Source organism: Cibotium barometz, chromosome 30, assembly GCF_041138505.1.
Source record: "Cibotium barometz isolate CiBa-2024 chromosome 30, ASM4113850v1, whole genome shotgun sequence".
NCBI classification, from domain to species: Eukaryota; Viridiplantae; Streptophyta; class Polypodiopsida; order Cyatheales; family Cibotiaceae; genus Cibotium; species Cibotium barometz.
Window position 1 is genome coordinate 43,871,371 of NC_141075.1, and position 144,179 is coordinate 44,015,549.

Sequence of the window (144,179 nt, forward strand, 5' to 3'; positions counted from 1 at the left end):
GTCTTCAAAGTGGAACAAAGGAGCGCTAGGAAAGTCAGCTTCTACTCCTAGAGAGGGTTCTCCATTTGAAATCCTAGTGGAGAGATGATTAGCATGAACATGTGTGGAACATTTTTTCACTACTATGATGGTGAAGTAAAATTCCAAAAGAGTTAGAAAACCCATGGTGCAAGGCTTATTTACCAAATAAATCAAGGCTTGATGGTCAACAAAGAAAATAAATCTCTTTGCTAGGAGCTAATGTCTGTAGTTCTTTAAAATCTCTTAGCTATCTAGGAGCTAATATCTGTAGTTCTTTACAACATACACTAAACCCTCTCTCCCAATGATGGAATAATTATGTTCAAAACATTATTAATTTGATGGCTACTACCAAAGGTCATGGGAAGTCCATGTTATGGTCCCTTGGCATGCTAACATGCATCTAATAGTGAATGTTGTGAAGCATTGATATGCACATGGAAAATCAAATCATAGTAGGGGGTGAGTGCACTTACTAATACCTTCTTTTGATTTTTGTATGTCCATTGGCATTCGTCTATTCATTCGAGATATTTAACATCTTGTATAAAAGGTTTGACATGTATGATATACAAGAAGATGATAATTCTGTAATACTCGACATGACTCATGAATCTTTACAATGATGGTGATTCAAAGATCACACGAATCTTATTTTCATCCATGGAGATGCCATTCTTAAAAATGTTGTGTGAGAGAATGAATCCATGTTTAACCCATAATTGGCATTTTAATGGGTTCAATGAGGCATGATAGAGTCTACATCTCTTAAAAGCTTGCCTTAGATGAGCAAGATGCTCCTTCCACTTTAAGTGCACACAAAGATTATCAATGAATGTCTCTAGGATCTTCTAAAGGATATCCTTGAAGGTTGTGCACATCAAACATTAGAAGGTGTCCATGGGGGCACGGAATGATATGTGTTGTGATAAGTGTAGATTCCCTACTCCATAGGAAATAATGTCTTGCATTGATCTCATCACCTAGTTGTAGCCTAAGAATCCATCCAACAAAAACCTTTGCTTCGTCAACTCTCGTTTTAGCACATGGTCATAATGGTAGGGGGCAGTGATCTCACGGACTATGGAGGCATTAATCTTTTTTAGGTCAACACACACTTTTCCTTCTTTTTGGAAACGATCCCTATTGATGACTTGATGTGCAGATACATAAATCTTGTGGCAATGAGATTATCTAGCTCTTTTTTTACCATTTGTCCAAACTTGGGGTTCATGTGGTAGGCTCTCTAGTTTCATGGTTTTGCACCTTGAGTGAGAGGGTGTGTTTCACCACTTTCAAAGGAACTCTTCATGTGAGTATACTTCCAAGAAAAGAACATCTTAAAATTCTTCAAGCAAGGCTACCAACTCTCCTTCTTGCTCAAGGGTGAGGTCTTAGCAATGAATACTTACTTAAGGATAAGGTCTTTACAATGAATACTTACTCAAGGATGTCTTTACAATGAATACTTACTCAGGGATGAGGCCTTTGTAACGAATATTGGCTTATGGGTGAAGCCTTTATAATGAATATTGGCTTAGGTTCTTCACCAAGGCCAACGAGGTTTACTTCCTTGACCTTAGCGCGAGGCCATCATAAGAGGCACAAGGTTCTTCGCCCAGGCTCCTTAAGCCCATTGTTGTAGGACTTTGAGTTGACTCGGATCTTCCTCTTGAGGCTTGGCTAGCTCTTTTGAGTTTATCTTCCTTCTCTGCTTGTGCCTTGATTTTGTTGAGCTTACATTTAGTGGCTCTGTTGAGCTTACATTTAGTGGCTCAACAGAGCTTGGCTTGCTTAGAGCTTGTGGGCTCCTTATAATTATTATTGGCCACACGTCTTACCTAGAAGAGTGATCTTGTGTAGGTTGATGTGAATCAATGACCTCAGCGTAGAACTCAATGAATGTCTAAGAACATACTTCTTAGACTTCATATATGTGAATCAACGGCCTTAACATAGAACCCAATCCATGGATATAACATACTTCTTAGACTCTTGCATGGTTTCCTCTTTCTTGGTTGAGAGACTATGCAAAAGTTCAGTAGAGGATTCATCATTAGATGAATAACTTTAAATAAGTTAACTACAAGATTTTAACAAATTACTTTAAATAAGTTAACTACAAGTTAGTACATCAACTTTAGAAGAAGAATTAAATGAAAAACTTAAATGGAAAAATATTTATGAACACAAGACAGAAGCATTGGGTCCAATCTGCCCCCCCATATGTAAGACCTGCGGTCTCACATATGAGTATTTCAATGATTTATTAAGGTATAAAGTAATTTGATACTTCTCATGAGAGGAGAAAAGAGAAGATAGAAAGAAAAGAGAGCTTCATCCAAGGAACCTGCAATTCTTACAAACCATGTTTAATCTCTCTCTCTCTCTAATTAAACCATATAAGGAAAACAATAAGAGAACTAATATTCCTTGTAGACGTTTGCCTGTCTCAACCTATCTTGGCTCCCTGTATACAAGTACAGGCCTGCAACTTGCAGCTGCTATAGCTCTCTAGTTTTTCGTCAGAATATAGTTAAGTTGGTACTTAAAATTAGAGGAATAGGCATGGTCTACCACTCTACGAGCCGTTTCGCTAAATTCAACCGTATGCAAAAACCGACCTACTTTTTGGGATCTCTATATAATTTTAATTGAATAAATATAATTAAATTGTCAAGAAAGTTCACTCACATAACAAGGATGGTTTGAAGTAGATTTCAGATCTAGAGCTATCGCATGGTCGGGCTTGTCATGTCTATTGGATTTGGCAAGCCCTCTCAATAATAGTAGCTTCCTGTGGGAATGTTTTCATGATAAGGCGCTATTGGCGGGTGTGCTTGGATTGAATATCCTTCTGCTCATGGGTACACTATTTGGTCACCTCCTATGGTGTCTAGTAAAGTAATGTGAGGATTCTCTGTGATGTGTCTCCTCTTGGTCTCAGTGCTACTCGGCATAGCCTATATGGTGGGGACGCATCTCCAAGAGAAATAGGCCTACTAGACATCATTATAATCCATGACCTTGGAGACGTATCTCCACTTAAATAGGTAGTGTATCTCCCTCGTATCTCATAGTACATTGGGCATCTCCATATGTAATGCTCCTTTGTCTCTACCTCCCCCATGGTACACCTTTTGCAAATCCTTTGCTCCTCCTCTATGCCTTCGTATCTCCCCATTTCTATCCTCGAGTTGTGGAATTATACCCAAATTTGATCAACGGCTATCCTCACAACAAGTGACATAGTGCTTTTTGTAGAAGCATGATTTAGGGGGTAGCTTCTACGGACCCAACCATGTGGTGTGGGTGTCTAATCTAATCACGTCTCCGCGGATGAGGTGATTGATCTCTCCGTGGGAGAGGGGTAGAAGAGGGGCATCAAGATCGTAATCCAAAGGTGTCATCAATGTTCAAGGATGGGCAACACAAATAGCATAGCACAAAGGGAAGAATATAATTAAACTTTACAACTTCATAAACCTTTTCTCACTAGGCTACCCCCAAGCGTAAGTGACCCTGAGTGCCCATGACTAGTTTTTGGCTTTTACAAGTGTTGGGGTTTATAAGACAAGTTCCTTATGTGTTATCACTTATGGGAGTTTCTTTGAGATAAACTTAGAAAGCACTTTTAAAGAGTTGAAAGAGCAAAATGATGCAGCATAAGCAACAAAGAAGGCGTGATCTAAGGTGAGTTAGAGAGGTGGCGACTTCACGCTACTATGTTGATAAGAGGTGCAGACTTGGTGTTGTTGAAGGGTGGTTCACTAAGAAAGCATAGTAGCAAAATGATGCAACATGATCAACAAAGAAGGTGTGATCTAAGAGGTGGCGACTTTAGGCTACTACGTTGAGAGGTGCAAACTTGGTGTTATAAAAGGGTGGTTCATTGGGCTATTGCCACCCACACATGACAGGTGTGGTGTGTTGTATCCTTGCTACATTAAAGATGTGCATGCTGGCATGTATTTTAGATACCATTAATTGAGATTTCCTACCTTGTTGAAGAGGGCCACCTATATTAAGGTAAGAAAGATCCATCCTTGAGAAAGAAGAAGACAGAACACAGAGATGCCATTACCTACACAAGGAAAAGGCCAGTGAGTATTGCTAATATGAATTACACTGTTGTAGTTTCCCTTCTCCTACAATGCTCCTTAAAGGCTCTTGCTAAAGGACAAGGGTCACCCATCAATCTCATAGTGGATACACATTCATCACCTTCAAAAAGAGAAGATATGTCAGAGCAATTGGTTGTTGTTCACACGCACAAAGACAGAGAGGAAGCACACACATTAGGAAAAGCTGGATTCACAAAAGATCATTTAAGGGATTCACAAAAGATCTACATCACTAGATCATCTAAGGCTAACAAAGTACCACATGAAGACATAAGAAGTCAAAGATTTTAGGATCGCCATGTGCTAAACCCTAATGATTTAAGGTTATCTTGGAGATTTCACATATGGAGTAGGTCTCAAGTAAGTTTGGACACCTTAAGAGGCTATACACACACAGACCAACACTATAGTGGTTACAAGTAGCAATTGGCGATTGTGAGAAAGACTTGGTGGTGCATTCCAACATCGCATAGGTATATAATAACCGTAACAAAACCTTTGAAATCGTTAATCATTAATGTTCGTAAGGAAAACTTTCTGTCTTTTAAGGTATATACGCTGTTCAGGGGTTTAGCGCAGGGTTGAGTACAGTGAAGCGAGGGTTTGGTTTTCCCCTCGCGTATACCGTATACGCGCCTGCGCGCGTGTATTTCTGGGAGTAAGGTGTTGATATCACGATGGAGCAGTCCAAGCCCGATCCGCCTCAGCAGCCGGGGCCTCAGCAGCCGGACTTCAAAATGCCCTCATTTGAGGAGATCAAAGCGCAGGAAATGATGGACAATTGCGCAGTTCGCAGTGTCCTCAGCTTAGTTGGAGGTAAGCCCTCTCTTCTCCATGTGAAGCTTCTCTAGCCACATGAATGTATAACCTGCACATTACTCTTATGGCGTTTTTGAATAAAATAAAACAGTTTAGGTCTTAAGAACCTGAGAAAAATGAATTTCATAGTTCTCGTTAAGCACGAGTTACCATAGTTTCAAGGCTGCAATTAGCTTCATTATTAGATTAAGAAAAGGAAACCGAAAAAAACAATTCGACATCATTTTATGATTGTAAAATAGTTGTGAAGGTATGTAGGTACATAATTTCTATACAGCTGTACTTGTCAATCACATGCACACACTTCTAATCTTCGGTGCATATGACATAACTTTACGACAGGCCAGATCGGTAACCTCTAGCCAACCTTGCATTTGTGAGCTCCAATTTTTAGGACAGACTAGACCCAACTGGTTTGGTCAGGCAAGAGCAGTTACGTCTGATTTTCATGGTCAATCAGGAAATGGATCACCACCAAGATCTAAAGGATACAAGCCAGTGAAGATGATACAGACATCCTCCAGAGGGGGTCCATGCAGGTCCCAGGAGTTTTGAACTCAGGACCTTCGCCGCTTGCTTTATGATATCAAGAATTCATGCAGCTTGGGATGGCTGCACTTCTAGTGGTAGATAAGGTGATGATATTCCTCAGCAAGGCATCCATCTCCTTTCCTGCAGATAGGCTCCACTGAGGGCAAGCTGCTCACATGCCTGGGCAGGCATTGGACAGCAGGAATGACAGCCAAAAGAGTTTGGTGAGAACAGCTGGGCACTGTGGGCAAGGTGAGCAGCCCAACTTGATAAGATAGTAGGCTGACCAGCAGAGGGGTTTTTGGGTAGCCACCCACCAATTGAGTGTGAACATAATGCATAGTCACAGTTTTCTGTGCACATTAGGACAGAAAGTTTAAAATTATCAACATTGTCCCGTTGCTGGTCTATTCAGCAATTTACGGCAGGTTTATTTATTTGCGGTGTCTAAAGTCTTTTAGTGCTAGTCCTTTGATGCTCAACCATGTATGCAAATAGCCTTACACGACCTTTTCTTGCCACATTGCATCCATTGCCTTCACTTGTGTGCTTTGAAAATTGAAATTCTCCACCAAGCTTAGCTGGTGTAGCCACTGAAGAAAGTCAATCCTTCCAAGTTGTGTTTTTCTCCTTGCTATCCAAGTCAAAAATAACCATAACCTTTGGCTTCCTATGTAGTCACCTCATGTATTAGCGGACATGCAAATTTCACATTGTGAAGTTTTCGTCCAAGTTGCAGCTAGATGATATTGTGTTAATTCTTTCTATCTTTAGTGGTGCATATGCCCTATCAACTACCGTTTTGTTGTAATAATTCTTTCTATTTGTTATGATCCTTAGTGCTAGGCTTCATTATGACTGAGTCTACCGTGCATCTCCGGAGCTCTGACAGAAACTCAGTACACAGACCTTTGTATGAATGTATGCTCTTATGTGTGTGTGCGTGGGGTGTGTGTGTGGGAGCATATATTGATACCAAGTTCTACACCCACTATTGGGCACTGATGACATTAGTGGGGATGTCGTAGTATCTAGTCCATACTATGCATGATGGAGTTGATGGTTTATTGTCTTGTGGATGACTACCATGAGGTTATAAATTGCACTGTCTTATAAGGTGAATTTGGGCATGCGGAACTGGAGCTCATACTCTCTTATACACACCAAGATTCGGAATCGCCTTAGTACTTCTCAATTAGAGAAGTTGGTGTACTGCAGAGCTAACATGAGGCTCGTGCGAAGCTACCATGCTTTGGGGTCACCGAAGCAGGTATAAATTGGACTCACGAAGAACTTAGAAGTAGAATTTTTTTTCTAGTTCAATGAATATCCAATATGCAATTTGTGGCATGTTTAAACAGGTTGATCCAACACTACTCAAATTGGTAGATGAACCCAGCCCGGAGCTTGTGGATTGGCAGATTAGAGATGAGCAAGATGAGATTTTGAGAGCTTTACATAGAGAGCTTGAGAGTGTGGATCGTTGTGTGACCCGCTCACGTGCATGATCTCTCAGCATTCCTCTACGCCAGGCAGCTCCAGATCCAGGCTCTGCGAGACGAGAGAGCATTCGCAGGGGAAAGCTTCCAGTTCGTTGCACCCAGTAGAGGCGTGCAAATGAGGCTGTCCAACTCATTCACACTCAGATTCCCGAGGCACATGACGAGGATGCACTGGAGCTTGTTGTTGCTGGCCAGAGTTCGATGAAGAGGGCAATGGTATCAATGATGGAGGCATGCTCTCTTCAGAAGACTCATCATCTTCATCTGATGATGAGATTTGAGACTCTTGCGTCTAGAGTCTAGACAATTGTAGTGTTTCATTGTTTTGCTTTTTGCACTTGTGGACCAGGACATGTGCTGTAGACATGATATTTGTACTCTCTTTTATCATCTATGACTTTCATGGTTCTTGCTTATATCACTATGACTGTTGACATGAGGTATTGTGTAATGGTCTTGGTAACTGATTTAAACTTTAAGTAATGAGGTTCAGTCTTTATTTTAAGTATTTTGGTTGCTATGTCTACAAAATATTCAGGTTTCTAGGACTGTTTACAAATGGTACGTACTGTTTACGTACCTTAAAATTTGTTCCGTACAGAAGTACGTTCCGTACGTACTGATAGCGTGCCGTACACTACGTACCTTTCCACCTTGGATCTTTCTCTGGATAGGAAAAGGTCCGAAGCTCCTGAACGATAACCTAGGGCATCGCTTGCCCACCTATTTCAGTCTTTGCTTCATAATCCGAAGATAAACCCAATCTCCTTTTTGGACTTAGGCCGGCGACAGAGTCACAAGGGATTTCTTTGAGATGGCCGGGCCCCCCAGGAGGAGAGACGGTATTTCTAGGTTGCGTGGCAAGGATGGAGCTATTGTTTCAGATCCCCCCCTAGGTGAGAGCCATCGCCACAGACTTTTTTCGATCTCTCCTCATCACAGGTGCCCTAGTATCTCCATAGGTGGTGGATGCACGCGAGAGGGTCTGGCGACACACGAGGGAGGTGGTTCTCCCTTCTCTTCGGTCATTCTTATTGACACCATTCACTGCTGAGGATTTGGCGGAGGCATTGACGGCACTTCCCAAAGGCAAATGCCCGGGGGTGGACGGGCTTCCAGTCTCTTTCTTTCTTCTCCATTGAGACCTCATGGAAGGCGGCCTTCAAGCTGCTTTCAATGAGATTATGATCACAGGGGCCATGCTAGAGAGGCTCTCAGAGGGCTTGGTTCACTTGATTCCCAAGGAGGGTGGTGACAGATTGGAGATCTGGCAGTGGAGACCCATCACTCTTCTAGGAATAGCCTATAAGATCTTGGCCAACGCCATCAGCAGGAGACTTCAGTTCTTTCTTCCAGACTTGATCCACAGACACTCAGATTGGCTTTGTTCAGGATTGGAGCATTCTAGACAACATCTTTACCTTTTGGGAGGCGACAGCTTCAGTCAAGATGCGGTAGCAAGACCTGTAACTCGCCCGGGAAGCGTGGGAGTGGGCGTGCATCGCTTTACCACGAGCACAATTAAACATTTCGGGATTTAATCACAGCCATTAAACAATCCACACAGCTGAACATAAAAGTTGCACATATAACACTGCATAGAGGCCAGAATGGGCCGACCCTCCCCCTTTGAGTGTTTTATTACCCAAGGAGAAAATATCATGTACAAGCTTTGAGGGCCTTACTCTCCCCATGGGAGATGCCGGATTATCCATATACAACCATGTTGGGGATTAGGGTTTCAGAGAAACAAAGACACACACCAAGATGGTACACAGCAGCAAGCTCTCAAGAGAGTGTGAAGTGATTGCTACTCAAAGTAGATGGATACAAGAGGTGTGGAGCAAGGGAGTTGACTCATATCATAATACAATCAAATAAGTGTGGTGCCCTTTCACACCTAATATCCAAGGGGAAAAACCCAAAGGGAGAAAAGTGCCCTTGGTTAGCCCATGTTCACATGTGGCACTACTCATAGCATATGTGGCTCTATGGTCTCGTTCTCCCGTAAAAGCAATTGTACAATGTCTGGAGGAGTGTTCAAGGTGACTGTTTGCATAGGGATTAGGGTTTCAGAGAAACAAAGACACACACACACCAAGATGGTACACAATAGCAAGCTCTCAAGAGAGTGTGAGAGGTAGTGATTGCTACTCAAAGTAGATGGATACAAGATGTGTGGAGCAAGGGAGTTGACTCCACAATATCATAATACAATCAAATAAGTGTGGTGTCCTCTCACACCTAATATCCAAGGGGAAAAACCCAAAGGGAGAAAAGTGCCCTTGGTTAGCCCATGCTCACATGTGGCACTACTCATAGCATATGTGGCATAACTCATAGCATATATGCCAATAAACCCCCCTGTAGTGGCAATGTGAACCTGTACAAGGTCGATAGTAGATCACTTCCTGTAGGAGAGTAAGCCTAAAGCTTTGCAGAAAGCTTCAAACTTCTCTCGAGGCAACGTCTTCGTGAACAGATCTGCAACATTGTCCTGTGTAGAGCAGTAAGATAATGTGATCTCCCTTGCATGAATTCTCTCTCTCACATAGTGATAATGAATCTCTATGTGCTTAGTGCGTGCATGAAACATTGGGTTTCGTGCCACGGCTATAGCACTCTGACTGTCAGGGAGTATGGTGGTGGGTGTCTGCTGACACTCACGAAGATCAGTCATAAATCTCCTTAGCCATACACAATCTACTGTGGCTGTAAAGGTTGCCCTGTACTCAGCCTCACAAGTAGGTGTGGCAACATGTCACATGCACTCTGCACTGCAGTGCATGGTGACAAGTTGGCTCATCATCATCAGTGCAACATCTGTACATTATTAGAACCCAGTAGGATGATATTTGTCGTACGCCGTGACCCCATTGTATATCCTTAGTAAAGGATAAGTCAGGCACGAGCTACGTAGGTCATTCTCAGCCATCGTCAGTCAGTCAGTCAGTCTAAGTCCCTTAACCCACTTAAAGAGACGCATTCGTGCATATACAGTTGGTAGAAACCTTAGGGTTTGCATCAAAAAGCATCTTGCATATTGCACAACATTTATGCATAGCATCTAGACCATTGCAGGAACCGAGATATCATCGGGCGATTGTAGTTTCAGCCATCTCTCTTTAGCGTTTGTCTCCTACAGCCCTAGGTGTCTCAAATGCATGAGCATTCAGCCATCTGCAAGTAAAACGCAGCAGTTCAGCATTCAGCCTTCAGTCCATCTTGCGTTTTCTGCATCCATACAGTTTTCAGCATTCATCCATTCATCGTTTTGCTCCAACCACTTGGTGAAGGTAAAACGTAGCATTCTCATTTATTTACAGCATTCATATACAGTCTAAAACAGTCCCAAACAGCCCCTCTCTCAGCCCTAGCTTTGCATCCCTCCCTCATACCATTGGGAAGAGTGCATAGGCTTGAGATTGGACATCTTTGGTGCTTCTATAGCAGTGCACAGTTCAGCCCAACACTTGGTCTTCAGAGTTCTTGCGTTTGGCTTATCGTCAGTTACACCGTCAGTCTCTTTAAAGATAATAAAGCAAATACTCTCTCGGTAACGGGATAGGGGCCCCTTCAGTGGGTAATTCGGGATCCCATACGGTGTACAGTTCTCATCTCTCTCTCTCTCTCTCTCATATCTCTCTAAAGCTTGAAGTATTAAAGTGGATTGCTAAACTCGCGAAACTCAGGATACAGAAGACGGTGTGAGCATGTGTGCCAGGATCCTCCAATACGAAGACTTCCGTTGCATGTTACACAACAATGGGTTGCTTTTTGCTAAGCCATGATATGCATTAATGTCCCAAAAAGAAACAATTCCCACTGGTGGACTGTCGTGTATCATAGTCACCAGCCCAGTTTGAATCACTGTAAGCATGTAACTGCAAGCTGCCCCCCTTGGGATATACCAACGCAAGATCCAGGGAGCCCTGAAGATAGCGGAATATCCGCTTCACTGCTTGCCAATGCTTTGTACCTGGGTTGTGCATAAATTTGCTACACTGGGAAACCCCAAACTGAATATTTGGGCGTGTGTTGCATAAATATATGAGATAGCCCACTGCTTGGCTGTAAACACTCATATCAAAAGGCTCTCCAACACCATACATGCTCAATTTCAGCCGTGGCTCCATCCCAAATCTGTCATCTCAAATGACGAATGCAATTCATCTTTGAATGCTGAAATTTTATCCATGTCATTCCTAGTTAGCAACATGTCATCCACATAAAGAATGAGCATAATCAAAGTACCATGATCCTCTTTCACATAGAGGGTGCTCTGTGTTGGACTATTGCAAAATCCCTGTGTGGTCAAATAATTATGGATCTTCTCATACCAAGCTTGAGGAGCTTGTATGAGACCATAAAGCGCTTTTCGAAGCTTGCATACTTTGTTTTCTTGACCATGCAACACAAAACCTATGGGCTGATTTACATACACTTCTTCCTGCAAATCCCCATCGAGAAAAGCTGATTTTATGTCCAATTGATGCACTTTCCATCCATGGTGGGCAGCCAATGCAACAACACATCTAACTGTGGCCATACGAGAAGTGGGTGCAAAAGTCTCATCATAGTCAATGCCTTTTTGCTGGGCATATCCTTTGGCTACTAGCCTGGCCTTGTACCTGTCAATGGTACCATTAGACTTTCTTTTTAATTTGTAAACCCACTTTGTGCCAATGGGCTTCTTGCCAGCAGGCAAGTCTACCAAATTCCAAGTGCTATTTTTATTGATAGAATCCATCTCATTTTGCATGGCTTGTATCCAATGCTCATCTTCATGAGCCTCTTCAAATGAATCTGGCTCATCTACATCACAAAGTGTACTCATGCAAGCAACATCTGCGTGTTCTCTTGCATTACGTGAACCAGCCCGTGTCTTGCTACCAAGTGGAGCTGTAAGTTTGCTCTCTTGTAAAGTACGGAGCAGCCAACGAGGCACAACTCTAGCCTTCTCCGTTGCTGTCCGCTCTTGCCCCACTGCTGCCGCCACATTTTGAGGTGTAATGAGTTCATTCATGGGCTGATTTGGAGCACCCAAATGCTGTCCATTGGGCAAAGTTGATGGCTGATCTGTAACACCATCAATTCCCAACGGGAGAAGTCCTTCAAACATGTTATGTGGGCCCGAAGGTGGCTGTCCAAAAAATTCAGCCAATGGCTGGTCTGAGTTTTCAGCAAATACAACATCTCTATTGTCCAAAATCCTTCATGTGGAAGGATTAAAGAGATGGTAGCCTTTACTGCCACTGCTATAACCCACAAATATGCATTTAGTAGCTTTGTCATCAAGCTTACCTCTCAACTGCTGCTGAGGTACATGTGCATATGCTATACATCGGAAAATTCTAAAGTGATCAACTTTAGATTTCCTTTCATGCCAGGCCTCATATGGCGTGATGGTTTTCAATGCTTTGGTAGGGCATCTGTTCAACACATGTGTAGCACACATTATTACCTCCATCCATAATTTGTGAGGCAATCCTTTGCCTATAACCATGCATCTAGCCATTTCCATCAAAGACCTATTCTTTCTCTCCGCAACACCATTTTGCTGAGCAGAATATGGCATCGTGCATTGATGCTTTATGCCTTTCTCTGCCATAAATGCTTTGAAAGCAATGGATATGTATTCCCCCCCCTCGATCTGTACAGAGGGTCTGCACTTTGCAACCTGTTTGATTTTCAGCTTGTGTCACAAAATGCTGAAAACATGCAAATACATCAGATTTGGCCTTCAAAGGATACACCCATGCAAATCTGGAGTAGTCATCGATAAAGGTTACAAAGTATAGATGCTTTCCAAAAGATGGTGTTCTCATAGGACCACACACATCACTGTGCACAAGCTGTAATTTCCGGACAGCCCTTGTTGATCCATCTTTTGGAAATGCATTTCTGTGCATTTTACCCAATATGCACCCTTCACATACATGTTTTGGTGGCAGCTCTACATGAGGCATATCCTTTACCATATTATGCCTTTGCAATAGCATCAAACTGCCATAATTCACATGCCTAAACCTGGCATGCCACAATTCTGCCTCGTGCATGGCAGGTGTAAGAGTGGTAACCACATGAGCATCATGCTCTCTCCTGTTAAACCTGTCAAGCTGATATAGCCCATGGTACAATGTGCCGGAAGTGACCAATGCATAGCCACCTTCACGGTCTTTCACTATGCATCTGTTGTCCTCAACGTTGACTACATATCCTCTTTTAGCAAAAGAGGAGAAGGACAACAAGTTCTTCTTAATCCCCGGCACATACAATACATCTGAAAGACATAAGTTTGCACCATCTGTTGTTGTGAGGATCACCTCACCAACACCCTGAACTGGATAAGAAGAATTATTTGCACGTGTTACCTGCTTGCCTTCTGGGGCAACCATAAGCTTCTTAAACAAATCCCTCTGTGAGGTGATGTGTTTAGAAGCACCACTGTCAAAATGCCATGTGTCGAGTGTTTCATTGAGACTGAGAGACATATACTCCAAAGATGCATCATAACTGCAAGTGATGAAAGTCCACTCATCCTGCACAAGATTCACTGATGCATCATCTTTCCTTGCAAGTGATGAAGAAGAATCTACAGCCATGCCACTTTCCTTTTTCTTCTCCTTTGCAAGCCTCTTTTTGCACTCTTTCAAGTAATGACCTAGCTTCTTGCAGTAGTGACATTTGCCCTTCTTTTTGGGCTTGCCTGCATCGTTTTTAGCCTTTTGTGAAGGCTGTCCTGAATCAGCCTTTGGCTGAAAATTGTGTTTGGCTTTTCCCTTGCCCTTGTCTTGGGCAGCAAAAGCCCCATCACCATGCATGCTGGAAGATTTGTTCTTTCGATTCTGCTCCTCCTGTAGCAACAAACCAACCAACTCTTCAAACAAGATTGGTTCAGGGTTACAAACAAGATTGGTTCAGGGTTACCCTGCATAGATAGAGTGAGCGATGTGTGGAAATTCAAGTAGGTTTCTGGCAAAGATGATAGTGTTCTGGAAACCAACTCCTTCTCGGAAATGACCTCATCAATGTTGAGCAGCTGCACCCAAAGAGCCTGGATCTTCGTAACATGATCAGCCATACTATCACCTTCATTCATGTCCAAGTTCTCAAGTTCTTTCTTGAGAAATGTAACCCTGGCCTCATTCTTTGCCTGATACATGGTTTCAAGTACATCCCAAGCTCGCTGTGAGGTCCTGCAAGATCGAATATGCGGTATGATTGATCGCTTTATTGACAAAGCAATCAAAGCCATCGCTTGGGCATCTCGAGTATCCCATCTTTTTTGCTCCTGTGAGGGAGGAGTGGGCGCTATTGCTTGTTGAGCACCACGGTCAGGCGTGTTAGGTGCTATGTCAACAGGACGTACATCTTCACTTGACATAACCCCATAATCCTTTGGCCACAAGTAGATGTCGGACCATGAAACTCCATAGGGAGTAATTACTACAATCCAATTTGTCCTCTTGGGACAAAACTCTGAATATGTTGGTCGTATTTCCAGCCATTTGCTCAAATCTCTTCACCAAGAGATATGCAAACACGTGCAACCAAATATGCGGTAAAAAGCACCCGCAGGGAAAATCCAAAATGCACCGGAGTGCAATGCCAAACAACCACAATGTCCTGCGCAAATGTTTTGTCTCAAATTTTAGGCTGCAATGCTAAAAATCCCCTAATTTTTGAGCACCAATGGGCTAATTTATGTGTCAATTGCACATAATTGATAAAAGCCCCAAAAATATGTGTACCAACGAGGTTCAATTTTACGATTAAGCAATGATTTCACGAAAGCCCCAATTTTATGTGTGTCCTGTAAATGCAATTGTGCAATTTCTAAAAAATCCCCAAACTCTGACAAATCCCCCAATTTTTCCTGAATCTTGCACCCTAATGCTGCCTGTACTTGAATGTTGCAATGAAGCAATGAATTCACAGAAGCCCTTTGATTTGAATCAAAGAACAATTACCTGAGTTTGAAGGGTTGCTGTAGCTTCTAAGGCGTTTTTCTCTTCTTCTCTCTCTTTGACCACTGCTCCTGCCACTACTTCTTGATTGCTCTGGCTAGTAGTTCTTGGGCGGTAGGGCTCTCTGGATGCTCTCCTCTTCCAAGCGCTTCTCTATGGGCGTGCAAGCTGCCTCCGGCAAGCCAGTAAAGGCTGACAAGCAGCTATCGTTTGCTTCCAAACAAAGCCTGATCTTGGATTTGATCCACTGGGTCTGATGGACCCTGAAGGTATAGGAGGCAGCGAGCATGCGACGGGGTGCAAAGATAGCGAATGGCGACCGGGAGAGAGAGACGCAGCTGGACAACGAACAGCGTGCAGACTAGGCGATTGGATCACAGGCGGGAAGAGGTGACTGGCAATGTCGATGGACGGGATTGCACGACGCTTGCCGGGGAGCGCCTCCTCTCATGCGAGCCCTGCCAACACGCCACCTGTTGGCAGGGCGGTGGTGGAGCCCTCTCCACTATCGCTGCCCGTTTCGGCGGCGAGAAAGGGCGGTGCAGGCCAATTGAGCGGAGCGGTGGTCGACGGATGGACAGCGATGGAAGTGCAATGCTGGACTGACTGTGCAGGCGACGGAGCCAGACGGACTGCGTCAATCGGAAAAACGCAGGGCGACGGAAAAACGCAGGAACCAAGGCGCCAGAAATTGCATGGGCAGAGGGGGGCAGCCTAGCTCTGATACCACTGTTGGGGATTAGGGTTTTAGAGAAACAAAGACACACACACACCAAGATGGTACACAACAGCAAGCTCTCAAGAGAGTGTGAGAGGTAGTGATTGCTACTCAAAGTAGATGGATACAAGATATGTGGAGCAAGGGAGTTGACTCCACAATATCATAATACAATCAAATAAGTGTGGTGTCCTCTCACACCTAATATCCAAGGGGAAAAACCCAAAGGGAGAAAAGTGCCCTTGGTTAGCCCATGTTCACATGTGGCACTTCTCATAGCATATATGCCAATAAACCATAAATGTGTCCTTCATCCAATATGGGTCCTTCCATAGGCGCACGAACATGTATAACAGCCCACATGGCTCTTCCATACGCGCATAAACTTGTATGACAGCCCATATGGCTCTTCCACGAGCACATAAACTTGTAAACCAGCCCATGTGGCTCATTCAGGAGCTTATAAACCTGTAAATCAGCACATGCGGCTCATCCATGAGCTCATAAACCAGTATAACAACCTGTATGTTGCATACATGAGCGCCAAAACCTGTAAACCAGCCCATGTGGTTCATTCATGAGCTCATAAACCTGTAAACCAACACATGTGGCTCATCCATGAGTGCATAAACCAATATAACAACCTGTTTGTCGCATCCCCGAGTGCCAAAACCTGTAAACCAGCCCATGTGGTTCATCCATGAGGGCATAAACTAGTACAAAAGCTTGTATATCGCATAAAACCAGAAATTTCAGCAAGCTTTAGGATTGTTTTGTTGAAAAAACAGCCATCCGGGGTGTGCAAGATGGTGTAGAGTAGTGGAAATCATCTTCCCCCAGCTAGATATGGCTATGGTGGGCTTAGAAATGAAGAGAAATGGAGAAAAATCAGAGTTTTCAGCCTCCAAAAATGTGCTTGAAGCTCAATCTCGCCCAAGAGATAACTCTCTCATATTCAAATAAGTAAGAAAATGCTACAATGCCATTTGTAGAGCTGAATTGACTAGTGTGAGGACACTTGTCTGACTTTTAGCCTCTTATTTGCCACATGTCCCAAATCCAAAAGCCAAAAATTTCACAATCTTCAGCTCTAAAAATATCCCAGATGATAGCGAATTTCACAATGGCGCTTTGGCAATACTCGATCTATGTCGAATTCTGGAGGTGACGAGGTGAACGGAAATGAAAGAATAGCTGTAAAACAGAAAAAACAGCAAATAGATCTTGCAAAGAAGCACATGTGCAAAAGAACTGAAGTAGAAAACTTGTTATCTGCTGAAGTAGAGCACGAGGGCTGCCCGTAGGTACATACAACCAACAGCAATGGCTGAATAATGAAGTGCTAATGAATCGAACCCAAGCCACCTATTTATAGGTTCAACAAGAGCTAGTCGGCCAGTATAAAAACAGTGGGCTGGCCAACTATGCAAAAAATACTAAAATAATGTCTAAAAAATAGACAAAAATAGCAAAAAAATATCTAAAATAAGATGAATGCATGGCCTCATAAATCTGGCTTGATACAGCATGAAATATGCACATATATGCCCAATCTGGAGATGATAATGCCAACACCTCCTCTTCAGCGCTAGATGGACGGGACCGACTCCAGCACGTTGAAGAAATACCTCCAAAGAGCCTGAAGGAACAACCTCCTCATAAAAGGCACAAAGCTCGCGAAGATATGGTACATCTGAATACCGAGAAGGTCTTTGGAAGAAGCCACGAGAAGATCGAGAAGATATCGAAGACGAACAATAGGATCAATCTGAAGAGAGAAGCCCTCAAGAGATGGAACCATAGATGGTACCTCCTCTGCACATGCAACAAGTATCGGGACCGAAGTAGACTCCTCCTCTGAAGAAGAAGGAAATGAAACAACCACTGGAACAAATTGATCATCAGTGATAGTAGAAGTTGCCAGGTTCAAAGTAGGGACAGGCTCCAAGATAGTGGAAGATGCCTCCTCTGAAACATAGGACGGAGAAGCAACTACCAAAGTAGGAAGCTCGAGGTTATGTGAGGATATCTCGGCAAAATCATCCACCTGCCCAATAGAAGAACCACTATCCTTCTCTGAAAGAGACGAGAGAAAATCTGCAATAATAGCATCAGCATGAAACAACACAAGGGAAGGGAGATACTCATCCAAAGGGATTAGAGGAACTGATAAGGTCTCTATCAGAAACTCCTGTAAATAATCCTCTGTTGTGGATAGGGCATTGACTTCTGAATCAGAAGTCTCCTCTGTGACCACCAGGATGGACTCATCCTGCTCCTGTGAAGATGAAAGAACAGGGGGATCATAGACAGCAAGAAAAGCTATCTTAGCATGAGACTTCGTACCCTCCTCTGTCGTTGGCGAAGTATCTGAACCATTTGTCGTGGGTGAAGTGTCTGAGCCATCGGAGGAGGACCCTGTTTTGCTTTAGCTTTGGCTTTAGCTTTGCGGGAAGCAGCCTGTCTGGCAAAACATTTGGTGTCACAAATCCCTATATTCTAGGGACATGCGGATGCGTGTCAGGCCTAGAAACATGCGGATGCATGTATGTATTATACCTGGGCATGTATATGGATCATATGAGTGGATGCATATGAGTCCAAGGACATGGCAGGACATTTGTGGACTTTCGGGCGGTGCCCGTGTGGATTCCGGCCATGCACACATGGTGTGTTATGATGGCAAGCGGAATATTTTCAAGTACAAGAATGATGATAGGTGGTTCTCCAAGTTTACATGTGCACAATGCATAAATGATGCATGCCATAACTTTATTTTACTTTGTGTGACATTGTCTTGCTGCCTGGACAATGCTTGTTATTTTGGCTTGTGAAGTCCGAGGGACCGGGGACGCCCGGGCACCTTGTGGACGCGTGTTTGCACACCTGTTTGGGCCTAAAACTGTGGGCTTATGGGTTTTGCAGGTGGTAAGTGCGTCCACACTCAATTTACAGCTTATTTCATTTACTACTAAAGTTTATTGGTTTGCAGGTCCACACTCATTAATAAGTGGCCGGACAACTTATAATGCGTTCGCATTTGGTTGGACCAAAATTAATGAAGTCCAGACAGCTTATGGCCATTTCCCATTTGGTTGGACCTAAACTTATACAAACAGGACAAATGGAGCTCTATGGGCTGGACACCTACCTGGACACCTTATGGGGACACTTGTCAGCCTGTTTGTGAACCCACCAAGCCTCTTAGGTGGCACTAGAGAAAGGCGCCTCCTTCAAGAGGCCATTTGGGCTGTTTTATTCATAACTCAACACATTGGAGAGCTGGTTGAAGCTTTTGGAGTTGCTACAGGGCTGGTTGCATGCTTCCCGGACTCACACAAGCTTGGATAATGATCCCCACACTCTTCTAAAAGGCTGGTTGGTAAATTTCAGACCTGTATTTTCTGGTTATTGCGAGTTTTGGGCTGGTTACAGGTGTCCAAATTCAACTTGGACAATACAGGACAGCTCTAGGGACCTCCACAGGGCTGTAGGACCCTTTACAGGTGGATTTCTCGCGATGGAAAGCTGCTGTTTTGGACTGGTTATTGCATTAAACAGGCCGGACAGCAATGGAATATGTGAGCATGGATGTGTCTCAAGGATTCCTGGTGTAACAGGTGTTTAGGGCAAGCATTGGGAACACTTGCTCGCGGAGAACACAGGTTTCTGGATCAGTTTCTCGCGTGGAAACTGTTAGACATCATCCCCTACTTGCTGGCTTCCTATTTGGTGTCCTATTTTAGCCTCTAGGGCTGACCATGTTAGTCAGAGGGGCTGGTCACCCCTCACTCATATTTTACCCATATTTATTCCCCATTTTATGGTCTTGGGATTTTTCCCAGTCGTGGAGGTCTTTTATCCCTAGTCGGCTGCCTTCATGTAGAGGTATATATAGCCGGCATGCCTCCCTCATATTTTCACTGCTTGCACTGCTTGCATTGCTTGCCTAGCTTGTCTAGCTGCAGTCCCTCACTTACGAGGTTCTCCCCTCTTGCTCGGGACATGTATTCCTTTTGATGATGATATTGGGAGCAGGTTCTCACCTGTGTTTCCTCTCCATCTTTCTCTCTCTCTCCCTCCTGTGTTTCCACTTTCCCTTCTTCCGCTGCACATTCTATCATGGTATCAGAGCGCCGGTGATTTTCAGCGTTGGATGCTCCCTCCTATACCTCTTCATATCTGCGTTTTTTCTGCCCCTGGACAGACCTGCGTTTTTGCGTTTTCAGCAAGGACAACAGCACATAGGTTGCTGCGTTTTTCTTCAGGTGGCTGTCTACAGCAGTTTTCAGCAATTCTCAGCATTCATACCCCCCCTGTAGTGCTGGTCGCTTGTTTTGTACAGGCCAACAGCAGCATATTTGCTGCGTTTTTTTCTTCTACAGGTTTCTGATGCTGATTTGCTGATCTGAGGCTTGGGTGTACCTATTTCTCCAGAGTGTTTCCATATTCAGCCCCTTATACCTCTGCGTTTTCAGATTTGCAGCCATGGTTGCTGCGTTTTTTCTGAACCGATCTTGCTGGTAGCTCTACCTTCAACTGGGCTTCATCTGTTGGACCCGAAGGTACCTTCTCTTCAGCGTTTTTCCTCATAGGAGGTGTGGACACTGGTTGGCCTGAATTTTCAGGTTTGTAGCCCTTGTTTGGCTGCGTTTTCTTCTCCAGTGGACACAGATCACTTGCAGAGGGGGTTTCTTGATTGGATTGTGGCTTTGGAGTCAGTTTGGTACTTGAGGAGGATTCTGAATTTCTGATTTCAGTCAGTGTTTTGCTGATTTTGGAGCATCTATACCTGTGTTTTGTTCCTGGCCTACACGGTTTCCCGGTTTCTACATGTTCCTTGCCTTCTGTTGGTGGTGGAGTGCTATTTTTGCTGGATAGCAGTGTTTTGGCTGCGTTATGCTTCCCACAGGAGTTTTCTACACTCAGAGGGGGCCTTTCTCCAGCTACTTCACTTGAGGATCAGTTTCGGGAGCTGTGCTGTATCTGTGGAGACATTCTTCTTTGACAGGAGTTTATAGTTATTTGGAGGAGAGCAGTGATCTTCTCAGAGATCCTGAGCAGAGTTTATTTTGTCCGAGCTTGTGTTCTTTGCAGCATTTGCAGAACAAGGAGGGTGTTTCCCCTTTTTTGCGGTATGATCCTTTCACATGGATCTTTTATCTGTTGCTGATTCTTGGGATCTGGTTCTACTTCTGGAACAGTCTTCTGCTATCCGTGATGCTTTAGAAGACTTTGTTACCACTGCAGTTTATATTCCTGCTTCCCTTCCTCATTGTGAGGAGTCTATCTCTGCATCTCTTTGTGATGCTTCTGAGGATGCCCCTCCCCCTGCCAGTTCTAATGGCTTGTTGTTTTGGAGGATGGTTTTTTGGACCCGGTGGGATGCTTTGGATCTGTGGTTGCTAACCGTGCCTGGGGCACAGTGGTACTTTCAGAGTTTTTTGGATTTGGATCAGAATCAGGTTGGGCTTGTACCAGTCCGACGATATCATTTTTCAGAGGGGGATGTGGAGTCCTTTCATCTTGCGATGCCCACCTCAGTGGCGTGTACTTATGTACAGCATTGGGCAACTCATGTTATGGAGTTTGAGCAGATGGACCCCATATTTTCTACAGAGTCTTTACATCTTGCGATGCCGACCTTTTCAGAGGATGCTTTTATACAGCATTTGGCTACTCTTGGTACAGAGTTGGAGCAGATTGACTCTATTTCTTTTGAGGGTTCCAGTGAGGAGCAGTTTGCTTCTCCCAGGATTGATTATATACAGGATCTGATCTTGGTTGGTTTTGAGGTTTTTCATACCTTCTCCATGCTGGATACACGACATTCGACTTCGGGGAGTGTTCTTACACTTGGGTTTGGAACCATTATTTGGAGCAGCACGTCGCAGCCTATATGGTTGTTTTCTTCCAGAGGAACGGTGTACCTGGCAGCTTGTTCTGTTGCTTTTGTAGCTGAGTTGCTGAGGAGATTGCTTGTGGAGCTTTCTTGGTACCTGTTTCTGCAGTCTTTCATCTTTGATCGAGGACGGCGTCTCTGGCTTCTTGGAGTTTGCTCAGCATCCGGTGCTGAGAGGGGGTGTTAGACATCATCCCCTACTTGCTGGCTTCCTATTTGGTGTCCTATTTTAGCCTCTAGGGCTGACCATGTTAGTCAGAGGGGCTGGTCACCCCTCACTCATATTTTACCCATATTTATTCCCCATTTTATGGTCTTGGGATTTTTCCCAGTCGTGGAGGTCTTTTATCCCTAGTCGGCTGCCTTCATGTAGAGGTATATATAGCCGGCATGCCTCCCTCATATTTTCACTGCTTGCACTGCTTGCATTGCTTGCCTAGCTTGTCTAGCTGCAGTCCCTCACTTACGAGGTTCTCCCCTCTTGCTCGGGACATGTATTCCTTTTGATGATGATATTGAGAGCAGGTTCTCACCTGTGTTTCCTCTCCATCTTTCTCTCTCTCTCCCTCCTGTGTTTCCACTTTCCCTTCTTCCGGTGCACATTCTATCAGAAACAGGGCCTAAAGATCCATTTACATCTTGTGCAGGGCGGAGTACCTGTGAGGATTGTGAAACTCTTGTGCAGGGCGGATGTACCTGTGAAGAGGCTTGTGCAGGGCGGATGTACCTGTGTGTAGGGCGGATGTACCTACAGATTCTCTTGTTTGAAATGTATTCATTCATGTTGTATTTGGAAGAATCAGGTGCAGGCTGGTGGTGAATCCCCAGGCACCCGTAATCTTGTACTTTGCAGACTCTTTTGGTAATATAACCTAAAGGGGGGGGGTCAGCCTATCATCGGCCCCTTTATGTGGTGTACTGTCATTTTCAGCTTTGTGGTTGTAATGCTCAAGTGTTAAGTGCTCACAATCTTGTTCACATTTATACGATTCCAATACACGCGTCCGCCTCCCGTTACATTGGTATCAGAGCTCAGTTTTTCCCCTCATTGGAAAACGGTCTGAGGCTTGGAATCATAAGTGGTGACCTGATTTGAGTGTCATGGACAGCCACATTTCTGACAGTGTGGAGAACACACAGGACCGTGAATTTCATGGTACAAGGGATGCAAGAGATGCTGCAGGCAATGATGTCTATGGAGATGCAGGTACTCATGACACTATGCATTCTGATTTGGAATCTTTGAGGCGTCAAGTGCGACGCTATAGGGCTGAAACCGAAGAGCTTAGGTCATTGAAAAATGACCCGGATGTACAAAGGGTGTTGGCTGCGAAGGCAAAGGCTTGGGTCCATGAAGTCACTTTTGAAGCAATTGCAAAGGAAATGGATGTTGAGAAACCCCGAGAGCTTGCACTTGCATACCTAATGGTTAAGGGTGATGTATACACTGAAGCAGATGGTAGTTTGGCTTTCAAGAAGCCACCCCTCATGGCTGCCCGTGGTGATGCACATGATGCACAACAAGCAGAAAGAGCACAGCAAGTGCCAAATGCTGAAAGGACAAGAGTCTCTGGTGCTAGGCTTGATGCAGGTCAAGAGAAGAGTAAGGATGAGGGATCCTCTACTCATTCCCGCTTTGCTCCAAGAAGACATGTCCGTTCTCGTGTTGAGCTTTCCACTCATTTGGAGAGTGTGACTCAAGAGAGAACGAAGAGGGATCGCGAATCTTCATCGCGGCATCATCATCATGCAGATGAACAGGATGTACATAGGGATGTATATAGAAGGAAGAAGCCTCGAGAGTTCAAGTCCGGTGACAAGGATGTAAAGTTTGAAAACTTTCAGGGACGGATGGACTCTACCAAAGCACTTGCTTTCATTAGACAGTTTGAGATAGCTTTTTGCAATGAAGACTTTTCGGAAAAGTCTATGCTCAGGCATGTGGGAATGCATCTCAAGGATACGGCAAGTGATTGGTGGCTTGCAAAAATACTTGATGGAAGTGCTGCCCCAACTTGGTCTTCTTTCAAAATTCAGTTTTATGATCAATTCTTACCACCAAACTTTGCAAAGGATGTACGCAAGGAGTGGGACTGGCTGTCCCAAGATGAGGGAGAGTCCGTTGCTTCATACATAGCAAAGTTTTGGAAAGTCCTTCTCAAGGTTACTCCCTTCATGAAGATTGGAGAGGACGAGAAGAAGAGAAAGTTTGAATCGGGGCTCCATCACATCATCCAACAAAGCTTGGGAGTGTACCCAAATAAGACCATACAAGAGCTTATACACTCAGCCATGATTGCGGAGAACTTGCACATAAAAGCACCCACAAATAAGCCATTTGCAGGTCAAAACAAGAGCAAATTCAGGGCTGGTTATGACCAGAAAAAGGGTGGACAGCCACCTAAGAATGCTCCCAAAGATGGCCGAGATGCAAAGGATGACTCCGAAAAGAAGCCGGGGGGTAAACGCCACAATTTTGGGCTCTCAAAACAGCAATTGGAAGAGTACAAGAAGGCTGGAAAATGCTTTAAGTGTGGCAGTAAAGATCATATATATCCTAAATGCCCACAGAATCCCAAGAATGCTGAGCCTAATGTGCAAAAACCTCTTGTGAATGTTGTACCCGATGTGCAGGGTAATACAGAGCATGAGCCCAAGAGTAGAGTCATATGCAAGGCTTGGGGCAAATTGAAGGATCAGCCCGCTTTGTTTCTTTTTGATGATGCTTCCACAGATAACTTTATATCCGTACAGATGGCTGCCGCCATAGGTCTTAATGTGGAAGACATGGGAATGCAAATGAATGCAGATGCCGCCTTTGAGGGCAAACAGGTTGATGTAACTCCGGTCATTGGTAAGCTCCGTGTACATATACAGGACTACCTCGACTATGAGAGCTTTCTAGTGGCTCCTCTTACAGGTTGTGATGTTTTGTTGGGGATGCCCTGGCATCACCGTTTAGAGCCTGTTAAGGCTTACAAAGAGAAGAAAATCAGCTTTGTACATAGAGGCCGTGAGCACTCTATAGATGCTGGTACTACTGGAAGTACCATACCTCTTGTAAGCCATGTACAAATTAATAAGGCAATAAAGAAATCAGCTTGTTCTTACTTGGTTTTTGTACGTGATACCATTGAACATTCTAGTGTTGATGTTAGTGCATTAGATCAAGACAAGCTTAACTTTTTGAATGAGTTCAAAGATTGTTTTGCAAATGCTTTGCCAGCAAGGTTGCCACCAGAGAGGCCGGAAGATCATTGTATAGATCTAATTCCCGGTAGCTCTCCACCTAATAGGCCACCATACAGGGTGAGTGCTAGTCAACAAGAAGAGATTATGGCACAGGTGAATGAACTTTTGGAAAAGGGTTTGATTCGACCTAGTTCCTCGCCATATTGCTCGCCGGTACTTCTTGTTCAAAAGAAGGATGGTACTTACAGGATGTGTGTTGATTACCGTGCCCTCAATAAGATAACCATCAAGAATCGGTTTCCCATTCCGCGCATTGATGACATCTTGGACAAGCTTGAAGGTTCGGCATGTTTCAGCCGAATAGACCTCAAGAGTGGGTATCATCAAGTGAGAGTGGCACCTCAAGATGTACACAAGACTGCATTCAGGACAGCCTTTGGTCTTTATGAGTTTTTGGTGGTGCCTTTTGGTCTTACAAATGCACCCGCTACCTTCAACAGGATGATGGACAGGGTGTTCAGAAAGCATAGAAAGTTCACAGGTATATTCTTTGATGACATTATTGTATTCTCAAAGAATGAAGCCCAACATCATGAGCACCTGGCTATTGTGTTTAAAGAGCTTAAGGAAAATCAGCTCTACATAAATGCAAAAAAGAGTGAATTCTTCCTCCCAGAAATTCACTATCTTGGTCACATTGTATCAAAGGATGGTGTGCGCATGGATCCCGCAAAGATACAAGCCATGCAAGAATGGCCAGAGCTGAAATCAGTCCATGAAGTGAGGAGCTTCCTTGGTTTATGTGCTTACTACAGGAGGTTCGTCAAGCATTTTGCTTTCATTGCCGCTCCGTTACATGATTTAACGAAGAAGAAAGCAATCTTTAAATGGACACAAGAAGAGAGAGATGCCTTTCAAAAGTTGAAGAGTGCAATCATCTCGGGACCGATACTCATTATTCCGGATTTGCACAAACCTTTTGTCGTGGAATGTGATGCAAGTGGGGACTGCATAGGGGCTGTTTTGAACCAAGAAGGACATGCCATTGCCTATGAGAGCAGACGCTTGCAACATGCAGAGCTTCACTTACAGGTTTATGAGAAGGAGTTGTTGGCTGTAATTCATGCCCTTACTATTTGGAAACACTATCTTTTAGGGGCTGATTTTATGGTCAAAACTGATCATCAAAGTTTGAGATACTTTTTGACTCAAAGTAAGCTCTCAGAGAAGCATATGAGATGGGCAAATTTCCTCTCAATGTTTCATTTTCAGATTTTACACACTCCAGGGAAAAAGAATGTGGTGGCGGATGCCTTATCTAGACGACCACAGGTTCATGCTATTACAGTTGCATACCATGAGGACTTATCGGATATGCGTAATACTTATCATCTGGATGAGGATTTTGCACATGTATGGGCTGATTTGCAAGAGGGTATTGCTGTCCCATCTTATGTCATAAGAGATGGATATCTCATGATGCAAAATCGTATGTGTGTGGTAAAGAACCTTCGCCATAAGGTTATGGATGAGTGTCATGCTCCTCCATATGCAGGTCATAGAGGCATTTTGGCCACAGCACAAGCTTTGGAGAGGTATTTCTTTTGGCCACATATTCGCAAAGATATTGAAGCATATGTACGTGAATGTATGGTATGTCAAAAGGTCAAGTTTGAGCGACATAAAGCACCTGGATTGCTTCAGCCTTTGCCTATACCAAATGAACCATGGGAAAGCATTGCTATGGATTTCATTATGGATTTGCCAAGGACGCCACAGGGAAATGATGCTATTTGGACCATTATTGACAGGTTTAGCAAGCAGGCACATTTCATTCCCGTGCGCAAGACAATAAAGCCAGATCATATGGCTAGGATGTTTTTGGCACAGATATTCAAACACCATGGCATGCCTAAATCTATTGTGGGGGATAGAGATCCTAGAACCACAAGCTTATTCTGGCGCGCATTGTTTGACAATATGGGTACAAAGCTGAACTTCTCATCAGCTTACCATCCACAGACAGATGGGCAAAGTGAAATAGCAAATTCAGCCGTCCTCGACTTGCTGAAATCTTATGTATCTGACCGCAAATCGGATTGGGAGAAGTATTTACCACTTGTGGAGTTTGCCTACAACAATACGGTACATACTTCTACGGGCAAGGCGCCCTTTGAGATTATCTATGGCAAGGTGGTACTACCACCCATCCTTCGTACAAAGGATGAGATTTTTGCAGCAGATGAGTATGTCAGAGACTTGGATACTGCATTTGCACAGGTACGGACAGCCATAGAGAGGTCTCAAACCAAGAATAAAAAGGCAGCTGATAAGCATAGAAGGGATGTACAATTCAAACAAGGTGATTGGGTCTTGCTGAAATTTGAAAAGGCACGCCTTCGGAAGAGGCCAGGGAAAGAAGGAAAGTACCCTAAACTTTCCAACAGGTACTATGGACCTTTTCAGATCTTGGAGAAGATCAATGATGTTGCATTTCGGCTTGTACTCCCAGATCATTGGAACATGCATAATGCTTTTCATGTGAGCCTATTGAGGCCTTATGTGGGACCGACACCGTTTGAGCCGGTTTTGGAAGACCCACCCGAGGTGGATGAGCTGGAAGAGATTCTTCAACCTGAACAGATTGTTTTTCACAAGGAACGAAAGCTTGCGGGAGGCAAACTTGTTCGTAGGTACCTTGTGAAGTTCAAGAATTATTCAGCTTTGGATGCAAAATGGATGGATGAGGCCTACTTCGAGGATTACCCAGATCTTTTGAAGGCCTATCTGGAGGCTTTTCAGTTGCGGTCAACTGATTAGAAGCCGGGGGGATGTCACAAATCCCTATATTCTAGGGACATGCGGATGCGTGTCAGGCCTAGAAACATGCGGATGCATGTATGTATTATACCTGGGCATGTGTATGGATCATATGAGTGGATGCATATGAGTCCAAGGACATGGCAGGACATTTGTGGACTTTCGGGCGGTGCCCGTGTGGATTCCGGCCATGCACACATGGTGTGTTATGATGGCAAGCGGAATATTTTCAAGTACAAGAATGATGATAGGTTGTTCTCCAAGTTTACATGTGCACAATGCATAAATGATGCATGCCATAACTTTATTTTACTTTGTGTGACATTGTCTTGCTGCCTGGACAATGCTTGTTATTTTGGCTTGTGAAGTCCGAGGGACCGGGGACGCCCGGGCACCTTGTGGACGCGTGTGTGCACACCTGTTTGGGCCTAAAACTGTGGGCTTATGGGTTTTGCAGGTGGTAAGTGCGTCCACACTCAATTTACAGCTTATTTCATTTACTACTAAAGTTTATTGGTTTGCAGGTCCACACTCATTAATAAGTGGCCGGACAACTTATAATGCGTTCGCATTTGGTTGGACCAAAATTAATGAAGTCCAGACAGCTTATGGCCATTTCCCATTTGGTTGGACCTAAACTTATACAAACAGGACAAATGGAGCTCTATGGGCTGGACACCTACCTGGACACCTTATGGGGACACTTGTCAGCCTGTTTGTGAACCCACCAAGCCTCTTAGGTGGCACTAGAGAAAGGCGCCTCCTTCAAGAGGCCATTTGGGCTGTTTTATTCATAACTCAACACATTGGAGAGCTGGTTGAAGCTTTTGGAGTTGCTACAGGGCTGGTTGCATGCTTCCCGGACTCACACAAGCTTGGATAATGATCCCCACACTCTTCTAAAAGGCTGGTTGGTAAATTTCAGACCTGTATTTTCTGGTTATTGCGAGTTTTGGGCTGGTTACAGGTGTCCAAAGTCAACTTGGACAATACAGGACAGCTCTAGGGACCTCCACAGGGCTGTAGGACCCTTTACAGGTGGATTTCTCGCGATGGAAAGCTGCTGTTTTGGACTGGTTATTGCATTAAACAGGCCGGACAGCAATGGAATATGTGAGCATGGATGTGTCTCAAGGATTCCTGGTGTAACAGGTGTTTAGGGCAAGCATTGGGAACACTTGCTCGCGGAGAACACAGGTTTCTGGATCAGTTTCTCGCGTGGAAATAGGGCCTAAAGATCCATTTACATCTTGTGCAGGGCGGAGTACCTGTGAGGATTGTGAAACTCTTGTGCAGGGCGGATGTACCTGTGAAGAGGCTTGTGCAGGGCGGATGTACCTGTGTGTAGGGCGGATGTACCTACAGATTCTCTTGTTTGAAATGTATTCATTCATGTTGTATTTGGAAGAATCAGGTGCAGGCTGGTGGTGAATCCCCAGGCACCCGTAATCTTGTACTTTGCAGACTCTTTTGGTAATATAACCTAAAGGGGGGGGGTCAGCCTATCATCGGCCCCTTTATGTGGTGTACTGTCATTTTCAGCTTTGTGGTTGTAATGCTCAAGTGTTAAGTGCTCAGAATCTTGTTCACATTTATACGATTCCAATACACGTGTCCGCCTCCCGTTACATTTGGCCTCAGAATGACCAAGTCGGCCACAAAACTCACAAGATTCCTTCATCTTGGAACCCTTGTTGCTGTCAGAATCGTCGTCGTCAGAAGATGACTTTGTGGTGACTTTCTGCTTGTTGTTGGAGTTTCCTTTTCCGCCTTTGCCTTTGTCCTTGCCCTTGTTAGAGGCAACAAAAGCAGACTTTGACTTGCCTTTTCCGCGAAGCATGCACTAGTCGTGGAGATAACTCACGACTTTCTCAAAAGGGGGGAGAGGATCACGGAAATAGATGTGATCTTTGAAAGAGTCAAAGGAGGATGGCAGCTTACCAAGCAGTTTATGGATCGGGTTGTTGATTGAGCTCCCATACTCCTCAAGCTGCCTCTTGATCCTTGTGAATTCCCCAATCTTATCAATGATATTATCTGAGTCACTGATGGTAATCTTCTCAAGATCCGCCTCCAACTTAGCAATCTTCACAGAAGATACTCTCCTGAACCTCCTCTGAATCTCATTCCACATTTGATTGGCATCACTCCGGGAAGGTATGAATTGTGCCTGGATAGATGGTGTCATACAATGGATGATGATGAGATGGGCCCGTGCATCCAGAACTCCACGAAACGCGGGATCCACCAAGTGAGGAGTGGTGACAGAGGGCCACACACCTGCTCCTTCAAGAAGCAATTGCGTATAAAACGACCAAGTATGGTAGTTGGTAGCAGTCAGCTTCATGGAATCACTCACTTGAGGGGGTGAATAGGATGGCACATGGGAAGGGGTTGGGATGAGGGTTTGTGGGAGGGGAGTAACAAGAGCAGTGGTGGTGGCGGGGAATATGGAAGGAAAAGAAGCAGGAATCTGGGAATAAGGTAGAGAAACAGGAAGCTGGGAAGAAGAACCCTGTGAATTTGGGGCTTGGGATCGGGGAGAAGAAAAGAGAATCCCCGAGTGAGAAGAATGACTATGACCAAAAGCCATATCTCCGATAACGCAGTAGAATCCTCCTCTTCAACAGAGTTGATCAGAAAATCAGCAAACTCCTCCTCGAAAGCTGAGTGCAGCAAAGAGAAAGGAAGGAGAAGAAGGGATGGGAGGGTGGGAAACCAAAAGGAAGGTAAGAAATGACTCCCCTGGGTTAAAACTTTGTTGTAGCACCAAAATACGGGGCTGAGATCTGAAAACGCAGATCTCAGGCTGAAAACGCAACACCTCTGTGGAAAACGCAGCTCCTCAACAGAAAACGTAGGTCCACAATGGAAAATGCAGCTCCACAGTAAAAAAACGTAGCTCCTTTGAAGATGTAGATGCGGTGGATCTTTGCGTGCAGCAGTAGATGTAGAAAACGCAGGTCCCTTTTGTAACACTGGGCTCAGATACCATGAAAGAATGGCTGTAAAACAGAAAAAACAGCAAATAGATCTTGCAAAGAAGCACATGTGCAAAAGAACAGAAGTAGAAAACTTGTTATCTGCTGAAGTAGAGCACAAGGGCTGCCCGTACGTGCATACAACCAACAGCAATGGCTGAATAATGAAGTGCTAATGATGCAAACCCAAGCCACCTATTTATAGGTTGGACAAGAGCTGGTCGGCCAGTATAAAAATAGTGGGCTGGCCGACTATGCAAAAAATACTAAAATTGTTGGGGTAAAGGCATTATGCCCACCCTTGTAGTGTGTACAAGCCCATAAGTTATAGTACATAGTACACTTAGTACTTTTAATGTACTAAGTGCACTATGTGTACTAGTGCAATATACATGTGTGATAGGGGAGTCACACACTCATATTATGAGTTGACTTATCCCCACAACTCTCTCTCTCTCCCTTCTTCTCTGTGTATGTCTCCCACATGAAAACCTAACCCTAATTCCTTCTCCCATTCAACTGGTATTAGAGCCCTGGTTTTAGGGTTTTGTTCTCAAGGGTGCAGAGCTGGAAATCGACTGTGGAGGTAGTAGCTTTCGCTGTCAGCCAATTGCAGCCGAGGGCTGGTTTATAGAGCCGATAGCCTGTGCGTGTGAGCCTGGAGTAGAAGCGCATGGAGTCAACGTTAGCAGGCGTGTGCTGTCTGTGTGAACGTTGAACGTTAGACGCCTGGCCACAAGGCGTAAAGCCACTAGGCGGAGGCGAACGTCCATTGAACACGCCTACGCTTCGGTGAGAGCCATCGCGTGTAGCGCTGGCCACTAGGCAGGCGAGCGAAGAAGAAGAATAGCGGCGCTTCACCAGCGCGCACAGCTGGTCGAGTCGGGCGCCGTGCTGCAGGTTCGCGCGAAGCTGGAGGAGTCGGGCGCCGTGCGTCGCCGACCTCGATAGCGAAACTTGTCACCAGAATCACTAGCGGTCGGCGCTCAGTCCATCGCGCGTAGCGCTGGCCAAGGTGTAACAAAGGGCCGCCGTCTACTGTGTTGCACACAACGAGGAGAGCTACGCAAGGAAAGCTACGCACCACTGCTAGCCTGCGGTTTCATCCACGCCTGCATCCAGCCCAAGGCTAACATGTAAAAACAGCCGGTCACAACTACCTGCTGCTGAGAAGCTGCGCTGGGCACACACACGGGCCTCTGACCTGAGTCGAATCAGATTTCTACAGCAGCACCTCATCAGAGCAAATTCGATGTCCCCTCCTTTCCTGCAAAACAAATTTTCAGAGGTACATGCTTCAATTTTTTTTGGGATTTGCAATTGAGCAGGTACAATTATCAATTGAGCAGGTACAGGTGCCAAATTGCTCAAATTTTGAGTAAAATTGGCAAAATTGGGTGACATTGGTCACAATCAGGATCAATTTGCAAGAAAATGTCAAAATTTGGGGCTTTTGATGTAATTGTGCAATTGAGCATTCATACATGTTGTATGATGTGAGAAATCGCACATTCGGGCAAAATTGCAGCAAATTGCAGTGCAGAACAAAGGCTTTTGTGCCGATTGGGTTGATTTGCATGCAGGCACTCGCATTTGATGCTTTGGGCAATGTGTTGATGCCTGCCAAGCACTCAATGTGCCTGTAAATCAAGGGCCTTTTATGTACTGGATGTACATGTGGCCGGGGGGAAGCACCGTGAAGACTCTGGATGCCTTCATGTGCGTTAATGTACCATGTATGATCAGAAATTGATCTTAAATCAAGGGGCTTTTCAAGGATTTTATGCTTGTTGAGCTTGGCAAAGCAGTAGGCAAGACTTTTATGTCTTGAATCCTCAGAAATCAGCTTGCAGTCAAGGGGCTTTTTGCCCAATTTCTGTTCGGGACTGTTGTATGCAGTGGTCGGGACTGTAAAAGTCTGATTTTCACTCATTTGGACAGCCAGGAGAGCATTTATTGCTCCTGTACTTGCTGGTACAGATTTTGTACAACTTTGTGCAACTTTGATTTGAGTGAAGAAAAGGTTCATTTTCAGCTGCTGTACTTGCCGGTACAGGTTTGGTACATCATTGGTGAGCACTTAGTACTGCTGTAGAGTACTTTGGAAGGGCAACAGAGCACATTTAAGGTGCTGTCCTAAATCTGCAGCAACCAGATTTTGGTGATTTCATCACATACAGTGGGAGTAGAGTTGCATTCGTGCTTCCGCAGTGGGAGATAAACTTTGGGAGAACAACTGTGAGCACTTTGTGTGCTTTTGGTGCAGTGTTTGCACATTTTGCAGGGAGTCAGGCATTGACAGGTTGCATATTGCTATGGCAACCACAGGTGAGAGCTCTTCATTGCTTCACATCAAGAAAAGCTTGAAGGCTCACATAACTATGATATTTGGCAAACTAATGTGTTGCTCCAGAAGAAGCAGCACAAGCCTATCAAAGAAAGGGGTGTAAGGCCTGCTTCTCTTACTGCTGAAGAGTGGGAAGATATGGATGAGCTAGCAAGATCCACCATCATGTTGTCTGTGTCAGACACTTTACTTTTCAGCATTCGTGAAGAGAAGACAGCTTGGGGAATGTGGCAGAGATTGCAGGACTTGTATGCCCAGCAAAGTGCCTCAAGCAAAGTGTATTGGTTGAAGAAACTCATAGGTCTTCAAATGAAGGAAGGGGCGTCTATGGCAGCCCATCTAAATGAGTTTAATGGTATTGTCAGCCAGGTCATTAATCAAAAGTTGGCAATGGACGATGAGTTCAAAGCCAGTTTTCTCTTATGCACTTTGCCAGAGAGTTGGGACACATTCAGGACAGCCACTAGCAATTCAAATGCTATGCTGTCATATGCAGATGTGGAGGGTGCTCTTCTTCAAGAGGAGATGAACAGGAAGAACAATTCTGTTGGAAAGTCCAATGCAATGAATGCACGTGGGAGATCCCAACAAAGGGGTAAAAGCCAAGAACGGAGAAGGAGCAAGTCCCGCTGCAAAAAGGACTTGGAATGCCATTATTGTGGCAAGAAGGGACACATCAAAAAGCAATGCTACAAATGGAAGAATGATCAAAAGGAAAAGGGCAAAGGAAAGGACAAAGACAAAGATGAAGCCAAAGATGCAAAGCAAAAGGGCAAAAGTAGAGTCAAGATTGAAGAAGTCAATGTGTCACATGTAGGTGACAGTGAGGATGAAGTCCTATTCACGTCTTCACTTGATGCCCATTCACTTCTTGCAGGAGATGGTCATGGTATGCACTCATGGATCATTGATTCAGGTGCCTCCTTTCATGTCACAGGTTGCAGAGACTTGTTTGTCAGGTATACTACTGGCAATGAAGGAGTAGTTTATTTGGGTGATAACCATGCATGCAAGATTCTTGGCAGAGGTGATGTGAGGCTTGTGTTTTCAGATGGCTCACAGCTTATGCTCCATGATGTCAGGCATGTGCCTGAGATCAAGAAGAACCTGCTTTCTACTGGACAGCTTGATGATACTGATTATGTTACCACATTTGGTCGTGGAAAGTGGAAGATTAGTAAGGGCTCACTGGTTGTTGCCAGAGGCTCTAAGGTGGACACTCTTTACTTCATGCATGCTGGTGTTTGTCACCATGCTAATGTAAATGCAACCGAGCTGCCGGAAATCTCTATGTGGCATAGCCGGTTGGGACACATGAGTGTCAAGGGAATGGAGCAATTGTCTCGTTTTGGTTACTTGCCTTCTCTAAAGTTTTCAAGTTTTCAGTTTTGTGAGCATTGTATATATGGCAGGCAACTCCAGTGTCCCCACAAGAAAGCTCTTGGACAGAAAGATGCTCAGTTAGAGCTTGTGCATACAGATGTATGTGAGATGCCTCAGCTTTCTTTGGGAGGGGCAAAATACTTTGTGTCTTTTATTGATGATGCCACACGCAAGGTGTGGGTTTATCCTCTTCGTTTGAAGAGTGATACATTCTTAGTGTTTCGCAAGTTTGTTGCTCTTGTTGAGAATCAAACTGGCAAAACACTGAAGGCTTTGCGTTCCGACAATGGTGGAGAGTATATGTCCAAACAGTTTCAGGACTTTTGTGATGCTAAAGGCATCAAGAGGGAGCTCTCTACTCCTTATGATCCTTCACAAAACGGGACAGCAGAGAGGATGAACAGGACCATTCAGGAGAAGGTCCGTTCTATGTTGTCACATGCTGCATTACCTCATGGTTTTTGGGCTGAAGCTGTTATGACAGCCGTTCGTCTTATAAACAGGTCACCTAACACAAGGCTTGGTGGGAAAGTGTCAGAAGAAGTATGGACAGGGAATCCTCCGTCCTACAAGCACTTGAGAGTGTTTGGTTGCGTTGCGTACGTGCACATACGCAGGGAAATGTGCACCAAACTTGATCCTAAGTCTCACAAATGCATATTCCTAGGATATGGTGACAGAGGTGAAATGGGGTATAGACTTTGGGATCCCGTGAATAGAAAGATTATATGCAGCAATGATGTCATTTTTGATGAAACATGCATGTATAAGGAGCCTGCAAGGCAACAGGAGCCTGGCAGAGTCATCTTTGATGATGATGGACATCAATAGGTGATATGCAGGCTGGACAGCAACCTACAAATGATGGTCATTGGGTACGGAGGTCCACAAGACCCTCCAGAGCCCCTGACAGGTTTGTTCCAGGGGTTGACTACTTGATGCTCACTGATTGTGGGGAGCCCTCATGTTATAAGGAGGCTTTACAGAGAACAGACAAGGCTCTTTGGGAGCGTGCCATGAAGTCAGAGATGGATTCTCTGCACAAAAATGGAACATGGAAGTTGGTACATTTACCTGCAGGCAAGAAGGTTTTGCCATGCAAGTGGGTTTACAGGCTCAAAGTTGCACCTGATGCAAAGCCAAGATACAAAGCCAGGTTAGTGGCTAAGGGCTTCAAGCAAGAATATGGTGTGGACTTTGATGAGATCTTCTCTCCAGTGGTCAAAATGACCACACTTAAGAGCTGTATTAGCTTTGGTTGCTCATGATGATCTGGATTTGATTCAGATAGATGTGAAGACTGCTTTTCTTTACGGTGATCTCCATGAGGAGATATATATGCAACAGCCAGAGGGTTATGCAGTGAATGGAAAGGAGAAGCTTGTATGCAAGCTGAAAAAGAGTCTTTATGGACTCAAACAGGCACCAAGGGAATGGTATCATAAATTTGATACATTCATGAAATCCCAGAATTTCAGGAGAAGTGACATAGATCATTGCTTATACACCAAGAAAGCTTTGGATGGCAGTCTATTGATCCTCATCTTGTATGTTGATGATATGTTGATTGCTGGGAAATCTCGTAAAGAGATGGATGCCTTGAAGAAGAGACTGCATCAGACCTTTGATATGAAGGATTTGGGTGATGCAAATCACATTTTGGGTATGCGGATACTTCGGGACAGAAATCAGCATGTGTTGTATTTGTCTCAGAAGGAATACATTAGCAAAGTTTTGCAGAGGTTCAATATGGACGGGGGGAAGAAGACTAGTACTCCTTTGCCTCCATATGTGAAACTCAGTGCTATGGACAGCCCACAGTCGGATAGAGACAGGGCTGATATGGCCAAGATTCCGTATGCTTCAGCTTGTGGCAGTCTCATGTATGCCATGGTTGCTACTAGGCCGGACATTGCATTTGCAGTGGGAGTGGTTTCTAGATACATGGCCAAACCTGGCAAGAAGCATTGGGAAGCAGTGAAAGGTGTCATGAGATACCTGAAGGGCACACAGGATATGTGCATATGCTTTGGCGAACAGGATGCATTAGTGCATGGTTACACGGATTCGGATTATGCCGGTCATCCAGATAATCGGAAGTCTACTACTGGTTATGTGTTTACGTTCACAGGAGGTGCTGTGTCATGGATATCCAGGATGCAGAAGTGCACTGCCTTATCTACTACAGAGGCCGAGTATATTGCAGCCACAGAGGCTTGCAAGGAGGCATTATGGCTGTCTCGGTTAGTGGTTGATTTGGGTTATACAGGGGATATTCCATTGTTGCATTGTGACAGTCAGAGTGCCATCCAGTTGGCAAAGAACCCTGTCTTTCATGCAAAGACGAAGCATGTGGATGTGAAGTATCACTTCATTAGAGAGGTGATAGAGAACAAGCAAATTGAGCTTGTTAAGATTCATACGGATGACAACCCGGCTGATCTGTTGACAAAGAGTTTGCCTCCGGAGCGGTTTGCTCATTGCAGACACTTGATGGGCATTGGATGAGGCCAGTTTTAGCCTTGATATGGCCTTGTATATTATCATGTACATGCTGATTTTTCTTTTCCTTCATTTAAGGGCACTTTGCCTTTAAGTGGGAGGTTGTTGGGGTAAAGGCATTATGCCCACCCTTGTAGTGTGTACAAGCCTATAAGTTATAGTACATAGTACACTTAGTACTTTTAATGTACTAAGTGCACTATGTGTACTAGTGCAATATACATGTGTGATAGGGGAGTCACACACTCATTTTATGAGTTGACTTATCCCCACAACTCTCTCTCTCTCCCTTCTTCTCTGTGTATGTCTCCCACATGAAAACCTAACCCTAATTCCTTCTCCCATTCAAAAATAATGTCTAAAAAATAGATAAAAATAGCAGACAAATATCTAAAATAAGATGAATGCATGGCCTCATAAATCTGTCCAGAGACAGCATGAAATATGCACATGTATGCCCAATCTGGAGATGATAATGCCAACATGAAATTCCATTGAAGATTGCCAAAAATAGCAACTTTCCCTATAATTTAGGAGACTATTTCTTTGTGTTCCACCACATGAGAAATACATGTGACAGGACCTCATTGTGCTATTCCTCGACTTTGAGAAAGCTTACGATAGGGTGGATTGGAGCTTTCTGGAGGGCACAATGAGCAGGATGGGATTACCCATGGAGTGGATTCTTGGAGTCTTAGGACTTTACTCAGTCTCAGATAGCCAAGTTCTCATTCAAGGAGCCCGTGGCGACAGATTCCCCCTTTCTTGCTTGGTTAGACTGGGCTGTCCTCTGGCGCCTTACCTCTTCCTATTCATCACTGAGGCCATGAGTAGTTTTCTCTCCGCCCAGGAGACCGGGCTTCAGGGATTGCATCTTCCCCTCCGTACGCAGGAGGAATCAACTAGCACAAGTCGTGTTGTTTTTGGGTAGGCTCAGCACCTGCCCCGACTTGGCGACCAGTTGAGGCTTTCTAGTGGATCTCGAGGGGAACTCTTGTTCGTTATCTCGATGGCCAGGTTGGCATTGATATCTCTTGCGAGTAGCAGCTCGCCCCGCTTCTTTTGAGTATTCAAAAGAAACGTTTATATTGGAGCTTGGCGAGGCTCTGCCTAGCAAGCAGGGTCGTGGTGGCGAACTAGGTACTTCGTGTTGGGCCTTTTCTCGGGCATGTATTGGCCAGGTACAATGATTGATCCGAAACTTCTTATGGACCGGCAATGCTGGGAGGCTAGCCAGGGCCAAGGTGGCATGGAGAGAAAAACCAAAAATTTCAGCAAGCTTTAGGACTGTTTTGCTGAAAAACAGTCATCCGGGGTGTGCAAGATGGTGTAGAGTAGTGGGAATCATCTTCCCCAAGTTGGATATGGCAATGGTGGGCTTAGAAATGAAGAGAAATGGAGAAAAATCAGAGTTTTCAGTCTCCAAAAATCTTCTTGAAGCTCAAACTCGCCCAAAAGATAACTCTCTTATATTCAAATAAGTAAGAAAATGCTACATTGCCATGTGTAGAGTAAGATTGACAAGTATGAGGACACTTGTTTGACTTTTATCCTCTTATCTGCCACATGTCCCAAATCCAAAAGCCAAAAATTTCACAATCTTCAGCTCTAAAAATATCCCAAATGATAGCTAATTTCACAATGGCGCTTTGGCAATACTCAATCTCTGTCGAATTCTGGATGTAATGACGCGAACAGAAATTCCATCGGAGATTGCCAAAAATATAAAATTTAGGAGACGATCTCTTTGTGTTCCACCACATGAGAAATACATGTAAACATCATGTAGAAACTTGTTTCATTGCTCGATCTCTCCCAAATCCTCAAGAGTTCGCCATACATACTTTCCACTTGACACTTGAGCTCCAAAGCCCATTTCTGTGTCCAAGAAACCGTCTCGAGTGCTTGGACCATGCTACGAACATTTGGTCCTCTGTATTGGATAATCCCCCATTCCCAAAGCTTGTACATTCTTGATCTTTTGGGCATCCAAAGCCCTTCCACACACATGAATTCTGGAGATGCCCAAAACGGTGACGGGACCTCATTGTGCTACTCCTCGGCGTTGAGAAAGCTTACGATAGGGTGGATTGGAGCTTTCTGGAGGGCACAATGAGTAGGATGGGATTCCCCATGGAGTGGATTCTTGGAGTCTTAGGACTTTACTCAGTCTCAGATAGCTAGGTTCTCATTCAAGGAGCCTGTGGTGACAGATTCCCCTTTCCCGCTCGGTTAGACAGGGTTGTCCTCTGGCACCTTACCTCTTCCTATTCGTCATCGAGGCCATGAGTAGTTTTCTCTTCGCCCAGGAGACCGGGCTTCAGGGATTGCGTCTTCCCCTCCATACGCAAGAGGGATCAACTAGCACAAGTCGTGTTGTTTTTGGGTAGGCTCAGCACCTGCCCCGACTTGGCGACCAGTTGAGGCTTTCTAGTGGATCCCGAGAGGCACTCCAGTTCGTGATCTTGGTGGCCAGGTTGGCATTGATATCTCTCGTGAGAGTAGCAGCTCGCCCTGCTTCTTCTGAGTATTCGGAAGAAGCTTTTATATTGGAGCTCGGCGAGGCTCTCTCTAGCAAGTAGGGTCGTGGTGGCAAACCACGTACTTTGTGCTTGGCCTTTTCGTGGGCATGTATTGGCCAGGTACAACGATTGATCCAAAACTTCTTATGGACCGGCAATGATGGGAGGCCAACCAGGGCCAAGGTGGCATGGAGAGTGATCATTGAGCCATGTCGCAGAGGGGGGCTAGGCCTCATCAACCGTGCTATCTAGAGTCGTGCCCTGCTGGGCAAGCTGATTGTTAGAAGCCTCCTTCCCGGTTGTGAGCCTTGGAAGGATTTCCTATTGGCTCGGATTTCAGCCCGCACTCCGAGTCCTGGGGGCCCTTGGCCGGAGAGTACTAGATGGATCTTCAAAGAGATGCGAGCCTGTGGTTTCAGCCCTTCTTTTTGAGGATAGATTTGCAGCCAGTTGTGCTTGGGATCATCCAGAGGAGCGGCTTCGGTAGCCTTTGGTCTGGAACCCCCTGATCCGTTTACCCAATGGCTACATGTTAGGGGCCCGACCGCATGTATCTTGGGGCGCCTTGAGCATGGGACCAGCTAGGTCTCTTGGAGATTGGATCACCCACAGGCAGTTACTCCCGGAGGTGCAGGAGATAGGCCTGACAGGGATCCAGGGTAGAGATAGGCTCAACATCGACATCGACATCGACTCAGCTATCCCTCAGGAGTGGTTGACTCTTCCAGACCTGACCCCCCAGTGTGGCTAGGCATGTTTACTAGACACGATATTCTTGTGGCGGTCCATGGAGCACATGAGGACAGTGGTCTGCTCACTTTTTCTATAGGATCCCATGGCAAACTAGAGAGATTTGAGCTTCCCTTGGAGGATTTCAGTGAGTGCACCTTGTAGAGGGTGAGGGTGATTTGTTTTTGGGCACAGGAATGGCACATAGATCCAGCACCGGCCAAGGTGGCTAGGGAGAGATTATGGCGGCTATGGATATGGGAGTGCCAACCTCTCACACGCCTTCAGTGGGACCTGGGAGAGTGGACTTGGCATGATCCAACGGATTGGGCGGAGACTCTGGATGCCCCCTTCTTTGAATATACTGCGCGGCTAGGCTGCATGATCCAAATGCCCGAGACAGATGGCACATCGGCAGTAATAGCACATTGGCTGTCTTAGGGCTTAATTGTTATATATGGACAGCCATTGGACACTTGCTATTGCCATTGGGCATGAAATTGAGCCATTGGGGACTTGCTATTGGCATGGGGTATTGTATCTTAGTCATATTGGCTTATGGAAAGCTGTATGGGCCTATGATTCAGCCATATGGGCTTATGGACAGCTTTATGGACGTATGATTCAGCCATATGGGTTTATAGACAGGTATGTGGGCTATTGGATAAGCCATGTTGGCCGGTATCCACACAGAAATATACATATTCTTGGCATTTTCATGGGGCTTTTTGATGACAGCCCGTGCATATGAATTACTCATGGTTATATGTGGATAAATCTGGAGCGTGTGCACATAGTATTTATGTGTAGGATGTGCACATTTCTCTTTTACAGTTTTGTGGAATTAAGTGACATATGTTTAAGGCTATGGACAATTTAAGTGTTTAATTGCATTAATGGTCAAGTGTTTTGCAAAAACCCCTGCCGGTCTGCTCGGAGTTACAGCCACCATGGTTGGCTTGGATGCTCCTTGCAGCCGTACACCTGGTAGTCCTTCTAGCACAGCCAAACATGACCCAAGCACAATCATACTTGGCCGTCTTGCAATCATGCGCTAAACGTAAGGTCTCTTGTGTCGGCTGTCCACAGTTTATGCGGAGAACCAAATTGAAGCCTCTGCAAAATTTGAAAATTTTCAAAATCAAGTCTCCTACATCAAATTGGCACTTCTATAGTGCCATGGAAGCTCCAAGCATCTGCATAAGGGCATTATTGCCTTCTGCAACAAGATTTGCATCGGCACTGGCATGGAAACTTTGTCAAAAGAGACTACTCTTCACCAACATGCGTTCGAGGGGAAGTTTTTAAACTTCCAAAAATATATATTTTCTGTTTTTGTGAGTTGTGGATTCTCCGCTCGGGAAGTCCCTGAAAATCTGAATTAAATATTGTTTGTTTGCAAGGGGTTAGTCTTGATAGACCGATGTAGGCTTTCATTTAGTGGTCAAGCTCTTATATAAGGCTTGACATGAGAGTTTGGGTGTTGACATCACCATGTTCTTTTGTATCATGTGATTATAGTTTAGAGTCCATATCACTGTGACTAATGATGGTTTGCCAGGCATCACCTCCATCACTTCGAAGGAGGTTTTGTTGGTTATTTCAGACCCTTATTTGGTTTTGGTCAAAAGGTAAGGCTTGTTACCTATAAAAGCATGTACTTGGGTGGTTCTAATACATTGAGCATCATTTGAGTTCTGCAATCTCTCCCTTGCTTGCTCTCACATCTCTATCTCTCTCTCCCTCCTACTCTCTCTATCTCTCTATCTCTGTGCATCAACTTGTCATTGCTTGAACCTCCATCTCTCTCTTTGCCCATGCACCACTTGTGGCATCATGAATGTTAACAAGAGGAAATGTCTAGTCTTGACCGGGGAGATGTAGAATCTACCAACTTGAATTTAGAGTGTTAAATTTCTCTAGAATGGGTTTAGTTGCTGTAATGGCTGATTTACAGCCCTTGGTTGTTGTCCATGATGTCCATCATCATCAAAGATGACTCTGCCAGGCTCGTGTTGCCTTGCAAGCTCCTTATACATGCATGTTTCATAAAAAATGACATCATTGCTGCGTATAATCTTTCTATTCACTGGATCCCAAAGTCTATACCCCATTTCACCTTTGTCACCATATCCTAGGAATATGCATTTGTGAGACTTAGGATCAAGTTTGGTGTGTATTTCCATGCGTAAGTGCACGTACGCAACGCAACCAAACACTCTCAAGTGCTTGTAGGACGGAGGATTCCCTGTCCATACTTCCTCCGGCACTTTCCCACCAAGCCTCGTGTTAGGTGACCTGTTTATAAGATGAACGGCTGTCATAACAGCTTCAGCCCAAAAACCATGAGGTAATGCAGCATGTGACAACATAGCATGGACCTTCTCCTGAATGGTCCTGTTCATCCTCTCTGCTGTCCCGTTTTGTGGAGGATCATAAGGAGAAGAGAGCTCCCTCTTGATGCCTTTAGCATCACAAAAGTCCTGAAACTGTTTGGACATATACTCTCCATCATTGTCGGAATGCAAAGCCTTCAGTGTTTCGCCAGTTTGATTCTCAACATGAGCAACAAACTTCTCAAACACTAAGAATGTATCACTCTTCAAACGAAGAGGATAAACCCACACCTTGCGTGTGGCATCATCAATAAAAGACAAAATATTTTGCCCCTCCCAAAGAAAGCTGAGGCATCTCACATACATCTGTATGCACAAGCTCTAACTGAGCATCTTTCTGTCCAAGAGCTTTCTTGTGGGGGCACTGGAGTTGCCTGCCATATATACAATGCTCACAAAACTGAAAACTTGAGAACTTTAGAGAAGGCAAGTAACCAAAACGAGACAATTGCTCCATTCCTTTGACACTCATGTGTCCCAACCGGCTATGCCACAGAGATTTCCGGCAGCTCGGTTGCATTTACATTAGCATGGTGACAAACATTAGCATGCATCAAGTAAAGAGTGTCCACCTTAGAGTCTCTGGCAACAACCAGTGAGCCCTTACTAATCTTCCACTTTCCACCACCAAATGTGGTAACATAACCAGCATCATCAAGCTGTCCAGTAGAAAACAGGTTCTTCTTGATCTCAGGCACATGCCTGACATCATGGAGCATAAGCTGTGAGCCATCTGAAAACACAAGCCTCACATCACCTCTGCCAAGAATCTGGCATGCATGGTTGTCACCCAAATAAACTACTCCTTCATTGCCAGCGGTATACCTGACAAACAAGTCTCTGCAACCTGTGACATGAAAGGAGGCACCTGAATCAATGATCCATGAGTGCATATTGTCATGGCCCTGTGAAAATGGAGCAGGACAAGTGTGGGCATGGTGGTTGCAGAGTCAGAATATTTTATGATTCACATGGGGGGTGCCCGGACAGAGTTTAAGATGTGTGGACATCCCTAGGTGTGAAGGGGGGAACTAGAACATTAAACTTTTAATGTTTATTAAAGTTGCCCCTAGGCCTTAGTGGCCCTAGGGAACTTTTAAAGTTTGGGGGCCCTAGGATTTTTATGGGGAGGAGGCCACTCCACTTTTGGAGTGAGTGCTTCTCTCTCCTCCCCCTCTCTCTAGCTTTTGGGAAAGGAATCGTGGAGGAGCCTTCATGCGCTTGTATTCATGCGTGGAGAAGCTGAAGAGAAGAGCCGACTGCAGATTTTGTGTGCTGTTGATGCTGTTTTTCTGAGGGAATCAGCCGTACAGCACTGTACGGCCAGGACTGCGCAAGCTCTCTCTCTCTCTCTCCTCTGTTGCTGGCGGCGCATAGAACTGCTGCTGGTTTGGCTGCGCAGAAGCTCTGTACAGACTGTTTTCCAGCCCATACCCTACTGTACGACTGCCGTACAGTGTACGGGCAGTCAGATACAGCACGTACAGGTGCAGGCGGCGCTTTTCTGGGTGCTGGACAGACCTGTGTATGCTGATTCAGGCTGGTACAGAAGTGGACAGCAGGCTGTTTATGCAAGTACAACGCCTGGCACGTATCTCGAGGCGGTACAGACGGGTACAGTGCTGATTTTCAGATCTGTAATCTCAAGGACAGCATAAGAGTGAACATCAGGAGGAGGATACAAGCAAGTACAAGCACACGTGTGAAGCAGGGTTGTGGATACAAGTGCCTGCAAGTACAGATTGGTGCTGTTGCTTCCTCCAGTGTTGTTTCACGAGCTGAAACTTGGTAAGCTCTGTTTCTGTTCATCTATCTCTCTTTCTACTGCTTGATGTCTGTTGCAGATATGTGTTATCTGGCCCCTTGTGAGAGGAGGGGTTTGGCAGATTGACAAGGGATTAAGACAGAGATTGGACAACACATGTATGTTTGAGCTGAGAAGATGTATCATGCTCTTGAGTTATGCCAGATGTATGCCCATGGCTGGCCTGCTTTGTGATCTTGGCTGATCAGAGGGAGGCACAGTGTGTTGCTTGAGGACACAGATCTGTGTGCATTGATCCTCTGTGCTGAGAAGGATTTGTGGGCCGTCAGATTGGACTTACAGGAGTAAACTCTTGGCTGGTCTTTGTGTTGTACTCAGCCATTCATATTATTTTAATTGAATAAAGAAATACCGCAAGGGGCGCCAAGCTTTGGGGCCAACAGGTGTCGCTGTGTTTTCAGATTTGGGCACTCTAGCTCCAATCTGTGTTTTGTTTCTCATCTAGACTACAAGTGGACGGGTGATTGCTTCTACCGCACTCTGGTTTTCTATCAGAGGCCGGTTTCAAGGTTCCGTCCCCGGGACCAATCATCAACTTTCTGAAGGGGGTGAGCTCGTGGTTGCTTTGGAGAAAGCCATCGCTGAAAATTCAGCAACCATGTCTGATACAGAGGAAGAGTACTTCTATCAAGAAGAAGAAGAGCAAGAGTCTTCTCCTGAAAGAGACGTATCTGAGGATATTTTTGCAGGAGAACAGGCTGCAGATGTTGAGCCTTATGAGGATGTAACACAGCCAGAAGATGTGCATGGTAAAGAGGATGATGATGCTCGGTTCAAAGATCGCTTGGCTAGTGTTATGGATACTTTTATGCAGCTCACACAGAGTGAGAGATTTGCTGAATTTTTGAGATCTTGCTCAGAGCCCCGCACAGAGTCCCAGAAAAAGAAGAAGAAGGTTCGTTCGAAGAATCTTTCTCAAGGTCATAGTGGTACCACTTCACAGGATCGATCTCCTGCACAGTTTCCGAATATGCAGCATGCTTTTGGTGCAAACCCACAGAGTTCCTTCTATGGACAGCCACCTATTCCTCAGCAGAACATGCATCCAGGGTACTTTGGTGGTGGCTCGGTGTTCCAATCCATGACTAGGGGTTATCCTCAGGGAGGCATGGGTATGTATGGGCCTTTTGGAGCCAATTTTCAGCCTGGCATGCAAGGGAATATGTATGGTGGTATCCAGTCCGGTATGCAAGGAAATGTGTTTGGAAGCATGCAACCTGGGATGCAAGGCAATATGTTTGGTGGCATGCAGCCAGGTATGCATAGTGGAATGTATGGAAACATGGCTGGAATGTATGGTATGCCTGGTGTTGGAATGGGAAATGTTGACCCAATGATGGGTATGAATGTTGGGGGCAGCAATCTCGCGAAACCACTTCCATATGATAATCTAACGCCTATGGGAAAGGCGAAAGATTACAAGGAAGGGGGAGCTGCAGTGAAGTTTGACACTTTCAGTGGGGCCAAGGATAAATTGAAGGCACTTACCTTTTTACAGCAGTTTGATGCTGCTTTTTCTGGTGGGAATTACACAGAGTCCTCAAAGGTGAGGAAAGTTGCCACTTTTCTCAAGGGCAATGCTTTGCAGTGGTGGTCTACTCTTCTTTTGCAGGGCATAGCACCCACCACATGGGTCCAATTCAAACAGGTTTTCTCTTCCGTATGGCTCACATCTACATTTGAGGTGGATGTTATGACAGCATGGCACAAGCTGGATGCTTCAAAGTGTGATAGTTTGGAGGATTATAACAAGAAGTTTTGGGAAGCTCTACTCCCAGTGACTTCTTATCGTGCCGTGCCATTATCTGAGCAGGTAGAGAAGTATTGTTGTGGGCTGCCCAAGGAGGTACGAGATTACTGTATAAAGACAAGAGTAACGAACATGTCACAGATGATTGAAAATGCTATGACAGCTAATGCGTTACTCACAGGTGGTTCATCTGGATTTAAAGGCAGTAAGAAATTGGGCAAGAAAGCTGAAAAATTTGGGCATGCTTCTCGTGATGCTAAAGGGTCTACAGAGACAAAGTATAAGAAGTTGCCAATGCCCAAAAGGACTTCTGAGGAAAGACAGGCTTTGAGAGATGCTCAAAAGTGTTTTTACTGTACTGAAGAGGGGCATATGTCATTCAATTGTCCCAAAAGAACGTCCAAGAAGGACCCTGACAATAAAGGAGAGCCCAAGCCAAAGAAACCAAAGCCTTCTGCAGGCTTAGTTCTTGATCTTGTGGGGGAGCAGCTAAGTGGTGAAGCTACAGAGTTGTGTAGGGCATGGGGCAAAGTGAGAGATCAGAATGCTTTGATCTTCTTTGACACAGGTGCTAGAGCCAACTTCATTTCACCAGATTTGGCTGGCCGATTGGGGATTCGCGTAGAGGAGATGGGGCCGTTACATGAGGCAAATATGGCTTGTCCAGGGTATGCAGAACCCGTTACTCCTATCATTGGGAAGCTGCCACAGGGTACATGCGGTGGTGGATACTTACAATAGGAAAATTACTCTGACTTATAGAGGAAAAGAGCATGTATTGGATGTAAAACTCAAAGGGGAATCTGTTCCTATTGTATCCGCTTCGGCGATTTCATCAGTAATGAAAAAGCATCTTTCCGCGTACTTGATTTATGTAAAGGATGCACAAGATGATGAGTCTAAGTCTAATTTGTCAATGTTAGATAAGGACAGGGCTGATTTCTTAAGTGGGTTTCAAGACTGTTTTTCCGAGTCATTGCCAGGAGAACTACCTCCTGAGAGGCCAGAAGATCATGCCATAGATCTGATTCCTGGTAGTACTCCCCCGAATAGACCGCCGTATCGTGTTAGTGCAGCCCAACAGGAAGAGATTATGAGTCAGGTGCAGGATCTTTTGAATAAAGGGTTGATACAGCCTAGCTCATCACCCTTTTGCTCACCTGTGCTCTTAGTGCAGAAGAAGGATGGTTCTTGGCGCATGTGTATTGATTACAGGGCGCTGAATAAGAATACCATCAAGAATCGATTCCCCATACCGAGGATCGATGACATATTGGACCGCTTACAGGGCTCCACAGTTTTTAGTCGTATTGACTTGAAAAGCGGGTATCATCAGATACGCATTAGACCCGAGGATGTGCATAAGACAGCATTCCGAACCACGTTTGGGTTGTATGAGTTCTTGGTTATGCCCTTTGGTTTGACAAATGCGCCTGCCACATTTAACAGAATGATGGACAGGATTTTCAGGCCTCATAGAGAGTTTGTGGGCACATTCTTTGATGATATGATTGTGCATTCACGAACTGAGGAAGAGCATAGAAGGCATTTGGCCATTGTGTTTGCAGAACTCAGAAACCATAGGTTGGTGGTTAATGGCAAGAAGAGTGAGTTCTTTTTGCAGGAGATACATTTCTTGGGGCATATTGTGTCTGGTCATGGAGTCCGTATGGATCCAGCAAAGGTGGAAGCAATACTTAATTGGCCAGCTTTGAGGACCGTGCATGATGTACGCAGCTTTCTAGGATTGTGTTCCTATTATAGGCGTTACATACGGCACTTTGCTGAAATTGCTTCGCCTCTTCATGCTTTGACGAAGAAAGCAACTCCGTTTAGATGGGCTGATCGGGAAATTACAGCATTCAAAAAGCTCAAAGAAAAGCTTACTTCGGACCCAGTATTAGTGTTACCGGACCTCCGAAAGGCTTTTGTTGTCCAGTGTGATGCATGTGGAAGTAGCATTGGTGCAGTTCTCATGCAAGAGGGACATGTGATAGCCTATGAGAGTAGAGTTTTGCAAGATGCTGAGAAGCATTTACAGGTGTATGAGAAAGAGATGTTGGCTGTAATTCACGCTCTTTCTACATGGAAACACTACTTGCTTGGGGCTGATTTTACTGTACAGACAGATCATCAGACCTTGCGTTACTTCCTCACGCAGACTAAGCTTTCAGAGAAGCATATGCGTTGGGCAAACTTTTTGTCAATGTTTCACTTCCAGATTGTGCATGTGGAAGGCAAAAAGAATGTAGTGGCAGATGCTTTGTCACGCAAGCCACAGGTTTCTGCAGTTTCACTTGCTTATCATCATGAGCTTGATGAAATGAAAGAGCAGTATGCCCATGATGAGGATTTTGAAAGGTTGTATGATCAGATGTCTGAGGGTCAGCGGCATGAGCATTACACTCTCAGAGATGGGTTTTTATTGATGCATGGCAGACTGTGTGTTACCAGGCCATTGCGACTCAAGGTTATGATTGAAAGTCATGCTCCACCGTATGCAGGTCATAGAGGTATTGACGCCACGGTAAAAGCAGTGGAGACTTTCTTTTATTGGCCAACCTTGAGAAGAGATGTTGATGCCTTTGTGAGCAATGCATCGTATGTCAGAAGGTAAAGTTTGACCGTCAGAAGACACCAGGGTTATTACAGCCTTTACCTATTCCAGATAGACCTTGGGAGAGCATTGCCATGGATTTTGTATTTGATCTTCCACGGACACAAACGGGAAATGATGGGATCTGGACTATCATATGTAGGTTCAGTAAGCAGGCTCATTTCATTCCCGTGAGGAAGACAATTAAAGTGGATCATATGGTGAAGTTGTTCATGGCGAACATCTTCAAGTATCATGGCTTGCCTACGTCTATCATTAGTGACCGTGATCCACGGATGACGAGTTTGTTTTGGAGAGGGTTGTTTGACAACATGGGTACAACTCTCAAGCTTTCATCGTCATTTCATCCACAGACAGATGGTCAATCAGAAGAGGCTAACTCTACAGTGTTGGATCTTCTCAAATGTTATGTATCAGAGTATAAGCAACAATGGAAAAAATATCTTCCTTTGGTGGAGTTTGCATATAACAACACTGTACATAGCTCGACAGGCAAGGCGCCTTTTGAGATTGTAGAAGGAGGGAAGAAGGTTCCGCCCATTTTGCATACAAAGGATAAGATCTTTGAGGCTGATCAGTATGTGGAGAGCTTGGATGAAGCTTATCGGAGAGTTAAGTTGGCCCTCCAGAAAACTCAACAGAAGCAAAGGAAAGCCGCAGACCGTCACAGACGTGATTTACAGTTTGCATTGGGTGATTGGGTTCTTTTGCGCTTTGAAAAGGCTAGACTCAAGAAGATGAAGGGTAAAGAGCGCTTATTCCCTAAGTTGAGTATGCGATATTATGGGCCTTTTCAGGTTTTGGAAAAGATTGGTGAGGTAACCTATCGTTTGAAGTTACCAGATCACTGGAGGATTCACAATGCTTTTCACGTGAGTCTTCTTAGACCTTTCCGTGGGGATGTGCCTGAGGATGTATCAGATGAGGCTGAGCCGGAAGTTGAGGAACTTGATGAGGTTCTGATTCCAGAGCAGATACTGGCACATAAAGAAAGGAAGGTACGAGGTAAAGTTTCCCGTCGCTATCTTGTGAAGCTCAAGAACTATTCACCGATGGATGCGAAGTGGATGGAGGAAGGTGACTTAACAGATTCACCTCAGGTTTTGCAGCTATATCTCGATGCCTTTGAGTTAGAGCCGACTCTTATTGTGGCTCATTCAGGTTCAGCAGAGCATGGGTCTGGAGCATTACCTGATGCTCAAGAGGGGGGTAGCACCTCCACTCCCTTGTTACAGACAGGCTCAGATGACATCTAGAGGTTGCTTGGTGCAGATTTTATCTCATCCGAAGGTACTGAGGCTGACAGTACATCTGTTTATGGGACTTCTATGATATATGTGTACTGGTCACATGAAGATTTTTGTGGATATGTATGGTTCACAGTGGTATACAACTTGGACTATTAATATGCCATTGGTTTGCAGTGAATGTTGATACATGTGTATGGCTCAGAGAGATTGGGACGCTGATCTTGCCATATTGTATATTTCACTTTGGATATTTTGATGCATCACTAGAATGCAATCGAGGACGCTTGCCATCTTTCAAGAGGGGGGTATGTCATGGCCCTGTGAAAATGGAGCAGGACAAGTGTGGGCATGGTGGTTGCAGAGTCAGAATATTTTATGATTCACATGGGGGGTGCCCGGACAGAGTTTAAGATGTGTGGACATCCCTAGGTGTGAAGGGGGGAACTAGAACATTAAACTTTTAATGTTTATTAAAGTTGCCCCTAGGCCTTAGTGGCCCTAGGGAACTTTTAAAGTTTGGGGGCCCTAGGATTTTTATGGGGAGGAGGCCACTCCACTTTTGGAGTGAGTGCTTCTCTCTCCTCCCCCTCTCTCTAGCTTTTGGGAAAGGAATCGTGGAGGAGCCTTCATGCGCTTGTATTCATGCGTGGAGAAGCTGAAGAGAAGAGCCGACTGCAGATTTTGTGTGCTGTTGATGCTGTTTTTCTGAGGGAATCAGCCGTACAGCACTGTACGGCCAGGACTGCGCAAGCTCTCTCCCTCTCTCTCCTCTGTTGCTGGCGGCGCATAGAACTGCTGCTGGTTTGGCTGCGCAGAAGCTCTGTACAGACTGTTTTCCAGCCCATACCCTACTGTACGACTGCCGTACAGTGTACAGGCAGTCAGATACAGCACGTACAGGTGCAGGCGGCGCTTTTCTGGGTGCTGGACAGACCTGTGTATGCTGATTCAGGCTGGTACAGAAGTGGACAGCAGGCTGTTTATGCAAGTACAACGCCTGGCACGTATCTCGAGGCGGTACAGACGGGTACAGTGCTGATTTTCAGATCTGTAATCTCAAGGACAGCATAAGAGTGAACATCAGGAGGAGGATACAAGCAAGTACAAGCACACGTGTGAAGCAGGGTTGTGGATACAAGTGCCTGCAAGTACAGATTGGTGCTGTTGCTTCCTCCAGTGTTGTTTCACGAGCTGAAACTTGGTAAGCTCTGTTTCTGTTCATCTATCTCTCTTTCTACTGCTTGATGTCTGTTGCAGATATGTGTTATCTGGCCCCTTGTGAGAGGAGGGGTTTGGCAGATTGACAAGGGATTAAGACAGAGATTGGACAACACATGTATGTTTGAGCTGAGAAGATGTATCATGCTCTTGAGTTATGCCAGATGTATGCCCATGGCTGGCCTGCTTTGTGATCTTGGCTGATCAGAGGGAGGCACAGTGTGTTGCTTGAGGACACAGATCTGTGTGCATTGATCCTCTGTGCTGAGAAGGATTTGTGGGCCGTCAGATTGGACTTACAGGAGTAAACTCTTGGCTGGTCTTTGTGTTGTACTCAGCCATTCATATTATTTTAATTGAATAAAGAAATACCGCAAGGGGCGCCAAGCTTTGGGACCAACAGGTGTCGCTGTGTTTTCAGATTTGGGCACTCTAGCTCCAATCTGTGTTTTGTTTCTCATCTAGACTACAAGTGGACGGGTGATTGCTTCTACCGCACTCTGGTTTTCTATCAGAGGCCGGTTTCACATATCATGACCATCTCCTGCATGGAGTGAATGGGCATCAAGTGAAGACATGAATAGGACTTCATCCTCACTGTCACCTGCATGTGACACATTGACTTCTTCAATCTTGACTCCACTTTTGCTCTTTGGCTTTGCATCTTTGGCTTCATTTTTGTCTGTCTTTTCCTTTGCCCTTTTCCTTTTGATCATTCTTCCATTTGTAGCATTGCTTTTTGAAATGTCCCTTCTTGCCACAATAATGGCATTCCAAGTCCTTTTTGGAGCAGGACTTGCTCCTTCCCCGTTCTTGGCTTTTACCTCTTTGCTGGGATCTCCCACGTGCATTCATTGCATTGGACTTTCCAACAGAGTTGTTCTTCCTGTTCATCTCCTCTTGAAGGAGAGCACCCTCCACATCTGCATATGACAGCATAGCATTTGAATTGCTAGTGGCTGTCCTGAATGTGTCCCAACTCTCTGGCAAAGTGCATAAGAGAAAGGTGGCTTTAAACTCATCGTCCATTGCCAACTTTTGATTGATGACCTGGCTAACAACACCATTAAACTCATTTAGATGGGCTGTCATAGACGTCCCTTCTTTCATTTGAAGACCTATGAGTTTCTTCAACCAATACACTTTGCTTGAGGCACTTTGCTGGGCATACAAGTCCTGCAATCTTTGCCACATTCCCCAAGCTGTCTTCTCTTCACGTATGCTGAAAAGTAAAGAGTCTGACACAGACAACATGATGGTAGATCTTGCCAGCTCATCCATATCTTCCCATTCTTCAGCAGTAAGAGAAGCGGGCATTACACCCCTTTCTTTGATGGGCTTGTGCTGCTTCCTCTGGAGCAACACATTATAGCATTGGGTTTGCCAAATGTCATAATTATGTGAGCCTTCAAGCTTCTTGATGTGAAGCAATGAAGAGCTCTCACCTGTGGTTGCCATAGCAATATGCAACCTTTGACACAGTCAATGCCTGACTCCCTGCAAGATGTGCAAACACTGCACCAAAGCACACAAAGTGCTCACAGTTGTTCTCCCAAAGTTTATCTCCCACTGCGGAAGCACGAATGCAACTCTCCTCTTATTGAATGTGATAAAATCACCAAAATCTGGTTGCTGCAGATTTATGACAGCACCTTAGATGTGCTCTGTTCCCCTTCCAAAGTACTGTACAACAGTACTAAGTGCTCACCAATGATGTACCAAATCTGTACCGACAAGTACAGCAGCTGAAAATGAGCCTTTTCCTCACTCAAATCAATGTACAGCCATGCCAAAACTTGTACAAAGTTGTACCAAATCTGTACCAGCAAGTACAGTAGCAATAAATGCTCTCCTGGCTGTCCAAATGAGTGAAAATCAGACCTTGACAGTCCTCACCACTGCATACAACAGTCCCAGACAGAAATTGAGCAAAAGCCCCTTGACTGCAAGTGGATTTCTGAGGGTTCAAGGCATAAAAGTCTTCCCTGCTGCTTTGCCAAGCTCAACAAGCACAAAATCTTGAAAAGCCCCTTGATTCAAGATCAATTTTTGATCATGAATGGTACATTAATGCACATGAAGGCATCCAGAGTCTTCACAATGCTTCTCCCTGGCCACATATACATCCAATACATAAAAGCCCCTTGATTTACTGGCACATTGAGTGCTTGACAGGCATCAACACATTGCCCAAAGCATCAAATGCCAGTGCCTGCATGCAAATCAACCCAATTGGCACAAAAGCCCTTTAATTTGCACTCCAATTTCCTGCAATTTAGCCCAAATGTGAGATTGCTCACATCATATAGCATGTATGAATGCCCAATGGCACAATTACATCAAAAGCCCCAAATGTTGACACCCAATTTCCTGCCAATTGACCCGGAATGTGACCAATGTCACCCAATTGTTGCCAATTGTGCTCAAATCTGAGCCATGAGAACCTGTACTTGCTCAATTGATGAAAATGGACGTGCAAATCCCAAAAAAATGAAGCAAATACCTCAGAAATTTCTGCTGACTCTTGCTGTGTAGAAAAGGGTGGTTGTGATGGGCGGGTCTGCATCGAAGAAGGTGGAAGCAAAGCTAAGAGAGTCCGTGGTGTTCCAAGCAGCAGTGGACACCAGCTTCCAAGAGTGCCTGGCCATTTCGCAGCACGCGGCCTCGGGTGTTTTCCTTTACCAGCTGCTCGACGCAAGCTGTCGCATCTACCATCGCATTCCCTCAAAACAATAGCAGCTCCAACGAGACGATGATGATGATGACCCCGCCGCTCTGCTAAAGGAGAAATGGCTGCCCTCGCCTCCTTCTCAATTCGATGTAAATCGAACAGTCCGTCTAGAAGGCCTCGCCGGCGCAGGCAAGCAGACCTTAACCCTCGATGAGTTTCACTTCTTCGCACTTTGCGTCTTCAGAGACATGGTCATTGCGTCAGGACAGCATCGTCTGGCCTTCTATGTGCCTGTCGGAATGCTTGCAGTGCTCGGTGCTCATCTCACTGCGAGAAGGTTGCCTGTTGTGGGCACGGCTTACAGGTCAGCAGGTTTGCTCACCCAATGTAGCAGCTCCTGTAGTCTTGACGGCCTGGTCGGCTGGAAGCGATGAGAATGTGGGCCAAAAGGAGGAGAGGCTTCAAATCTCGCTGACAGGGATCAACAGCTCCAATCGTGCCTTGAAGCTTCAGCAAAAGCAACACACCAATCCTCACCTGGAGGCTCTGATACCAGTTGAAGGGAGAGAGTTAGGGTTTCATGTGGGAGACACACACACAAAGAAGAAGGGAGAGAGAGAGAGAGAGACATGTGGGGATAAGTCAACTCACAGTATGAGTGTGTGACTCCCCTATCACACATGTATATTTGCTCTAGTACACATAGTGCACTTAGTACATTAAAAGTACTAAGTGTACTATGTACCATAAAACTTACGGGCTTGTACACACTATAAGGGTGGGCATAATGCCTTTACCCCAACATGTACACACGTCATTAAGTTTTGGGTGACCAAAACTCACTTATAAGTTACGATCAGCTTTGTGTTTGCACACACTGATGTCCCGAGGTGGACAAAATCCAATGCTCACCGCCCAGACTTTATCTCCTTCGTACAAAGGGAGCAACTAGTCATGTGTGTGTTCTAGCTTGCACCACAATGCACTTGTCCTCTCTACTTGACACCTAAAGCGGACAACTCACCATCTCTCTCTTCCCCCTCTCTCTAGAAGTAGCCACCCCTTTCATGAGGCCTCTTTGGCTGTATTTTCTGTACTTTCTCCTTCCCAACTCCATATCCAAGCTTGCTAGTGTGTTTTCCAAGCTTCCAAGAGTGTTTCCAAGTGGTGTTCACTCTCCCCCACACTCCCAATGACTGCAATTCAGCAAAACAATACTTATTTTTGCTGTATTTTTTGGATTTTTTGCTGAAAACCTTAATTTCAGCCCTCCTTTCTCAAGTTGAATCATAGAGGGAGCTTTCCCAAGGTTCCCTTCATCCTCTTGAAGACTTTTGTCGCGAAGGATCGCGACAAATCAAAGATTTCAACACTCCAAACGCTTCCATCGTGAAGACTTTCACTATCATCGACTTTACTTGCAATTGGTAAGCTTTGATACTTAAATATGGAAGCAAGTAGTAAGAGGGAGAAACCAAACTCTATGATCACATACCCTGTGTAGTGTTCTCTTGTCCTACGTGCTCTCTTGCAAATTGGATGGAACAATAGAGAGCAAATGGTAGGGAACAGGGCACTTGAGAGGGTGGTGTGAGTTGCAAGTCTATACCGACAACCACATTGTTTGCAATACTGTATTCATATGCATTGGTATGGCAATTTGGTTAGAAATGCCCATGACACTATGTACGTGATTCTCCTACGGTCAAAATATTTTATTTGAGGGAGGGGCCAACCGTTCCAGCTCATTGTGCGTCTCTTGTCAATTTAGCAAATTACTTCTTGTATTGAGCATGTTGTCCATTAAATCTTGGTGTATTTAAGTGTATTGATTAGCATTGTATTCAACCAAGTTACAACATGAAGTCTACTTTCAACAATCACCATTCTCAAACCATTGTCAAACTTTCACATCAACAATTTGCTTGTTTTCCACTACCTGTATAGCTAGTCTTTCACGTGCGCATATGAATGGTCATTTGATCTTGACTTCTAACAGGTGGAGGGGGCCCTTTATATAAGCCTCTTCAGGTCAGGTTGACCGTTGCCTGCTGGTCCAGGTGTTGAAAGGGCCAGCAGACCAGATGTGGGTAGCCACATGTGCCTGCCTAGGCCTAATCTCTCCCCAACTTGTCTGCCTTGCATACCCACTCTGATGGAGTCCTGCCTGCTGACCAGGGCTTTGTCAATGCCTCCTTGGTTCTCCACCCAAGCAGCCATCTTGGCTGCTCTGCTCCTGTGTGTAGCCTTTTTAGCTGTCGGTGGTATGCCATCCCTGACAGAGGTTGCCTGCCTGCTGGACAGAACCAGATCGGGGAGGAGTGTTGTAGTGAAGAACTCAGAAGTGAACTTTCAGAATGATTCCTATAGAGAACTTTGGCATGACATTTTCCCTTGCAGAAGGTGCCTGAACTGCATCTTGGATTGGGGAGTACAAAACTACAGTGTGTTGTCATAGAACGGAGGACTAAGGTAACAGGTTCCATGTGTACACTAAGCAAAGCAATCTTGTGAAGTTCATGGAAGGGGATTGGGTGTATCATGAAGCACGTGTTGAAACAGGTAGGCAAGTGCTGCCAAAGCTTCATTTGTGCAGCTTTGGTCCCTTTCCGTTCGTGTGGACTGTTGAGGCAACATGAATCTCCAATTGCCTCCTAGTTGGACAATGTTGGATGACTCAAGACATAGTATTATCAACCTTATTTAGTTCTAGGATATTATATATGACTCACAAATGTGTACGCACTTATACTTTTGGATATTTGCATAATATTTTATTTCTTGTTCTGTAGATAGCATGATTGTATGAAGGCATGTATACTCGTATGCATGCACACCCTACAAAACAAAGGTGTTCTTTTTAGCATTTTTAGTCATTTTGTTTCTTAGTTTTATTATTGCCATCGGTGTCTTTCAGGTGGTGGGCTTGGCCTTTTCATGGGAATGCTATTAGCGGCCCTAGATACACCGCCCAATGTGGATCAAATGACAGCAAAAGAACAGTTTCTTTTCACTGCACGGCAGATGGGGAGCAGAAGTCTGTCCACTGCGAAGGCCTTTGCAATCATGGGGGCCATCTTTGCGGGGACAGAGTGTGTGGTAGAGAAGGTTTGCAACTCTGTCTGGCTCTAAAGTTCTTGTAGAAAAAACATTCACTATTTGAAAAAGAATGCTTGTGTGCAGTCATAGTGCACCCAGTGGGTGTTTGCTGGTGAGTATTGAATACAGGTCCTTACCTTGGGCGGCGAAACCATGTACCACCATGCTACATGCTTGTGGATTCAATACACACTTCTAATTCATTTACAGGCACAGAAAACATGTTTTTAGTAATTGTATTTGTCAACTGCAGGCAAGAGCAAAACATGATATCAAAAACACTGCCATTGCTGGTTGTGTCACTGGTGGAGCCATTTCTGCTAGAGGTATGCTATAAGGGGGATCTTGTAGGCTTGCTTCTGTTTTTTCCAGATGTGAACTCGGTATTTCTTTTCAGACAGTGTGTTTGACTTTATTTTCTCTCTTGCAGCTGGTGCAAAGGCTTCTTGTTTTGGATGCGCTGGCTTTGCTGCCTTCTCTGTTGTCATTGAGAAGATCATGTCTAGACATGAATGATTTTTCCAAAAGACTCTACAGAGATACAGCTTATCTTGTTTTTGGCAAACTTCATGCATACCCAAACAGCGAATGGCACATTTTTACAGAGATACAGCTTATCTTGTTTTTGGCAAACTTCATGCATACCCAAACAGTGAATGGCTCATTTTTTAACACCAGTCATGCACCATTCTACGGGATTGTTTCCATCTTTGGGATTAGAACAACGTTTTTGGTGGTAGTTGGCAGAACATCTCTCAAGTAATCATTCAAAGATCTCCTCAACGACAGGCGTTCTGTTATTGACATGAGCATTTTGCATTCTGTTGTCAGCTGAAGAGGTTTACAGAACAGACGAATACTAACAGCAGTGGGTATCTTTTTCTTGGTATGGATGTTGCTTTGCATCCAAAAGTTGAGATTTTTATTTTCTTTCGTGTAACTTGTATTTATCAAAGTAAGTATGCCCATTCCGAAAAAACAATTTTAGGAAGGTAAATGACTTTTTAAACCCCAACTTCAGTGATCCTTCAGAAATGAGAATTCTAAAGAAATTTATCTTGTGCTTACCAAAATCGGCAATATTGCATGTCCTGATTAAGTAATTGCAAAAAAGAGGTGCTATTTTTAAGGACTATTTCATTTGCAATGCCGAAAGAGGATGGAAAAAATGCTGCAGATCAACAGGTAAAAGTATCGCTTCCACATTGCTATGTTTTGGGTAGCGAGGCTTTTCTTGTTGGTTTCCATGAAGACTAAGGTATGTACTTCCATATGTAGTAATGTAGTCTTCATGGCCACGATAATGCTTCTTGCCCAACTTTGGCAACATTAGCTGGGATAGTTCTTTGGGGGTTACAAACAGTGAAGTACCATGTGGACTATTATCATTCATGATTTGGAATGTCTAGAATTACTTTGTTCATATTATCTATGGTGTGAAATTGAGCATTTGAGGTCAAGGTTGTTGACGTTGCGGTGTGTGTTTGATTGTGCTTTTTTGCTATAACAGACATTTCTCCTCGAAAGACTTGCCTGCCCACAAATTTTTTTTCAACTCACTTCTCGAAGTTCCATCTTCTTGCATCATTATGCTACTTTGAAGCCTTGTGTGCAAGCCTTAAACTTGAAGGCTGCAATGGGCATCAAAGCAATTTTAGGCTTCAAGTGAAGGCTGCCACTAAAAAGAAGCTTGCGAATAAAGGCCATAAAATTTTCCTTACTAGGCTTCAAGTGAAGGCTGCCACTAAAAAGAAGCTTGCGAATAAAGGCCATAAAACTAAATTTTCCTTACTGGTCTTCAAATGAAGGCCAAAATAGCACCTAAGCTTTCAATTTTGAAAATTTTGAAAATTTTGAGGTCCAGCGTAGGATTGCAAGTTGCTTTTCATTGATTTAATTTCTGTTGAGTTCTAAATGTGCTTAATGCAATTTGCCAAAATTACTTGACAAATCTTAAGGTAAAATGCATTTTTGAAGCACACTTTGTTCTATGGCTCTAGAGCACTTAGGAAGCAATGTAGTTTCTTTGTGTCAAGCTCGAAGGTAACATTCTTACAATTATATGGTCCTGCGTTCCTTGCTTGAGCTATGGATAAAAACTTGAGTTATAACAAGCTACCTGCTAGATGGGGTGATGTGACTACCGGTTCTAAAGATATAAAAGTTATTTTGCTTGACCTTTTGATAGCAATGTCTTTTGCTTGTTTAATCAAATACAATCTTACCATGTCAATGAGCTAATTGTTGTGTCGTTGAATTTCATGCATCTGCCATACTTTTTGGAGATTAAAAATCCTGTCTTTCTCCTATAAACTTTTGAGTAAACTTCGTGGTTACTGTGATCATGTGTACTCATTGCAGCCATGTAAGCATATTAAAGGCTTTTCATACACACGAGAACTGCCGAGAATAAGTCAGGTTTGGCTAGCTTGCAAACTCCAACACACATACTTCCATTACAAGGTAAATCTTGTTGCAGAGTACGCTTTTGACATGGGCTTCGTGAGGTAGCATTATATTGAAATCTTTTGCTCATATAGCAATTCTCAAAAACAAGAATACATTGCCCACCGTGGTTGTTTTGTAGATTGAATGAAGTTACTTGGTTGCGATGCACATGAATGCCTGTTTTACAAGCTTCCACACAAGATTTTCCCCACACGACGTTTTATAGTGGCTAATGCATTTCATTGCGAGATATGGCATGTGCATGGGCTTCATATAAGTGCACTTTCCTTGTAGTTAATGCATTTAATTTCAAGATAGTGAACAGGTTCTCCAAAGGCAATTTCTATCATCGTTGCTTGCAAAACGAACACTGAGTGTATGAATAACTTCCGGTTCAAGACAGTCTCGTGGCTACTATATATCACAAGATCTGGACTGTTCTGCAAGATATACCGTGTATAGCACAAGATATGACATGTGGTGTGGAACATACATACATGGTCATTAACTGAAGTACATAAATACACCAAATTACTGTGTTTGTAGAGAAGAAGTGAAGGGTAATTTAATCAATGTGTGGGAAGGGTATATAGTTCATGGATGTACAATTAAGCAATAGACGAATCAAACATCCTTTTAATCCGTATTGACCTGTTCTTTGCTTTGTTAAAGCTATTATCTTCTCTTCACCGGAACACCTGCCTTTAAAACAGCAGTGGTCTGAGCATACTACGATTGATCCCTTTAGTTTTTTTTGTAATGTGAGATTTTTATTTGTACCAAGTAAGGACATGTACCAAGCAGTGTGTCCTTGCGGATGAGAGCTGGAAGTAAGACTCGATCGCAAGACCTTACCCCAAACACACACACGCTTCACCAATTGCTCTACCGCACGGCTGGTAACCTGTAGTTGTTCACTTCGACCTGTAGTTATTCGTCATAAATCGTTTCTGTTTCATTGTTTAAAGCTCCTTACTCCCTGAGTCAGCCAAGTGTTCACAATGGAAATCAATCTCAAAACCATAGAACCTACCCACATCAGATCTACAGAACCTCTAACTAGCTACGGGCTTTAAAATTAAAACCCCCAAAACACTTTCATGGTCCAGGCATTCTTTTTTGCCTAAATGAAATATAAAGAAAACATACCATGCCATTAACACACAAATGATATCCAGTTTAGGACCCAAGCTTAACACAATTGACTATGTATTGCACAAGCTCAACATCACAAGACATGATCAAACCTTGGATTGAGGGTGACACCACTAACCGACTGGGTTTAAGATAGAATTTAGGGTAAATAAATCCCTTAAAGGGTGATTAGACAAAAGATTATTGAACTCTCTCCCTCTCCCCCCCTCTCTCTCTCTCTCTCACACACACACACACAAAAGCTTCTGAGTGTCTAGGGATAATAAATCCCTTAAAGGGTGATTAGACAAAAGATTATCTCTCCCTCTCCCCCTCTCTCTCTCTCTATCACACACACACACACACAAAAGCTTCTGAGTTTCTGGGGATAATAGAGATCTTGGAGGTACTTGCCATATGTTCAGAAATGAGGTTCACAGAAACACATCACTTAATTGAACCAGCGAGAAGACCACCATCAACTTTGCAAGTAACCCAAACCCAGTTGCAAGCGAACTCTACGAAAACTACCTCACAGTCTACTTGGGTGAAGAAAACAACATACAAGTGCAGCTCGCAGCAGAAGGGAACTGTCATGTGGAGCTCAGCGTAGTTATGAAATGGATGTAATGCTTTTCAGCATGAAACAGCTCAGATTAACGAGATGTAGAGATCACATCATCGCACCACACATGGACAGCACAGCTTCTATAAACCGCCGAGCTTTAAGTATCCGCTTGTAAAACCCTAGCATGACCAAGAGGTTTCACATGTGCCCGCGCCTGCCCACCATCATGTTCATACCGCTCGTGGCCGGACACCTTGGCCTGTGTGTGGACACTTAGCAAAAATGCAAATATGGCTCTTGCATATCAAAACTTTACTTGTATCAATATAGTGTGGAACCTCTCTCCCCTCTAATCGCCTCGCCCGTAACGATCAAAGCAAAGGTAGGAGCAAGTTTTGTCCTTGTGCCACACGCCGATAACGATCAAAGCAAAGGTTGGCACCAAGCAGCAAGTCCCGTCCTTCCCAGTGCTCCAAAAAAACATATTTTTCAACCAATCAAAATAAGGAAAAATCTTAAATCTATCCGGTTTTTGTTTCAAAATCTTTACAATATGCCGGTTTTATAACTAAAATATATGAAAAGTCATTCCTTAAAATAAGGGCTACTTAAAATCTCAGCTGGTTTTTCTTAATTCTGGCCGGTGTACAAATACACTAGAATGCTGTTTTTTTCAAGACTTGGTCCTTGCTATCAAGCAAGTTGCAACACGGTGCCAATGGCCAAAGAATAATGAGAAAGTGTTGCATCTTGCTCGGGTCTGTGGTATTAGTAGGGCTAAAGACATACTCAAATGATAAACTTTGAATTTTCTTGCTAACATTGTCTTCCCACGGTGGAATCATTAGATATTCACTTTTTGCATTAATTAGATATTTATGTTTTCCATTCCCACTCTCATGTGTTGACATCAAAGTGATGCAGAGGCAAGTTTTGATTGTAATTTGATACTGTGCCCATTTTGGCACAATTATGAAAAGAGTGACCAAGCTGCATCTAATGCTTCCACACACCAAGTTAATTTGGTCATATGGGAAAGGGTTGTAAGGGAGTGAAGCTTCAAAAGAATAGCATATACCTTGTTGAAGCTCTTGCACTTTATATGTTTCAATTGAATAGGGTTTACCCATCTCATTGTCAACTAGAATTTAAATTTAAAATATTGTAAAATTATGCAGGATGCCTCCGTCAACATACCCCTAATACACTTCGTGAGATGGGGCTCTAAACACATTACAAAGGTACCAAGATTTCAGATAGGCTAAAAGAGTGTTTTTCGAATAAGGAAAGAATTCACAACGATGTGCCTTAAGAGTGAATTATCAAAGTAATTACCAATTAATTAAAAGGAGTTTATAATTAAAAACATTTAATCACTTGATTTTCCTATCCAAGGAAAAGGAAATAGTAGGTTGATTAGAATTTAGTTGTATAGTATACATTAGTTGGGTTGTACCTTTCAGGCAAATAGAAGATACCCCCACAATTGATCATTTTTGTTTACTCATTATACTTCTTTTAGATGTTGATGAACACTCCATGTGGTAGCCCCCCCCCCTCCCCCCCCAAAAAAAAATAAAAAATAAAAAAAAATAAAATTCATGATTGTTGTATCATCACTACCAAGAAATAAAGAGGCATTATAACTTCCACCACACCAAGAATAAAGATACATAAATAAATTTTAGAAATACATTGAACTCTTTTCAACTTGATTAACAAGAGACTTATATGAAGGATATTTTTTATTCTTTAAAATTGTTATTTTAGAGGTGGATGTATGAGGAGGTCATGCACACATACCCCAATTAGTGTAACTTAGACCTTTATAATTAAAACACCATATATTTAATAGAACCACTTCTTGTAAAGATCTTCCAACCTAAAATAATGCCATAGTTTACTTTGGAATAAAGACTACAAAATGTAATACTTTCCTCTATTAAAACTACATTGCCGAGTGTAAATGGAATGCACAATGAGAAAGACCGACAGCTAGCTCTTTGCATGTTGGGAGAGTGATGTTACTAATGTCATGGTCTTATTAGAATTCAATTTTTCTGAAAGGGCTCTGTTGGTGATTGATAGTAGAGCTAGAGTAAATGTCACAATCACATCACTCTACCCATTTAGGATACAATATAGCTAATTAAATGAAAGTCTTTGTAGCACTCATATGTTCACCTCATGTTACAATTCTATACAAGCCACGTCGTGTGCCCCCTTACCTCCGGCAAAGTGGCAAACACATCACTGCAAGTGGATATCAGTAAAAGAAACTTTCGTGGTATTTTTTGATTAGTGGATGGAGATGCATTAAAAAAAACAAAGATAAAGAATGAGTTATAAAGATTGGGATCCATCCTTAAAATGGAGGAACTTTCATGTTATGCTTTGATTTTACTGGATATGTAGTAAAAAAAGCACAACTAAAGAATGAGATATAAAGATTGGGATCCATACTCATTGCATATGCCCAATGGTGGATGTTGTTTTAGTAGATAGCACATCCTGTTATGACACACAAAATGACTCGTATCTTATACTTAGGCCTTTAGGATGGGAATTTGTCAACTCGAATTAAATTTCCATATTTAAAAGGATCAATCTCCTGCTTGAATGATGGATGTGGATGAATGATAAGTACAAGGATCTTTGGATTTTCCATGCTAGAGAGCTATAAGTCATAGATTTGGGAGACAACCTCATGGACACACTAAAGCCTCATTCAAAGACAATAATAATAACGAAGAGATGAAGGGCACTAAAAACATGACATCATGAAAGGAGACTCCAATTCTAAGAACACAAAGAAGGAAGCATACACTTTACCTATATGCGCAAAGAGGAACTTGAAAATGCCAACCATACACAGTAGTCTCAAAACTCCATGACTATGATCACACTCATCACATTTATGTGTGAATTAAAAAATAGATGCCTATTGGGATAAATACATAGGTGGGGACCAAGAGCTTATGCGGCACCCAAATTGCTAAGGGGTTGGATACATGTTCCATGTTATAGCTCTCGCGTTTCTTACCAAATTCAATAATTTCTTCTTTCTATACCCTTCAAATTATGAGGTTACTAGTGCACCTCCAATGGTATGCCATAGAAGATGCTTGCACATGAAGCCAGTATCACTAATAGGGTACTCAAGTCTCTCAACAACCAATCACTCCATTGCAAAAAGTATCAGGCCTAGGGGAAGTGATAAAAGCCCATTTTGCCCTTATAGGCCACTTTCATTTTAGTTTCTCTTGTATGGGATAAATCTAGTTAAGATATCCCATTTGACCCCCCCCCCCCTCAAGCAATGCAAGGAATGCATGTGTCCAACACCCCTCATTTTGACAGAGGAGAGTGGCCCCAATGACATGCACTTTGATATTGTCAACCACTTTGGTTAACATGGTCTTGCCTGTATGTCCTACCATAAAGCACTTCACCATCTTACTTTTTCATGTAGCGAGAGCTTATCTTTTGTAAGGCGATGTAGCATATGAAATCGTAGGCTTATCATGTATATACTTGCTTAAGGCTACACATAGTGGTTATGGAGTACTTTTAAGTTATGGTTGGCCAAGTGTGAACACTAGTAGCCATTTGTCTATAAAGTAATTTCGACATCAAGCAATCTCTTGTGAGTGCATGAAGGAAACCAGGCAGTTGAAGCTCTTCCTCATCACCCCATTGCTATGGAGTTATTACTATTTAGATCTCTTTGGTGTGACAATAGAGTGAGGATGGGCTAGCACCTCCACAATTGGGAAGTCGCGTTTCATGATGGCTTGAAGGCAAAGCTCCTCATGACAAATGTTTCTGGCATATTTGGCACCACCCTTGAGAAGTAGCCTAAGGGCTTGGCTCTGATTTTGATCCATTATAGTCTATTGGGACTACCTACTATTGCTCAAAGTTGATTACACTCCAAAGACATGGTTTTGGAATCTCAGATGCATTTGTTTTTATGTTTGCAATCTTATTTGCATTAGTTTAAGATATTCAATTTTTTGGGTTTTGGAAAGGGAAAAACATAATTTTTTCTTGTCTATTTACACGATTTTTTGGTCTAAAAGGCTTGGATTTTTTGCATTGACCCAAGCCTTAGTGATTGGGGGGTGACATCTACTCTGAAAAATGTTGTTTAGAGAGGCTCTAATCTTGTGGATTAGGGTACAAAAATTGTTTTTCCTTGTTTAGGATACATTAGGTAGCAAAGAACACATACAATCAACAAAAAAATAACCATTACACGTTTCATTACTTGGACAAACCATTTAATTAGGGTTAGGACCCCCAAATAAGCCCAAGAGACCAATAAAACCAAGCCCAAAATTGCACAGCTCTCATGTCGACCATGTGAGTCCACAATCACTTGAAAATCATACATGATGTGAGCTTATAGGGACATGAAGTGAGCCTAGAGGGATGTGACATGACTCTACATGGATGTGACATGACAATAGTATGAGAGACGTGATATGAGCCTAGTGGTAGATGTATCTAATATTGTATTGGGTAATTAATAACCACCTTAAATACTTGTAAAGACTCACCTACCAATGTCTCGCAAAGATTCTTCCAAAAAAATTATAATTTAAATAAAAATTATTATCCTTCCCAATTGTTGGGTATTTTAAATTTAGTCTAAAGTCTGGTCAAGTGTCCTTAGTGGTTTTAACACACTAGTCTGGAGTCTAGTCAAGTGTCCTTAGTGATGTGAACACCCTCTTATTTAGGGTCAAAAAATAAGGCCTAGGTACCTATAAAAGCAATGTACATGGTGGAAGTATTCATATAATTCATTCATCATTGTGTTGTGCAATCTTGCTCTCTTGTGCTCTCTCTCTCTCTCTCTCAACATGTCTTGTGTTCGAATCTCACTCCCGTCGGATAGATCATATTTGGTCTCTTGGGATTGTTCCTACGACGTTAAAAGAGCGTCTTCTTCTTCTTCTTCTTCTTCTCTCTCTCTCTCTCTCTCTCTCTCTCTCTCTCTCTCTCTCTCTCTCTCTCTCTCTCTCATGTCTATGCTCCCACACACCATGGCTTGATCTATTCATCTCTTCCTTCCACTGTCACTCCCTCTTGGGCCTAGGACCATGGTTTAGAGCCTGGCTGATTCCATCGCCATGCTTCCTTGCGTTTTTTTTCTACCTATGTTTTTTGATCTACTACCTAACATGAGATATTTAAAGTAATTTTAATTTTAATTTCAAAAAATTAGTAACAATGAGACATGCTCCATCTCTTCCTTTTTGTAGAAGTTATGGATTAATCACGCTGGTCACATTCAAGGTAGGGCATCACACATTCATGCAAAATGAAAGGTCCTTTATCTCTTCCTTTTCGTAAAAGTTATGAAATTATGCTGGTCACATTGAAGTAGGGTAGACATCTCACTCCAAAGCCATTGTGAGCTAGGTCATGGAATATTTACTTCTTGGTTGGGCTCTTTTATGCTCCCGACTGCGATTGGGAAAAGCCCCACGACATTGGTTTGTTTTCTCACTCTTTCTATGGTGCAAGGGCTTTCCACTTATGGATAAGCAATATATAAGCTTTCTAGTTTCTTCATGCCATTCCTTAGATGCCTACACATGTGGTGTGTGAGAATGAGGTCTTGAGACATACCTTCATAGTTGGATTTACTTAGTAGAGCCATATGGGTTCCTGTGTGCTTTTGCCGCACAGGTCGTAGCTCGAACACCGTATGCGAGGCACGAATGGCTACAAGTATACAACCAAGAAAGCAAGCTCAAACAGAATGCAAAGGTGTGTCACTCACCGCTCTAACTGCCGCTGTGAAGGATTCCCGCGTCGCAGCAGTGAAGGAGGAGCTGCCGTCTCGCCGCTCTACCGCCTCTCCGCCGTCGTGCCGCTACACAGTGCTCGATCTCGCTCTCTCACTCTCTCTCTTTCTCTCTCTCACACACGCAGGAGAAGGAAACCAAGGAGATAAGGCAAGAGCACTCTTGTATTCAACACATGAGAATGAGAGTTTTAGGGTTACATTTGACTCTTATAGGTGACTTGGCCGTTCACACATGGGCGTCCATACATGGTCGGCCGATCCTAACCCTTACCCTGCTGATATTCAAGGTGCGCCTCTCATCAGCAATCACCCAATCCCTTTATCCTTAACATATGGTGCGCCGACAAGCCCGGCCCATGCCTCAGAATATTTAAATTAATGACATAAAACATAGAACGTCTCAATGTCCGTCATAGGTTAACATGCCCCCCTTCCTGATGTAGATTCCGTCCTCGGAAGCTATGGTATGGTAAGCTCGATAGGGTTGTTGTGGTAGACCGTCTGCAAAACAGGGAAGTAGAGTGAAAGTATGTTGGAATTCAAAAGATATAAAGTGAATAAATTCAAGCATGTTAGACCACAATGGATGTTGCTATGAGACTTAGTTTAAGGGGTCACATGAATGAGCTAGTGTAGCAAATTAACAGGAGTTTAAAATTATTGAAAGTAAATCAAGAGTTAGCAAGGTGTCAAAGGTTAATCAAGGTTTATAACTGGCCTAAGTCAAGGAAAATAACCAATCTTAATAAATAAACAGATGACCACACTGTGTCTACTCTAAGAACAAGTTAATACCGCGAGCCTAGGGACACAAGAAACATCAGAGTTACAGGAGCCGTTTGCCTTTATTTTTTTATGCACGTCATAATTTTTACACACAATGGCGACCTTCCTAAGGCAAAACTAACATCGATCCTGGTACCATGTTTAACACAAGGCATTATCCAGGAATCTATTAGTTCACCTTAGGCAAGGCTACCCCCTACCAACCGAGGCATCGGTCTGGAGTAGAATACTCCTCACCTACCAAGTATCAATAAGGCGATAGGCCAACATTAAAGCACATCATAGACTTGTATTGCCATTTATTGTAGGCTTTTTTTTAAATTTATTTCTTTTGATCTTCGCTCCTGAACTAAAATGTGTTCTTACATCCTTTCGACGACAAGGGGTAAAAGCTATGTCCTAGAGGTCAACACACACACAGCCAGGTGTTCAAACATTAAGATGGTTATAACCCTAGACTTAAGACAACCATATTCCACGCTAACTCTTCACGCATTCTCAGGAATATATCCAATAAGGTTAAACTCATTAATGATTTACACTAGCACGTCAAGCAACTTCAAAAACTAAGTAGTATTTTGACAATTTCCATGTGGTCATGCATTATAGTTCATGCAATTAATCAAACAGTAAAAAATTAAGAAGAATTACACCTGAAATTGGAGATCTCCTTGATTTGACGAGACAGCTTGCAATTTGATGTAGATATATTTTGATGAAGTTGCGGCAGTCTCAGGACTTGGAAGCGAACCCACCTCAAACTTTTTAACCTGTACAATCAACTAACAAGCACTATACCTCGAGAGGCACATCAGTGTGAAAAATTAAAGACTCGTTTAAGGACTCCGAACTAGAAACAACTTGAAAACACTGACCTACCTACCAGTCACCACACTACTACTGAGGATACGGTAAGAGGATGTTGTAGAGTCCTGGCTCTAGCCCTAAGACTAAGCCTCTATCCGCATCATCCAAATAAATAAAGTCAGCCTCACTAGTGCCATGAGTTTCATCCATCCATTCATCGTCGTCAGATATATCGTTTTCATTTTCCCATCCACATGAACTCATCAAGAATGTAACCATGCGAGGATAGTCATCTTGTGGGAAAGGAAAGCATTGGGCTATCGGGGATATGTCCTCTACGGAGTAGGGGTCAGTCATGGTCAATAGGCGAATTAGCCATTCTAATTCCTCAACATTTTCCTCTCTGGCTAGTACATCTATATGATCCCATTCAGTTTCAATTACAGGATAGCACATGTGAAATATCTGAGAAAGGTACAGATGATACCTCTCACCAAAGGTGGATGAAGTGTGTGATGCCCTTGTATTTGTCATATCTGCAAACACAGATATAGCATCAGTAGGTTTATGACAGGTTAATCTAGTTCTTGATTATACACGGATATTTCTCCTCTTTTTGTGCTCTTGCTCTTTTTACTATTTTTTGTTTTTCTTTTCTTTGCTTTTCTATGTATGAATCTATATATATACATCCCCTTGAATTTGGCAATTACATGGTCAGGGGAGAAGGTTGAGGAAGCATTAGAATGTCGAGCGTGAGTACATGCTCCCCCTTTCCTTGGGTAGATCATATTTTCTGCAATGATGTTGCAGCCTCTTGGAACCGATTTGTCCAGCGGGTCATAGGTTGTGATGAGGGCAGATAGCTTTTTATGACCCTTGTGGCCACATCCAATTGCAGAGATGGTAGTGTACGCTCCCACATTGACGAATGGAGGAAATGGTTTCCGACGATACTTTTACACAAAGGGAGACATAGACTCATTGGTCTCTTGTTGGGTGTTGACAAGAGTAGGTGTAGAGCATGAAGAAACTTCTATATCAACGTGTGTTTGGCATGAAGAGCTAGAAGCTTCATGTGGCTCCCCCCTTCCTGAGCTAGGTGGTATTGATCGATATCGCTTGGGAATCCAAACTAACGCTGGAAGAAGTGGTGCGGAGCACTCTATTACCTTTCCCTTACCACGGTCTTGAATTGTCGTTGGGGTGGCAACATTTGCTTTGCAAGGTTTTACGGGTGATGTAGAGGGATTCAGCTTATGCTTAGGGACCCAAATCTGGTCATTCCCCTCGTAGTACCCTTGGGCTACTAATAATTTTTTAGGGATCCATCGTGATGTCACATTGCTGTTTCTCGGGTGGGTAGTTGCTTTCCTTCTACGAGGCTTCTTGTCTGAACGAGATTGAGCAAGGGAAGTAGCTGTTAAAACAAAGCTTTTGGGACCCATTTGTATATACTCTTTGGCATAGTAAGCAGAGCCTTAGAGACCACACTGCCTGTTTCCACTCTTGGCGTTGAAGCATTAGAGGGGTGGCAAACAATCAAAGATGGTTTTGCCATTGGACTTTGTGATTTTTCATTATCTAGCATTTGAGTTGATGACTTAGGTGCGGGATTTTGAGCGGTCAGACTGAGTGTTGGTTCTTGCATTGTGACTCGTCTGGTTGCCTAATCGATATTGCATTTGGTAGCCAACATCTATTTGCGCCCTAAGTTTACAGTCCCTTCCATGGTACCAGCAGGCATAACCAAAAAGCTTTGAATTACAGTCCCCTTGTCATAGGCAACCGGAGTGTGCAGAATTCCTGAGACAGGGGTTTTCTTCTTGTTGATATCTTTAATTTGGATAGCACTCTTGGATAAAGGTGGTTTTCCGAGTTGACACCACACGCCATATGATAGCAAATTGTGTTGAGCTCCTGTATCCAATAATGCATTATACAGCACCTCCCCGTAAGGACTCTGTAACTCAATTGGGTATCTTAGAGGTGGGTCAGATTCCAGTGAATCCTCCTCTGCCTCCTCGAAAAATACTTGCGTAATTCCCAAGTTGGCTTCTCGTTGTCGCCTAGCACGCTGTTGACTTCTTTGGCTTCAACTCTCGCTTGTATCTTCTTAAGCTCAGTTTGTTCTTTAGCTGCCTTTTTTTGATGGATTGCATGTAACTCCTCTTGGCTCAGGGGGTCATAGTATCTTTTGAATTTACTCCCATTAAGGAATCCAATGGTTTCAACTCCGTCGAGAGTCTCCACTCGGATGGTACCTTGCGGGGTAATTTCACATACTCTATACGGTCCCTTACCAGCATGTTTGAGCTTCTTCTTTTCATTATGCACTCCATACATCAGGACTTTATCCCCAACCTTGATGTCCTTGTCCTTTAGGTGGCGATCAGACCATTTTTTCCTTCTATCCTTCTCCACAAGGGCATTGTACACAGCCAATTGTCTTTCTTCATTTAGCCGCTCAAGGATATACAGACGCTCTACTAAGGGATTACCATCCCAACCCTCTTGAGTAGCAACACGAAGACTAGGAATGACAAATTCCCACAGCATGACTGCTTCTTGGCTATATACCATTTTGAATGGTGTGCAGTTAATAGCCACTTTGTACGCAGTACGATAGGCCCATAAAGCTGTCGTAAGCTTTAGATCCCAATTCGTGCGATGAGCTTCAACTGTCTTTGTCAAAACAGAGATTAAAGTCTTGTTGGTACTCTTAGCTTGGCCATTCTCTTGTGGATAGTAAGGAGTAGATTTATGATGGGATATCATGAAATTTGTTGTGAGCTCCTTAATCACTTCATTTATAAAATGTGTACCATTGTCGCTCACAAGTTCAAAAGGACAATCGAAGTGTGTGATTATATTTTCAAAGAGGAACTTGGCTGTTGTCCTTGCATCTGCCTTACGTGTCACCTTCGCTTCAGTCCATTTGGTCATATAGTCAGTGGCCACAATAATATAGCGAGATTATGTGTTTCGGGCCGCTGGGCTAATTGGACCTACAAAGTCTAAACCCCACTTTTCAAATGGTTGGTTTACTTTGATTGGATGTAGGGGCATCTGATCTTTCCTCTGGGGTTTCTTGTATCGTTGGCATTCATCGCAACCCTTCACAAAGAGTGATGCATCTTGGAACATAGTGGGCCACCAATACCCCAATTGTAAGATCTTTCGCGCAGTTAAGTCTCCTGAGAAGTGACCCCACCGGCTACACCCATATGTGCCTCTTGCAAAATGTATAGATACTCATCCTCTCGGGCACAACGCCTAAGAATGTCATTCTTTCCTCTTTTATAAAGAGTCCCGGCTATCAGGCAATAGGGTTCGCATTCTTTGATCAGCTTTTGAGCTAGATCTTTACGAAGCTCCTTGGGTGGAAAGCCATTAACCAAAAAGTTAACAATCTTCTCACTCCATTCAGGCATTTTCTCCACCATGAACAGGGAAGTGTCAGGTAAGTCATCATCAACCCCCGTAGGAGCCTCACCATTAGGTATGCGAGACAAATGATCAGCCATAACATGTTTTTTGCCAGGTCTCACAACAATAGTGAAATCAAACTCAAGAAGAATCAATAGCCATCGTGTGATTCTTCCTGTGGAGCATGGTTTGTTTACCAAATACAACAATGCTTGATGATCCACATAGAAAACAAACTTGGTGGCAAGGAGGTAATAACGAAATTTCCTTACTGCATATATCATTGCCAACCCTTCTCGCTCCGTAGTGGTGTAGTTTATCTCTGCATCGTTCAACTGGCGACTGGCAAAGCTAATGGGGTAGTCTAGTTTGTGTTCTCCAGGTTGAGTTAACATACACCCAATAGCAAAATTTGATGCATCAATATGCACATGGAAGATTAAATCCCAGTTAGGCATTCTCAAGATTGGAGCACTCGCCAAGGCCTTCTTTAATAGCTCATAGGCACGGTCACATTCTTCGGCCCAAATAAACTCGATGAGAAGCTTATACAATGGTCAAGCTATCTCGGCAAAGAATAGAATAAACCTTCGATAATAACCAACATGGCCCATAAAGCGTTGGACTCCCTTATAGTTGGTGGGTGGGGGCAATTCCAGAATGACCTTGATTTTACTCTCATCCGTGGAAATCCCATTTTTGGACACTATATGCCCTAATGACTCCGTGTTTAACCCAAAATTGGCATTTGAAAGGGTTCAATGAGATGCGATATAATCTACACATTTCAAATATTTTTCGTAAACACATCAAGTGCTCATCCCAAGAGGAATGAACACAAAGATCATCTAAGAAGGCTTCATAAAAGTCCCTTAGATATTCCTTAAAGGCTGTGTTTATCAATCGTTGGAATGTTGTAGGTGCATTGGTCAAGCCAAAAGTCATGACGCGAAAGGCAAACACTCCAAACTCCGTGATAAATGCTGTTTTAGCTTGGTCCTCTACTGCAATTGTGATCTGATTGTAACCCGAGTACCCATCTAAAAAGCTATATGCCTCCTTGCCTGCCACTCTTTCAAGCACATGTTCAGAATACGGCAAGGGGTAATGATCCCTTCTGGTGGCTTCATTAACCTTTTTGAGATCAATGCACACTTTGAGTTTCCCATTCTTCTTTGGTACGATGACTATCGGAGAAACCCATTTCTGAGTGCTCAATAGGGTATATGAATCCACATTTTACAAGCTTTTCAATTTCCTCTTGTACAATCTTTGCGTACTTTAGGATTCATTGGGGTAGGGACGTTGCTGGACTGGTTTAGCAGTGCTAATCATTGGAATCGTGTGTTGCACCACCGAGGGTGGAACACCCTTCATATCATGATATGTCCAAGCAAATATGTCTTCGAATTTCTTAAGAAGCTTCTTGAGGGTAGCTTCCTCTGTCTGGGTGAGGTCTTGATGAGCAATAAAAGTTGGTTTAGACTCCTCACCCGGATCTGCTAAGTCTATCTCCTTAACTACCGCAGGGCCATCGTAGACACCGCTACTCCCATTGGTAGGCATTCGTTGGGCTTTTGTGTAGACCACTTTACGTTCCCCTGTGGTAAACGATTTGAAATGCTCGGGTACGGGGTGTAAGTCTACTGGTTCTTGTTCTGCCATGTTTTTTTCTTTTAATTCCGCCTCCTTTTGTTGCTGAGCTAGCTCTTGGTTTTGTCGCCTTCTCGCAGTACGACTTAGTTTCGGTTTCTCTTCGATTTCTAATTGGGCGACGTCATGACGTTGCGGAATACACCACATGACACTTTGGAGGTATTGTCCCCAATTATCCGCTATCTTCCAATGAGCGTCAATGGCTCCTACATAACTAAGCCATTTTGCAGTGGATCTCTCTTTGTTTATTGCAGTTCGTACATTAGCTCGATAGCGTTGGTGCTTATGCCTCGTTTTCTTCTTACCAAGTTTTTGATTTTTGTTTCTATCAGATTCGGACTCACTTGGTCGATCTTCACTTGTGTCCCCCTCACTTTCGGATGAACTATAGGAGGTCATTGTCCTAGGCCTTGAGCACCTTGCTTCCATGTTTGGGTGAATATTTGATTCATTCCCCCCATCAGGCTCCGAGTTAGTTCCTTCTTGAGAGTAAGACGACTCAGAGTTGCATTGGTCAGAGTCTTTGCTACTGTCATTGTCAAGGGAGTTTGCCACTTTCTCGCCATCAGGAGTCAAGTGCATAACACCTATCATGTTTATTGGCACTAACGGGTGCATATCTTGCCCCTCAGGTGTTACCTAGCTTGTGCCTCTATTTCCCCATGTGTCTATGGTTGCCGCTAGGTGTACCCAATCCACGTTATCCGACTCAGTCATACCCGGTAGGACATCCATATAAGGAGAATCTTTCCCTTCATCAGTCTCTTTTTTGCATGTATAGCAATACCTTAATGGGGCGGAGTGAATAGTGGTATCCGATCGATTATCGATGATAACCTTGCTTCCTAAAGGATGCGCGCGACCATTCTCAAGATCAACTCGAATGATAGAGTCCTGGAATTGTAGATAGACATGGTTTTTCGACCAGTCATGTACCATTTGTGCTTCCCTCATGAAAGGACGTCCTAAGATCATTTGATATGACATAGGATGCTTGGAGAAATCCATTACAATGAAGGTATGTTTTACCTTGTATCCCAAAACCTTGATCTTAAGGTCCCTTAACATTCCAATAGGTTTAGCAATAGTTCCATTTGCCATCTTAACCACTATGTTTGTGACTTCGAGGTGAGGTCTTCCCATAGATTCCCAACAGTTTTTAATCACAATGCTCACTCCAGCACCACCATTAAGGATTCCCTTTAGAGTTAATCCCTTGGTAGTAATGGGGAGGGTTGCATTATATTCGTCCCCTTCAAAGTACTGTCCCAACTTATTCACAGGTATTTCAACGACCGAGTCTTCATCTAGGTTGGGTTGTAGATTCCAATGTTCCCCTTCATCTTGAAGCGTGTCGGGTCTATCCATATTTACAAATTGTGGTAGCCCCACCTTTAGTTCTCCATTGAGAAATGCTCGAAGAGCTAAGAATAGCTTAGGATCTCCGTATAATTTGGATATGATCGTGGTTCTGATTTCAGAGGACATGAAATCCATTAGCTTGGACACATTCAACGGTACTTTTCGAGATATCGCCCCTTGACTAGGGACTGGTGAAGATGGAATCACTTCCTCTTCGATGGGGTCAGGCATTCCCTCACTAAACATTCTTTCCAGCAAGAAGGGTGGTTGCCCACTTCCTGATGTCCTATCCTCACTTTCTTCCCGAATGATACTAGGTATAGCTAACGATTTATGGTTCCTGTGAGGCTGAACTTGCGTAGGAAACACTGTGTCTGGAATTTGGATTTTTCTAGGGTTTGGCTCCAGTTCTCTTTGTGTTTCTTCCACCAAACCCCTCAAGTGTTGCACTTGTTCAATTTCCTCAACTGGGTTCGGGTAAGTTCCAATCTTTTTCTTGAGGGTCTTTGGCCCACGTGGCTTGTCTTGGGGAGTCTTAGTCAGTTTGGGTGGTCGAGAGGGCATTAACTGACTTGGTTGTGGGGCCGAGGAAGTTTCCTTCTGTTTCCCCTTATTTATGTATTCGCTTGATTCTCCTTCGTTGAGCTCCCGAGTGGGTTCCTCCCTTAAGGTAGTGGCTTTGGTCCCCATGGTTTCTATTGAATCGGAATCATCTTCAGGATCATTCATATACACGGGGTCGTCTCCTGTCCCTATCTTAGTCTTTGAACTAGGCTTGGAGCTCGTGGCATTAAGCGATCTCTTCCGCCGCGTTTTCTTTTTCTTTTCTCGAGCAATTGATGCAGTATCCCTCTCTTCAAGAATGTAGTTTTGATTTTGAAGCATTGACCGTGTAACTACATTTGCGGGTACAACGGGTGTGGTTCCTCGTGCTGCCTGGTTGGTGACCTCAACCAAATTCAATGGTGTAATCTTGGGTGCATTAGGATTATGTGGACATTGAGCAATCAAATGATCTATGCCACAACGATTACATGTAAGTACCGGCATTCTCGATGTGCTCCCTTGATTTGGCTGCATCTGTAGCGATCTTTTGTAGCCTATTAGGGCACTCTGCTACACGATGCGGTCCACCACAATCGTAGCATTGAAGAGGTGGTCTCCTTGCCAAGGTATTAAGGTTTTTCCCTCTTGTGGCGAGAGCAGCCGCTTGATATACATGCTTGACTTGCCCGAAATGATCCTCCATGTAGTACTAGGGAATCATTTCAAACGTATCAATTCCATATGGAGTAGTGGGGTCTATCTCCTCTTCATAATCCCCACACGCACTATGTGACTCACAGCCCATCTGGTTTATAGGGGTAATCCTTGGATGTGGAGGTTGTGGTCCTAGCACTGGCGGTGGTAACGGCATCGACTGGACTACATTCGGGTTCCTTGGAACTATGTGCTGTGACGGTTGCTCAACAGGTGGTGCAGGCATCAGCGCGGGTACTTGAGGTGTGTTGACCAGGCTAGGGGTGCCTGATTTGCCAACATTTGCTTAAGTACTAGGCAATCCTTAGATTGATGGCCATACTTACCACATGCATTGCAATGCCCATTGAATTTGACTCTGAATATGGGACATTCACTCATGCTATGTGGTCCTAAGCAAACTGAACACCATTGTTGCTCTCTCCTTGGGTACATATGGCTATTCTAGGGAGCTTAATTACCCCTAAAGTATTCTTGGAGAGCCTTAGTAAGGTCGGTCACAGACATTTCAGATATCTTGGGCTCCTTGGCAATAGGTTTCACCGTCATTGGCTCGTGCCCAGATACTTGTGAACTAACGGATTTTGTCTTCGAAGACACCTTTTTACCTGCAATCATTAAGTTGTCTTCCAACTGGATTGCATTGGCAGTGACTGCTTCCCACGTTGTAAGACCTCTAATGACTAGGCCATTGTATATGTCCTCGTGGCACAATCCGCGGATGAATCTATCGAGCAGTTGGTTGTTATATCGGGGGTGCAGCGAGAATTTAGATGCTTCAATAAAGTCTCTCACTGACTCCCCTTCCTCGCGTTCAGCTTTCTGGAGTTGAGATGCTACTCCCCAAAGCACACCCTCATGTATGTATTCCTTCAAGAACAATCTCTTGAGAGTGGGGTAGTGAGTACGCTCTTCAACCCTTAAGGTTCGATACCAATCTCCGGCTTTTCCACTCAAGGTTAAGCCTAAAGCTTTACACTTATGCAGCTCATTGTGCTCTTCCAAGGAATCACACACGTGTTCAAAAACTTCAATGTGCTTCCTGACATCTTCGTTACCACTGAAGTTTTGAGTGAGCTTGGCCACTTGTACAGCCTTGCTTCTAGATTCTCTCTCAGCAGGCATGCCCCACATGTTTTCCGCAATAGATCGTCCGATCGTCTGAGCAAACACTGCGAGATCACCTAGGTGAGTAGGCATAGCTGGTGGTGGCACTTCTGGGATAGCCTGGCTGATAGGAGTTGGTGTTGGTCTGGGTATGTAGGCAGCTGACGTAGGATATGATATGTGACTAGGCCTAGCTCCTCTTGGATAAGGGTTGTGATAAGGTGGTCGTGGAGCATACGCCATTGGCATACTAAGAGGCGTAGGAGCGACATGAGCATGAGTAGCGATAGGTACATAAGGTCGATAGGCACTGGCACGCACTGTTGTAGGTACTGTTCCACTAGGTAGCGGTGTCGTACTAACTACAGTGGTAATAGGTGCGCCTTCCGTCATGCTCATCATTGGGATAGGCATTGTGGATTCCCTAATGGAAAGTTGAGCCAAGGTTGGAAAGCTGAAGTTACTACTCGTGGGCTCAACCTACATTGAGACTCCCGGCGAAACAACATACGAAGGGTCTATGGGACTCACCGAAGGAGTCTCCAATTGTGATAGGGTTGGTTGTTTGGCCTTGCCCGTATCCAAAAATCTCATAGGGCCAGTGGAAACTAGGTTCACGCCCCTATTTTGCCTCTCAAATTGGATAATTCTATGAATAACCTCACATATCATTTGTTGTTGCTCCTCTAGATTAGTGGCACTAGATGTAGATCGTATGACTTCTAACCAACCTACATGGTATGTGTAACCCGCGTATAGGTCAATTAGAGTCTCTGTGTGTAGATCATATTCCCAATTTTCATTAAGAAATATTCCATCCAGACTTGGTGTGCCAAACGGTTCTCTTGAAGTGGACGCAATCTCACTTCTTATGGATTGACTTCTAGGGACCTCTACTTTAGGAAGCGCGTCGGAAGGATGTAGATCGTATGACTTCTAACCAACCTACATAGTATGTGTAACCCGTGTATAGGTCAGTTAGAGTCTCTGTGTGTAGATCATATTCCCAATTTTCATTAAGAAATATCCCATCCAGACTTGGTGTGCCAAACGGTTCTCTTGAAGTGGACGCAATCTCACTTCTTATGGATTGACTTCTAGGGACCTCTACTTTAGGAAGCGCGTCGGAAGGTGGTAGTTCAGTAGGGCCCTCATTAAACGAAGTGGGTAGAATATCCACATGGACACTCTTTGGGAGGGTAGGGTCTACATGAGATGTGAAATCCACTACCCCTCCTCCTTCATTTACTTCACTTGTCGCATGCTCAGAGCATCTAGCTCTACTAAAGGTCTCTATTAGACGACTAAACATGCTAGATCCGGGTTGTGGAGCCCAAACTGGCATGTTTTGGCTTGTCTCCTCAGGGTTCTTGGTAGGGTGCCCTTTCATGGCTTCTGAATCAGAGGACGAGTCACTATTCGCTATTCGTGAATCTTGGGTTGCACTTCCTTGGGTTCTAGCGGAAGGCCAAGATGCTAACGTGGAGGGATGGTGTGAGCCTGCGTAAATTGAAACGCTTTCTAGTGGCTCAAACTCTAGCACCCGACCAGAGCGTAGATGCATGTGACGTGGGTACCCTACGTGCGTTGGTAACTACCCTTGAAGCCCACACGAGTGGTTTCTTGGGTATTTCGCACCCGATTTTTACTTGTTTTTAGATTGTTTTTAACCCGTTTTTGACCCCCTTACTTATGGTCGAACCTGAACTAGGGCATGTGATAGCTCAAAACAAGCGTATCGTTTAAAGGGTCCTAGCGTGCTTTACAGGGCCGTGTTCGCCTATCCAGAGCTCCTGTGGTCCTCAAAACAGTCTGTTTCGTTGTGGGGGAAGGGGCGAAGGCCTATTTGCTTGTGGAGGAAAGGGTGAAGGCTTTATCCCACATGCTCACTTCACTCCTTGGGGGGTGGGCTACATATAGGGCTCAACTCCCCATAAGCTCTCACTTGAAAGAAAGCTATGAAGGCTCACTCTCCTATATATATATATCAAAAGACCGAGGAGGCTCAACTCCCCATAAGCTCTCACTTGAAAGAAAGCTATGGAGGCTCACTCTCCTATATATATATATCAAAAGACGGAGGCCGGGGTCGGGGTCGCTTGGGGGTTTTTCTTTTCAAAATTTTTTTCTCCAAATAAAAAATCTTTCCTCTCCACACATTTGGTTTTTTTCTTTAAAAAAATTTTAAATTTTTTATTTTTCCTTTTTTTTTTGGTTTTTTTGTTTGTGATAAGTTTTCTAGGGTTCAGACTTTGCTGCGGCGCAGTTCGCCCACAGCGCAGGCCTGGGATTCAGAAATCCCCCCTCTCACGCAGAAAACCAGAGAACAGAACGCATGCCCACACGCGGAGCGGCGAAAAATAACAAAAGAAACAGATTTGCAGAAGACAAATTGCATAAACAGATTGCAGAACACGGAAACAACTCAACAACAAACACACAGTCGCCTTTCCTACAGTGTAAATTTCACTTCACGCAGCAGCCCGAGTTGCAAACTGGAGCTTGGTGCAGGGCATCTCCCCCGCAGAGCGGCGCCAAAAATGTGCGCTTTTGCCGCACAGGTCATAGCTGGGGACTTGCCGAACACCGTATGCGAGCTACGAATGGCTACAAGCATACAACTAGGAAAGCAAGCTCAAACAGAATGCAAAGGTGTGTCACTCGCCGCTCTAACTGCCGCTGTGAAGGATTCCCGCGTTGCAGCAGTGAAGGAGGAGCCACCGTCGCCGCTCTACCGCCTCTCCGCCACCGTGCCGCTACACAGTGCTCGATCGCTCTCTCACTCTCTCTCTTTCTCTCTCTCACACACACGCAGGAGAAGGAAACCAAGGAGATAAGGCAAGAGCACTCTTGTATTCAACACATGAGAATGAGAGTTTTAGGGTTACATTTGACTCTTATAGGTGACTTGGCCGTTGACACATGGGCGTCCATACATGGTCGACCGATCCTAACCCTTACCCTGCTGATATTCAAGGTGCGCCTCTCATCGGCGATCACCCAATCCCTTTATCCTTAACATATGGTGCCGACAAGCCCGGCCCATGACTCAGAATATTTAAATTAATGACATAAAACATAGTACGTCTCAATGTCCGTCATAGGTTAACAGTTCCCATTACTCAAATTTATAACCTCAATCCATTTCCAGCTACATAACAAGAGCCAAATATCCACATATGGGATACAGTCCGCAAGAAAGACTAGATGACTTGTCTCTACTGTTGAAATAACAAACGATGTGCGGTGAATGTTTGGAGGAAGAGGGAGTGGTATGTGACCCTCAAACATTTAAAAGAGTTGCATAAGTCATAGAATATGTTTCAAAGGGCCAAAGGGAGCCCAAATTTTGAAGAAAATGTGGAATGACTAGCCCATGTGGAGGCCAAAAGTAGGCGCCTATAGAACAAGTGGGAAAGGGTGCCAAATTGGTGCTCACTTCAAGGGAGATAGTGCTCAAATCTAGAAAATATTAGGGGATGATTAACTAAGGTTATGGATGTTTAATGGCTAATGGAGATGTACTCAAGCTCATAAAAAGGCACTCATATATCTAATGGATTAAACATATGACCTTTTGAGCTACTCTTGTCTTGTCATTATGCTTCATTTTTTTCATCATTAGCATTATCATTAGTGTTAATCTCTTTCTTGCTTTCTAGCATTATCATTAGTGTTAATCTCTTTCTTGCTTTCTAGCATGCTAAGATGTTGATTCTAGTAGTCCATTTCTACACAACTTAATCAACTTAATAAACTCTAGATGAAACTCTCAAGTTTGTGTCAGAGCCGCCCATCATCCCTTGAGTAAGCTATGCACCCTATGATAGGTTAGATAAGCAAAATGATTAGTTTTCTTAATTAGCTTTCAAGTAGTTTTTCCCTCTTTTACCAAGCTCCAAAATCATCAAGAACTAAGTGTTTTTAGTTCATTCTCCTTCAAGAAGGTTCAACTTGGAGCCCGTACAACAACTCAAAGGGCTACAACTCATCAAAGGAGAGCAACATTGATTAAATCGAAGGCTTCAAAAGTGCCCAGCAGTAGTAGGCAACAAAATTTGAGCCAAGAAAACTCCAAAAATCTCATCATTATTATAGTTTTTGGCTCATGGGTTCAATATATATGTTGTAGAGGATGTGTACATGGATTTGTTGAGCACAAACAACAATCATTGAAGCCTTAATTGTCAAATCATTCTCTGAACTGTTAGTAAAAAATTTCCTCTGTTAACAAGGCAATTAGTGCTACCACAATCAATTTGTTAGCAAGGTAATTAGTGCTATTGCAATCATTCTTTGCTTCGTTAGTAAAAAATTACCTCTATTAACAAGGTAATTTTAGTGCTATCACTTTGCAAAGCCATTTACGGTTCTACTTTACCATTGGGGTGTTGCTAAATGTTTGTGCATCATTAAAACCAATTTGCCCCTTGGTTTAGTACTCCAAATCACTCTCTCAAATTAGGGTATTTATTTTATTTTATAATTTTTGAATTTGGTTAAGTGTTAATCACATCAAATGCATATCTTCACTCGTGTAAGAGACTAGACAGTAGCTTTGGGTAACCCCATTGGAAAGACCTTCCCATGTCAATTCCACTGATAGTAGATAAATTTTATGGTGAAGGTTTCTATACATGGTAAGTAAAACTTAAATTTTTTCCAATGAAAGATGGGCTTTCGTGGGGGATAGAAAGTGGAAGGAAGAAATTTCTAGGAATGGAAGGGGAGGATAAAAGATTTTGGCTAGGAACATATCAGAGAGATGTACCCATCATTACATTAGGGCTAGGAGATAATTTCATCCATCACATTATATTAGGGCCAAGAGATAGCTTCATCCATCATAGTGTATTAGAAGATACGTCTAAAGGAGCATGGGATAAACTAGAGAAGCTATTTAGTGCCAAACAAAAGAATTCCAAAATAATCTAAAAATTTAGTTTTTTTGGGTTGGACATCAAAGAGAGAGAGTCACTCCAAGCACATCTAAATATAATGAAAAGTGTTATGCAACAACTTTCATGTGTTGGTCTCTAGTGGAAGAGGAGGATGCCCCATAACAATTCTTCTTAAGAGCATGACCTTGGAAGCATTAAGCCCATTGGTGGCTACTAACTTGAAGAACCTACCCAACCTAACCTTCACTGGCATTTAACAAGTCTTGCTAGAGAAAGAAAAGATACTCAAAGTTAAAGTAGGTGGATCATCACATAATGGGGAGACGACATTCTTCACCAAAGGACCAAGAGCTAGAGTGAAGTGCAACTTTTGTGGCAAGCCAGGCCACATAGAGAGATTGTTAGATCAAGAAGAAGACTCCAAAACAACACTTAAGAAAACATCATGATGAAAGAAGAGATAAATAAAGGGGCTTCCCAAAAAGGAGACTAATTATCATAAGACTCTTCTAGTTAATGGAAGAGGGCACCCCTCTCACCTTGTGTTTATACCCACTCATTTTATTCCTACCCTTGTGTAAAACTACAGGCTCTAAGCTAACATTTTATCCTATGAGGCACACCTATGATAGACTACTTTAGAAAATTACTAAGAGTGTAAGTCTAGTGTATATATGGTGGTATTAGTTCATCACTTGAGGGGGAGTGTTGAAATAGCAAGTGATGTGGGGTAATTGTTTGGAGCAAGGGGGAGTGGTATGCGACCCTCTAAAGAGTTGCATAACTCATGGAGTATGGTTCAAATGGTCAAAGGGAGCCTAAAGGTTGAATAAAATGTGGGATGGCCAACATTAGCTAAAAAGATAACGATTTTCTTGCTCCACGCTAGAATAGCCTCAACCTTGAATAGTGTAGCATCAGATAACGAGTCATCAACGTTGAATGGTGCTTCACCATTGTTAATCCCATTTTGGATTAATAAAGATGCTCCTCCGATTGAGGACATTAATAATTGTCATGAAAAGGCACTATAAAAGTTGTATTGAGAGCTGTGATCATCACTGACTAATTCTAACGGCGGACATTCGAACCTTGAGATGATTTTCTCATATATAAATCTCCCTGTTGTTTATGCATCAGCTCTCTTTGAGGCTCTGGCTTCTACCCATTTTGTGAAATAGTCAGTGGTGGGGCTACGATCACATATCGGGCTTGGGATGGATGTGCCATTGGACTGATCGGTCCCACAAAATCTATCCCCCATTTCTCGATTACAATGATGGGGGTTAGCGGCATCTTGTCCCCTTGTTGTGGGGGATAGAAAAACGTTGACATTCTTCGCATCTTTTGACAAATTCTATGGCGTCTCCGAATAACATAGGCCACCATAGTCTTGCTTGAAGAACTTTCCAAGTTGTGATTTCTACAGCAAAATGCCCACCAGCTATTCTTGAATGAGCTTCTTCCAATATGGTGATGAACTCATCCTCTCTAACGCATCTTCTGAGTACGTTATCTTTACCCAGCTTATATAGCTCTCCTACAATCAGTTGATAAGGTGCAGCAAGCTTGATAAGCCGTCGCATTTTGTCTTTGTTTCCTGGTGGAAACCCATAAGCTAGATACTCTGAGATTTCTTCACTCCATTCGGGTCATGTCTAACTTAAATAAACAAGCATCAAGAAGATCATCACATCAACACCAGTTGTTGGTTCCCCATTTGGAATTCTTGACATGTGATCGGCTAACACATGCTGTGTTCCCTTTCTCACCATGACTGTAAAGTCAAATTCTAACAACAATAGCAACCATCATGTGATTCTCCCCATGGTGCAAGGTTTATTTACTAGGTATAGTAAGGCTTGATGGTCCACGAAAAATATAAATTTGTTGGCTAAGAGGTAATGTCAATATTTCTTGATGGCATGAACCATGGCCAATCCTTCTCTCTCTGTGTTGTGTAATTCACCTCTGCATTGTTTAACTGACGACTAGCGAAGCAAACTAGATAGTCCAATTTAAACTCACCAGGCTGGGCTAATACACAACCAATTGTAAAATTTGATGCATCAATATGCACGTGAAATACGAGATCCCAATTGGGGGGTCGTAGAATTGGTGCACTAGCCAATGCTTTCTTTAGATGATCATATGCTTCCTTGACACTCCTCAGTCCACTCAAAGACAATGAGAAGCTTGTATAAAGGTTTGGCTATCTCAGCATAAAAAATGATGAAGCGTCGATAATACCCCACATGACCCATAAACCTTTGCACTCCTTTGTAATTGGTAGGTGGTGGTAGCTTCAATTTTACTTTACTATCGTCAGTGGATATACCATTCTTTGAGACAATGTGTCCCAATATCACACCATGCTTGACCCAAAACTGACACTTCAAGGGGTTCAACAAAATACAGTATAATCCACATCGCTCGAACACTTTCCTTAAGCAAGTCAAATGGTCTGCCTATCGAGAGTGTGCACATAGATCATCCATGAATACTTCCAACCACTTTTGTAAGTAGTCCTTGAAAACTGTGCACATCAACCGTTGAAAGGTTGCTGGGGCATTTGTGAGGCTGAACGGCATAACCTTTGTGAGATCCCTATCCCCACTGCGCAACAAATTCAGGGGTGCTAGTAGCGAAAGTAGCACTTCTTGCACGGGGCTGGTCCCTCACTCGAGGCCTCGCCCGCGGATATCCGGACAAGAGACTAATCCATCGGTTCTTCCAAAACCGAACCCGAAAAAACTTCCCTCACTCTGAGCGATTCCTCTAAGATAATTTTACTCTAACATAGTCAAAATCCTTAACTAACTGAACTGATCTGACCAAACCTGTAAGTCCCATAGTCAGATTAGGGAAAAGATTGCACTTGGATCATAGAGACCAACACTTTTTTCCTCATTGAGAGGCACAGCCGTTTATTCTTTTCCACATAACAATTTTTGTCCGGGATTTACTTCATCTATCGTACCATAACAGCATTGAGTCTCAATTTAGGGATCCATCAGTCCAGCCTAACCCCATCGAGTTGTTGCTGAAAATACAAGTGAATAGGGTGTGTGCGGGAACAAGCCCTTGGTTAGAGGCTGTAAAAGAGGATGTGTAATTGTGAAATAACCTATGAAAAGGTGAGAAGAATCTACTGGGAGAGAATAAAGGGTAGCATGAGAAGATTTAGGAAGTGTGGAGATATTCTGGGAAAAGTGAAGAGGTGGAGAGAATCAGGGAAAAGAGGTGGAGTGAATCATGGAGAAATCAGTGGGATTTTATGCTTGATGTAAACTCTATAAATTGAGGCATTGCCCTAATGAGAATTTGCTGGTTTTTGAGTATCCATGCCTACATTAATCTATTTGCTAATTACCTCTAATTACATTGCTAATCACTTTATTAATGATATTGATTCTAGTCTTTGATCCACCATAGCTCATCACAATGCCCTAATTTCAACATGGTATCAGAGCCATGCTAATTTGTGAGTCAATTATCTTGCTAATTATTTTGCTAATTAGGATTAGTAGAAAATTATAATTTTTCCTCTTTTTTCAACTCACCTCTGTACCCCCAGCCAGTGGAGGAGTTCCCCCTCCTTGCACACATAAAATTAGCCCAAACCCTTCTAGCCATAGATAGCCAACTCCTTGCTACTCCAACCAGTTGAATCAGAAGCGCAAACCGCCAACCGGATGAAGAGAAATCGCGTTTTTATCAAGCTACGTTTTTCTGCAGCAAATCGGTAATTTCCACTTCATCAAATCAAATTGCTCTAATTCCTCTTAGCCTCGGGGGTTTTCAAGCATGCTCTACAAGCTGGTGAAGACAGAATTCAATTTCATCAAGTCTACAGTGAGATCCAAGCTCTTCATCAAATCTGTAGGTGACTTTGGTAAAACAGAGATTAAGCTTTTAATATTTGGTCAAATCTTGTGTTTCTTGGCTTAATCCTCTACTAGACTCATTGCTATTGATGGTTTTGAAAGCATTTGAGCTCATTTGAAGTTTAAGGCACCAGATCTGGACTCCCCGCATACTATGTTTTCTATACACAAAATAGTGGATTAATTTGCTAATCAATGATTAATCAGTGCTAGTCACTGTATTTTGGTACAATTGAGGGTTCAAATTAACCATTAGGTATCTGATATACAGATCCCTATAACTTCATATTGCAATTCGAAGTTGGTTTGATACTCCAACCATTCCGTACAAATTGGTTACCCTTGATTTAATGTAATTTTTGGTAAAATTATGCTGATAAAATTGTGATAATCATCATTTTACATTTAACCCTTGGTTAATGCCTGTAAATCTCACTCAAAATCAAGATTACTCACAGCCAAAGTTGCATTTGGGAATGTGCATAAGAATGAATGTATTGGGCACATTGCATCAGTGTAAAAATGGGATCAGACATTGCCCTTGTCCAGAATAAGGCAAGAGGTAAGACCTCCCGCATAAATTTGGGTTTGCATTGCATAATGACACAAGATAAACATCAAAAACCCAAAGGAACTGTCAGCAAAACATTGAAACATGTTGCTCACATGGAGCAAAAAGACCTGACGGACAAGCTCATGGCCCCAGCCATGAAAGAAGAAGAATATCTCTTTCCAAGAAGAGGATCCACACCAAGAAGATCTAAAGGAAGATATGGACACAAGAAGAGAAGCTGCCACAAGAAGAGAAGCTGCCCCAAGAAGACTGAAAGAAGAGACGGACGTGTGGAGAGATGCTGCCACGACAAGAAGACTGAAGAAAAGAGAAGATGTGAGGCTCCAAAGAGTGAGGAGCCATGTGAAAATCTCTGAGAGAGAGAGAGAGAGAGAGAAACCCCACAACCCAATGTAACCTGCCCCAACAAAGTAAAACCACCTCTGAGCCACCGATGATGTAGGCCACCTGGTAGATGTATGTGTGAGCACTTTAGTCAAGGTCGTGGGCACTTATAGTAGCCTGGGCACATAGAGAGAGAGAGAGAGAGTGTGTTAAGGACTATGGAGTTTAGGGACTTGAGGCACTGGTCGCGGGCTGTCAAGTAAGAGAGAAACTTGATATAGGGTCCAAGTGTGCTAAGATAACTTGAGGGGAGGTGTAGGCACTAGTCGCAGGCTATCAAAGTAAGGGGAGGCAAACTTGATATAGGGTCTGGGTGTACTAGGAGTATTCACTTGAGGGGAGGTGTTGAAAATACAAGTGAATAGGGTGTGTGCGGGAACAAGCCCTTGGTTAGAGGCTGTAAAAGAGGATGTGTAATTGTGAAAGAACCTATGAAGGTGAGAAGAATCTACTGGGAGAGAATAAAGGGTAGCATGAGAAGATTTAGGAAGTGTGGAGATATTCTGGGAAAAGTGAAGAGGTGGAGAGAATCAGGGAAAAGAGGTGGAGTGAATCATGGAGAAATCAGTGGGATTTGATGCTTGATGTAAACTCTATAAATTGAGGCATTGCCCTAATGAGAATTTGCTAGTTTTTGAGTATCCATGCCTGCATTAATCTATTTGCTAATTACCTATTAATTGCGTCTTAATTATTTGCTAATCACTTTGTTAATGATGTTGATTCTAGTGTTTGATCCACCATAGCTCATCACAATGCCCTAATTTCAACACTAGTCCCGTGGGTTAGCCAACCGTGCGCCCAACCACTGTAGTGAAAGGATCCAATTAAGAATTTGGTTAGGTTTTGTCCTGGGTTGTACCAGGGAAAAGAGTTTCCAGGCCCCTTAGCCGGGTATTCATGCAAACTTAAAATTAGTCACACCACTTACACTCCTAATATGAAATTGCCTTTTTCATAGAATCAGCCTGCTGTGAAACCAATCATTTAATGAAATTGCCTTTTTCACAGAATCAGCTGTCTTTAAAATAATCATTTAATGAAATCATAGAGTCACTGATCATAATCCTCAAAATCTCCGGTTGAATCCTTAATTCCAAACATTCCTTCATCGGTGTACCTATGGCATCATTGGCAACCAGAACACTCACCACTTGTCCACTCAAGGGATCTTTTCGATAGTTCCTAGCTCATAGTAACCGGCAATATATTCACATATCAAAATGGAATCTCCATTGATGATCAGCAAGGTCAACCAACGGATCCATATAAAAGAGCCATGGACTCATCCGTTGAGGACCAACAAGTTCAGTCAACCAAATCCATGCCCGAATTCAGAAAACAACTCTTACTCCTTGTTCCAATATCTTCCTCAATGCACGCGTGGGTATCATCGGCGACCCAGAGCCCGAGCACTGTATGGTCAGCACCCTCTAGGATCCTTCCTAGGTGACCTAGTGCTTCATTCATAGGCCGCTTCCTTGGTCCCTCATCCACCATATTGGAAGCTCACCATTTATCGAACCGAGGCTGGTCAAGACCTTGGCCGACCTTGCTACGTGAGACATCCTCCATTGACTCTCCGCCGTCAGCTGTTGCAACTTTATCAGACTAGGTCTCCACAACCTCATTCACAAGATGGTCAAAATGCTTCCCCAGCATTCTTGACAAAAAACAGCCATTTAAAAACAGGTCATAAATACAGTTTCTATAACGAACTCTCATCTTTCCACATTGTTCCACATCAATTCTCATTTATTTCATGTGTATTCCCATTCTCATCACATCATTTTCCATTTCATCATCACATCTTTTCTCATTTATCCGCATCAGATCTCATCCACTTGCATCTACCCATATCCACATCTCATCACATCACATTCATTCACATCTCATCCATTTAGACCACTTCACATTCACTCACATCACATCTTATTCATTTTACCTCACATCTCATTCATTCACATCTATCCCAATTCACATCACATTCATTCATATCCATCATATCCACATTCATTCATATCCATCACATTCACATTCATTCATATCCATCACATTCACATCCACACATATTTATGACACATCACATCTCTTTCCATCACATCACATTCTTTCACATACACATCTATATCCATTCTTTCACATACTCCTTCACATCAATTCTTTAACATATACATTCACATCCATTCTTCACTTATACATTTACATCCATTTTCATCACATATCATCTACTCATATCCCATATCATTTATTTACATCCTGATTCACATGACATCACATCTCATCCATTCATTCACATCTATCTGACTCACATCACATCTTATCACATCTACTCACCTCACATCTCATCACATCTTATCACATCTACTCACCTCACATCTCATCACCTCTATTCACATCACAACCACCCATCCATTTATTCACACTTATCTGATTCTCATCACATCTCGTTACATCTATTCACCTCACATCTCATCACCTCTATTCACCTCACATCTCATCACCTCTATTCACATCACATCCATCCATCCATTCACATCTATCTGATTCACATCACATCTCATCATATCTATTCACCTCACATCTCATCACCTCTATTCACATCACATCCATCCATTCACATCTATCTGATTCACATCACATCTCATCACCTCTATTCACCTCACATCTCATCACATCTATTCACCTCACATCTCATCACCTCTATTCACATCACATCCATCCATCCATTCACATCTATCTGATTCACATCACATCTATTCACCTCACATCTCATCACCTCTATTCACATCACATCCATCCATCCATTCATTCACATCCATGTGATTCACATCACATCTATTCACCTCACATCTCATCGCCTCTATTCACCTCACATCTCACCTCACATCCATCCATCCATTCATTTACATCTACCTGATTCACATCACATCTATTCACCTCACATCTCATCACCTCTATTCACCTCACATCTCATCACCTCTATTCACATTACATCCATCCATCCATTCATTCACATCTATCTGATTCTCATCACCTCTATTCACATCACATCCATCCATTCATTCATTCACATCTATCTGATTCTCATCACATCTATTCACCTCACATCTCACCACCTCTTATTCACATCACTTCCATCCATTCATTCACACCTATCTGATTCTCATCAAATCTCATTACATCTATACATAGAATTTAAACATAGAATTTAAGAGAATTCTGATTTTGATATAAAGATTCTTTACGCATCTATTTATGCATAAAAATCAACTTCGGTGAGAATAACACTTTTATAAAAATCCTTTTATGCATCTATTTATGCATAAAAATCAACTTTAATGAGAATAACACTTTTGAAATAAAAATAAATCCTTTATGCATCTTTCTATGCATAAAATCAATTTTAATGAGAATTAAATTTTCAAATAAAAATAAATCATTTATACATCTTTTTATGCATAAAATCAATTTTAATGAGAATAACACTTTTGAAAGAAAAATAAATCCTTTATGCATCTTTCTATGCATAAAATCAAATTTAATTAAAATAACACTTTTGAAATAAAAATAAATCCTTTCTGCATCTTTCTATGCATAAAATCAATTTTAATGAAAACAATACTTTTATAATAAAAATTTCCATTATGCATCTTTCTATGCATAGAAATTAAATTCAATGAAAACAACACTTTTATAATAAAAATTTCCATTATGCATCTTTCTATGCATAGAAATTGAATTCAATGAAAACAACACTTTTATAATAAAAATTTCCATTATGCATCTTTCTATGCATAGAAATTAAATTCAATGAAAATAACACTTTTATAATAAAGATTTCCATTATGCATCTTTCTATGCATAGAAATTAAATTCAATGAAAATAACACTTTTATAATAAAAAAATTTTCAATATGCATCTTTCTATGCATAGAATTTAAATTCAATAGAAATAACACTTTTATAATAAAAAGATTTCAAATATGCATCTTTCTATGCATAGAAATTAATTTTAATAATTAATATCAATGATATCCATGCATCTTCATAGGTGAATATGTACATGGAGTAAATAAAATTATTTCTTTTAGAATGCACAAACGGTGGGAATTACTCTTTTAGAATAACATAAAAATAAACTTTATTCTCCACAAAATTTAAGAAAATTTTGCCATAACCTTCTTTGTATGGCTGACCATTTCTCATTTTTTAACATTCTATTTTCAATTTAAAATTTACCCCAATTTGAAGTAAAGTACTCTAATCTACTCAATTTTCACTTTCTAGAGTGTAAACAATAAGAAAAGTTTAATCAATTTATTTGTTACTCATTTTAGGATAAAGAAAGGCTGAATTCTTAAGGAAGAGAAGGGGGTAGCCTTTTCATCAAGGCATAACATCAGGATTCACTTTAATCAACTATAAAAAAAAAACAAGGAAATCAGAAAACCATAGATTTGAAATTAAAAAGTAGAAATTTTAGCTTGCATGGAGTTTTGTAAGCTTTCCTTTGGTTGAGGGTTCTACTCTTGTTTGGATCAAGAGTGGCCACCAATTTGTTTGGAGAGAGGATTTAGGCAAAAACAATTGAATTATCAAGTGAATTCAATGTAATTGGCTCTGGGTAGGAGTAGAGTAACAGTGCATAAACACTATTAACCTTTTACAAAGAGGGAGGCTTCTATTTATAGGAAAAAATGAGCCTCTAACCAAGCAAACTGATTCTAGAACTTTCCAGATTAGTTTGGTCAATTTTTGACCATTTTTGGGTCAGTTTAGCTTACTTTTTGGATCCAGTTGAAACAGGAGAGAGGAGAGATGAAAATATCTCATTATTTATGAGTTTGAAACTCCTCCACACATGTGAAATAGGCACCTCCTTCATGATGAGAGATCTCCACACTGAGGTGTCAAAAATGCATCATTTCCTCTAATATCTCTTCTTTTTTAACTAATAAACCTTGTCCTTAGTCAACTCTTCATCTTATGTGAGCATTTACTCATTTTTGGGGGATTTTCTTTTATTCTTCAATTTATCTCCTCCCTAAATTTGGATTAATCTTATTGGTCCATAGGAACCTTAATTGGAGCATAATTCAAAAATTTCTAAAAATCTGGACCCTTACGCTAAGGTCCTTTATACCTATTTCTAATTAATTTCAATTGCACATTGGAAAGTTCTTTTTGAATTTTTATTTTAGGGAAAACCATTTTAGACACTAGGAGGATTTTTATATCCGAAAATATCTCAATTTTGAATTACCTCCCTCTCTAGACATTTTCTCTTTCTAGGCCAGAACAGGGTAAAACATGATCTTTCTTTTATTTCAGAGAGGGGAATAATTATAAGATCAGAAGGGTAGGTTTTTACACCTGCACACCTCAAAGGTCGAAGGGAGGAATCTTACATCCTGCCCCACTTAAAAAACGCGAGATGTCCTCATCTCGCAAAATTAGAGGAGAACTCTTTCCCTTAAGATCCAACTGATTCTCGGGTTCCCTATAGTCTAGTGAACCCAACAGAATCCTGGGATAAAGATCCCTTATATAGAACTCATCATCAGATAACAATTCACTCAGATCATATCATTCCAATCCTTATCACAATAATGGTCCATTAGATCGAAATTTCTATCTGAACAGTCCTCCATGGGAATTTTCAATTATACAGATTTTTAATTTGACATCCCTTAACTTGATCCACTGGGTCAAGTGTTAACAACAGCAATCTGTCAGCATAATCCACTAATCTCATAGTGATTTGCTGAAGTCATTAACGTCATTCCAGTTATGAACATCATCACAGGGACTCGTCCCATTCATTCTCATTGTGGTTTTGCTCAGCTTATTACATTTCAACTAAAATTTAGGAATCATCATTTTTCAATCAGAATCCAAATCAACTCATCACTTCTCAACCAGAATTTAAAAATCATATCAACCACATTCGAATTCATCATCTAGATAGCATTTATGCTTATAATTTCAAGTCTTAGATTTACTCGTATATACTGCCAATAAAGAGCTACAGTTATACCCTCGGTATATACGGGTAGTCACGGTCCTTGGAACTATAAGGTAAATACCATCATGTTTAGGTCTCAAGCAAGTCAGGGATTCCATGCAATTGCGGTACTTCCATCTGAAGACCCAATTACTAATTTATGAATTTCAGTCTGAATATCAATTTGTATGAATTACATCACTCAATTACAACCTTTTACTGCTGCTTCATAAATTTTTAACATTTTTGGCTTCTCAGTTGATCCACGTTAACCAAATTGCTCTGATACCAGCTGTTGTGAGATCCCTGTCCTCGCGCAACGAATTCAGGGGTGCTAGCAGCGGAAGTAGCACTTCTTGCACGGGGCAGGGTCCCTCACTCGAGCCTCACCCACGGATATCTGGACAAGATACTAATCCATCGGTTCTTCCAAAACCGAACCTAAAAAAACTTTCCTCGCTCGGAAAGCACGGGCGATTCCTCCAAGATAATTTTACTCTAACGTAGTCAAAAGCCTTAACTAACTGAATTGATTTGACCAAACCCGTAAGTCCCATAGTCAGATCAGGGAAAATATTGCACTTGGATCATAGAGACCAACACTTTTTTCCTCATTGAGAGGCACAGCTTGATTCTTTTCCATAGAACAATTTTTGTCCGGGATTTACTTCATCTATCATACCATAACAGAATTGAGTCTCAATTTAGGGTTCCATCAGTCCAACCTAACCCCATCCAGTCCACTATAGTGATGGGATCCAATTAAGAATTTGGTTAGGTTTTGTCCTGGGTACAAGGGAAAAGAGTTCCCAGGCTCCCTAGCCAAGTATTCATGCAAACTTAAAATTAGTCACACCACTTACACTCCCAATATGAAATTGCCTTTTTCACAGAATCAGCTGTCTTTAAAATAAGCACTTAATGAAATCATAGAGTCACTGATCATAATCCTCAAAATCTCCGGTTGAATCCTTAATTCCAATCATTCCTTCATCGGTGTACCTATGGCATCATTGGCAACAAGAACACTCACCACCTGTCCACTCAGGGGGCCTTTTTGATAGTTCCTAGCTCATAGACGTAATCGGCAATATATTCACATATCAAAATGGAATCTCTATTGAAGATTAGCAAGGTCAACCAACGGATCCATATAAAAGAGCCATGGACTCATCCGTTGAGGACTAGCAAGGTCAGTCAACCAGATCCATGCCCGAATTCAGAAAACAACTCTTACTCCTTGTTCCAATATCTTCCTCGACGCACGCGTGGGTATCATCGCGGCGACTGAGGGCCCGAGCATCGTATGGTTAGCACCCTCTAGGATCCTTCGCGCAGGTGACCTAGCACTTCACTCATAGGCCGCTTCCTTGGTCCCTCATCCACCGTACTACCGGAAGCTCACCATTTTAATCAAACCGAGGCTGGTCAAGACCTCGGTCGGACCTTGCTACGCGAGACATCCTCCATTGACTCTCCGTCAGCTGTTGCAACTTTATCAGACTAGGTCTCCACAACCTCATTCACAAGACGGTCAAAATGCTTTCCTAGCATTCTTGACATAAAACAGCCATTTGACTTTCTATAACGAACTCTCGTCTTTCCACATTGTTCCACATCAATTCTCATTTATTTCATGTGTATTCCCATTCTCATCACATCATTTTCCATTTCATCACATCTTTTCTCATTTATCCGCATCAGATCTCATCCACTTGCATCTACCCATATCCACATCTCATCACATCACATTCATTCGCATCTCATCCATTCAGACCACATCACATTCACTCACATCACATCTTATTCATTTTACCTCACATCTCATCTTATTCATTTTACCTCACATCTCATTCACATCGATCCCGATTCACATCTCATCACATCACATTCATTCATATCCATCATATTCACATTCATTCATATCCATCACATTCATTCATATTCATCACATTCACATTCATTCATATCCATCACATTCACATCCACATATATTTATGACACATCACATCTGTTTCCATCACATCACATTCTTTCACATACACATCTATATCCATTCTTTCACATACTCATTCACATCAATTCTTTCACATATACATTCACATCCATTCTTCACTTATACATATCACATATCATCTACTCATATCCCATATCATTCATCTTGATTCACATGACATGACATCTCATCCATTCATTCACATCTATCTGATTCACATCACATCTTATCACATCTACTCACCTCACATCATCTCATCACCTCTATTCACATCATAACCACCCATCCATTCATTCACACTTATCTAATTCTCATCACATCTCGTTACATCTATTCACCTCACATCTCATCACCTCTATTCACATCATATCCATCCATCCATTCACATCTATCTGATTCACATCACATCTCATCACATCTATTTCACCTCACATCTCATCACCTCTATTCACATCACATCCATCCATTCACATCTATCTGATTCACATCACATCTCATCACATCTATTCACCTTATATCTCATCACCTCTATTCACATCACATCTATCCATCCATTCACATCTATTTGATTCACATCACATCTATTCACCTCACATCTCATCACCTCTATTCACATCACATCCATCCATCCATTCATTCACATCCATGTGATTCACATCACATCTATGCACCTCACATCTCATCGCCTCTATTTACAACACATCCATCCATCCATTCATTCACATCTACCTGATTCACATCACATCTATTCTATTCACATCACATCCATCCATCCATTCATTCAAATCTCTCTGATTCTCATCATATCTATTCACCTCACATCTCACCACCTCTTATTCACATCACATCCATCCATTCATTCACACCTATCTGATTCACATCACATCCATCCATTCATTCACACCTATCTGATTCTCATCACATTTCATTACATCTATTCATAGAATTTAAACATAGAATTTAAGAGAATTCTAATTTTGATATTAAGATTCTTTACGCATCTATTTATGCATAAAAATCAACTTCAGTGGGAATAACACTTTTATAAAAATCTATTTATCCATAAAAATCAACTTTAATGAGAATAACACTTTTGAACTAAAAATAAATCCTTTATGCATCTTTCTATGCATAAAATCAATTTTAATGAGAATAACACTTTTGAAATAAAAATAAATCCTTTATACATCTTTCTATGCATAAAATCAATTTTAATGAGAATAACACTTTTGAAAGAAAAATAAATCCTTTATGCTTCTTTCTATGCACAAAATCAATTTTAATGAAAATAAAACTTTTGAAATAAAAATAAATCCTTTATGCATCTTTCTATGCATAAAATTAATTTTAATGAAAACAATACTTTTATAATAAAAATTTCCATTATGCATCTTTCTATGCATAGAAATTAAATTCAATGAAAACAACACTTTTATAATAAAAATTTCCATTATGCATCTTTCTATGCATAGAAATTAAATTCAATGAAAACAACACTTTTATAATAAAAATTTCCATTATGCATCTTTCTATGCATAGAAATTAAATTCAATGAAAGCAACACTTTTATAATAAAATTTCAATTATGCATCTTTCTATGCATAGGAATTAAATTCAATGAAAATAACACTTTTATAATAAAAAAATTTCCAATATGCATATTTCTATGCATAGAATTTAAATTCAATGGAAACAACACTTTTATAATAAAAAGATTTCCAATATACATGTTTCTATGCATAAAAATTAATTTCAATAATTAATATCAATGATATCCATGCATATTCATAGATGAATATGTACATGGAGTAAATAAAATTATTTCTTTTAGAATGCACAAACGGTGGGAATTACTCTTTTAGAATAACATAAAAATAAACTTTATTTTTCACAAAATTCATGAAATTTTTTCCATAACCTCCTTTGTATGGCTGACCATTTCTCAATTTTTAACATTCTATTTTCAATTCAAAATTTACCCCAATTTGAAGTAAAGTACTCTAATCTACTCAATTTTCACTTTCTAGAGTGTAAACAATAAGAAAAGTTTAATCAATTTATTTGTTACTCATTTTAGGATAAAGAAAGGGGCTGAATTCTTAAGGAAGAGAAGGGGGTAGCCTTTTCATCAAGGCATAACATCAGGATTCACTTTAATCAACTATTAAAAAAACAAGGAAATCAAAAAACCATAGATTTGAAATTAAAAAGTAGAAATTTTAGCTTACATGGAGTTTTGTAAGCTTTCCTTTGGAGGGTTCTACTCTTGTTTGGATCAAGAGTGGCCACCAATTTCTTTGGAGAGGATTTAGTCGAAAACAATTGAATTATCAAGTGAATTCAATATAATTGGATCTGGGTAGGGGTAGAGTAGTAGTGCATAAACACTATTAATCTTTTACAAAGGGGAAGGCTTCTATTTATAGGAAAAAATGAGCCTCTAACCAAGCAAAGTGATTCTAGAACTTTCCAGATCAGTTTGGTCAATTTTTGACCATTTTAGGGTCAGTTTAGCTTACTTCTTACTTTTTGGATCTAGTTGAAACAGGAGAGAGGAGAGATGAAAATATCTCATTATTTATGAGTTTGAAACTCCTCCACACATGTGAAATAGGCACCTCCTTCATGATGAGAGATCCCCACACTGAGGTGTCGAAAATGCATCATTTCCTCTAAATATCTCTTCTTTTTTTAACTAATAAACCTTGTCCTTAGTCAACTCTTCATCTTATGTGAGCATTTACTCATTTTTGGGAGATTTTCTTTTATTCTTTAATTTATCTCCTCCCTACATTTGGATTAATTTTATTTGTCCAACATAGGAACCTTAATTGGAGTATGATTCAAAATTTTTTGAAAATCTGGACCCTTAGGCTAAGGTCCTTTATACCTATTTCTAATTAATTCCAATTACACATTGGAAAGTTCTTTTTGAATTTCTGTTTTAGGGGAAACCATTTTAGACACTAGGAGGATTATTTATATCCAAAAATATCTCAATTTTGAATTACCTCCCTCTAGACATTTTCTCTCTCTAGGCCAAAACAGGGTAAAACAAGATCTTTCTTTTATTTCAGAGAGGGGAATAATTATAAGATCAGAAGGGGAGGTTACACCTGCACACCTCAAAGGCCGGAGGGAGGAACCTTACATCCTATCCCACTTAAAAAATGTGTGATGTCCTCATCTCGCAAAATTAGAGGAGAACTCTTTCCCTTAAGATCCAATTAATTTTGGGGTTCCCTATAGTCTAGTGAACCCAACAGAATCATGGGATAAAGATCCCTTATATAGAACTCATCATTAGATAACAATTCACTCAGATCATATCATTCAAATCCTTACCATAATAATGGTCCATTAGACCGAAATTTCTATCTGAACAGTCCTCCATGAGAATTTTCAATTATACAGATTTTTAATTTGACATCCCTTAACTTGATCCACTGGGTCAAGTGTTAACAGCAGTAATCTGTCAACACAATCCACTAATCTCATAGTGATTTGCTGAAGTCATTAACGTCATTCCAATTATGAACATCATCACAGGGGCTTGTCCCATTTATCCTCATTGTGGTTTTGCTCAGCTTATTACATTAACTAAAATTCAGGAATCATCAGTTTTCAATCAGAATCCAAATCAACTTATCACTTCTCAACCAGAATTTAAAAAATCATATCAACCACATTCGAATTCATCATCTAGATAGCATTTATGCTTATAATTTCAAGTCTTAGATTTACTGGTATATACTGCCAGTAAAGAGCTACAGTTATACCCTCGGTATATACGGGTAGTCACGGTCCTTGGAACTATAAGGTAAATACCATCATGTCTAGGTCTCAAGCAAGTCAGGGATTCCATGCAATTGCGATACTTCCATCTGAAGACACAATTACTAATTTATGAATTTCAGTCTGAATATCAATTTGTATGAATTGCATCACTCAATTACAACCTTTTACTCCTACTTCATAAATTTTTAACATTTTTGGCTTCTCGGTTGATCCACCAAATTGCTCTGATACCAGCTGTGAGATCCCTGTCCCCATTGCGCAACGAATTCAGGGGTGCTAGTAGGCGGAAGTAGCACTTCTTGCACGGGGCAGGGTCCCTCACTCGAGGTCTCACCCACAGATATCCGGACAAGAGACTAATCCATCGGTTCTTCCAAAACCGAACCCAGAAAAACTTCCCTCGCTCGGAAAGCATGGGCAATTCCTCCAAGATAATTTTACTCTAACGTAGTCAAAAGCCTTAACTAACTGAACTGATTTGACCAAAGTCCCATAGTCAGATGAGAGAAAATATTGCACTTGGATCATAGAGACCAACACTTTTTTTCTCATTGAGAGGCACATCCGTTGATTCTTTTCCATAGAATAATTTTTGTTCGGGATTTACTTCATCTATCATACCATAATAGAATTGAGTCTCAATTTAGGGATCCATCAGTCCAACCTAACCCCATCCAGTCCTGTGGGTTAGCCAACCGCCCAACCACTGTAGTGATGGGATCCAATTAAGAATTTGGTTAGGTTTTGTCCCGAGTACCAGGGGAAAAGAGTTCCTAAGCCCCCTAGCCGGGTATTCATGAAAACTTAAAATTAGTCACACCACTTACACTCCCAATATGAAATTGCCTTTTTTACAGAATCAGTTGTCTTTAAAACAAGCATTTAATGAAATCATAGAGTCACTGATCATAATCATCAAAATCTCCAGTTGAATCCTTAATTCCAATCATTTCTTCATCGGTGTACCTATGGCATCATTGGCAACCAGAACGCTCACCACCTGTCCACTCAGGGGGCCTTTTGGATAGTTCCTAGCTCATAGTAACCGGCAATATATTCACATATCAAAATGGAATCTCCGTTGAAGATCAGCAAGGTCAACCAACGGATCCATATAAAAGAGCCATGGACTCATCCGCTGAGGACCAATAAGGTCAATCAACTAGATCCATGCCCGAATTCAGAAAACAACTCTTACTCCTTGTTCCAATATCTTCCTCGACACACGCGTGGGTATCATCGGTGACCCAGGGCCCGAGCACCGTATGGTCAGCACCCTCTAGGATCCTTCACAGGTGACCTAGCACTTCACTCATAGGCCGCTTCCTTGGTCCCTCATCCACCATACCGGAAGCTCGCCATTTTAATCGAACTAAAGTTGGTCAAGACCTCGGCCGACCTTGCTATGCGAGACATCCTCCATTGACTCTCCGTCAGCTATTACAACTTTATCAGACTAGGTCTCCACAACCTCATTCACAAGACGGTCAAAATTCTTCCCTAGCATTCTTGACATAAAACAGCCATTTAAAAACAGGTCATAAATATAGTTTCTATAACGAACTCTCGTCTTTCCACATTGTTCCACATCAATTCTCATTTATTTCATGTGTATTCCCATTCTCATCACATCATTTTCCATTTCATCACATCTTTTCTCATTTATCCGCATCAGATCTCATCCACTTGCATCTACCTATCTCCACATCTCATCACATCACATTCATTCACATCTCATCCATTCAGACCACATCACATTCACTCACATCACATCTCATTCCTTTTACCTCACATCTTATTAATTCACATCTATCCCGATTCACATCTCATCACATCACATTCATTCATATCCATCATATTCACATTCATTCATATCCATCACATTCACATTCATTCATATCCATCACATCCACATATATTTATGACACATCACATCTCTTTCCATCACATCACATTCTTTCACATACACATCTATATCCATTCTTTCACATATATTTATGACACATCACATCTCTTTCCATCACATACACATCTATATCCATTCTTTCACATATATTTATGACACATCACATCTCTTTCCATCACATCACATTCTTTCACATACACATCTATATCCATTCTTTCACATACTCATTCACATCAATTCTTTCACATATACATTCACATCCATTCTTCACTTACATTTACATCCATTTTCATCACATATCATCTACTCATATCCCATATCATTCATTTACATTTTGAGATTATAGCTAGAGAAACCATCCAAGAAGCTACACGCTTCTCTCCCAGACACTCTTTCCAAAACATGTTATGTATAAGGTAATGGGTAATGATTATTCCTAGTGGCTGCATTAATCTTTTTAAGATCAACACATACCCTAAGTTTTTCATTCTTTTTAGTAGGCACTCACAATTGGTGACAACCAATCCGTATGTTCGATTTCATAGATGAAATCCGCAGCAATAAGCTTATCAAGTTCCTCCTTTACAATTGCCGCATACTTAGGATTCATCTGGTATGGTTTCTCCCTGGTTGGTCTCGAGCCTTCCATGATTGGAATCGTATGTTGTACCACCTCAAGCGGTACCTCCTTCATCTCATTGTAATTCCAGGCAAAACAATCTTTAAATTCCTTAAGGAGAGCAATGAGCTCTTCCTCTTCAACCAAAGTCAAATCTTTGGTTGAAGAGGAAGAGCAATGAGCTCTTCCTCTTCAACCAAAGTCAAATCTTTAGCGTCCTCGTTTTTCGGACATGGGAAATTTCCCCGGTTTTGATTTTCGGAATGACCACCAGCTTAGTCTCGTGCCCAGACATTCGAGTGCGAGGCCCCGAGTGGGAAACCCTGCCCCGCGCATGAGGGAGCTGCTTCCGCTCTGCCAGCTACCGGGAATCCGCCGGTGTGCGGAGGGGGCTGTGGGATCTCACAAACGGGAACAAACCAATAAGGCTCATGCAGAGAAGATCCGAGCCCTCAATGAAATCATAAGCGCAAGCCAGGCAAAAGCACACACAAAAGAGATGGCACACCAAGAAACAGTGATGCTGCTCACTCAACAGCTCCAAGACACACAGAACCTGGTAGCCCAAAGACTCCAAGAGATTACTGAAGCTCAAGAAAGGGAAAGAAACCGCCCAGTGGGCCCAGGAATTAGCCACAAGACGATTCGAAGACTTAGATGCTGCAAGGATGGTCTAGAGAGCTCAAGCGCCAGCTAGCAGTCCAAGAAAGAAGTCAAAGGCTGGAGCCAAGCGATGATCTTCGTCTCCTCATTGAGCATGCCTCCAAGTTGGGTCAATTGAGCCAGTAACTCCTCGGGCCCTTCCTCAGACTCTTTCTTTATTTTTGTCTGCACTAACCCTCTCTTTACTTCAGTATGATATAAACCTCACTGAAGATATAGGCCTAGGTGAACTAACATTAATCAAACAAAATACTAAAAGAGATGCTGACCCCACAATAATCATGGGAGTTTTGTGAGGTGACTAACCCTCAATATATCTTTTTCTATCCCCTCCAACCTATCATCTTACACCTTTGTAGTTGGTGTCGCGTGCTCCAAAACTCAGAAATTCTGGACAAAAGTGTCAAAAAATTAGACCTGTTTGTTCCATATGACATCACAGAGACGCCCGCCAACTACGAAGTCATAACACAAAGTTAGCAGTGGGTCATCAGTCACGGCTGGTTAGAGGTCTATAATACTCATCAACAACATCTAAACCTCTGTGAGTCCACTCTATATCACCCTTATGGCATTCTAAAGCTCTACAGTAATATTTACAAACATTTAGAAGCCATGATGACAACTGTACAGTACAATTTTGATGCTACCCATATAGAGTATCCAACTATAAACGAAGAGGAAATTCCAGACTTAAGGGAATTTATTAAGTCTCAGAACAGGGTCAAGAAGAAACCTCTTCATTCTTAAAATCCACTTACCCTGTCTATGCTAATGTAGCTAGTAAACTACTTAACCCCTATCCTACCTCACAACCTACTAACACCTCTCAGGCAGAATGCATCTTCTCATCTTTTTATCCTCCTGAGATTGATCTTCCCACTAACACTCTCGCCCTCGACGAGGAGGTACGGGCAACTACCCCATCTCCAACACGGCACGCTCAAGAGGTAAGACAAACTGCACCACAAGATAATCTTCAGCCATTTATTGATGACACAGTTTTGGATGATTTGACAGCTGCAGAATATGAGGGACTTATAAGAGCAGGCAATCCGCTTTTGAAGCCCAAACTGATGTTCAAAGCACTAATGCAGATTATTCCCTTTGAGCCTACCCGATGGATCATGCCAGAAGTATACTCAGAGGTCACTCCAACAAAGCAACATCATGTACCATACCCTCTCCGTGCACCCTGACCTGATCTCGAGGAACTGCTTCCATTGTGGGGCAGGAGAGGGTACTTTATGGGCAAATGTGGCAAAACACACAAAGCTCGCTAACCCACAATTAGCGGACTTACTGGAGATCTGAATAGTCACTTTTATGATCAGCTACTATTTTCGTAGGTGGAAAAAAGCAAACCCCGTACACACCAGAGGCGGCTACGCTACCATCACCACTATTAATGATGAGCACCCCCGCCTGGAGGAGTTCGGACTTCAACCTGAATGGAGAAAGAAATACCTCGTGATTCCAGAATACAACCAGGTGTTGTACATGACCACGCCACCCACATTGCGGGTCGATCCATTGTACATGCCAATCAAGAGAAGGACTCCGCTGGAGTTTCATGAAGCCAAAAGACGTCTCTCATGTGTGCTACAATTTTCCAATTTTTGTACTAGCAACTTTTGGCCACATATAGGAACAAAGACAACAATTATTGACATGGATCCGTGCATGGTGTAGCATTCCCAACCCCACCATTGTAGCCAGTGTCAGATTTTTGAAGTTGGTGGTGGTGGTGGTGGTCCTCATAGGCCAACCAAAGGAACATTATGATGGTGTAGCATTCCCAACCCCGCCATTGTAGCCAGTGTCAGATTTTTGAAGCTGGTGGTGGTGGTGGTGGTGGTGGTCCTCATAGGCCAACCAAAGCTGGTGGTGGTGGTCCTCATAGGCCAACCAAAGGAACATTATGATGGTCATGAAACAGACAACTTGAGGTTTGACATGAACCAAGGCCCATCGAATAGAGGTATCACGCTTTATTATCACCGTCTTTGTTGTCTTCCAGGCTACATGCACATCACATTTGAAGATATGGTGGATACTAGATTTTGGAGATCCCATTCAGCCTTCAAAGACGAACACTCCATTTTGGATTAACAAACATGATCCTCAATTTGAGGACATTAATAAGTGTCATGAAATGGCACTATAAAAGTTGTACATTATGAGATATTGGCCACCCAAGGCCTCGTAAGTAAGTTCCAAGCGTGAATAAGGGCCAATTGTATATAAGGCATTTTCTCATAATGAAGAGACACAATCCCCTTTGTGCTATTGAGAGTTCTCCCTTTGTGTCTTGAGAGAAATTGAAGGAGTGAGAGCATTCTAGCATTGTGCCTCTTTTATGCTTGTATGATTCATGCTTGTGTGAGAGAGTGAGAGAGAGAGTGATTGTCCTATAATGCAAGGGTATGAGCGACTCCATGGTGATAGCGTGGAGGTGGAGCTTGGTGTTTGGAGCTTAACGAGCAAGCTTGGAGGCCTCAAGGGACTCAAGATCAAATCATTGGTAAGTGAGAGCATTCTAGCATTGTGCCTCTTTTATGCTTGTATGATTCATGCTTGTGTGAGAGAGTGAGAGAGAGAGTGATTGTCCTATAATGCAAGGGTATGAGCGACTCCATGGTGATAGCGTGGAGGTGGAGCTTGGTGTTTGGAGCTTAACGAGCAAGCTTGAGGCCTCAAGGGACTCAAGATCAAATCATTGGTAAGTACTCTACGATAGTTGTGATCTATTACTCACCCATTAGGTGAATGTGTAGAGTTCCCTCTTGGAGGTGTGGTAGCCCATAACAATAGGTGAAGAAGCGTACAACTTCTTAGATGGGTTTTCAGGTTAAAATCAGGTGTCCATAGCACCAATAGACCAGCACAAAATGCCCTTCAATATGATGTGGGGAACATACGCTTACAAGGTTATGCCTTTTGGCCTCACCAATGCCCTAGCAATACTCCAATAATTGATGTGCACAACCTTCAAACAAGGACTACTTGCAAAAGTGGCTGGAGGTATGCATTGATGATCTATGTGCACACTCATGCTGGACAAAACATTTGGTTTGCTTGAGGAAGTGTTTGAGCAATGCCAATTATATTTGGGTTAAGCATAGTGTAATCTTAGGGCACATTATGTCTAAAAATGGTATTTCCACGGATGAGAGCAAGGTAAAATTAATCTTAGAATTACCCCTACCTACCAACTCTACAAGGGTGTAAAGAGGTTTATGGGCCACGTTGGGTATTATCGTCGTTTCATCTTATTCTATGCTGAAATCACTAGACCATTGTATAGCCTACTCATTGTCTTTGAATGGATTGATGACTGCTAGGAAGTATACGATAAGTTGAAGAAAGCACTGGCAAGTGCACCTATTCTAAGGCCACCCAACTGGGATCTTGTATTCCATGTACACATCGATGCATCGAATTTTGCAATAGGATGCATATTGGTGTAGCTTGGGGAATTCAAATTGGATTACTTAGTTTGCTTTGCAAGTCGTCAACTAAATGATTTAGAGATGAACTACACCACTTCGGAGCGCGAAGGTTGGCCTTGGTTTATGTTGTAAAGAAATATTGACATTACTTATTACTTGCCAACAAGTTTGTATTCTTTGTGGACCATTAGGCCCTATTATATTTGGTGAACAAACCTTGCACCATGGGAAGAATTGCACGCTGGTTACTTTTACCCCTGGAATTTTACTTTACAGTTACAATAAGAAAGGGAACACAACATGTGTTGGTTGACCATATGTCTAGAATTCCAAACGGAGAATCTGCAAAACTGGCATTGATGATGACCTCCCTAATGCTTGTCTATTCAAACTTGACATGGTGCCTGAGTGGAGCGAGAAAATTTTAGACTATCTAGCTCATGGTTTCAAACTTGACATGGTGCTTGAGTGGAGAGAGGAAATTTTGACCTTTGAACAAGGATAAAATGTGTCGACTCATTAAGTTGGCCGCATAAGTAGTCTTAAAAGACACTAAAGATTTGTTACAAGAGCTGAAAAAGGGTAAGAGGACCAAGAAAGACAAGAAGCTGAGGGGGGTCCTCTAGCAAGTTGAAGCTGAATCCCAATGCTTGGACATAAAAGTGTCACAAGAGATAGCATCATTGAAGTAGGCGCTGGAGCAGAAAGAAACACACGGAACTAAAGGGATACCAACCAGCATAGCTCCTGAGTTGCCACTTCCCACACCATCCTCAAGCCTTGCCCAAATGGTATTCCCAAATCTCTCACCACTCCGCGACCTGGTCATTTTGGATCAGCCACCTTTGGCGGAGATAGGTGTAGAAGAGGCTCCAGAACAACAAGTGCCCAAAAATAGATGTGAGTACAAAATATGACGAAGCTACATCCATAGAACCAGATGCCACAGGGGAAGGCCATGATGCTGAAAAGAGAAAGAGAGCAGAAGAGCCTACAAGCCCCAATAAGAAGAGGAGAACAGAGGATAAGAGCACAACTAGAGGAGGTTCTTTCTTGCACAACTTAGAGGCTGATCGATTTCTACAGGAAACCATGGAAGGCCTCGACAACATGTTGCACTACAATTTCATGAAACAGAGGGCTCGGCATGCACAAGTGCCTCTATGTGGGACCAAGAACAAAGGGTATGGCCATGCCAGTTACTTACTACTCACATGCTCCATGACAAGAATGCCACCATATGGAGACAATTACAAGAAGTAAATGGTCAAGTGCAAGCACTTAAGGAGCAAATGGCTACATAGCAGATGTAACACATAGAGAGGTAATACGTAAAAGCTTAAAAGCAGCACAAAATCAGGAAAAAAGGTTATAGACATTAGAGGAGCACAACAAAGTGCTTAATTAGCAAGACAGTGGTTTAGAAAATCAAAGAAAACACGAAGCTCAAAGCACAAGTCAACCAAACCAAGGACCAGCTTCAAAAGGAAGTGGCACTAGCAAGAGAAAAAGAAGACCAACATACATAGCAACTTCAAGATGCCCATGCCAAGTTCACAACCAAGGAAGAAGGGTTTAAGGGGAAAATCACTAAGCTAAATGAAGCCATTGCTACAGCCAAACAAAGAGTGGTCAACCTTCAAACTGAAAGAGAGGAGATAAGCAAAGCCCAAGCTGACAAACTAAAAGCATTAAATGAGGTAATCGAAGCAAAGACTATGGATCATATGCTAGCTAGCCACCAGCAAAGTGCTTGAACTCTAGGAATTTATGAAAACTAACAAGCCAACCCACCCACCCCCTACTAGTTCAGGCGAGGGGGTCTAGAAGAGACACAAGGCTCCTCTATCTTAGCTACTTATCTCGTGTTCTCTTCAATAGCAAGTAAATTATTAAACCCCTTTCCGAGTGTAGCTCCTACTAACCAATCTAAGGCATAATGCACTTTCTCTCACGTACCTTCTATCCCTAATCGATAATCCCACTAACCCTCTAGCCCTAGAGGAGATGCCGGCACCCCCAACCTGTCTACACGGCCGCTTGATGAGGTATGTAATATCCAACCTCAAGATAACATTGAAGCTTTTTACTAACATGACTCTCCTTGAGTCCTTAACAGTTGCAAAATATGAGGGTTCATCAGAGCAGGAAACCCACTCTTAAAGCCAAAGCTCATGCTCAAGGTGTTGATGCAAATCACACCATTTGAACCCACCCGAAGGATCATGCCCGATGCTTACTTTGCGCAGAGTGGAACCAAGAAGGCAGCCTTATGTGCCTTTCCCTCTCCGTACCAATGCCAGATCTAGAGGAGCTGTTACCAACCGAGGGTGAAGGTACATTATGGGAGAACATGGCAAAGCACACCAAGCTGCAAAACCCCACCTAGCCCACTTGCTGGAAATCTGGATCAACCAAGGGAAATGTATGATGGATTTTAAGCATAACAACTTTGTTTTGACATGAACATAGGGCCTAATGAAAGAGGCATGATGTTGTATTATCATCGCCTATGGTGTCTTCTCGGCAGCTACATGCACATCATGTTTGAAGACATGGTGGACACTGTGAGGTGAAAAAAAGAAAGAAAAGCCTGCCTCTACAGCCCTTCCACCTCGCAAACTTGGAATAACACACACGGACGGGGGCACCACCAGCCACCGGCTGGAACAATTCTCTCACTCACCTTTGCTATCTGCAGCTGCGCTCTCTCAGCACTCAACAGCTGCCTTCTCGTTGCTCTACACCTGGGAGGCTACCACGCTCTTCACTAGCAGCGGCCACCTCTGCGCCTACCTGCTCTTCCCCTTAACTCTATCTTACAGCTGCGCCAGAGAGCCTCCGACTGTGGCTGCATACATTCTGTTCCACGCTCCTCTCTAAGCGTCTAAGGAGCCCCCACTCTCTACACTTGCGACGGCCTCCTTTATCTTTTGCAACGTTGACTCGCCAGCTTCTCGAACCTCTCCAGAACTGCGCGCTGGCGGCCAGGTAAAACTCCCAAGTGGCCCTTGCACAAATTGGCCACGTCTTTTATAATATTATTCATTTCTTTTATTTCTTCTAATGCCTACGTGATGGCCACCATAATATGCTTCCTTTCACACCAGCTCAAGGCTACCTTGGTCCTTTACCCTTATTACCCATGCTCCACATACACTTCACACACAACTTTCAGTGCCCGCTTATTTCTTTGGAGACGCGTACACACCAAGACCATCAAGCAGCTGATATCACCTCCATTTAAGCTTACTCTGGGCAGGCCTGCAACAAGCTCAAATCCAAATCCTCCTCTCTGTACATCTGCACATGCTTTTAAAGCCAACCTCTTCACACAAGCCATGCACACGTATATACACGAGCCCGAAATACCTCTCAGAAAAACGCCTGACATACTTTGCCACCCCCCCATCTGCTAGAGCATTCATGCTCAGCAGCAAAAGCATAGTCCGTAGTCATCCACCAGGATCAAAAGGAAACAGCAACTCACCATCCCATTCCCCAGCCTCCGTGAAACACCATTGCCGCATTATTGCATACCAAACATCCACCATATGCACAAAATCATTTCCGTCCATCATCTGATCAGCATTCCTCAGAGACTCTGACCACACAGCATCATCTTCAAGTCTTTGCTCTTCACCCACAACCAACCTCCTCATCTTCAAAACCTGTGGCATTTCAGCATCTAGCATCCCATCCATCAACTCCAATGAAGGCCAGATTCCAGCATCTTGACCCTTCTGCACACCAAAATCCACGTCCTTTCCATCAGCAATGTCCACCAGCACTTCCAGCTCTTGTACTTCAGGCATCTCATCACCATCATACAGCTCAACTGGCTCAGAATCCTTGTCATCCTTGGACCTTGCTTTCAGCATTTCAGCAATCCGCAAAGAAGCCTTAGCTACACTCTCAACCATATCAGCATCCATCTCCACCTCTGGTTCCTGCTCATCCAGGCTAGCAACTTCCCAGATATCATCCTCAGGCACAATGCTTTCCTCACAATGCTCCTCATCAGCCAAATCAACATGCATATCTTCCTGAGTGCTGCCAATCCCCCTGGCATCATCGTCTACAGACTTCCCAACACCTAATGGAAAAACATCCATACCTTCCATCACAGGTACCATACCATCATCCAGCTGTCCCAGAAAATCCATAATGATGGAGTCTTCCTCCACGCTCTCCACATCCGCATCACAAACCATCTTCACTTCATCAGAAGTCTCTACCCCATCCTCCTCCCTTTCAGAATCTGTCAAAGAATCATCCTCAGAGCATCCTGTGTCCAGCTTCTCTTCCTTCTTATCATCAGCCAATCCCAAGGCATCATCCTCTTTGCTTCCATGTGCATGCATATCATCCAGATCCTCCAAACGATCTCCAATAGAACCTTTCAACTCACTGTCCTGTACAGCCATGACCTCCCTATTCAAAGAAGAATCTACTAGCAACTCCTTATCTGCACTTTTTTCCTTCACCTGCTTCTCATCCACCTGCACATGCTTTTTAAACTTTGGAAAAAAATCAGAAGGCATATAAAACATCCCCCTCCATACCTGTACTGGCCTTTGAGGCTCCGGTCCAATCAAGCTTTGCATAGAACTCTTATCCACCTCAACCAAATTTACCTGCTTATCCCTCGTAGACACAACACCCTCATACGGATATATATCCATCTCCATCTGCTTCAAAACCTTGCCTTCCTTTTCCCTAGCAACCCTAACAGCATCATCAAATGACCTGGGATTCTTCAACTCAACCCTGATCTTCAAATGGGGTAGCAAACCATCAATAAATAGGCTCTTCTTCAGAAACATAGGAGGAACTTCCTGCTTTAATGTCATACACCACTTACCCCACAAACATGTAAATACCTGCACAAAATCATCCAGTGATTGTCCATGTACCTGCTTCAAAATGCTCAGCTCCTGCCAAAGCACATTAGGATCCTCCACTTGCTGAAAACGCTCCAAAAGGCCTTCCTTCAACCTGTCTAGGGTTAAGACACCAGCATCCTGCGCTTCAAAACCCTTCAGCCAGCTTCGGGCATCTCCCTTCAAGAAAATCCTTATCAGCCTCAGAACCTGCTCTTCATCTGTGACATGATTGCTAATGCATGCCAGCTCCATCTGCTCCAAAAAGTCACACACATCTTCTCCCTTCCTGCCATGAAACTCTGGATAAGACCACATCATGACAGCCTGTAACAATCCCTGAGCTCCCCTCAGCGGAACACACGCCCTTTTAGGCAAAGAACAATGCCAGAGCAACTCCTCAGTGGAACAATCCTTGAGAAATCCTCAGTTTACAAAGCAGAAAACACCTTCCTTCAATCTCCTACTCTGGGGCATACACCCTCGTAAGAGACACTTGAGCAATCCTCAGTGGGGGCACCAGAAGGATGTGAGGTGAAAAAAAGAAAGAAAAGCCTGCCTCTACAGCCCTTCCACCTCGCAAACTTGGAATAACACACACGGACGGGGGCACCACCAGCCACCGGCTGGAACAATTCTCTCACTCACCTTTGCTATCTGCAGCTGCGCTCTCTCAGCACTCAACAGCTGCCTTCTCGCTGCTCTACACCTGGGAGGCTACCACGCTCTTCACTAGCAGCGGCCACCTCTGCGCCTACCTGCTCTTCCCCTTAACTCTGTCTTACAGCTGCGCCAGAGAGCCTCCGACTGTGGCTGCATACATTCTGTTCCACGCTCCTCTCTAAGCGTCTAAGGAGCCCCCACTCTCTACACTTGCGACGGCCTCCTTTATCTTTTGCAACGTCGACTCGCCAGCTTCTCGAACCTCTCCAGAACTGCGCGCTGGCGGCCAGGTAAAACTCCCAGGTGGCCCTTGCACAAATTGGCCACGTCTTTTATAATATTATTCATTTCTTTTATTTCTTCTAATGCCTACGTGATGGCCACCATACTATGCTTCCTTTCACACCAGCTCAAGGCTACCTTGGTCCTTTACCCTTATTACCCATGCTCCACATACACTTCACACACAACTTTCAGTGCCCGCTTATTTCTTTGGAGACGCGTACACACCAAGACCATCAAGCAGCTGATATCACCCCTTTTTAAGCTTACTCTGGGCAGGCCTGCAACAAGCTCAAATCCAAATCCTCCTCTCAGTACATCTGCACATGCTTTTAAAGCCAACCTCTTCACACAAGCCATGCACACGTATATACACGAGCCCGAAATACCTCTCAGAAAAACGCCTGACAGACACCAAGTTCTAAGCATCCCACTCAGCATTCAGAAGAAGAACCTTGAAAAAGCTTCAATCACGCCGAAACTTCTATAGACACAAGTTTGGCGACTAGGTCTTTCAACCTCGGTAAAAGGTTATGAGGACAAACCCAACATTAGATAGGGGAGATGTTAATCCCATTTTGGATTAACAAATATGCTCCTCTAATTGAGGACATTAATAAGTGTCATGAAAAGGCACTATAAAAATTGTATTGAGATGCTGGCCACCCAAGGTCTTAGTTAGTAAATTTTGGGCACCCAAGTGTGAATAAGGGTTAGTTTTGTAAAACGCAATTCTCATAATGAAACGATACAATCCCCCTTTGTGCTATGAGAACTCTTGTGCTTTGTCTTTAGAGAGAGAGAGAGTGAGAGTGTGCTCTAGTACATGTGCCCCTTTCATGCATACATGTGTGTGAGAGAGTGAGAGGTTGATTTCCTTGCATTCATGGTGCGAGGAACTTTAGTGATAGCATGGAGGTGGAGTTCGGAGGGGTGGAGCTTCCAAAGTGAGCTTGGGGAGCCTCAAGGGATGTGAGCTCGAAGCATTGGTAAGTACCTAATGATTGTTATATCTATTGCTTCTCCCATTTGCGGTTGTGTGGAGTTCCTTCTTGGGAGGTGCAATAGCCCATAACAACCATTAGGTACGTATGATAAATGATCCACCATGACATGTTTCTTGCCAGGTCTTACAACTACAGTGAAATTGAATTTTAGTAACCACCTTGTGATTCTCCCTGTGGAGCATGGTTTGTTAACAAGGTATAAGAGGGATTGATGATCAAATAAAAACAAATTTATTAGCAAGAAGGTAATGCCTACATTTCTTAACAGCATATACCATTCCTAAACCCTCATGCTCTGTGGTGGTATAATTAGTTTCATCCTCATTCAATTGTGAAACTAATAGGGTAGTCCAATTTATAATCACCTGGTTGGGCTAGGACACATCTAATTGCAAAGTTAGAAGCATCAATATGCACATGGAAGTATGCACATGGAAGATAACATCCCAGTTTGGCACTCGTGGTGGTATGGGAGTGCTAGCCAAATCTTGCTTCAACATGTCATAGGCTTGTTGGCATTCTTCTATCCACTCAAATATAATGAGAAGCTTGTACAAATGTCTAGCTATCTTAACATAAAATAATATGAAACATTGATAGTAGCAACATGATCCATAAATCTTTGAACTCCCTTGTAGTTTGAGTCTACTACACCCATTGGGTGGTAGTTGTTCTCTCTTACCTCCACCGGCTCCTATCATTGCTCTTGTTATGCCAGCACCAGCTCTACCCACAGACCCAGTTGCTTTTGCATAGGCCCTGGGAAGAGTGGTAGTGGAGAGCATAGTGCCATATGGTAAAGAGGTGATGGACACTCCCCTAAATTGTTGGAGTTCATAGCTTCTAAAATAAAGACCACGATGAATACATGCTTGTGTGGAGATCCCAAACTCTTTAGAGCATTCTAAGATGTAATCCCTTTAGGAATGGAAATAATAGATATGCCACGCGCAAGGGTGTCCATGTGTAAAGTGGTGGTGGCTACCATGGTAACCATGGGCATGTGGCTCAAAGGTAATAATGTGTAAGTCTCATAGGTTCCATAGTTGGTGATGTGGTACTTTTACCATTGGATGAGGCAGTGTACTAGAAGTGACTTGGGTTGGGACAACTCTAGGATCTAAGAAGGTGAAACTTATGCTAGTATGCTCTTGAGTCCCTGAATGGCCTTGTGGGTTAGAAGATATGGGTTGGTCCATGGTATAGCTAGGGGATACTAGAGAAATAGGATCCGCTGAGCTCATAGGAGGTATTACCATTTCTCTCATTATGGGCATTCTTACTTTGGATGTCCCGACTTGCGCCATAGGTCTTTGGATCATTTCATGTTCAATGATCCAATGTATAGAATCGTATATGTCCTGTAATCGTTCCTCCTCTATTATGGTCCTAGATATTGATTGGACAATCTCTTTCCAACTAACATCATAAGCTTGGCCTATACCAAAATTCACAAGAGTCTGTGTCAAGACTGTCGAGTAGTACTTGTGCAGTCATGGCTTGGGACTCGTTTTGGGCATACTGAGCTGTTTGGGGCTGCTAATTATTGTTGTGCCAATTGCAAAGTGTCTTCTTCCTTTGCTCTCGTAGCTTGGACTAGTGCCTCTACTGTCTGCACTTCTTCTAATGTTCTACCATTAGGTATAAGCACTTGTACAGGGGGTGGGTTCAATAATCATAGTTGCAACATGTGCAATAGGAGCTATATGGATAGGGATATCGACGTGAATGCTCCTTGCTTATAACGATGAGACTACAATAGGTGTCTCTCTGGAGTTTACCTCAACTCCTTCATCATGTGGTCTGTATGTAATAAGATTTGGTTCAAAGGTAGTGGTTGAGGCCAAACCTCTGAGGTAACTAGCTACGTGGTCAAAAAGAGTGGCTGGTGCTTGACTGATGGTGAGGCCTGGTTAGGGTTCTAACTTCTTGGAATTGGGGATTCTTTCATTGACTCAAAATGAGACGAAGTATCACTAGCCCCTATTGTGTCTTTGTACAATGCCAAACTGGGTTTCGACCAAAGGTATTGAGCCTAGTGTAGGCTAGTATGCATCTAGCTCTATGAACCCACTTTCCTCTAAATTGGCCTCTAAAATGCACCCTGATTGTAGGTGTATGTGACTATGGGGTGTTTGAAGGTCCTATGGATACCTCGGACAAGTTGGAGAATTTTTAAAAATTTTCTTTTTTTTGGGAAATTTTTTTGAATTGTCCAAATTTTTTCCAAAACACATCTTTGGTTTTTCTTAACCCATCTGGCACAAAAAAAAACGTGTACTTTTTTCATATCAAATCGGAGCAATTATTTAGACCAATAACTTTTGATCTTTTGGGTCATACTTGTGTGTCCTCTACCATACTCTAAAAAATGATGAATTGTGACACATACCCACACGGATGTCATAGCTATCCTAAGCTCCTATAGCTAGTCTTGTCGGTGGTGCATATGGTCGCATTGACACATGATCTATTTAGGGGAACAAGGGTAGCCTCTCTGTCCAGATAGTGGGCTACCAACCAATCTTGCAAAAATTGTCATGGTGAGGTGTACAAAAAAATGGTTGTATAGGGATGGCAAGCTTCTTCCTCTCTTCCATTCCCCTTTGTAGCCTTCTTTCAAGGAACTTTGAGGAGTCAATGCACTGGCCACATTTCCTCTTACACCTTGACAGCTGCATCCTCACATTAGTTAAAGGAGAGTACGTGGTTGTCGACATTTTACTGGTTTGGAGATCTGGATGACTTCCTACTCATCCTAATGTGTTGTTAACTCTTTTCCAAACATTAAAAATCCCTACGTCTAGCTCAAGATGCATTCACATTATGTAAGGCCGGGGGCCAATGATGTATTAAAAGCCAGCCCCACCACAACCACAAGTCTTGTATATGTGGGTAGAAATACGAATTGGGAACCCACTTAAGCTAGGCAACCATGCAAAGTTCATTTGTATATATCAAAAATTTAATAATGTGAAAGAGAGAATTCAATCATTTCTCAAGTGCATAGCTTTCTTCTTTGCTTGGTCTCTTACCTTCTTACTTGCTTGGTCTCTTACCTTCTTACTTGCTTGATTGTAGGATGCATGCTTGTGTGTATGGATGGAGTTTGTTGAGTGTACATGCTTTCTTAAGTGAGTAAAAATCTACAAAAATGTGTGTTTATGTTATCCAAAAATTTTGGATCGTCCGACTAGGAAGAATGGGGGCTATCATCAAGGCACCAATCAAATCAAATATTCTATGAGGGGGTTGTCAAATGATAAATGATCTTCATTGCCACACACTTTAGCATAAAGAATGGGGGTTTTCTATGACAAATGACCTTCATCATAAAGAAGGGAGGCTATCAAGGCACCGATTAAATATTCTCTTGTAAGATCCATCCTACCCACTTATAGAGTTTATGTGCAATAAATTCCAAATTTAAGTTCTTGAGGAGAAGATTGAGAGATTTATTCCTATATGTCCGTTTGTATTAATTTTAAAAAAAAAGAGAATCTAAGAGGTTAGAGAAAGTTGTACTAAATAAAGCTTGGCAAAATAAATTTCAATTAGGGGTGCACATACCCCAGGTGCATGTGCACATTGTGTGTAAAAACATATAAGGCCAATTTAGGTAATAAAAACATATAAGGACACTTTAGGTAAAATTACCTCATAGAAAAAATATTGTGAGAATAAGAAATAGTGAAATTACCATTAGGATGTGTAAATCAAAGAGTATTCTGGAAACTTCCAAAGAAAGGGTTAAAAATTAGCATAAACGCATAACCCGACTAAAGTGCAAGTGCATGTGAATAATACATGTGTGATAGAGTTGGAATTTAGTAAATTTGAGACTAGCATTGCATTTGAAATATGGTGTTTACCCTAAGGCTAAGGGTTTGATTTTTAAAAAGGTGTAGAATAAATTAAAATACACCTAAGCTAAGGCTTCTATAAATTAAAGAGCAAGGGTCAAATAAGTTAAGTGGGTTGTGGGCTAATGTGAGATCCCACTGCCCCCTCTGCGCACTGGATTCCCGGATGGTAGCAGCAGAAGTAGCTTCCTCTTGTGCGGGGTAGGGTTTCCCACTCGGGGCCTCGCCCTCGAATGTTCGGGCACGAGACTAAGCTGGTGGTCATTCCGAAAATTGAAACCGAGAAAATTTCCCATGCCCGGAAAGCGGGGACGATTCCACCATTTTGAATTTCTTAACGAAATTTTCTAACAAAGTCAAGACTGATCTAACCTTCATCTGAATAAACCAGATAGAAGGGAAACTATAACAGACTTAACTTGAAGGAATCAACGCTTTTTTCCTAATTGAATTAGGCACAGCCGTTGATCTATTCATTTGAGAAGTCTTCAGGCTTTTAATTAACTACTCGAGTTCTAAGCGTAATCCTATTAATCAATTTTATTATTAAAACTCTACTGATTCCAGCCTTAGTAGAACCAGACAAGTACTCACCCACCCATAATTGAAAGCCTTTCTTAACTTTTGCTTTAGAATACAGATACTCACACACTCCTCTTTGAACTTTAATTTATAAAACAATCCATTGACAAACAATTACTGGGTACAGATGTCACAACTCAACACACATATACCAAATGCTCCCTCCCAGCATTCTAGCGTAAGACAGTCTTTTTTTAAGAAAACAAGTTTTCTATGCAAGTTTTCAGTTTTGATTTTCTTTTGAATACAATGAGTATATCTTAATTCCGTATCCCAAGACTTCTAGATCACAATTCTGGATTCCCAAGCAGAACTCCTCGAATTCTGAATTCTTGATCCTCAAATCAAAATCAAAGGTCTCAACTTAGTTTCAGATTTGGTGGGTGATTTGAGTGTAGATTACTGAACTGGTCACATCGTCTATTCTTGAAACTGACGAAGGAGTTATGTCTTGGTTATAGTATGATTCAAGGTTTGAGTTTGGAAAGGTTCTCCCTGATCTATCTTTCTTGAGGGTAATAATTCAATTACTACTTTACTAAATTCAAAACTAAACACGAATTCCTATGAGGAATAAATTAGTCATTTATCTAAAATTCTGACTTTGGTAGTTTTTCTGAATTTTCTCATTACCATCCTAGAGAATGAAACGGTAAAATTTTCTTTCACAGAGTATTTACTTAATTCACTTATCCATATTCATGGGATTTAAACAAGGATTAAAGAGAACTCTTATTTTGATATAAAAATTCTGTATGCATCTATTTATGCATAAAAATCCATTTTGATGAAAGCAACACTTTTATAATAAAAAAAATTCTTTTATGCATAAAAATCAATAATGATGAAAGTAACACTTTTATAATAATAAAAAATTCTTTTACGCATCTATTTATGCATAAAAATCCATTTTGATGAAAGTAACACTTTTATAATAAAAATTATTCTTTTATGCATCTATTTATGCATAAAAATCAATAATGACAAAAGTAACACTTTTATAATTAAAAAAATATTCTTTTATGCATCTATTTATGCATAAAAATCAATATTGATGAAATTAACACTTATAATTAAAAAAATATTCTTTTACGCATCTATTTATGCATAAAATCCATTTTCATGAAATTAACACTTTTGTAATAAAAAAATATTCAATATGCATCTTTCTATACATAGAATTTAATTCAATTGAAAATCACTCTCTTATAATAAAAAAATAATCAATACGCATCTTTCTATGCATAGAATTTAGTTCTATTAAAAATTACTCTTTTATAATAAAAAAATAATCAATATGCATCTTTCTATGTATAGAATTTAATTCTATTAAAAATCACTTTTTATAATAATAAAAATAATCAAGATGCATCTTTCTATGTATAGAATTTAATTCTATTAATAAAAATCACTCTTTTATAATAAAAAAATAATCAATATGCATCTTTCTATGTATAGAATTTAATTCTATTAAAAATCACTCTTTTATAATAAAAAAAATAATCAATATGCATCTTTCTATGCATAGAATTTAATTCTATAAAAAATCACTCTTTTATTTAAAAAAATCAATATGCATCTTTCTATGCATAGAATTTAATTCTATTAAAAAATAATCAATATGCATCTTTCTATGCATGAATGAAAATGACACTTTTAGAATACACAAACGATGGGGATTACTCTTTTTGATTAATAAAAGATAAAATTTATTTCACAATTTTTTTAAAAAATTTGCCATAACCTCCTTTGTATGGCTGACCATTTTTCAATTTTTCTAACCTTAATCTACTTAGGAATTATCCCCAATTGGTTTAAAGCATTCTAAACTAATCAATTTTCACTTTTAAAAGAGAAACAATATGAAAAATTTAATTTCAACAATTAGATTACTTAACTAGGATAAAGAAGGGCTAATTTTAAGAATGAGAGAGGGGAAAAGCCTTTCCAAGAAGGCATAGCATCTGTTTATTATTTTAAGATAACAAACAATTTAGAAAATCATTAAAAGAAAAAGAAAAAGTAAGATTTCTTACTTACATGAAATTATGGGAGCTTTCCTTTGGCTTGATGGTTTGAGGGATCTACTCTTGTTTGTAACAAGAGTGGCCACCAAATCTTTAGAAGAGGGAATGGTCAAAAACTTCTTGGCTCTTGGGAGGAGTAGAGTAACAGTGCATATAAAACACTATTAACCTTCAATAAAGGGGGAGGCTTCTATTTAAAGGAAAAAGTGAGCTTCTAACCAAGCAAACTGATTCTAGAATTTTCCAGATCAGTTTCGTCAATTTTTGACCATTTTTAGGTCAGTTTAGCTTACTTTTTGGAACTAGACTTGAATTAGGAGAGAGGAGAGATGAAATATCTCGATTTTTGATAATTTTAAACTCCACCACACATGTGAAGTAGGCGCCTCATTCATGAGGGGGGAATTCCCATTGTGAGGTGTCAAAAATCCTTTTTTTTTAGTAATTCCTTTGGTCCTTAGTCCACTCTTCATCTTATGTGAGTATTTACTCATTTTTGGGGGGATTTTCTTTATTTCTTCTATTTATCTTCTCCACACATTTGAATGAATCTGATTGGCCCCTCAAAACCTTAATTTAAAATTTTCAGAAAATCTTGACCCCTACTTGATTTCTAATGCATCTTATGAAAATCTTTTTGAACTTTTGTTTCGGGGAAACTTATTTTAATAAGAAGAGATATTTTTCTATCCAAAAATATTCAAAATCTGAATAATCTCTCTCTAGAATATTTTCTCTCTCTAGGCAAGTAGAAACAAGATCTTTTATATTTCTGAAGAGGGATTTGATTACAGGGGAAGATGCTGGACATCTTGAAAGGCTGGGGAGGAATCTTACATTCTCTCCCACTTGAAAAACGCGAGATGTCCTCATCTCGCAAACTAGGGATAATCCCGCAACAGTTCGGCTTCTTTCTCCCAGGTGGCATCTTCAAAAGGATAGAACTTCCATTTGACCAATAATTCTCTCAGAATTCTGTTCCTGAGAACCTTTTCTTGAACATCAAGGATTTCTTTAGGTTGGAGTTCCATCTGCCCTTGGGTTGAAGAAGTTAAGATTTCATCATCATCAACAAGCACATGATTCGGGCTTGGTACATACTTTTTAAGAAGGTTGACATGAAATACATTATGTACTTTGAGATGAGGAGGCACAAGAAGCTCGGAGGCTAAGTCACCTACTTTCTTTGTAATTAGATAAGGCCCACAATATCTAGGGGATAACTTCTTGTACTTCCCAAGAGATAGAGAACTTCTTTTGGGGCGTACTCGAATGAAGACCATATCTGCTTCTTCGAATTCTCTGTCTGTCCTCTTCTTATCTGCATACTGCTTCTATCTATCTTGGGCAGCTTTTATATCTTTACGAATTGACTGCATCTGTTGCTCCATGCCATCAAGCATCTGTCTAGACATCTCGACCCTAATCAATGGGTCGGACCAAGTTAATGGAGTTAAGCAATCTTGTCCATACAAAGCTTTGAAAGGGCTCATCCCAATACTTATGTGATAAGAAGCATTGTAGGTGAACTCGACTAGGTGCAGATAGCTTAGCCACTTCTTGGGTTCCTTGCCATAGCATGACCGAAGTATATCTTCGATTACTTGGTTTACCCTTTCTGTTTGACCATCGGTCTCAAGGTGGTAAGCTGTGCTGAGATCCAAGAAAGTTCGGGCCACTGCTTCAAAAAATGCAGTCCAGAATCTTGACGTGAATTTGGTATCTCGATCACTTACTATTCTTCTGGGTAGGCCATGCAATCTGAAGATTTCCTTGAGGAACACTCTAGCCACATCCACTGCAGTGTAGGTTTCTTTTACTGGAATCAGATGGGCAACTTTGGTTACTCTATCAACTACCACGAAGATGGAGTTGCAACCTGATTGCACTGAAAATAATCTAGTAATAAAATCCATACTGATACATTGCCACTTCATCAAGGGGATGTCTAATGGATGTAATTTCCGAGGCATTTTTACTCTCTCGGCCTTGACTTTCTGACAGGTCAAACATTGACGTACATGATTAAGCACATCCTTTTTTAGACCAGGCCAAAAGAAGCTTTTCTTCACAGACATGTAGGTTTTGATGAAACCTGGATGTCCTGCAAATAAGGCTGTCATGGGCTTCATTCAGAATTTGACCCTTAGTTCCCTCATCATTGGGGAATGCATAGCCTACGATTATAATACATAATTCCATCATCCAGGCTGTACCCTTGAACTCAATTTTGTGGAGTTTTCTTTCCTGCATAAGTAGGGTAGCAATAGGGCCAAAGAATCTATCCTGCATGATCTTCTCTCTTGCTTCAATAATCAAAGGATTTGACACTACAGTAATTGCAAGCAAGGAGGCTTTTGTGCTGAGGGCATCTGCTACCACATTTTCTTTGCTTGGGCGGTACTTGATTTCAAAATCAAATTCGTGCAGGGTCTTTATCCACCTTCTCTGGCGCATGTTGAGATCCTTCTGAGTGAAGATCCACTTTAAGCTCTGATGATCTGTCATCAAAGAGAATCTTTGACCCAGTAGATAATGTCTCCACAACTTCAGGGCATATACTACTGAAAGTAGTTCCAGGTCGTGGACAGCATAATTCCTCTCATGTGTTCTGAGTTTTCGGGATTCATAGGTCACTGCATGACCTTCTTGCATGAGTGCACCTCCCAAGGCAAAACCACTAGCTACCTCAAAGGGTAGAGAGAAATCTGGCAGCTTCAGAATGGGATTGGTTACCAAGGCGGTCTTCAGCTTATCAAAAGCACTCTGGCACCTGGCAGACTATTGAAACGGAATATTCTTCTTGAGAAGATTTGTCAGGGGGGAAGCTATGAGAGCATACTTTGGTATAAAAATTCTATACCAGCCAATTAATCCCAAGAATCCTCTGACTTCTTTCACTGTCTTCTTTGGTTCAGGCCAATCTATGACTGCTTGGACTTTCGCACAAAGTCTGGAGAAATTCCATCTTTGGATACTAGAAAGCCCAAGTATTCAACATGGTCGGCAGAGAAAGTGCATTTTCTCTTTTTTGCAAAGAGTTGGTGCTTCCTTAGAATCTCAAGAACTTTTCTGACATGAGCTTCATGGTCAGCTACATTCTTTGAGTAAATCAGAATATCATCAACGAAAACAAGAACATAATCATCCAAGTATTCTCTGAGAATGTCCTGCATTAAGCGATTGAATGTAGCTGGGGCATTTGTCAATCCAAACGGCATGACAGTGAATTCATAATGCCCATACCGAGTATTGATGTGGCTATCTTTCGGATATCTTGCTCATTAATCCTGATCTGATAATACCCTAATTTGAGATTTATCTTTGTGAAGATCTGGGCTCCACTTAGCCTGTCCAGAAGCTCATCAATTCTGGGGATAGGATACTTATTCTTAACTGTCAGCTCTGATTGAGACCTCTGTAGTCCACACAGAGTCTTAGCATTCCATCTTTCTTTTTCTGAAAGAGAACTGGCGCACCCCAAGGAGGTGAAACACTGGGTCTTACAAACCCTTATTTTAACAGTTGTCTAAGCTATTCCTTGAGTTCGATGGCTTCAGGAACTGGCATTTTGTACGTGCGCAAGGCTACTGTGGTTGAGCTCCGGGGGTCAATTCTATGACATGATCTACTTCCCGAATTGGGAGCATCTCTGTTAATTCTGCTGGGAATAAATCATAATATTCACTTAACCATTCAGGTTCTTTAGCTTTTAACTTTGAGTCTACTGGATTCATTTTGACAAGATAAATGCACTGCTTCTTTCTAAGTCCTTTTAGTAACTTAGAAGCTTTTACTAATTGCAGACTAGGGGATCCTGAAATTCTGGTTCCTTAAACTTTGTTTCCGTGAAGGTCACGGAAGGAGATGGTTCTATTATGACAGTGAATGTCAGCTTGAATTTTGTGGAGCCAATCCATTCCAAGGATCCCGTCGAAAACTCACAAGGGTATAACTCTGAACTGACAGTCAGTTAAATTCCCATCTGAATACGATCTGTCTCAAGGTGAGTGAAAAGAATCTTCCCACTTGCCAATTCAACTTGCATAGGTTTCCCTGATTTCTGATCTAAGACTAGCTTACGCAAGCATCCAGGGGAAATGAAAGAATAAGTACTGCCTGAATCAATCAAAAGCTTAAAAGGCTTACCCTGATACTCAGCTAGAGTATGGATGACAGAGAATTGACGGTTTGGCCCTTGGTTTTCAATTGCAGCATAAATCTGCCCTCTTTTCTCTTCCACTACTTCTGCAATTGTGACTGCTTTGGCTGCTGCAGTCTGAGAGGCGAAACTCTTTCTCTTTGGTTGCCCTAGTTCTGGGAAGGAATTTTGAGGCTACTCAAGACGACAGAGGCAGATGGCTAAGCTGGAGTTTTCTTCGGATTTCCCTGATTTGGGCGAGATGGGGACCGTGATTTGACTGATAGAAAGGGGTTGGTCTTTGCACTCTCGGTCCTTGACTTCCCTGTCCCCTTGACATGGCAGGAGTCGGGCAGTCCAAAACCCTAGCATCCAAAACACCGGTTCTCACTTCTGAGCTCATCCCTCTGAATCCTTGAAATAGGTGGGGCTCCTAAGAAAGTGTTCTGGGGGAAGGGTCTTCCTTCACTTCTAAATCTTCCCGCATCCTGATTTTGAATTAAAGGCTATTTCCTTGGATACGATACTCCTTAACTAGGCCCATCTTCTCCATAATAATTGCTAAGCATAAATTTGAGATGCAAAAGGGCATAAAATCAATCTCAATGCCTATACTGAACTTTCCTTCTTGCGCTATCCAAACGTGATCCCATAAAAGTGAAGCTTGATAAGGATGATCAAAATAATAGTGTTTACATTGTTCGTAAATGCAAGTGCTCTATTTTTATTGTGCTGGCCAAGTGTTGGAATGCAATGCCCATGGATCAGAGAGTCATGAAAAATGTTCACGAGTCATGAGTAGTCGTTTGCAACATGCTATCTTGATTTTTCACTAGTCCTAAATATTGATCAATTTTACAATCTTTTGGAGACATTAAAATAAGCATAGTTTCAAACTTCTTTTAAAAATGTACATATTGCTAATTTAAAGGTGAAATTTTTTTTCACTTTTTATGTCAAATAACAAAATAAAAAAAACAAGGTCAATGACAATATCTAATATTCTTTAAAACTACTAATAATTCATGCATGTCTATGTAATCTATAATACATTCTTTATTAGAATTACAAAAATGTGCTTCTTCTTCTACAAGAATTTAACTAACTTCATCCCAATCATTGCACTTTATCCCAATCATTGAATTAGAGTATATATTTGATATTAAGATAAGAAGGTATATGGAGTCCATGGCCATAGAAGAGGCTTATTGAAAGAAACGATTTCTCTAGATTCAGATAGAAAACCAACAATCCAAACGATCAAATTTTAAATGATAGTGAGTACTACAATTTATTAGTTTACTTTATTTTGATCTAGTTGTTCGATTTAGAGTTATAGTCTTTGTAAAAACACAAATTTTATTTATAACATTTAGATTTTGAACCATGAAAATAACAACAATTGTCGTTTTGGAAATTTGGATTATAGGATCCACTTTATTGACAAAGTAGATTTTGGAATCCAAAAGACTGACGTTTCTGTCATGAGAGTGAAATTTCCATCCGAAAAAGAGAAATTTTAGATTTTAATGAACAAAAATTTTCGATTATGGAGTAGACAATTCTACCTAGGCAACATTGGTTTTAATAAACGATCCCGTTTTTTTTCCCAAGTGCATCTAAGTTTACAATGTTTTTTGTCTCGATTTTTCCTTCCTTTTGGAAAGCACCCACAACTCAGCCCACCCTGCCTCCCACTTTCTAGTGGTTTAATCCTTTTTCTACTTAGACCAGCTCTAAGGGTATAGCCTAGCCCCAATCACACCATGGGTCTAGCCGCTGTCCTAACCACCACTGGACCTGTGGAGCCGGTGTGAACTCACACCTATAAAATTGATATTCCTTTTTCTTACGCACACACACTAATGATAAACAAGAAAATAGAGTACACACACACACACACACACACACACCATGGAAAGCAATCATAATTTATAACTTAAAATTATAGTATAACATCAAAATATCATACGTCCATAAAATCTCTGAGTCTATAACTGCGATCCTTAGACTGGAAAGATATGCACTACTAAGCCTAAACACTCAAGGACCACTAAGCTGCCTAGCAAGGAGCCCATGTTTCACACCCCAAGTACTAACATCATGAATATCCATATGGAGCTGCTTCTACTAGCCATTCACTTTTGAGGCATGAACGCTCGGACCAACCAATGCAACAGGGTTCTTATAGAGCAACTGTCATTTGGATTGGTTCTCATAATGACCAAGGCCTAGTACAATCGAAACTGCCTCTTGTCCATCACACAAATTACATCTGGAGAACACCCACATTCGCTTAGATGTGTCAAGGTCTCGATCGACTGTCTTCATCTCGTAACACGATCAAGATGGTCGATCGACCGTCTTCGTCGTAATGCGATCCCCCACCTAGGCGAGATCCATCCCATATAATAATAATATGTGAGGTGCCTTTATAGACTTCACAAACAATGAACTGAATAAAATATTTAAATAGAAAAAATGGGCAATCACCCATGCATCACATGTTGTCTAACGTAGAGTAAACCACTTCAAGACTTTCTCAATCCTTGAGTCGATACTCCGAATGTGAATCTCTCATTTCGTGAGTCCATATGGAGCCGCTTCTACTAGCCATTCACTTTTGAGGCATGAACGCTCGGACCAACCAATGCAATAGGGTTCTTATAGAGCAACTGTCATTTGGATTGGTTCTCATAATGACCAAGGCCTAGTACAATCGAAACTGCCTCTTGTCCATCACACAAATTACATCTGGAGAACACCCACATTCGCTTAGATGTGTCAAGGTCTCGATCGACTGTCTTCGTCTCATAACATGATCAAGATGGTCGATCGACTGTCTTCGTAATGTGATCCCCCACCTAGGCGCCGGCATAATAATAATATGTGAGGTGCCTTTATAGACTTCACAAACAATGAAATCCAATGAATAAAATATTTAAATAGAAAACATGGGCAATCACCCATGCATCACATGTTGTCTAACGTAGAGTAAACCACTTCAAGTGTGAGTTAGACTTTCTCAATCCTTGAGTCGATACTCCGAATGTGAATCTCTCGTTTCGTGAGTCCATATGGAGCCGCTTCTACTAGCCATTCACTTTTGAGGCATGAATGCTCGGACCAACCAATGCAACAGGGTTCTTATAGAGCAACTGTCATTTGGATTGGTTCTCATAATGACCAAGGCCTAGTACAATCAAAACTACCTCTTGTCCATCACACAAATTACATCTAGAGAACACCCACATTCGCTTAGATGTGTCAAGGTCTCGATCGACTGTCTTCGTCTCGTAACACGATCAAGATGGTGGATCGACCGTCTTCGTAATGCGATCCCCCACCTAGGCGAGATCCGTTCGGTATAATAATAATATGTGAGGTGCCTTTATAGACTTCACAAACAATGAAATCCAATGAATAAAATATTTAAATAGAAAACATGGGCAATCACCCATGCATCACATGTTGTCTAACGTAGAGTAAACCACTTCAAGTGTGAGTTAGACTTTCTCAATCCTTGAGTCGACACTCTGAATGTGAATCTCTCGTTTCGTGAGTCCAACAGATTGATAATCTTACTTGTCTTACTCACTCGTTGTCTGAGTCCTTTAACCAATTCTGAGCCTCAATCTCTTGATGACTCTTGCTATGCCTTCAACTAGACATTTATCTTAATCAGAGTCAATTTCTAAGGCCTTTATATGGTTATCAAGGTATCCTAATAATATGGAGTATCCTACTCTTGAGTTTGAATCTAGAAGAATTTACAACTAAACTGGTAACCTTCAACTCTTGATGACTCTTGCTATGCCTTCAACTAGACATTTATCTTAATCAGAGTCAATTTCTAAGGCCTTTATATGGTTATCAAGGTATCCTAATAATATGGAGTATCCTACTTTTGAGTTTGAATCTAGAAGAATTTACAACTAAACTGGTAACCTTTTTGCCTACGCACTAGTTAATTTTTGGTCTTAGGGTAATTTACTTCTAAGGTTTAAAACTTGAAAATTTAGTGTATAAGATAAGTGCTCTAAACCAAGGTCTAATTTCAATCAAATTAAGGGTTGAATCAATTCATTGGATCATCTTCTATCTCTATAAACTAGTCAATTTCTCTCTCTAGAATTCTTTCATTTGTCCTAAATACGTCCATAATATGGAATATGTCCAAATATCCTAAGGTCAATGGGTATTCACATACCAAAATATATTGACCTAATGCATTGTAAACATGACTAATTTTTCCACGAGTTTCAAAGATCACTTACATTGATTGGGTTTATTCTAACCTTATTGGGGTAAGGTTCATTTTACATATATATATATATATATATATATATATATATATATATATATATATATATATATATATATATAAAGTACCTAGGATCTTCTCAAGCATCATCCTAAGTGAATCCATAATCCTATGCTTTTCCACTTTATTCTAGCTGTAATTTAAACCTTTATTCTTTAAGAGCTATACTCATTTTTAGGCCAAGTTCTAAGAGCTTATCTTTATGTATGCACAATATGTGTGCACCCTTGCACATGAACATAATTGGTCCTATTTGTATTAGCCACTTAAACCATACATCACTTCCTTATGGTCTAGATCATAGTCTTTGAGTTACTTACCATTCTTTTCTCAAACCATTTGCCTAATTCCACATGGTATTTTAGCAACCCATGAGTTTCTCTCAACCCTTTGACTGATAACCTTAGCTGTAAGATTCCTCCCTAGCCTCTCAAGATGTCCAGCATCTTCCCCTGTAATCAAATCCCTCTTCAGAAATATAAAAGATCTTGTTTCTACCTGTTTTGGCCTAGAGAGAGAAAATATTCTAGAGAGAGGTTATTCAAATTTTGAATATTTTTGGATAGAAAAATATCTCTTCTTATTAAAATAAGTTTCCCTGAAACAAAAGTTCAAAAAGATTTTCATAAGGTGCATTAGAAATCAAGTATAATATGTTCAAGAGGCCTTATCCTAGGAGTCCAAATTTTTTGAAAATTTTAAATTAAGGTTTTGAGAGGCCAATCAAATTCATCCAAATGTGTGGAGAAGATAAATAGAAGAAATAAAGAAAATCCCTCCAAAAATGAGTAAATACTCACATAAGATGAAGAGTGGACTAAGGACCAAAGGAATTACTAAAAAAATCGATTTTTGACACCTCACAATGGGAATTCCCCCCTCATGAATGAGGCGCCTACTTCACATGTGTGGTGGAGTTTAAAATTATTAAAAATTGAGATATTTCATCCTCTCTCCTAATTCAAGTCTAGTTCCAAAAAGTAAGCTAAACTGACCTAAAAATGGTCAAAAATTAAAAATTGACCAAACTAATATGGAAAATTCTAGAATCAGTTTGCTTGGTTTTAGCAGCTCACTTTTTCCTTTAAATAGAAGCCTCCCCCTTTGTTGAAGCTTAATGGTGTTTTATGCATTGTTACTCTACTCCTCCCAAGAGCCAAGAACTGTGAATTTATTAATAATTCACTAGTTTTTGACCATTCCCTCTTCTAAAGATTTGGTGGCCACTCTTGTTACAAACAAGAGTAGATCCCTCAAACCATCAAGCCAAAGGAAAGCTCTCAGAATTTCATGTAAGTAAGAAATCTTACTTTTTCTTATTCTTTTAATGGTTTTCTAAATTGTTTGTTATCTTAAAAATGATAAACAGATGCTATGCCTTCTTGGAAAGGCTTTCCCCCTCTCTCATTCTTAAAATCAGCCCTTCTTTATTCTAGTTAAGTAATCTAATTATTGGAATTAAATTTTTCATATTGTTTCTCTTTTAAAAGTGAAAATTGATTAGCTTAGAATGCTTTAAACCAATTGGGGATAATTCCTAAGTAGATTAAGGTTAGAAAATTTGAAAAATGGTCAACCATACAAAGGAGGTTATGGCAAAATTTTCTAAAAATTTATGAAATAAATTTTATCTTTTATTAATAAAAAAGAGTAATTCCCATTGTTTGTGTATTCTAAAAGTGTCATTTTTATTCATGCATAGAAAGATGCATATTGATTATTTTTTTATTATAAAAGAGTGATTGTTAATAGAATTAAATTCTATGCACAGAAAGATGTATATTGATTATTTTTTTATCTTATAAAAGAGTGATTTTTAATAGAATTAAATTATATGCATAGAAAGATGCATATTGATTATTATTTTTATTATAAAAGAGTGATTTTTAATAGAATTAAATTCTATGCATAGAAAGATGCATATTGATTTTTTATTATTATAAAAGAGTGATTTTTAATAGAATTAAATTCTATGCATAGAAAGATACATATTGATTATTTTTATTAATATAAAAGAGTGATTTTCAATAGAATTAAATTCTATGTATAGAAAGATGCATATTGATTATTATTTTTTATTATAAAAGTGTTAATTTCATCAAAATAGATTTTATGCATAAATAGATGCATAAAAGAATATTTTTTTATTATAAAAGTGTAAATTTTATCAATATTGATTTTTATGCATAAATAGATGCATAAAATATTTTTTTTATTATAAAAGTGTTACTTTCATCATTATTGATTTTTATGCATAAATAGATGCATAAAAGAATAATTTTTATTATACAAGTGTTACTTTCATCAAAATGGATTTTTATGCATAAATAGATGCATAAAAGAAATTTTTAATTATAAAAGTGTTACTTTCATCTTTATTGATTTTTATGCATAAAATGATGCATAAAAGAAATTTTTTTATTATAAAAGTGTTACTTTCATCAAAATGGATTTTTATGCATAAATAGATGCATACAGAATTTTTATATCAAAATAAGAGTTCTCTTTAATCCTTGTTTAAATCCCATGAATATGGGTAAGTGAATTAAGTAAATACTCTGTGAAAGAAAATTTTACTGTTTCATATTCTCTAGGATGGTAATGAGAAAATTCAGAAAAACTATCAAAGTCGGAATTTTAGATAAATGACTAATTTATTCCTCATAGGAATTCGTGTTTAGTTTTGAATTCAGTAAAGTAGTAATTGAATTATTACCCTCGAGAAAGATAGATCAGGGAGAACCTTTCCAGACTCAAACCCTGAATCAGACTATGACCAAGACATAACTCCTTCGTCAGTTTCAAGAATAGATGATGTGACCAGTTCAGTAATCTACACTCAAATCACCCACCGAATCTGAAACTAAGTTGAGACCTTTGATTTTGATCTGAGGATCAAGAATTCAGAATTCGAGGAATTCTGCTTGGGAATCCAGACCTGTGATCTAGAAGTCTCGGGATACGGGATTAAGATATACTCATTGTATTCAAAAGAAAATCAAAACTGAAAACTTGCATAGAAAACCTGTTTTCTTAAAGGACTGTCTTGCGCCAGAATACTGGAGGGAGCATTTGGTATATGTGTGTTCTAAGGGAAGTTTGGTTGCAACAGCTGGCGAGGAGTGTTCAATGGATGGCTCACGCGGCAAAAACCTGCCCAGGTCTTAACCAGCCTGGGTATGGTGTAAAATGGTGTGCCTCCGGTTGGTACGATGGATGAGGGCCGACGAAGCGGTCCCTGTGTGAAGTGTCGGGACACCTAAGGAGGATCCTGGAGGGTTATGACCAGGTGATGCACGGGCTCGCGGTGTCGAGGACATCCATGCGTATGTCGTGGAAGATATATATGTATGATGACGAGAAACTTATTGTAATCTGTTACTGGAGTCCAGGGTGATACTGTTTTGTGAGAAACAAGGATTGAATGGAAATTTTGAGTTGTGACATCTGTACCCTTTGTCAATGGATTGTTTTATAAATTCAAGTTTAAAGAGGAGTGTGTGAGTATCTGTATTCTAAAGCAAAAGTTAAGAAAGGCTTTCAATTATGGGTGGGTGAGTACTTGTCTGGTTCTACTATTCCAGTGGTTGGGTGGTGGCTAACCCATGGGCCAACCCATGGGCCGACCCATGGGCCGGATGGGGTTAGGCTGGAATCAGTAGAGTTTTAATAATAAAATTGATTAATAGGATTACGCTTAGAACTCGAGTAGTTAATTAAAAGCCTGAAGACTTCTCAAATGAATAGATCAACGGCTGTGCCTAATTCAATTAGGAAAAAAGCGTTGATTCCTTCAAGTTAAGTCTGTTATAGTTTCCCTTCTATTTGGTTTATTCAGATGAAGGTTAGATGAGTCTTGACTTTGTTAGAAAAATTCGTTAAAAAATTCAAAATGGTGGAATCGTCCCCGCTTTCCGAGCATGGGAAATTTTCCCAGTTTCAGTTTTCGGAATGGCCACCAGCTTAGTCTCATGCCCGGACATTCGAGGGCGAGGCCGCGAGTGGAAAACCCTGCCCCGTGCAAGAGGAAGCTACTTCCGCTGCTACCATCCGGGAATCCGGTGCGTAGAGGGGACAGTGGGATCTCACAGTTGGTATCAGAGCACTGTTGTACATTTACGTAACAGCAGCAGAAATTGCTTAAAAATTTTAAAGTAAATCTGGGAAATAATGTTTTCGCTTGTTAATATTATGTTGAAGGAACTTTAAAAATTAAAAACTCATAAATTGATTTGGAAATTTATAGATGGATACCCCGAATCTATCTGGCATTCCTGAACTCTCCCAGAGTTAGGATATGATAGCCTTTGCATTCGACCACCTCATCAACTCTGCTACGACCCGAGTAAGCAGAGTGAGACTCGCACGTCATTTTGAGAGTCTTTACTTTCCTGATCCTCTTGAGCGACGTCGGTATATGTGGTTCTGTGGAGGACGATGTATTAATGTCAGTACCAGCCAGCGTCATAGGCTCAGGCATAATATTTCCTTAGCCATGATTCTGATAAGGCTAGGGCTTGTTCAGCATGTGCAACTCTTTGATCATTCACCCACAAACTTCAGAACTTCATGCCGAGTTTTTAGGCTTCTTAGCCGCTTTATCCCTAGAGATAGAATTACAGCACCTCTTTCTGTAATGAATCGTGTGTACCATGGCATGTCTCCTTCGCAATTTTGCTTCTTTATGCGTATACGATTGAGACAGTGATTTTGGGAGCCATGATGCTCTATGTATATATCGAAAACTTTTGATAATAAATGATGTTTTGCAAAAAAAAAAATCCAAATTGTTTTCATGATTGTGAATATGGTTAATCTTGTTTCATGAAGTATGATGAAATAATTATCTGTTTAAAGAATAAATCGTAAAAATTAAATAATTATAAATCTATTGTCAAAGTTAAGTTGACAAAAATCTTGTTTTGTCAGAATCATGAGGCGCGCAGCCCGTGTAAGGCAACCGGTTCCTTTAACCGATGGTGACGAAGAGTTAGATCCAGATGTTCGAAAAGCCCTGCACAGATCCCAACCTGGTCCCTTCAAGGGTGAAGGGGAACAATTAGGCGAAGTAGTGGAAAAGTGGATTGAAGCAATGGAGGAATACTTTGATAACTGGCTACAATGAGAGAAGCAAGATGGCTCTCGTCAGGTTAACGATTGTGGAAACGGCCAGGGTCGCTTGGAGGAATCACTGTGAGACTAACCGTCTTGACCGGAATACCCAGACCTGGACCGATCTTAAAGCTTACCTCAGAAAGAGGTTTTGTCCTCCGGGCTTCTTTGAAACTAAAATGAATGAATTCTTGGAATTAAAGCAGGATAGCCAAACAATTGAAGAGTACCATCAAGCTTTTGTCCTTCTCCTTAAATATTCTCCTCAATTGGATGAAGAGCAGCTGATGGCCAGATTCATGAATTCGAGGAATGAACAAGCCACTGGACACCTTAGTAAAGAATGCCAAACCTGTCTCAATGGAAGCAGTAAGAATAGCAAAGGACTTTGCCAAAGCCTTTGTTGTTAAGGTCCTGCACCCTCTAACTTTAAAAGATTCCAAACCCCGGGAAGTACTTCAAACTTTCCTCCCCCAAAGAGGCAGCAAGGCCCCCTTGTTAAACCAATTATGCTTATACCTTCCATATAGGAAAATTGTAATAGTTCAGGCTGTACATCTCTTCTTCTTCACTTGCACAAATTTATAGTATATTTCTTTCTCTCAGCCTCTTTTTTCTTCCATCTTAATAGTCTGGTAAACTTCTTTAAGCTATGTTTGCTAATTATGATTTTATTTGTTTGTTATGGAACCTTAATGACCATGACGTTATTTGTAAAAACTTACAAGATTATGTTTGATAATTATGATTTTATTTGTTTGTTTTATGGAACCTTATTGACCATGATGTTATTTGCAAAAACTTACAGGATTATTTGTCAACTCGACTATAAGGAAAACCGAGTGTAAGGTATGGCTCACAACATTTGTTTAATGTCGTATTTTATTTATTTAAATTGTTAAGCCTATCAAAATGGTAATAATTTTATATTCTCCCTTTGTAGATGAGCTCTAGGAGAAAACACGTCTACAACATTGAAAGTGTGGAGTTTTTCAAAACAGGAAGGATGCTGATGGGAGCCAGATCCCTCAGCGGTTCAGGAAGTTAAACTGGATCATGAGATGAGACCCAAAATGAAAAGACATTGGTGATCCTAACAAGCATTGGAAAGGTAGGATCTTGGGGTTCTGCAAGGCAGCCAAATGGTGTAATAGAGGTCCTTGTGCAGCATGTTTATATGCATAAAGACATAATGCTACATCTCACTAATGATCAAAGTATATGATCTAAGACAAACAATAATATTCAGTAAGTAGTCTTTGTTTTTTGTGTGTAAGCAGCTAATTATTTTGTGCTCTATAACTATTTCTTATAGCTTTATCTCCATCGAATGTGTAGCAGTGACAAAATGCAAAGCGCTCTGTAAAGGTTGAACCAGTTTTTGGGGAAGGGATAGGATCTAAAGAGGACCTCTGTTGAAGATGTCGTTGAATGCAAAGTAACAATGCCAGATGTTATATTCAGGTGAAATGAGAACATAATGTTTGTTGTGTTTGTAGTAAATTATGTTAGGGTGACGGGCGCTAATTTTTAGCATTGGTTATTTCTATGACCATGTATTTAATTAGGAGGCAAACATTGGTTATTTCTATGACCAGGTATTTAATTGGGAGGCAAACATTTTGCATGCAATTTTGTTATAGAAGATGGTGATTGCTGTGGAGAGGCATCTGTTGACAAAGCTTGGATTAAGACATACGTGATGGAACTCACTTTTCCACATCATAGATGTTCTAATCCAATCACAAGGTTGATACCCATTTTAGTAGTCAATCTAGACTAAAGCCAGTTGCCATTGGCATTTCTTAGATAAGAGATCCAATTGATGTGTAGTGATGCACCAAGGGATCTCTATTTTAAGTTAGATGGTAGGGAAAATTGAAAGCAGGAGTAATGCTTCCAAAACCTTCTCTGTTTGTATCAAACCACATATCCTAGAGGTTGTGGAATCACCTTGAGATTGTAACCTTTCCATTTATAATAAAATTTCAAGGGTTATCTTTGGTCTAGAATTTTGAAACATTTTCTTTGAAGTTCCAAGCTTATTTAATGAATTGTCTTCTCTCTAAAAAATTCACTCATTTTGGAGGTTATCTCTTCTTCTTTTTTCTTTTTTCTTTTTACATTTTAGGTTAGACTTTCTTCTTATATCTTTTTTCCTTTCTATTTGCTTCAATGGCAACAACACGTCCTAGGCGTCCCTGTTCCTCTACCTTGAAAATGTCTAGATTTCAACATTCAGCAATAATCACTATTACTTACATACATTACTTTGAATTTTGCATATAGGTATCGTGGAGTAACGAAAGAACCATTTCATGTAAAAACATTACCAGTAATTAAGTTTTCTTGGTGCTACCGACTATATCAGACTGGGAAAACAAAATCACTACAACACAATAAGGGTCGTACAATTGGACATGATGACCCCTATCGTATTGTAGTAATTGGATATGACGGCCCTTATCGCATTGTAATAATTTGCAAAGTTTCCAAATCACTCTACAACACTGGCGGAAGCATTAGGGGAGAAATAGATTCCAAAGTTTCCAAATCACAACAACACTAGCAGAAGCATTAGGTGCACAATGTTGCCAAAAAACTAGGAAAACAAAATCACTACAACGCAATAAGGGTCTAACAATCAAACATGACGACCCCTATCACATTGTAGTGGACTTAATTTTGGGCCTTTTTTCTCTAGAGAGAGAAAGAGTTTGGACCAACAAGAAGAGCGCCCTAGGAAAACAAAGTCACTACAATGCGATAAAGGGTCCAACAATTAGACATGATGACTGCTATGACGTTGTAGTGATTTGGCAAAGTTTCCAAAGCACTACAACGCAATAAGGGTCCAACAATTACACATGACGACCCTTATTGCGTTGTAGTAATTTGGCAAAGTTTCCAAATCACTACAACACGATAAGAGTCCAAAAATTATACATGACGACCCTTATCACGTTGTAGTGATTTGGCAAAGTTTGCCAAATCACTACAATGCAATAAGGATCTAACAATTGGACATGACGATCCCTATCACCTTGTAGTGATTTGGCAAAGTTTCCAAATCATTACAACACTGGCATTAGGGGAGAATTACTCCAAATTTCCAAATCACTTCAACACTGGCAGAAGTATTAGGTGCATAATGATGTCACTAGACTAGGAAAACAACATCACTACAACGCGATAAGGGTCCAACAATTGGACATTCCTTTTTTCTATAGAGAGAGAGAAACATTTTGGACCAATAGGAAGAGAGAGAGCCTTAGGAAAACAAAATCACTACAAGGCGATAAGGGTCCAACAATTAGACATGACGACTCTTATCGCGTTGTAGTGATTTGGAAACTCTTCCAAATCACTACAACGTAATAAGGATCCAACAATTGGACATGACAACCCTTATCGTGTTGTAGCAGCCTTCACACACTCTCTCACCCTCTTATCTCTCTCACTCTCATACACACACACTCTCTCTCTCATCTTCCACCCCCTCTCTCTAAGGAAGACGTCGCCTGAGAGGGCAACGCCTCCCTTTTACTCACACTCACTCTCTCTCCCTCTTTCATGAGGTAACCCTTCACCTTGTTTTGCCAAGTGTGAAAGCCCTCGCCCTTAAATTTTACTAAATCCCCTTTGCCCATGGTGCGAGGAGGGTCTTACCAAAGACTCTTTGGCAGTGTCAAAAACTCCCTTTTACAAGTACAAGTGCAATGATCAAGGTGTAGGGAAATTTGACAAAGAAAAGTAAAAAATAAAAAAGAGATGGTTGTATGTTTGCCCAGCTCTGTTGTGTGAATCCTCTCTTTGTAGAGAATAGAGCTAAGTGCCTTGAAACTTTGAAGATTATGCTCCTTGAAGTCCACGGGAAGTGCTGCTTAGATGAGAATTGACCCTGCAAAGATACGTGAGTGCGCCGTGAGAATGGCCATCTAGTTGAGGCTGCAAAAAGTGTGTGCGCGCGGGAATAAGAGCTACATAGGCACGGACCCGAAAAAATCTTTCAATTTGGTTGAGCACTTAGAAGGGAATCCACAATTGGACATGATGACCCTTGTCGCATTGTAGTGGATTGGCAAAGTTTCAAAATCACTACAACGCGATAAGGATCCAACAATTGGACATGGCGACCCCTATCACGTTGTAGTGATTTGGCAAAGTTTGCCGTCACTACAACGTAATAAGGGTCTAACAATTATACATAGTGACCCTTATCGTGTTGTAGTGATTTGGCAAAGTTTCCAAATCACTACAATCCTGGCGGAAGCATTAGGAGAGAAATAGACCTTAAAGTTTCCAAATTACAAAACTGATGGAAGCATTTAATGTTACCAAAAGACTAGGAAAACTAAATCACTAGAATGCGATAAAGGTCCATCAATTGGACATGACAACCCCTATCACGTTGTAGTGGACTCAATTTCAGGCCTTTTTTCTCTAGAGAGAGAAAGAGTTTGGACCAATAGGAAGAGAGCTCTAGGAAAACAAAATCACTACAATGCAATAAGGGTCCAACAATTGGACATGGCGACCCCTATCGCTTGTAGTGATTTAGCAAAGTTTCCAAATCACTACAATGCGATAAGAGTCCAACAATTGGACAATCGACCCTTATCGCGTTGTAGTGATTTGGCAAAGTTTGCTAAATCGGTACAATGCGATAGGGATCCAATGATATCTGATTACAAAGAAAGTAGGTGACTTAGCCTATGAACTTCTTCTGCCTCCTCATCTCAAAGTACATAATGTATTTCATGTCAGCCTACTTAAAAAGTATGTACCGAGCCCGAATCATGTGCATAATGATGAACTCTTAACTTCTTCAACCCAAGGGCTTATGGAACTCCAACCTGAAGAAATCCTTGATGTTCGTGAGAAGGTTCTTAGGAACAGAATTCTAAGAGAATTATCAGTCATGATATCTCCTATCACATCATAGTAGTGATTTGGCAAAGTTTCCAAATTACTATAACACGCGATAAGGGTCCAACAATGGTGACCCCTATTGCATTGTAGTGAATTGGAAAAGTTTTCAAATCACTACAATGTGATAATAGTCCAACAATTGAATATGACGACCCTTATCGCTATTGTTGTGATTTGGCAAAGTTTGCTAAATCACTACAACACGATAAGGATCCAATAATTGAACATGCTATCCCCTATCACATCATAATAGTGATTTGGAAAAGTTTCTAAATCACAACAACATTTGTAGAAGCATTAGGGGAGAACTAGACTCCAAGTTTCCAAATCACTAAAATGGCAAAAGTATTAAGTGTTGAGATATCGAGCTCATCTAGTGAGGCGGTGGACACTGATGACTCGCCTGGGGGATAGGCCCCATACTTACACCACTGGCATGGTTGGTGAGATCATGGGTGACATGCGGCTAGTGGGATGACAGGCTATGTGAGCCATTCTAGAGACTGGCATAGTTATAGCGCTAGCTCATTTAGTTGGATTCACACTATAGAGACTGGCATAGTTATAGCGCTAGCTCATTTAGTTGGGTTCACACTATAGAGAACCCTAGTATATATTTGGTTGAGTACCTTTTCATATAGTGTGTACTCTTATATTTGTATATGGTGTGTTGAGTGTTGTGTGAAGAAGAAGAAGAATTTCAGCCTCTCACCTTGTATGTTCTCTTTTAGGGTTTTGTGAGTGTGTGTGTGCTTGCAAGAGCTCAAGCTATCTTCTCCCCTGCATCTTTTCATGGTATCAGAGCCTGGTTCATGCTAAGGGCAAGCAAGAGAAGCACAGGAAGCGGTACGAGGGTAAGAGCTTCAACTACTCTTCCCTTTTTGTGTTGGCGACTACACCCTTATCGCGAGCTCTATGGGAGAAGGCACTGGCAAACGATCTCTGATTGAGGAGCTTTCTTCGTGGGAGCAAAGCTATAGGGCAACTACATAGTCCTATTGGATAGAATTTGGGTGCCGGAAATGCGTTTCGGGCGCGTTAGGACCTCCATTTTTCAGAAAGCAGGCGATTTCGAACACTGCAGGTAAGTCATCGATTCTATGCAGAACCCTGTTTTCAGAACTACAGGAAGACAGATTGGTTGTGCAGACATTGTGTGTGCTGCAAAGGAGGTCAATAGTTGCCATTGGGTGTATGTATGCACATTGAGGTCACTGGTTATGACATTTGAGTGTAGTACAGTACCACTGTAGAAAATACAGCAGTTTGTGCAAGACAAACCAGAGTGCTGTTTCTGGTAAATTTGTGTGTCTGGCAAGATGTCAAATGATGGCATAAACCAGATTATTGCTGAGAAGCTTGATAAGAACAACTTCCATGCTTGGAGGTTCAGGTTGACAAATTTCCTGGATGGGAAAGGGTTATTGGGACTACATAGAAGGTGAGCATGAAGAGGCACCAGAGATACCGGAGATCAATCCGACTGCTGCAGATGTGAAAGAGTTCAAGGATTGGAACCAAGGAGCCAGAAAAGTTATGTATTGGCTCTCTATCAGTATACATGATACCATGATTGGGCACATACAGGATAAGTCCCCCAAGGAGGCGTGGGACACCTTGTTGGTAAAACGAATACCAAGGCACGAAAAATACAGTTGAAGAATGAACTTCATACTGTGGAGAAAAAGAGTATGCTTGTGAATGACTCTGCATTGAAGATCAAGGGTATTGTGGAATCCCTTGCATCTATTGGTGTTTCAGTAGATGATGATGATAAGGTGGAAGTCTATCTACGTGGTCTCGGGCCACAATACAAGGCGTTCAAGACGTCTATTCAGACTCGGGAAAACATTCCTAATTTCATAGATTTGGTGTCTATGTTGATTATAGAAGAGAAGAGCTTGGGTGAAGACCAACAGTCTTCTCACAAAACAAAAACAGTTCAAAGCAACAGGCCTTCTACAACACAAGTTCAGGAAGAGGATTGAAAATTCTAGCACATCTCTCTCTCTCTACTCTCTCTCTATGTCTGCGTTTTGCATCAGATGGTTTCCAGGAGTGCCGAAAGAAGACCCCCAGAGCTTTCGCGTGTTACATTGGTATCAGAGCATCATGCTCAGCAAAGCTAAACACTGATTCAACCCCATATGATGGTGTACAGGTCCAAGGTACAGGAAAGTACACGGATAAGAAGCCCAAGACAAGGAACACAGAATCGGGAAGAGCTCCCAGGAGGTTTGTTGGTGGTGTTCCACAAAGCCAGAGGGGATGGCAATCTTGTGAGCCAGATAGGTTCTCGGGCAATGGTCCCAAGGGAGGATTATCCTCCAAGGGTGATGTGAGAGTGCCAGACTCATTTCTCAAGAATAAAGACCAAGGCAGTGTTCAGAGTCAGGGCAAGAATGGATTGTGGACTAGATGGAAACAAATGCATAGATCTTAGTCTGTGAGACAGAGTGGTTTGGAGAACGGGCTGGATTTTTAGAGAAAAGGGCAGCCAGGGATGGATGGATGACAGATGGACTTCGGGTTAAGATTGGGATGATGACAGTCACCCAAGAGTAGGTTGGATTCCCGTCATCAAGTTTAGCAGAGGGGGATGTCATGTGCATGATCAATGCCATGGATAATCTTCAGACACTGATCCAGAAGAGGTAGCCAGATAAGAACTTTGAAGAACCAGAAGTGGAGCAAGGAGTGCTGTTTGGTGGTATTGGATTTGGAGCATGGCATGGAAGAGGCAGTCAGCTGCAAGTGTTTGACAGCTGAACCTGATCAGGAGGCAGCGGCGACTGTACTTCAGGAGACTAGGCGCATGAAGAGGCCCAGTCGGTAGAATATTGGGATTTATCTCCAGTCGGCCGGCTGCTGGTCGGCCAGATCTCCTTTGGTCCAAGAGGCCTATAAAAGGCACATGAGCTCATTGTTGTAGTCATTCTGTCCCTTATGGAGTGGATCAAGTACTAGGATAGATTTTGGTGTGTTACACATTTTTAGCAAGGCAGCCTAGGGCTGTAGACTGAGTACCTTTTTGTATCATATGAAATATACTGAAAATTCCAGCATGGCATTGATTATGAGGAAACTTTCAGCCCAGTTGCCAAGATGGTAATAGTGAGAGTTGTGATAGCAGTGGCTGCGTCAAAGCAATGGTCTTTAAATCAGATAGATGTAAAGAATGCATTCTTGCATGGGGATTTGCAGGAAGAGGTGTATATGTTGCAGCCACCTGGTTATGGAGGATGAGTCACCCCGAGCATGTTTGCAAGTTGAAGAAAGCCTTGTATGGCTTAAAACAAGCACCAAGAGCATGGTCTGACAAGATTTCTGAATATCTTGTCACTATTGGCTTTCATGTAGCCAATGCAGATTTCTTGCTGTATGTGAGACACACTGATAGGGGGTTGTGCTTGTTGTCATCTATGTAGATGACCTGATCATTACGGGGGTCCATGATGAAGAGATCTTTGATGTAAAGATCTTGCTTAGACAGAAGTTTGAGATGAAGGATCTGAGGGAGCTCATATATTTCTTGGGCATTGGGTGATTAGGTCACCACATGGTATTGGATTATTGTAGAGACATTATGGCTTGACATGTTGTCCAAGTATGGTATAACAGGCTGTAAGCCTATTTCAGTGCCATTGGATCACAATGGCAAAGTTGAGTGCAGATTCAGGAGAGATTTTGGAGGATCCTACTATGTATAGGTGCATAGTAGGAAGCTTGATCTACATGACGATCACCAGGCCAGATTTGAGCTATGCTGTTGGGTTGGTGAGTCAGTTTATGTAGGTTCCTCGAAAGCCGCATTTGGATGCATTGAGACGCATACTAAGGTATGTGAGGTCTACTTTGCATTGTGGACTATTTTATGAAACTGGGACAGAGATATGTGTACATGCTGATTGGGATGGTAGTATCTCAGATAGAAGATCTATTAGTGGCTTCATGTTTTCTTTGGGGAGTGTTGTTGTGACTTGGAGTAGCAAGAAGCAGCCTACGGTTGCTCTATCTAGTACAGAGGTGCTGCTATTGGCAGCATGTGAGGTAGCTTGGTTGAGAAAGCTACTTGCAGATTTGGGTCTATCAGTGGATAGACAAGTTGTCATTTTCTGTGACAACATTAGCAGTATACAGTTGGCCAGTTTTTCATGCTCGCACGAAGCATATAGAGGTCCACTACCATTTTGTCAGAGAGAAGGTTTTGGCAAGAGATGTTGACCTTGTTTATGTCAGCACCACACACAGGATCAGGTCACTGGACATCTTCACCAAATCATTGGGTACAGAGAAGTTCCGCAGATTTAGGGCTTCGCTTGGTGTACATGAGATGGAGTTGAGCTCGAGGGGGAGTGTTGAGATATCGAGCTCATCTAGTGAGGCGGTGGACACTGATGAACCGCCTGGGGGATAGGCTCCACACTTACACCACTAGCATGGTTGGTGAGATCATGGTCTACTTTGCATTGTGGACTATTTTATGAAACTGGGACAGAGATATGTGTACATGGGTACACAGATGCTGATTGGGCTGGTAGTATCTCAGATAGAAGATCTATTAGTGGCTTTATGTTTTCTTTAGGGAGTGCTGCTGTGACTTGGAGCAGCAAGAAGCAGCCTACGGTTGCTCTATCTAGTACAGAGGCCGAGTACAGAGGTGCTGCTATGGCAGCATGTGAGGTAGCTTGGTTGAGAAAGCTACTTTGCAGATTTGGGTCTATCAGTGGATAGACAAGTTGTCATTTTCTGTGACAACATTAGCAGTATATAGTTGGCCAGGAACCCAGTTTTTCATGCTCCCACGAAGCATATAGAGGTCCACTACCATTTTGTCAGAGAGAATGTTTTGGCAGGAGACGTTGACCTTGTTTATGTCAGCACACAGGTCGCTGACATCTTCACCAAATCATTGGGTACAGAGAAGTTCCGCGGATTTAGGGCTTCGCTTGGTGTACATGAGATGGAGTTGAGCTCGAGGGGGAGTGTTGAGATATCGAGCTCATCTAGTGAGGCGGTGGACACTGATGACCCGCCTGGGGGATAGGCCCCACACTTACACCACTGGCATGGTTAGTGAGATCATGGGTGACATGCGGCCAGTGGGATGACAGGCTATGTGACAGCCATTCTAGAGACTGGCATAGTTATAGCGCCAGCTCATTTAGTTGGGTTCACACTATAGAGAACCCTAGTATATGTATTTGGTTGAGTACCTTTCCATATAGTGTGTACTCTTATCTTTGTATATGGTGTGTTGAGTGTTGTGTGAAGAAGAAGAAGATTTTCAGCCTCTCACCTTGTATGTTCTCTTTTAGGGTTTTGTGAGTGTGTGTGCGCTTGCAAGAGTTCAAGCTCTCTTCTCCCCTGCATCTTTTCATTAAGTGCATAATGTTGCTAAAAGACTAGGAAAACAACATCACTACAATGTGATAAGGGTCCAATAATTGGACATGACGATCCCGATTGCGTTGTAGTGGACTCAATTTCGAGCCTTTTTTCTCTAGAGAGAGAAAGGGTTTGGACCAATAGGAAGAGAACCCTAGGAAAACAAAACCACTGCAATGTGATAAGGGTCTAACAATGTGGACATGACGATCCCTATCATGTTATAGTAACTTGGTAATATTTTCAAATCACTACAACGTGATAAGGGTCCAACAATTGGACATGACACTATCGCATTGTAGTGATTTGGTAAAGTTTGCCAAATCACTACAATAATGCGATAAGGATCCAACAATTGGACATGACGACCCCTATTGTGTTGTAATGATTTGGTAAAGTTTCCAAATCACAACGACACTGGTGGAATCATTAGGGGAGAATTAGGCTCCAAAGTTCCCAAATCACTCTACAACATTAGCAAAAGCATTAGGTGCATAATGATGCCAAAATACTAGGAAAATAAAATCACTACAATGCAATAAGGGTCCAACAACTGGACATGATGACCCCTATCGCGTTGTAGTAATTTGGCAAAGCAGAAGCATTAGGAGAGGACTTAATTTCGGGCCTTTTTTTTATAGAGAGTAAGAATTTGGATCAACAACAAGAAGAGAACCCTGGGAACACAAAATCACTACAATTCGATAAGGATCCGACAATTGGACATGATGACCCCTATCACATTGTAGTGAATTGGCAAAGTTTTCAAATCACTACAACACAAGAAGGGTCCAACAATTGGACGTAACGACCCCTATCTCGTTGTAGTGGATTGGCAAAGTTTCCAAATCACTACAACATGATAAGGTCCAACAATAAGACATGACAGCCTATCATGTTGATTTGGCAAAGTTTGCCAAATCACTATAATGCCATAAGGGCCCAACAATTGGTTGATGACTCCTATCGCATTGTAGTGATTTGGTAAAGTTTCCAAATCTTTACAACACTGGTGGAAGGAGCCATCAACCAATGGTTGGATCCTTATTGCATTGTAGTGATTTGGCAAACCTTGCCAAATAACTTCAACATGATAGGGATCGTCATGTCCAATTGTTGGACCTTATCGTGTTGTAGTGATTTGGAAACTTTGCCAACCCACTACAACACGATAAGGGTCATTACATGGCGACCCCTATCATGTTGTCGTCATGATTTGGCAAAGTTTGCCAAGTCACTACAATGTAATAAGGGTCTAACAATTAGACATGGCGACCCTTATCGTGTTGTAGTGATTTGGCAAAGTTTCCAAATCACTTAATCATCACGGAAGCATTAGGAGAGAATTAGACCTCAAAGTTTCCAAATTACAAAACTGGTGGAAGCATTAGGTGCATAATGTTACCAAAAGACTAGGAAAACCAAATCACTAGAATGCGATAAAATTGGACATGATGACCCCTATTGCGTTGTAGTTCACTCAATTTCGAGCCTTTTTTCTCTAGAGAGAGAAAGAGTTTG

At 41.8% G+C, this 144,179-nt stretch overlaps 1 protein-coding gene, 2 long non-coding RNA genes and 1 pseudogene across 4 annotated transcripts; 3 read left to right on the forward strand and 1 right to left on the reverse strand.

Moving 5' to 3' along the window:
- The first annotated feature begins 4,683 nt into the window (after window positions 1-4,683).
- Window positions 4,684-57,672, forward strand: LOC147621528 (mitochondrial import inner membrane translocase subunit TIM22-4-like). The gene is made up of 4 exons (XM_086824291.1): window positions 4,684-4,961; window positions 56,708-56,898; window positions 57,143-57,215; window positions 57,320-57,672. The coding sequence occupies exons 1-4, from the start codon at window positions 4,823-4,825 to the stop codon at window positions 57,403-57,405; spliced, it is 489 nt and encodes a 162-aa protein (XP_086680417.1). The 5' UTR covers window positions 4,684-4,822; the 3' UTR covers window positions 57,406-57,672.
- On the forward strand, window positions 6,633-7,083 carry LOC147621529 (uncharacterized). The gene is made up of 2 exons (XR_015269892.1): window positions 6,633-6,765; window positions 6,857-7,083. It is a non-coding gene; the product is annotated as an uncharacterized LOC147621529 (long non-coding RNA).
- On the forward strand, window positions 53,651-54,311 carry LOC147621530 (uncharacterized; annotated as a pseudogene).
- A 2,019-nt stretch (window positions 57,673-59,691) lies between the features above and the next one.
- LOC147621531 (uncharacterized) lies at window positions 59,692-61,195 on the reverse strand. Of its 2 annotated transcripts, XR_015269894.1 has the most exons (3): window positions 60,886-61,195; window positions 60,135-60,316; window positions 59,692-60,039 (listed from the first exon to the last, which is right to left on the reverse strand). It is a non-coding gene; the product is annotated as an uncharacterized LOC147621531 (long non-coding RNA). The 2 variants fall into 2 exon arrangements; XR_015269893.1 differs by having other exon boundaries at window positions 59,692-60,316.
- Window positions 61,196-144,179: the final 82,984 nt, after the last annotated feature.

Coding starts and splice junctions, on each gene's coding strand:
- LOC147621528 (XM_086824291.1), top strand. CDS start 4,823: ATGGAGCAGTCCAAGCCCGATCCGCCTCAGCAGCCGGGGCCTCAGCAG. Junction 4,962..56,707: donor TGTCCTCAGCTTAGTTGGAG/GTAAGCCCTCTC, acceptor GGTGTCTTTCAG/GTGGTGGGCTTGGCCTTTTC. Junction 57,216..57,319: donor TGGAGCCATTTCTGCTAGAG/GTATGCTATAAG, acceptor TCTCTCTTGCAG/CTGGTGCAAAGGCTTCTTGT.